Source organism: Delphinus delphis, chromosome 19 (genome assembly GCF_949987515.2).
Source record: "Delphinus delphis chromosome 19, mDelDel1.2, whole genome shotgun sequence".
Taxonomy (NCBI): Eukaryota; Metazoa; Chordata; class Mammalia; order Artiodactyla; family Delphinidae; genus Delphinus; species Delphinus delphis.
The window spans coordinates 24,741,829-24,866,995 of NC_082701.1; the positions used below are offsets into that span (position 1 = coordinate 24,741,829).

General features: G+C 50.4%; 7 protein-coding genes and 1 pseudogene across 16 annotated transcripts; 4 read left to right on the plus strand and 4 right to left on the minus strand.

Moving 5' to 3' along the window:
- The first annotated feature begins 32,002 nt into the window (after positions 1–32,002).
- XYLT2 (xylosyltransferase 2) lies at positions 32,003–47,960 on the plus strand. Of its 2 annotated transcripts, none has more exons than XM_059998559.1 (11): positions 32,003–32,155; positions 40,718–41,207; positions 41,488–41,663; positions 41,962–42,164; positions 42,593–42,673; positions 42,856–43,072; positions 43,157–43,333; positions 43,605–43,867; positions 44,167–44,362; positions 44,924–45,257; positions 46,787–47,960. In XM_059998559.1, exons 1-11 carry the CDS (start codon positions 32,021–32,023, stop codon positions 47,107–47,109), a joined length of 2,595 nt encoding a protein of 864 aa, XP_059854542.1. In that variant the 5' UTR covers positions 32,003–32,020; the 3' UTR covers positions 47,110–47,960. The 2 variants fall into 2 exon arrangements, with proteins under 2 accessions (XP_059854542.1, XP_059854543.1); XM_059998560.1 differs by having other exon boundaries at positions 40,718–40,754.
- LOC132414875 (protein SET-like) lies at positions 35,610–36,764 on the minus strand (annotated as a pseudogene).
- Positions 47,961–53,767: 5,807 nt separating the features above from the next.
- Positions 53,768–58,749, minus strand: MRPL27 (mitochondrial ribosomal protein L27). Its single transcript, XM_059997361.1, has 4 exons — positions 58,656–58,749; positions 56,450–56,581; positions 55,969–56,036; positions 53,768–54,218 (listed from the first exon to the last, which is right to left on the minus strand). The coding sequence occupies exons 1-4, from the start codon at positions 58,693–58,695 to the stop codon at positions 54,012–54,014; spliced, it is 447 nt and encodes a 148-aa protein (XP_059853344.1). The 5' UTR covers positions 58,696–58,749; the 3' UTR covers positions 53,768–54,011.
- A 13-nt stretch (positions 58,750–58,762) lies between these two features.
- On the plus strand, positions 58,763–64,961 carry EME1 (essential meiotic structure-specific endonuclease 1). 4 transcript variants are annotated; one of them, XM_059997358.1, is made up of 9 exons: positions 58,763–58,799; positions 59,861–60,672; positions 60,756–60,883; positions 62,282–62,371; positions 62,463–62,584; positions 62,788–62,914; positions 63,152–63,267; positions 64,052–64,241; positions 64,488–64,961. In XM_059997358.1, the coding sequence occupies exons 2-9, from the start codon at positions 59,886–59,888 to the stop codon at positions 64,662–64,664; spliced, it is 1,737 nt and encodes a 578-aa protein (XP_059853341.1). In that variant the 5' UTR covers positions 58,763–58,799; positions 59,861–59,885; the 3' UTR covers positions 64,665–64,961. The 4 variants fall into 4 exon arrangements, with proteins under 4 accessions (XP_059853341.1, XP_059853340.1, XP_069396187.1 ...); XM_059997357.1 differs by having other exon boundaries at positions 58,782–58,826; XM_069540086.1 differs by having other exon boundaries at positions 58,782–58,826; positions 64,537–64,961.
- On the minus strand, positions 64,957–76,898 carry LRRC59 (leucine rich repeat containing 59). Its single transcript, XM_059997360.1, has 7 exons — positions 76,662–76,898; positions 74,567–74,626; positions 74,087–74,245; positions 73,751–73,855; positions 70,610–70,682; positions 68,362–68,535; positions 64,957–66,924 (listed from the first exon to the last, which is right to left on the minus strand). The coding sequence occupies exons 1-7, from the start codon at positions 76,764–76,766 to the stop codon at positions 66,677–66,679; spliced, it is 924 nt and encodes a 307-aa protein (XP_059853343.1). The 5' UTR covers positions 76,767–76,898; the 3' UTR covers positions 64,957–66,676.
- A 10,814-nt stretch (positions 76,899–87,712) lies between these two features.
- ACSF2 (acyl-CoA synthetase family member 2) lies at positions 87,713–112,618 on the plus strand. Of its 2 annotated transcripts, XM_059996337.1 has the most exons (17): positions 87,713–87,861; positions 99,594–99,698; positions 99,889–100,084; positions 100,461–100,589; positions 100,792–100,845; positions 101,179–101,297; positions 101,417–101,582; positions 102,130–102,225; positions 102,363–102,520; positions 102,807–102,898; positions 103,182–103,258; positions 109,360–109,467; positions 110,680–110,831; positions 111,646–111,787; positions 111,885–111,995; positions 112,140–112,208; positions 112,477–112,618. In XM_059996337.1, the coding sequence occupies exons 1-17, from the start codon at positions 87,752–87,754 to the stop codon at positions 112,525–112,527; spliced, it is 1,935 nt and encodes a 644-aa protein (XP_059852320.1). In that variant the 5' UTR covers positions 87,713–87,751; the 3' UTR covers positions 112,528–112,618. The 2 variants fall into 2 exon arrangements, with proteins under 2 accessions (XP_059852320.1, XP_069396146.1); XM_069540045.1 differs by lacking the exon at positions 99,594–99,698.
- On the minus strand, positions 98,970–107,427 carry CHAD (chondroadherin). 5 transcript variants are annotated; one of them, XM_059996340.1, is made up of 4 exons: positions 106,594–107,427; positions 104,602–104,765; positions 104,197–104,342; positions 98,970–99,199 (listed from the first exon to the last, which is right to left on the minus strand). In XM_059996340.1, the coding sequence occupies exons 1-3, from the start codon at positions 107,365–107,367 to the stop codon at positions 104,201–104,203; spliced, it is 1,080 nt and encodes a 359-aa protein (XP_059852323.1). In that variant the 5' UTR covers positions 107,368–107,427; the 3' UTR covers positions 98,970–99,199; positions 104,197–104,200. The 5 variants fall into 5 exon arrangements, with proteins under 5 accessions (XP_059852323.1, XP_059852325.1, XP_059852324.1 ...); XM_059996342.1 differs by lacking the exon at positions 98,970–99,199 and adding an exon at positions 99,239–99,249; XM_059996341.1 differs by lacking the exon at positions 98,970–99,199 and adding an exon at positions 103,446–103,862.
- Positions 112,619–114,169: 1,551 nt separating the features above from the next.
- Positions 114,170–121,268, plus strand: RSAD1 (radical S-adenosyl methionine domain containing 1). Its single transcript, XM_059996625.2, has 9 exons — positions 114,170–114,381; positions 114,772–114,905; positions 115,022–115,226; positions 117,945–118,310; positions 118,479–118,542; positions 118,963–119,110; positions 119,304–119,358; positions 120,173–120,276; positions 120,412–121,268. The coding sequence occupies exons 1-9, from the start codon at positions 114,295–114,297 to the stop codon at positions 120,527–120,529; spliced, it is 1,281 nt and encodes a 426-aa protein (XP_059852608.2). The 5' UTR covers positions 114,170–114,294; the 3' UTR covers positions 120,530–121,268.
- Positions 121,269–125,167: the final 3,899 nt, after the last annotated feature.

Sequence of the window (125,167 nt, forward strand, 5' to 3'; positions counted from 1 at the left end):
GCATTTGACCCAAGGGCCTCGTACTTGCCACAGAGATATATTTAACTGTCCCTGTTAAGCTGAATAAGCAGGTCTCCTAAGGAACAGTCCTTCTAAAGCAGCTTTACTGCGGTTTCCCACCGCCTCTCAATCCTCCCAGGCTAGCTCGGCCCGCCTTGGCTGAAAACCAACTCCGACAACGCTGTCATCCTTTCTCCAGTCCCTTCAAGTCACAAAACTGGCACTTTAGTCACTAAAAGTCACAAAATAGTGGACACATCAGTGTTTCTTTTAATGAGACTTCTCTCCAAGCTGGGGTGAAATCTGTGTCAGGAGGGAAGCAGGGCCACTGGCTTCTGCTGCTTCAAGCAAGGACTCGCTGCCCCAGCTGCTCGGCGCCCTGTCATCTCCCTCAGTGTTTACCTCGCTGCCCAGCGCTGCCTCACCAGGAGCAGCCCCCACGCCTGATGTCTGTAGACTTGGGGCTGGAAGGACTGGCCATGGGCCAGCTGAGATGCACCACGCCCACCCAGCCCCTCTGCCCACTCTGGCTCCCTCCCCTTCCCTTATTCAGGTGTAGGCCAAACTCCACCTCAGTAATAAATGCTGGAGAGGGTGTGGAGAAAAGGGAGCCCTCCTGCACTGTTGGTGGAAATGTAAATTGGTGCAGCCACGATGGAGAACAGTATGGAGGTTCCTTAAAAAACTAAAATTAGGGGACTTCCCTGGTGGTCCAGTGGTGAAGACTCCGTGCTCCCAACGCAGGGGGCCCGGGTTTGATCCCTGGTTGGGGAACTAAAATCCCACATACCACAACTGAGCCCACGCACTGCAACTAGAGAGCCTGCGCACTGGAACTAGAGAAGCCCGCGCACCACAACAAAGACCCAGCACAGCCAAAATAAATAGATTAATTAATTAATTAAAACAAAAACAAAAACTAGAAATAGAGTTACCATATGATCCAGTAATCCCACTCCTGGATATATACCTGGAAAAGACAAAAACTCGAATTCGAAGATACATGCACCCCAGTGTTCATAGTGGCATTATTTGCAATAACCAGGACATGGAAACGACGCAAGTGCCCATCAACAGATGATTCGTTTAAGATATATATATGTGATAGAATATTACTCAGCCATAAAAAAGAATGAAATATTACCATTTACAGCAACAGGGATGGACCTAGAGAATATCATACTAAGTGATGAGAGAGAAAGACAAATATTATATGATATCACTCATACGTGGATTCTAAAAGACAATACAAATGAACCTGTATACAAAATAGGAACAGACTCACAGATACAGAAAACAAACTTATGGTTACCAAAGGGAAAGAGAGTGGGGAGGGATAAATTAGGAGTATGGGATTAACAGATACAAACTACTATAAACTAGATAAGCAACAAGGATTTGCTGTATAGCACAAAGAACTATATTCAATATCTTTTTTTAAATTAATTTTATTTTAGGCTGTGTTAGGTCTTAGTTGCGGCACGCGGGATCCTCTGCTGTGGCATGCAGGTTCCTCATTGCAGTGTGTGTGCTTCTCTCTAGTTGTGGCTCGCATGCTCAGTAGTTGTGGCGTGTGGGCTTAGTTGCCCCGTGGCATGTGGGATCTCAGTTCCCCGACCAGGGATTGAATCTGCGTCCCTTGAATTGGAAGGCAGATTCTTTTTTTTTTTTAATTTAATTTATTTATTTTTGGCTGTGTCGGGTCTTCGTTGCTGCGTGCAGGCTTTCCCTAGTTGCGGTGAGCAGGGGGTATTCTTTCGTTGAGGTGTGCAGGCTTCTCATCGCGGTGGCTTCTCTTGTTGCGGAGCACGGGCTCTAGGCGCGCGGGCTTCAGTAGTTGTGGCATGTGGGTTTAGTAGTTGTGGCTCGCGGACTCTAGGGCGCAGGCTCAGTAGTTGTTGCACACGGGCTTAGTCGCTCTGCGGCATGTGGGATCTTTCCGGACCAGGGCTCAAACCCGTGTCCCCTGCGTTGGCAGGTGGATTCTTAACCACTGCGCCACCAGGGAAGTCCCTCGATATCTTGTAATAACCTATAATGGAAAATAATTTTAAATATATATATATATCTGAATCACTTTGCTGTATACTTGAAATTAACACAATATTGTCAATCAGCTATACCTCAAAAAAAAAAAATTCACTTACGAGACTATTTGCCTATGGCGGGAATGGGGTAGGGCAGGGTGGGCGGTAGCAAATTGCAAAGGGGGATGTGGATAAAAGGGAATAAACAGATGCTTAAAAACAGAAAAGGGGCCTGGCATTGACTAATGATGATAGAGTGCCATGAACGATAGCATATGATTAACTCAAATTTCTGCGCCTGAAGTTTAAAAACGGGGGAAAACAAAAGCAAAGGAGGGAGGAAGGAGGCAAGGAAGGAAGGAAGTTGGTCCAGGAAGGGAACAAGGCGGTGTGTGAGCAGGAGCTGCCCAAGAGTGCCCAGTCTCTGGTCCAGAGGGGCCCAGCCCAGATCGGGAAGGAGTCATCTCAGGGGGCTCCTCAGAACCCTCTTCACATTTTTATGAAAATGAGAGATATGTCAAAAGAATATACAAGGTCCTCATTTCCCGAAAGGATTCCAGAATTTTAAGGCCACTAAACTTGACACCTTTGATTTTGGAATGAATTCAAGTCCAAGGACCCAAACCAAGCCCAGACTCTGCATCCAGCTGGGCGTGAATCATCCAACAGATGGCGAGTGCACATTTAGAAATGAGTCCGGTGAGCCCTCGGAGCTACAGAGGCTCTAAGATGCGCCCTGCCCAGCGAAACTTCCATATCCTCTTTGGGGAGTGGCTGAGGGACGGGGCAATGTGTGGGTTCCGCTCCTTCTGGCTGCAGGGAGATGTGACTCTGCAAATTCAAGTAGTATTGGGGAAAGGTCGGTTAATGGCAACTGTCAGAATATTAAAGCAGACGCTGGGGTCTAACTCGGCTTTTCTTCCCCTTCCCGGGTCCCTCATCGTCTTCCCAAGCACCCTCTTTTTGTCTCTCTGCTTCTCACCTTCGACCTTCTCGAAGAGAGAGGCTGTCACAGGATGGCTCAGTTAACATCCACAGTATGGCAGCTCCTGATGGAATTCGCTTTTGGCTCAGCCATTGTTGGCCCATCCAGGCAAATCGTTGAAGCACATGGCTATTTTCTTTTCTTTTTTTAAAATTAATTAATTAATTTATTTATTTTTGGCTGCATTGGGTCTTCGTTGCTGCGCGTGGGCTTTCTCTAGTTGTGGCGAGCGGGGGCCACTCTTCGTTGCAGTGCGCGGGCTTCTCATTGTGGTGGCTTCTCTTGTTGCGGAGCACGGGCTCTAGGCGCGCGGGCTTCAGTAGTTATGGCACACGGGCTCAATAGCTGTGGCTCATGGGCTCTAGAGTGCAGGCTCAGTAATTGTGGCGCACGGGCTTAGCTGCTCCGTGGCATGTGGGATCTTCCTGGACCTGGGCTCGAACCTGTGTCCCCTGCATTGGCAGGGGGATTCTTAACCACTGCGCCACCAGGGAAGCCCACACATGGCTATTTTCTTATGCATGGATGCCTGGCACTGGGGCTTTGTGGTCTGCTCAGGAGATACATGATAGATACGATGGGTCTTAATTTACTAAGCATCTCTCTGTACTACTCTTGTGCCAGATGCTGGGACACCACATAACCGATGTCGCCCAAGCCAAATGCCTCTGGAGCTCCAGTTAGTACGAGATGAACATAAACACTTGCCCCATGGCTCTGCCCCAAGCTGGCCATGTGTCATCGCCTCCTGCCTCTGGCCCGTCTCAGAGGGGAAGGCTCTCGAGTGCATCTCCCTCCTGGTCCCCACTTGCAGGCAGAACCTTAGTGGCCAGGCCCTTCTGCTTTAACCCCCTCTGGACTGAACCAGACTGTTCCATCTGATGTCTCATATTAGTAAGTGTTCAGGCTTTATTGATCTCCAATACCCTCCTCTGAGCCCCTAAGGGAAGGAGAAAAGGAGAATAAGACACAGATGATGGAACCAGTGCTGGTGATAATTTTGCCCAACAAAGTCCAGAATAACTTGGCAACCAGTGACCTTCTGACCAGTCTCCCTCGTGGGTACAAGCATGGGGGGAAAAGGCAGACCTTCCCTAGAGGGGCATGGGGCTCGATGAGGTTTTCTAACCCTGCCAACTGTGTCCCCCTCCTAAGGACAAAGGATAGGACTTCCAGGACATGTTAAATCACAACAGGGAAAATGTCCCCTTTGAATAGGTTTTCAAAGGGATGAGATTTAGAACGTTGAGGAGGGGGCCTTCTGCTCTTTTTTTTTTTTTTTTTTGGCCACACCACTTATGGGATTTTAGTTCCCCAGCCAGGGATTGAACCCGGGCCCTCGGCAGGGAGAGATGGAGTCCTAACCACTGGATAGGCCAGGGAATTCCCTTTATTTTGTGACTGTTAGAGGTTACTGCATCCACATCAGCTGTCCTATGCAATCTCTGTTGCCCCCATGCCAATCTTGCATTCTCTTGCATTAGTGAGCAACGTGGATTTCCCTGAATACTTCACAGAGAAAACCAAGCAGGAGGTTTTCACATCACTCTCTCCATAGCAAAGTCTTCAGATTCTTCCTCTGCCATGTCTTCTTCCCAGGCTCTTGTCAGTGGGTCCCCAGGATTCTCTTCTGAGCCTCCTCAGGCAGCCCGCAGCAGTGCTCAGCCCCCCGACCCTGACGCCTTGGTCCTGACTCTTGCTGCGTCTCTCTCCGTTGCTCGTCTTCCTTCTGTGGGATGGTCTGGCTTCTCTCTGGGCTTCTGACCACAATCCTCTGCTTTCCATGGCAATGCTCAGGAAACCCCACCTACCAAGACTGGCCCTTGGACCCACCCCTTAGGCCTTCAGAAAGAAGGCCTCTGATTGGCCAGTCTTTTTCACTTATCCACCTCTTGGAACAATCACTGGGTCCAGGAGGATATAATGCTAAGTTGGGCCCAGCCTGAGTCACATGCCCACCCCGTTGCAGGAGCGGGATGGGCTCTGTGACTGACAGTACTCCTACCAGGACTACAGGGAACAGGGTACGTTTGCTCCAAAAGAAAAGGGTACCGATTGGCACACAAAATCAATAGCTACCCCAGCCCTCAAGGGTCCCCTTGGAAGTGGGAATAGGATATGGGGGAGGGGGGAAGAATTCCCCTTCTTACTTTGTACAAAAACAAACATTTTTGGTTATTTTAATCCTGCAGTGCCCTCTATGCTGGATTTCTATCACATGCAATCAAAAGAATCCCGACTGTTAAAGAAGCATTTATTTTTAATATCCATGTGCTTTGCTAAAACTGTTTTTAAACTATTTTAAGGTTGTTCAAGTTGACCCTTGAACAACACGGGTTTGAACTGCGTGGGTCCACTTATACACAGATTGTTTTTTCAGTAAGTATGCGCTACAATACCACATGGTGTGGAACCACGGCTACAGGGCCCACTATGGGACCCGAGCATCCCTGGATTTTGGCATTTGGGGACCGGTCCTGGAACCAACCCGCCACAGATGCTGAGGGTTGATGGTACTTGTTCTGAAATTTTGCAGGTTAACTCTTAATTTGACATGCATTTAAAGAGATGCTTTCGGACTTCCCTGGTGGTCCAGTGGTTAAGACTCCACGCTCCCAATGCAGGGGGCACAGGTTCGATCCCTGGTCGGGGAAATAAGATCCTGCACGCCACCAAGTGCGGCCAAAAAAATAAATAGATGCTTTCAGGGGTTTATATTTTAGCTCTTCCACATAAATCTTTTGAATTACTTATTGGTAAATGTGACTTGTTTAATGAGCTAAGTTAGTGGTTTTTCAGGATGTAGATGGGGCATGACAGCCTGCCAACAGAGAGCCGGAGAATTTAGGTCCTTGTCACTCTGACAAACACGTCCTGGCCTGGTTCCCACAAGGAAACTTCTCATTTCATCTGATGACCTTGCTGCTATAGTTACTTTTTAGCTTCAAGTACTTGTCTGAGCAAGCCTGTTTTTTCACAGATGACTAAAAACACTCTATGAAGAGGTACCGTTCACAAGAGTTAATAACAGAAAGCACTGTGTCAAAATCCAAGACATGAAGATAATTAAAATCACATTGTATTTCCTGTTGGTCGCTGAAGCAGACATTTAGAAAGTCTTATCTTCAGTAGGACATTTAGAATGCCTGTCATAGAAAATTATCTGTAAATGATAGCTCAGAAAAGAAATACAAAAAGCTCTCGTGCCATTTATTATTAATGTGATTTATGTTCAGCGTCTCAGTGGAAAGCGGAAAATGTGCCAATAAATTAGTTCAAGAAATGATGCAAAATTAAATATTAATGAAGTGCTCAGACAAGCGCCAATTAAACTGCAGTATAAGCTTGTAAATATTTCCATAAGTAATTCCCAGTCCATATTCAGGTAGCATTGAAGTTCAAAAAAAAGAATCATCATTAATTTATACAGAAACCTTTTTTTATTAATAAATTTTCCAATTCACAAATTTAAACCTAGCTTCTGGTTTTTTTTTTTTTTTAGCTTCTGGTTTTTAAAAAGGCAATAAACCGTTAATATTTGTGCTTGGATTCACAGATCAGGGATAGCCTTTATGTTGCAAGGGATAGAAAGCCCAACCCACCTGGCTTAAACAAAGAGGAGAATCTGCCTACATGCTTAACTGAAAAGTACAAAGGAATGTCGCTGCAGGCAAGGTTCCATCCAGCAGCTCAAAACATAGCACGAAAAACCTGGTATCTTTCTGCCTCTCCTCTCTGCCTTCTACTGCATCGACCTCTTCCTCGGGGTGATGGATACTGGAGGGCACTACCCTTCTCTGCCCTTCAGGACCAAAGCACTTCGTTCCCCCAGCTGTCGGGAGGATTGGTTGTTGATGGCTCGCAGCTGAGTCCTCCAGATATCAGCTCATATTCGTAAATGCTCAGCCTCTATTTATTTTCCTCCAAATACTATCCTCTGTCTCTCCCAAGGGTACATGGCCTCCCAGTGACTGCTTAGTACAGGGGTACAAAGGCCAAGTCCTCTTGCCTAAGTTAGAGACGACTCTGAAGGGTCACCTCAGCTTGGGCTCCCTGTGGGACAAGCTGCGGCCTCTGGTACAACTGCATCACAGTTCACCTGCCTCTGATCCATCCTGCTTCATTTACCCGCTTACCGTTTTTCTGAGGCCACCATCTTTCTGAGACCATGCCCCAATAAATTGCTCATGTGTAAGTCCCCACCACAGAATCTATTTCCAGGGACCCAGACCTAAGACGGTTGGGCTAGGAGTGATTTTAGGGAGCGGATTCTAAAAACAGGAGTTTGAAGCTTGAAGTGGAGCACGAGGAGACCCTGGCATGCTGAAGTGGTGCAACTGGTCAAACTTGCACTGGGGATGTGCTGGGATGGGAGACTGATGGAAGGGAAGGCACTGGTGGAAGCAAATTCACTCGTATTTGAGAGGTTCAGGGAAGTAGTAATAAAAGGACTGTGGGGCTTCCCTGGTGGCGCAGTGGTTGAGAGTCTGCCTGCCGATGCAGGGTACATGGGTTCGTGCCCCGGTCCGGGAAGATCCCACATGCCGCGGAGCGGCTGGGTCTGGAGCCTGTGCTCCGCAGCGGGAGAGGCCACAACAGGGAGAGGTCCGCGTACCGCAAAAAAAAAAAAAAAAAAAGAACTGTGGAATCACATGGCTGGGGCTATCAACGCTTGAAGAAAGACAATGAAGGTTTGAGGCTGCTTAATCACCAATTTAAGGCAAAGCGTGAAAGTCTCCTTGGCAGCATGTAAAGAGAGACTCTCATCTTCTGCAGCTGGAGGGCAGAAAAAGCTGGGATGAGGACCATTCCTCTTAACTATAAGAGGAATGGAGGGAAGGAGGTCAAATTCTCAATCAAGACAAGTCTGTTCTGCCAAGGCCATGCCCTGATACAGAAGGAGCAAGACTCAGACTTGGAATGGGAACATCTGGGTCAATGCACTCAAAATTCTTGAATCTCCGATTCCACTGACTCCTCTAGACCTGCAGAAGTGCCCCCTCCTCCATGTTAAGGGCTAAAGCTCCCTCTTGCTTGAAAGTGATGCAGGATCCTCTGCTTTGTAAGAAAGGAGACATCCGCCTCCTGCCCACAACACAAAGAACTAGAGTTAAGTCACAACAACATCCAGCCCGGGAAGTGTTACAGGAACTTGCCGACAGGTATTAGCAAGAGTCAGAGAGCAAATATGGGACTGGATCCTGAGGATGAAGATCAAGGGGGCAGAATATAAAGTTTGATTAGAGAGAATTTATTAATATGGAGCAGTCTCCTATGATACAGCACTTCAATCCCTGGCAAGAACCCCAGGAGAAGGTGTTAGGATGGCCAGCTCTTGGAAGCCTGTGAACGGCAATGGCCCACACTAAGTGAAGTAAAAAAGCCCAAACTGCCGTGGCCGGTGGTAGAACAAGGGGTCAAACGGCTCAAAGGAGAGGGCCTGTAGACAGGGTTGTCCTGCGGGGGTCTGCAGACTCCCCAGCTGACTGTGTTCGTGCTGGATGTATCCTCCATAGGCCAGGGCTGAGGGTGGGAGATGCTGTTATAGATCGGGGCTCCCTGATAGTAATGGGGATAAGAGGAATCTAGAATAATAGAGGCCAGGCGGTAGTACTTACCTGTCAGAAGTGGCCATGATTCTCATAATGAACAACAAGGTCAGAGAGGCAGCCAGAGGCCCTGACTCTCAGAAAGCCATAGAAATGGTTAATAGGACGTGGTATTCCTGGAGGCAAGATAGACGTATAGCCAGAAAGAACATTTTTTACCTTATTTTTTTTTAAATCAGCCACCCCAATAAAAAGCCATGATCCCTTGTCCAGCTCCCAACTTAAGCTAAGAACTAGAAGCTGCTGAACAAGAAGGACCCTCATCTCCTGGCAAATGGGCAGAGTAAGGTTCCCCTAGCCCCTCCCCAGGAAGACCTTGGGTGATTACTTTAGCGATCGTGCACTGGGGAAAGAGGACGACCTGGACCTTTTTTGAGAACTGTTGGACACAAAGTCCAAGTTGACATTGACACCCAGGGATCTGAAGCATCATCATGGCCCCTTGTTGGAGTGGAGACATATGGGGTCAGGTAATAAGTGTGGTCCTCACCCATGGCCAGCTTTACAGTGGGTCCTCCAGGTCCATAGACCCACCTGTAGTCATTTTCCTGGTCTCTTAATCTATAATTGGGACAGGCACAGCTGAGAGTTGGCAGAATCCTCGAATCTTTTCCTTGCCCTGTGGGTTAAGGGCCATGATAATGAGGCAGAAGAAAGAGAAACCTCTCAAACTGCCTCCACCCAGCCAACCAAAGACCGTATCTTACCCTGGGGAGAATGGCAGAGATTAATGCCACCAGGAAAGACCTAAAGGGCGGTCTTCATCATTTCTCCCATTTAGTACCCCAGTCTGACCCCTCTGTCACCTGCCACTGCTGAGTTGTACCTCCCCCTTAGATGGCATCTATAGCCACCTTGGGGTGGAGGCTGCAGGGCTTATAACCAGCTGATGGAGGAAGAAAAAGACCAAGTTTGGTTCGTGGATGAGTTGGCTTGTTATGTGGGTGAATGGACCACTGCTGCCCTATAGCTGCAGGCAGGAGTGGCCCTGGAAGAGCAAGGGGGAGAAATCTCAGCTTCAGGGGTAACTCTAGTCGTCCACTTTGTGTACAAACAGAGTGACCTGAAGTAAGAATGTACATGGACTCAAGGGTAGTGGCAAGTGGTCAAGGATCTAGAAGGAGAAACATTGTAAAATTAGGAAAAAAGGAAGTCTGGGGGAAAGACCTGTGGATGGACCCATGGAGGGGGCACAAAGTGTGAAAATTTTGTATCACGTGTTAATGTGATCAGTGAGACCCCCCCAACCCCCGCCCCAGGGGTGGGGTGCAGCCAATCCTGCCCAGGCCAGAGGGAGCTCAACAGCAGAAACAGCAGAGGTCCACTAGAGTGACAAGTTATTTTTGGAAACCAGTAGCCCAGAAAAATTTCCCTAGCTTTGTACTTCTAAGACAGAGTTGAGAGATCGTTTTGTCCAGGTTCTCACCAAAAAGGTAATTAACCAGCCTTCACTGAACACTTTCAAACAGGTTGCTCATTAACTCTCCGGGTGACCTGCCTCCCTTTAGGACAGTGCAGTGCTCAGCAGTTTCTCCTTCTGTGACAGGTTGGGCTTTTCTCCTCCTACCCTCCAAGGAAGGGCATCGTGCCTCCCCATCTTTGGCTCCATGCCAAGCTAGGATCTAAAAGAAAGTATTTTGGTAAAAGAGAAGTGACATACACTTTGTTAGCAGAATAACCCAGGGAACTTATGCTGCAAGAAATGATCCATTTTAGGACTTCCCTGGTGGCGCAGTGGTTAAGAATCCTCCTGCCAATGAGGGGACACGGGTTCGAGCCCTGGTCAGGGAAGATCTCACATGCCACGGAGCAACTAAGCCCATGCACCACAGCTAATGAGCCTGCACTCTAGAGCCCGCAAGCCACAACTACTGAGCCCCTCTGCCACAACGACTGAAGCCCGCGCACCTAGAGCCTGTGCTCTGCAACAAGAGAAGCCACCACAATGAGAAGCCTGCGCACCGCAATGAAGAGTAGCCCCCACTGTTCGCAACTAGAGAAAGCCTGCGCGCAGCAACGAAGACCCAACACAGCCAAAAATAAGTAGATAAATAAATAAATTTTTTTAAAAAAGAAATGATCCATTTTAACAAGAGAAAGAATTGTTTGACTGGTCAATGTTTCCCTTGAAGGGAAGTAAAACCCTCTCCCTTACACAAAAAATACCTCCACTACCATTGAGAGAATAATCAGAAGCAAATGGATGAAATGACCCAGAGGCTGGCTGGAGACAGATGGTGGAGGGAGAGGAAGAAAACAAGGAGAAACCAGAGAGGGCGAGATTTCGGATGCCCACTGGGTTGGCTTCAATGGAAAAAGGAGTAAATTTTTCTATAACATTCTGGAGGTTCTGACTGTAGAGTTGATTGTCTGAAGACGGTTTTACCTTCCCACCGTTTCAAATTTGAAGGGTTATACTTACCTTTAGCTTAAACCAGAATTAATTATTTCCGAGAATAACCCAAACATCTCTTGGTAGAGCCAGATTAAGAGGAAGGCCAGCACGGCAGTTACCTGGGGTAAACCCTTGGCATTAATAAGAAAAGTGATACCAGTTAACTCAGTTTTCTGTAAGTGATGCCTTACATAAGAGGCAAGATGTAAATTATCCCCACTCCTGCCAGAGTGGGCAATGCCCTGGGGTGCAAATTTTAAAATACTGTTTATCAGCCCCAAAAGTTTCTTTTTTTTTTGAATTTTATTTAATTTATTTTTTCATACAGCAGGTTCTCATTAGTCATCCATTTTATACATATTAGTGTATATATGTCAGTCTCAGTCTCCCAATTCATACCACCACCATCCCCACCCCTCTGCTGCTTTCCCCCCTTGGTGTCCATACATTTGTCCTCTACATCTGTGTCTCTATTTCTTCCCTGCAAACCGGTTCATCTGTACCATTTTTCCAGGTTCCACATCTATGCGTTAATATACGATATTTGTTTTTCTCTTTCTGACTTACTTCACTCTGTATGACAGTCTCTAGATCCATCCACGTCTCTACAAATGACCCAATTTCGTTCCTCTCAATGGCTAATATTCCACTGTATATATGTACCACATCTTCTTTATCCATTCATCTGTTGATGGGCATTTAGGTTGCTTCCATGACCCGGCTATTGTAAATACTCCTGCAGTGAACATTGGGATGCATGTGTCTTTTTGAATTATGGTTTTCTCTGGGTATATGCCCAGTAGTGGGATTGCTGGGTCATGTGTTAATTCTACTTTTAGTTTTTTAAGGAACCTCCATACTGTTCTCCATAGTGGCTGTACCAATTTACATTCCCACCAACAGTGCAAGAGGGTTCCCTTTTCTCCACACCCTCCCCAACATTTGTTGTTTGTAGATCTTCTGATGATGCCCATTCTAACTGGTGTGAGGTGATACCTCATTGTAGTTTTGATTTGCATTTCTCTAATAATTAGTGATGTTGAGCAGATTTTCATGTGCTTCTTGGCCATCCGTATGTCTTCTTTGGAGAAATGTCTATTTAGGTCTTCTGCCTAGTTTTGGATTGGGTTGTTTGTTTTTTTAATATTGAGCTTCATGAGCTGTTTATATATTTTGGAGATTAATCCTTTGTCCGTTGATTTGTTTGCAAATATTTGCTCCCATTCTGAGGGTTGTTTTTTCGTCTTGTTTGTAGTTTCCTTTGCTTTGCAAAAGCTTTTTAACTTTCATTAGGTCCCATTTGTTTATTTTTGTTTTTATTTCCATTACTCTAGGAGGTGGATCAAAAAAGATCTTGTGGGCTTCCCTGGTGGCGCAGTGGTTGAGAGTCTGCCTGCCAATGCAGGGGACACAGGTTCATGCCCCGGTCCGGGAGGATCCCACATGCCGTGGAGGAGCTAGGTCCGTGGACCATGGCCGCTGGAACTGCACGTCCGGAGCCTGTGCTCCGCAACGGGAGAGGCCATGGCAGTGAGAGGCCCGCGTACCGCAAAAAAAAAAAAAAAAAAAAAAAAAGATCTTGCTGTGATTTATGTCAAAGAGTGTTCTTCCTATGTTTTCCTCTAAGAGTTTTATAGTGTCCAGTCTTAAATTTAGGTCTCTAATCCATTTTTAGTTTATTTTTGTGTATGGTGTTAGGGAGTGTTCTAATTTCATTCTTTTACATGTAGTTGTCCAGTTTTCCCAGCACCACTTGTTGAAGAGACTGTCTTTTCTCCATTGTATATCCTTGCCTCCTTTGTCATAGATTAGTTGACCATAGGTGCGCGGGTTTATCTCTGGGCTTTCTGTCCTGTTCCATTGATCTATATTTCTGTTTTTGTGCCAGTACCATATTGTCTTGATTACTGTAGCTTTGTAGTATAGTCTGAAGTCAGGGAGTCTGACTCCTCCAGCTCCGTTTTTTCCCTCAAGGCTGCTTTGGCTATTCGGGGTCTTTTGTGTCTCCATACAAATTTTAAGATTTTTTGTTCTAGTTCTGTAAAAAATGCCATTGGTAATTTGATAGGGATTGCATTGAATCTGTAGATTGCTTTGGGTAGTATAGTCATTTTCACAAGATTGATTCTTCCAATCCAAGAACATGGATTGGAAGAATCCAATCTCTCCATCTATTTGTATCATCTTTAATTTCTTTCATCAGTGTCTTATAGTTTTCTGCATACAGGTCTTTTGTCTCCCTAGGTAGGTTTATTCCTAGGTATTTTGTTCTTTCTGTTGCAATGGTAAATGGGAGTGTTTCCTTAATTTCTCTTTCAGATTTTTCATCATTAGTGTATAGGAATGCAAGAGATTTCTGTGCATTAATTTTGTATCCTGCAACTTTACCAAATTCATTGATTAGCTCCAGTAGTTTTCTGGTGGCATCTTTAGGATTCTCTATGTATAGTATCATGTCATCTGCTAACAGTGACAGTTTTACTTCTTCTTTTCCAATTTGTATTCCTTTTATTTCTTTTTCTTCTCTGATTGCCATGGCTAGGACTTCCAAAACTATGTTGACTGGTAGTGGTGAGAGTGGGCATCCTTGTTTTGTTCCTGATCTTAGAGGAGATGCTTTCAGTTTTTCACCATTGAGAATGATGTTTGCTGTGGGTTTGTCATATACGACCTTTATTATGTTGAGGTAGGTTCCCTCTATGCCCACTTTCTGGAGACTTTTTATCATAAATGGGTGTTGCATTTTGTCAAAAGCTTTTTCTGCATCTATTGAGATGATCATGTGGTTTTTCTTCTTCAATTTGTTAATATGGTATATCACATTGATTGATTTGCAGATATTGAAGAATCCTTGAATCCCTGGGATAAATCCCACTTGATCATGGTGTATGATCCTTTTAATGTGTTGTTGGATTCTGTTTGCTAGTATTTTGTTGAGGATTTTTGCATCTATATTTGTCAGTGATATTGGTCTGTAATTTTCGGTTTTTGTAGTATCTTTGTCTGGTTTTGGTATCAGGGTGATGGTGGCCTCATAGAATGAGTTTGGGAGTGTTCCCTCCTCTGCAATTTTTTGGAAGAGTTTGAGAAGGATGGGTGTTAGCTCTTCTCTAAATGTGTGATAGAATTCACCTGTGAAGCCATCTGGTCCTGGACTTTTGTTTGTTGGAAGCTTTTTAATCACAGTTTCAATTGTATTACTTGTGATTGGTCTGTTCATATTTTCTATTTCTTCCTGGTTCAGTCTTGGAAGGTTATACCTTTCTAAGAATTTGTCCATTTCTTCTAAGTTGTACATTTTATGGGCACAGAGCTGCTTGTAGCAGCCTCTTAGGATGCTTTGTAGTTCTGTGGTGTCTGTTGTAACTTCTCCTTTTTCATATCTAATTTTATTGATCTGAATCCTCTCCCTCTTTTTCTTGATGAGTCTGGTTAATGGTTTATCAATTTGGTTTATCTTCTCAAAGAACCAGCTTTTAGTTTTATTGATTTTTGATTTGATTTGATTGATTATTGATTTTAGATTTATTGATTTTTGCTATTGCTTTCTTTGTTTCTATTTCATTTATTTCTGCTCTGATCTTTATGATTTCTTTCCTTCTACTAACTTTGGGTTCTGTTTGTTCTTCTTCCTCTAGTTCCTTTAAGTGTAAGGTTAGATTGTTTGAGATTTTCCTTGTTTCTTGAGGTAGGCTTGTATTGCTATAAACTTCCCTCTTAGAACTGCTTTTGCTGCATCCAATAAGTTTTGGATCATTGTGTTTTCATTGTCATTTGTCTCTAGGTATTTTTTTTTTAACATCCTTATTGGGGTATAATTGCTTTACAATGGTGTGTTAGTTTCTGCTTTATAACAAAGTGAATCAGTCATACATAAACATATGTTCCCATATGTCTTCCCTCTTGCGTCTCCCTCCCTCCCACCCTCCCTATCCCACCCCTCCAGGCTGTCACAAAGCACCGAGCCAATATCCCTGTGCCATGCAGCTGCTTCCCACTAGCTATCTACCTTACTACGTTTGTTAGTGTGTATATGCCCATGACTCTCTCTCGCCCTGTCACAGCTCACCCTTCCCCCTCCCCATCTAGGTATTTTTTGATTTCCCCTTTGATTTCTTCAGTGATCTCTTGATTTAGTAACATACTGTTTAGCCTCCATGTGTTTGTGTTTTTTACATTTCTTTCCCTGTAATTGATTTCTAATCTCATAATGTTGTGGTGAGAAAAGATGCTTGATATGATTTCAATTTTCTTAAATTTACTGAGGCTTGATTTGTGACCCAATATGTGATCTATCCTGGAGAATGTTCCATGTGTGCTTATGAAGAAAGTGTAATCTGCTGCTTTTGGATGGAATGTCCTATAAATATCAATTAAATCTATATGGTCTATTGTGTCATTGAAAGCTTGTTTTTCCTTATTAATTTTCTGTTTGGATGATCTGTCCATTGGTGTAAGTGAGGTGTTAAAGTCCCCCACTATTATTGTGCTCCTGTCGATTTCCTCTTTTATAGTTGTTAGCAGTTGCCTTATGTATTGAGGTGCTCCTATGTTGGGTGCATATGTATTTATAATCGTTATATCTTCTTCTTGGATTGATCCCTTGATCATTACGTAGTGTCCTTCCTTGTCTCTTGTAGCATTCTTTATTTTCAGGTCTATTTTATCTGATATAAGTATTGCTACTCCAGCTTTCTTTTGATTTCCATTTACATAAAATATCTTTTTCCATCCCCTCACTTTCAGTCTGTATGTGTCCCTAGGTCTGAAGTGGGTCTCTTGTAGACAGCATATATATGGGTCTTGTTTTTGTATCCATTCAGTGAGCCTGTGTCTTTTGGCTGGAGCATTTAATCCGTTCATGTTTAAGGTAATTATCATATGTATGTTCCTATTACCATTTTCTTAATTGTTATGGGTTTGTTTTTGTAGGTCCTTTTCTTCTCTTGTGTTTCCCACTTAGAGAAGTTCCTTTAGCATTTGTTGTAGAGCTGGTTTGGTGGTGCTGAATTCTCTTAGCTTTTGCTTGTCTGTAAAGCTTTTGATTTCTCCATTGAATCTGTATGAGATCCTTGCTGGGTAGAGTAACCTTGGTTGTAGGTTCTTCCCTTTCATCACTTTAACTATATCATGCCACTCCCTTCTGGCTTGTAGAGTTTCTGCTGAGAAACCAGCTGTTAACCTTATGGGTTCCCTTGTATGTTTTTTGTTGTTTTTCCCTTGTTGCATTCAATAATTTTTCCTTGTCTTTAATTTTTGTCAATTTGATTACTATGTGTCTCGGTGTGTTTCTCCTTGGGTTTATCCTGCCTGGGACTCTCTGAGCTTCCTGGACTTGGGTGGCTATTTCCTTTCCCATGTTAGGGAAGTTTTCGACTATAATCTCTTCAAATATTTTCTTGGGTCCTTTCTCTCTCTCTTCTCCTTCTGGGGCCCCTATAATGCGAATGTTGTTGCATTTAATGTTGTCCCAGAGGTCTCTTAGGCTGTCTTCATTTCTTTTCATTCTTTTTTCTTTTCTGTTCTGCGACAGTGAATTCCACCATTCTGTCTTCCAGATCACTTATCCATTCTTCTGCCTCAGTTATTCTGCTATTGATTCCTTCTAGTGTATTTTTCATTTCACTTATTGTATTGTTCATCTCTGTTTATTTGTTCTTTAATTCTTCTAGGTCTTTGTTAAACATTTCTTGCATCTTCTGGATCTTTGCCTCCTTTCTTTTTCTGAGGTCCTGGATCATCTTCACTATCATTATTCTGAATTCTTTTTCTGAAAGGTTGCCTATCTCCACCTCATTTAGTTGTTTTTCTGGGGTTTTATCTTGTTCCTTCATCTGGTATAAAGTCCTCTGCCTTTTCATTTTGTCTATCTTTCTGTGAATCCAAACAGTTTCTATGGAGTATTTCTGCAAACATGTAAATCACAAGATGCAGCCACAGGCATGACATCAACTCAAAACCAGCTGGCAACTCTGATATGCTTCCCTGAAGTCAGCAGCTGCAGTCAGCTGCAATTGTGAAGCCAAATCACAGCAGGGGAAGACTGCTTACCCAGAAGGAGAGATTTATTTTATTGTCTAATATTTAAACAGTTTAATATGCTTCCCAATAAATTGCTTGAATGCTTCAGAAAAGAGCATGTAACAAATACATGCAATAAATCCCTCATTTTAACATAAAGGAATATGTATAACAGAGCATCTGTTTCTCTCCATCTATAATTAGCAGATGTTTAGAGGATCCTGGTTTGAAGGGGCATCCACATCTCTCAGTCCCCAGGCTCCTGGCCTCAATAGCCTGTGGGTACAAATGAGGCCACATTATCATTAATGCCCAAACCACAAAAGCTCTTTGCTCTGGCCAGTAGCACCTCAGAGGCTTGGCCACACCTTCCCCAGAGTCTCTGAATGAGGGGCCTCTCTGTGCCCAAGGACAAGCTGCCTCTCGGCCTCCTCCGCAGCCAGCCACTGCCCACATGCCTCCTCATTGGGGGCCCAGAACTGTGCTGCTTCTGGGCTCTGTGGTAACTGGGGCCTTTCCTGATGCCCTCAGCCAGGTGGTCTTTGCTGGGGACCCCAGAGCCCTCAGACAATGACAGCTGGAAACCAGGGGATGGAGGAGTGGAGGGAGAATGCCCCCCTCCAGCTCCACACCATGTCCTGTCACCTGGACTTCAGAGGGACAGAGAGGTATCCAGAGTCTCCCCACATCCTTGAGCTTCTGGCCCTGCACCTGTCTCCACCAAGGTCCCAGACCAGTTCCTCCTGCTGGGCTGGGACACATGGCCACTCCATTCCTTCTCCTCTCCTCCTCTCTCACTTCCTCCCTCTCCTGAATTTTCGTGTGTGTGTGTGTGTGTGTGTGTGTGTGTGTGTGTGTGTGTGTGTGTTCCACGAGGGCAGGGATTTTTTTGCCTGTTTCATCCACCATTGTATCTTTATTGCCCAGAAGAGTACCCAGCAAATAATAGACGCTTAAGAAACTCTGTAGACTGAATGGGAAAAAAGTGAATCCAAGAAACCCTCCTGCCTCCTCCTTCAGCACCAAAGCCCATGCCCCCATGTGTATGCTTTCAGACAGAGCCCACAGGGGTACCAGTCCACCAGTTTTACAGCTCAGCTAGGCTCAGCCAGGACATGCACTGCATGAGGATGTGGGATCATAGCTGTGTTATGAGCACGCACTGGCCTCAGCAGCCTGGGCCTACAAAATGGGCACAAGTCACAGGGGCTCCAGTTCCCGTCCCACTCAACAATAGGAGGTCCATCCTTCCCAAATACCTTGGGGATCCACAGGGGATGTTGAGTGTTTCCTTATGCCATCCTGTGCCCCTTGCCACCTCAGCTGGCCTTCTGCCCCTATTTCTGCTCTGCTCTCTCTATCCACCTACTGCCTGCTCTGTGACAGCCTGTCCCTAGCCTCCCTCAAGCGAACCCTCCTCATGCCTAGCACTGGCAGGGCAGCTGCGCTCAGGTGCATGGCCTGACCTTGGCCACCACTCCTGCCTCATTTCCTCTCTTTGCTCATCAACCTGTAGCCCCTTGAGCCTTCATTCTGTTCCAACCATGAAGCAGGCTCATTCTGCCGCAGAATTTTGCTCATCCTGGGACACTCACCTTCAGGATCTTTGCTGCCTGGCTGGCTTCTTCTGATCTTTACTGCCTTTCCTAATGTTGCTCCAGGAGACCTTCTCTAAGCACACCATCTACAGGAGGCCCCAGCTCCTCACTGGCACCTCAGCCTGTTTTATGGTGCTTATAAGACCTATCACTATCTGAATTGCTCTTGCTCATTTATTTTTGCTTGTGTATCATGTATCTCCTTCAGTAGACTGTAAGCCCCATGAGAACAAGGGCTTTGTTCCATTCACCACTGTATCCCAACTTTTAGAAATCTGGTGCTCAATTAAAATCCACTGGATGTTAAATGTTGAATATCCTCCCTACTTGGAGTCCACGTACGACAACCACCAACCCCAGACAGGAGAGGTTTCCCTCCTCCCAGCTTTAGGCCTAACTCTGAGGCTCTGGTATTCTGTGATGGGGTCTGGCTCTTCCCAGCCTGCCTGATGGTAGAACTGTTGACCTCCTCAGGGGAGACCCCCACGGGGGTATGGTCTGGCCCTTAGCCCCAGCCAACCCAGACAGAATTCACCAACTTTAGGACATTTCCTAGTGATGGTCATTAGGGTTGAAGACTGCTCTGTGAGGGCATTAGCAGTCTGGTTAAAGTCAAGCCCTTCCAAATCCAGGCCAGTTTCTTTTCAGTCAGTCAGAGTGAAGACAGGGCCAGGCCTGTGAGCTTCCTCAGAGTGCCGGTGCCCTGATCTGTGGGCGTATGAACCACACGCACGCGCGCACACACACACACACACACACACACACACACAAGACACAGACCATCAAAATCCATTCTGAGAAACTGAGGTTCAGCTCTACGCAAACGTGCACCTCATTAACATTTGGAAGCAGACCACCTACTTCACTCTGGGCATGGATTGGTCAGTGACTCACGGGGCCTCCCCTGGAAGGACAAGTGGAAATTTGCTGGTCATCCATGTAACTCAGATCTCCTCTTGGTGTTTTGCCCAGCATATCAATCAGCCTTGGCACAAAGGTGAATTCAAGTGTCCAACTCAACTGCTTCTACTTTTCAAAAGGCGATGTTTTCAGGTCTGGCCATCAAGGTTTCACAAGGCCTCCAGGCCTCCACGACACCCCGTTACAGCCCTGCCCTGGGCCTTCCTGTTGTGAAGTGCTGCACCATCTCCTCTGGTGCACACACCCCGGGGACACTTGATGACCTGGGAATAATGCCTTTAGCTCTTTTAGCCTCTCTATGATAATTATTAAAATGTTATCAATAAAAGCACAGAAGATGACTCTTTAAGTGTTTTCACAGTCAGAAATCAAAGGGGAGAAGGAAACCTTTTAAAATCAGAGCAGACCAAGAGTGGATCGTGTGTCGACAAATGAGTGAGGAATGCAGGCTGGGTGCGGGGGGCCGGCAGGTGGAGGGAGGACATACAATCACTTCTGCCTGCAGAGGGGAGGGCCCGGATAGTGTTCACCAGTTACCCAGGCCTGTGTCTCTTCCATCTGACGCTATTTTCAGTGTCTTTAATCAACAGGAAATTGTATCACAGTCATTGGGGAAAAAGGGATCCAAAAAGCCTGGAATGTAGAATGAGTAGGAAAGAAATGAGTTTCCTTGTTTTCAAGTATTAAGATAGACACAAGAACTTTGAATAAATGAGCAGAACTTAGCTGGAAATTCCTGCAGGAGGGTAGCATACACAGTGCTATCTGGATAACATTCTTGGCCTCCCCTCCCTCCTGTGAACAGAACACCCCTGAAATGGCCATCAGCAAAGGCAAAAACTCGCATCAGCCCCAGACGTTAGCCATCCACACCAAGGGAACCTGAGGACTTTCTGCCAGACTGCGCTCTGAGGGGCCAAACAGAGGGCGTCATTGAGAAAAGGCAGCCTGCTACCCCATCCATTAGGGACCATGGGTTTGGGACAAAGTAAGAGATGCTGGCTGCCCCGGGATTCCCCCCGCCCACCCCCGTTCAGCAGGCAAGGGCTGGAGGCCAGGGTGACCCAAGGGGATGATGGAGTGAGAGTGCTTCCCTGCAGCTTTCACACCACGCCAAGTGCACGCTGGGTACCTGGCTGGTCACACCTGGGCTCAGCCACCCAGAAGCCCTGAGAAGCAGCTGGTGGTTCCATGAAGCAGAAAAGTATGCCAGCACCCTGCCAGGAATTCCCTAAAGCCTTTTATTAACTTATTTGCAGTGGTTATGTCTTCTTGAGAATTTAAAAGCAGTAAGACTCCATTTTTCCCCTTTTCTAAAAATCCATCAATGGAGGAGGCACTGAGTCTCCAGGAGTGGTAGCTCAGCTCCCGCTTTCTCCCACTCCTCCAGAGCTTCTGACATCTGAAATGATCATTCCCACTGTGTGCCCTGTCAATTTTCCTTCATTCCTTTGATCTGAGCCTGAATGACCCTCTGGGAAAGATTCAGGCAGGAACTCTTCCACATAACATGATTCATTGTTGGATAGGCAAAAAACATGGTATCCATTTCTTCCCGTCCTAAGTACAAGGTCATTTGAAGAAAAGGTCACAGGAATTAAACAAGTGGATATGAAACGGTCATGTTTCTCAGTGACAAAGAGGACCAGAGAATGTGGCATTAGCTCCTTAGGCAAACGGGCTCCCCAGTCATTCACATCCAAGCTAGACTTTGCCATCAGGCCCTGACACACTGCTCCCTGCAGGGCCAAACCAATTATTGCCAGGCAAAGAGCAGCCCAGAAAACACACTGAGAAGGAGCCGAGCCACATTCACCCATCAGATTCCTCTGAGAATGAGTGGTAGACACTGCCCCCGCCACCTCCTAATATCATCCCACATGGAAAAATGAAACAAAGGAAATCAAGATTCCACCTTCACAGCCACACTGGGCAGACAGACTTTCCTCTGTAAGGATGAGGCAAAGAAACCTCGTAGGATCTGGGAAGATTCTGCAGCTCAAAAGCTAAATATTCCCCGAAGGTTCTGAGGAAGCTGCCTCCCCTGGGGGAAAAAAAATAAGATTTACTGCAGAGCAAGTTTTTTTTTTTTTTTTTTTTTACAGTACGTGGGTCTCACTGCTGTGGCCTCTCCCGTTGCGGAGCACAGGCTCCGGACCGGACCGGGGCATGAACCCATGTCCCCTGCATCCGCAGGCGGACTCTCAACCACTGCGCCACCAGGGAAGTCCCAGAGCAAGTTTTTTTAAAAACATCTGAATATCTGTTTCAACTTCTCAATAAGATTCCAGAGAACTCTGGAAAAGATCTAGAAAGTAAAAAATATCAGAATAAAGAGGCAGAAATCTGAGAACAGGAAGTACAGCAGGGAGACAGAAACCACAATAGCTGGGTTAAAACCCACGATGAAGGCTGTAAGTAGCAGACAAGACACTGGAGAAAATAAAATTAACATGGTCAAGGGTAAAATGGTAAAGAGATGAAAAGGAAAGAGGCAGGCATTCGGACACAGGAGATATAACCTGGGGGTAATAGGAATTCTGAAGAGAAAAGAATAGATATAGCAAAAGCAGTAATCAAAGACATGGGAAGAGGAAACTTTTCTGGTACACAGAAAGAACTCAGTTGAAAATGAGAGTATGTTCTGAGTCCTGAGGAAAGTTTATGAAAAGAGGACCACATTTAGACACACCATGGTGGAATTCTCAAAGTAAAAAAAGTTAAGAAAATTTCTGGAACACACACACACACACACACGCATACAAACACACCCTTGGAACAGGAAATTTCTGAAGGGGGAGAGAGAGATTTTACTTTTCTTTTCATATCCTTAGCTCTGTTGTTTGTTTGTTTTTTAAAACACTATGTCTATTTAAAAATATTTTTTAAGAAAAGTTTAAATTGGGGCGAGGGGTGGTAAATAAGGATCTTATAGACAAATGGGAAATAAAAACAAAGAGCCTAAATTAAAATGATCTCCGATTTCTCACAACATCCAGAGAAGTATTGATAAATGCCAATTTTTTAACCTCAACTTGTTAGAAAAACATTTTATTTTGTTAATATATATAAATATTATATATAATATTTTAACAGGATAAAGGATATAAAATATTTAAATTTTCTTAGATCTTCGGACATTCACGATGCATGATAATTACCTTTACTACATTCAATGCACTTTAATGTTTTCTATCCTTGTCTGTATCATTTTATATATTTTTTAAAATGCACTCACAATCTATTAAATGGGGTGGGTTGTGACCTATAGTTTGAAATACACTGATCTAGAAAAACCTAAAGGAAAAGCCATGTTGTCATTCATGACGAAGGCAACAAAAAGACCTTCTCAGGTGTGGAAGTTGTTAAAAAAATAATCCCTCCGAGTACTCTTCTTGAATAAATCACATACTCTTCTTGAAAATGTATGCTAGGACACAGGAAAAAAAATCAGATGCAAAAACTTATAGATGAGAAAAAAAAAATCCAACTTGAAGCACCTGCTTAGAGGTTCGGGGAAAAAACTTTCGTATATTCTCCAAAACAATGTGAAAATGTGATTCTACCATCTTTTTTGGCAATATCTTTAAAAAATTAAAATGTGCATACTCACCTCAATCTTGGAAATCCAAAAACAAAGACACCAGTATATAAAGATACATGAACCATGATGCTTCTTGCAGCAATATGTATAGTGGCAAAATAACTAACAATGACTGACATGTCCAACAACAAGTTAATGGTTTAATAAGTTATGGTAACAACTAACAAAAGTAGTTGTTAGTAACATGCTAAAGCAACAACCATCATGTTGCTATTTCTAATAAATTAGCTATCATCCCATTTCTGCAAAGCATAGAGGGGGAACTTATTAAAGGGTTTACATCTGCATGTATTTATGTGAGCAGAGAGAAAGATGTGGAAGGAAAAAAGCAAATTGTGAAGGCTGGTTAATTCTGAAGGGTGGGAGCAGTAAGGAAAGAAAGGGAGATCACTGGCTGCTCTGAAACACTTTTCAACTGACTTGTTGCAGTAAATATGCCTTACTTTGAAATTTTTAATCCCATTAAAAAAATTATCCTCTTGTTCAAGGGCATTAAACTTAACTTAAGACTTAACGTTATAAGTTTAGTTATATAACTTAAAGTTGATACATACGCATTACTCTAAATAATGATATTTTTAATAGTTTCAAATTGAAGATTCAAAAAAGGTATTTTTCCTTCAAAGATATTAGCTATTATAAATTAAAATGATGAAGTTTACAATCTCAGAAAAAATTAAGAAAAAGTGGGACTGGGTGGGGGCAAATTTATTTTCCACAACAGGGAGCAAAAAATATAGTTCTATAAGGACTGTGATCAATGGCTATCATATCAAAAACCTCTGAAAACCTTTACGGTAAATAAGAGTAGAATTAATAAAGAATTCTAATTCTTCCTTTCTAAATTATTAAGGATTACAGGCTAAAAAGAAAATTAAGAGCAAAATGTGTTAGGCCTAAAACTAAGGCCCAATATATTTTTTTAGTTAATTAATTTATTTATTTTTTGGCTGTGTTGGGTCTTCGTTGCTGTGCACGGGCTTTCTCTAGTTGCAGCAAGCAGGGGCTACTCTTTGCTGCAGTGTGCGAGCTTCTCATTGCGGTGGCTTCTCTTTATTGCAGAGCACAGGCTCTAGGCTCGTGGACTCTAGAGTTCAGGCTCAGTAGTTGTGGTGCATGGGCTTTGTTGGTCCGCGGCATGTGGGATCTTCCCAGACCAGGGCTTGAACCTGTGTCCCCTGCATTGGCAGGCAGATTCTTAATGACTGCACCACCAGAGAAGTTGTAAGACCCAATATTAAGTGTTGCTTTGATATGTGGTGAAACTGGGAGGGGCTTGAATGGCCTAACTGTAAGTTCTCTTCCCTACTCTCCTCCCTCCAGTAAGGTCCCCTAGCCGAATAACCCTCCTTATCAAGGGAACCAGGAGAAGATCCTTGGGTTTCAGTTCCCTCTAACCTGCACAATTATTCAAATAAGCCAATAACACCCTCCCATGAAAACCAGGGTTTATCTCACCCTTTTTGATACAATAACGCTTGCCTCCCACAGCCCCTGTCTGTTCACTCTGTTTCTAAGTGTAACCCCCATATGGCCCTGCATAGTGTGCTGTGCCCTCCTCCCCTGGACAGTAAGCATATGTGACTAATAAAACTGCCCAGAATTGGGTGTCATGTGTTCAGCCGTGAATGGTAATCCTTCCCTCACCAATGGGGTGAACAGGAGGTGATTAAAACACAAGAAGATATAAAAAAGCAGAAGGCATCAAGTAAGTTGACAAAAGCTGTGCCAACCCTGGTACTGCAGAGAGAAACAGAAAATGGAAGATTTTATCAATTCAACAGAAGGTAGAAAAGGAGAAAAAAAGTGGAGAAAAAGGATGATGAGCAGAAAATACAGCATAATAGTAAAAGAAAGTCCAAATAAATAATTAATAGCAATAAATGTTAACTCCTTAAACACACTTAGGAAGACACACATTATCATATTGGGTAAAAAATAAAAATTCTATTGTATGTTACTAATTTTTTCTATAATTCTGGAATAATCTCAGCTGTCATACCTTCCATGTTACTTCACTGACATTTTCTTTATTCTTTTCTTCTGCAAGTCCTATTGGACATATTTCGGGGTCTCTCAAGCTATTCTCCTGCCCTTTGAACTGCTTTCTCTTATTTTTAATCTCTTTATTTCTCCTTGCTGCATTCTGTGTAGATTCTTTAGAACTATATTCCAATTCACTACTTTTATCTTCAACTATATCCAGTATAAAATTCATCCCATCTTTTGAGATATTTTTTATTTCATGACTATACTTTTATTTCTGAGATTTATAATTGCTTATATTTTGTATCTATATGTTCATTCCATCTGCATGGACTCATATTTTCTTGTCAAATGTTGTCTTCATTTATCTCTTTGAGCATCCTTATTTTCAAATCTTTGCTAGGTTAGTCCAAAAAGTCAATTTCATCTGTGAGCTCGTATTTCACTTGTTGAGTTGGTTGTCTTTTATGGTATTTGATTTCTTCATTTGCTCATATGCTTTGGGATTTTGGTTTACAGGTTCATTATGGCTGGGAGCTTTTGATTTTGCTTTGTGCTCTGTTTTTCTTTCTTCTTTCTTGTCTGGTGGATTTAATTTTATGGTCATATCCACAAGATGAGTCCAGATCTGGTCTTTTGATGGCCACTGTGAACTTGTGCTCTTCATTGATTTGGGGGTCTTGTAGACTCAGTCACAGGGTTGACTCACTTCTTGGTTGTGAGGCTGTCATTCCTCTGCTGCCTCCTTAGACTTACAGTTTTGTCCATAGGTCAGTTGTCCTTTTTTTCAGCCTCCTTTCACAAGTAAGGTGGCCTCACTCCAGTCCCTGGTTTCAGCTGAGAGTCTGGCTCTATCCTCTCTTCCATGTGCAACATTTTAGCTCCCACTACCCCACAGGCTTTTGGCTTTGGCCTTACTCAACACCAGTTAGTTTTCCTTCTTGTCTGCTGAGATGTTTATCCTGTTTTTTGGCCTGTTTATGTCTTATTAATGTCTTTTGAAACTTTTTCTCTCATTGTTATATGTTTGGAGCATACAGAGCGTATGTCAAAACATGAACTTTCCAGCCTTCTTCTTGGAGGTGGAGTTCTACTTACAATGGAAACATACCCGCAGATACATTTCGGGGGTGAAAGAGCAGAACACTGAGACTGCAACCCTGGGAGTCCAAGTAATGGGCATTTTGTCTGGGCTTAGGGGGCTGGGCAGGGATGTGGACCAGACCAGTAGAACCCCATCTGGACAACTTCTATTTACAGACCAGCTTCCTACAGAGACCCCATGTGGCAGTAAGATGATTTGCAGGAGCAGAATGTTCTACCCAAAGTGCTTTCCTACTCCCTTGCTTGGAGCTGGGAGCCTAACTGACACCTCCTTTGTGAACTGCATGTGTCCACCACAGGCTTTTTAGACAACTCAGAGGACCAAAGAGAAAGATAGTACTGCATATGGGCTCTCAGCTGGCTAAATAGAAAAATGAAAGAGCTATGGCTTTTTCATTTTGGAATAATCCATACTGTTGACACGCAATATATACAAAATAATGGAGAAAAAAAAATAACAAAGATATAGTGGAGCATTTAAATTCTTCTCCAGAAAAAGATTCATAAATTTCAATATTGACCCAAAAAAGAAGCACAAAATTCTGAATAGATCAATAACCAAAAAGAAAAGAAAAAAAGAAAAAAAAAAAAAGAAGTTACTGAAGAAAGCTCCCTAAAAGACTCTTGGGTTCTGTGTTTTTGTTGACAAGACTTTTCTAATGGTTAAGGAACAGGAGTGTCTATTGTTGTTATGTACAACAATTCCTATTGTTGTATAAGTTATTTCAAAACACAGAATAAAGAAATAATGCTCCGGGCTTCCCTGGTGGCGCAGTGGTTGAGAGTCTGCCTACCGATGCAGGGGACACGGGTTCGTGCCCTCGGTCCCGGAAAATCCCACATGCCGCCGAGTGACTGGGCCCGTGAGCCATGGCCGCTGAGCCTGCGCGTCCGGAGCCTGTGCTCCGCAACGGGAGAGGCCACGACAGTGAGAGGCCTGCGTACCCCTCCCCCACAAAAAAAAGAAATAATGCTCCTCAATTTGTGATGTAAACTCTGATTCTTAAGTCTACAAAAAAAAAAAAAGTAAAGAAAGCCATAGACCAGGGATTGCAAACTCAAGTGTCTGTAAGCTCCAGAAACTATGAATGGGTGAAGTTGACTGGTGTGTGAAATGACTGGGGAAAGTGGGAGCTACAGGAACTGAAGAGTGTGCACCTCTTGTTCAAGAATTCAAAACCAAATGCTTCAAAATCCTGTGCTGGTCACATAAACAAGTCCCATGAGTCACCAGTTTGCAGCCTCTGGTACAGGTTGATCTCTGTTATAAAATAGATGTAAAAATCCTAAATAAAATACTAGCAAGTTAAATTCAACCTACACTACAACTTTTTAAAAACCTACTAAGACCAAGTTACATTTACTCTAAGGGATGCAAAAACGTTTTAATATGTGGAAATTATTTAAAAAATAATCCAGGGCTTCCCTGGTGGTGCAGTGGTTGAGAGTCCACCTGCCGATGCAGGGGACGCGGGTTCGTGCCCCGGTCCGGGAGGATCCTGCATGCCGCGCAGCGGCTGGGTCCGTGAGCCATGGCTGCTGAGCCTGCGCGTCCGGAGCCTGTGCTCCGCAACGGAAGAGGCCACAACAGTGAGAGGCCCGCGTACAGAAAAAAAAATATATATATATATATATATATATATATAAAATAATAATCCATCATCTCACATTGGAAAAGCCTATATGATCATTTCAATAGATGTTGGAACTTAATACCTGACAAGGGGAGGCCCAGGAATCCAGAGCTTGGTTGGGTGTGAGCTGGCAAAGGATGTCCCAAATGTTGCATGTAGGGGTAAAGCCAGGACCAGGCCCAGCAGACAGACAGCCCAGTGAAGTGTCGACCCAAAGAACTGGACACAGAAGCAGAAATTAGATAAAGGCAAGAAGACAGGGCCTGCGGAGATGCTTGGGAAGCACAGCCTGGAGACCTTACTGCAGGAGCCTCCCTGTCATCTGGTCCTGAGCCAAGTTTGGACTCTAGCTGCTGAAAACACTGGAAACATTTGAAAACATTCAGCATTCACATATCATAATATTTCTCCTAAAACTAAGGTTAGGATAATGTCGTCACATGAGAAAGGACACATCACAGAAGCAGCCCACTTAAAACTAAAAAATGCTTTCCCTCTCTGATTTTCTGAGGAGCCATTTTGTATTTTCAAGACTTCCTACAATAAAAGAAAAAGAAGCACAGTGGAAGTTATAGGGGAACCTGAGGGAAGAGGAGACAGTGGGGAGCAATGAGCCTTGCATTTTATATGGTCAAATCTAAATCAGTCAAGGCATGTTATACCTCAATAACCAATTTATTCCATTTTTTAAATTTTTTTAAAATTTTTTAAATTTTGGCTGCGTTGGGTCTTCATTGCTGCGCGTGGGCGTTCTCTAGTTGCGGCGAGCGGGATCTACTCTTCACTGCAGTGCGTGGGCTTCTCATTGCAGTGGCCTCTCTTGTTGTGGAGCACAGGCTCTAGGCACGCGGGTTTTAGTAGTTGTGGCACGTGGGCTTCAGTAGTTGTGGCTTGCGGGCTCTAGAGCGCAGGCTCGGTAGTTGTGGCGCACGGGCTTATTTGCTCCGCGGCACGTGGGATCTTCCCAGACCAGGGCTCGAACCCGTGTCTCCTGCATTGACAGGCGGATTCTTAACCACTGCGCCACCAGGTAAGTCCTAATTTTTAATTTTTTTGGCTGCACCGCATGGCTTGTGGAATCTTAGTTCCCTGGGCCGCCCACAGTGAAAGCATGGAGTCCTAACCAGTGGACCACCAGGGAATTCCCAAAAACCAATTCCTTTTAAAAAATAGTAAAATCTAAGTGGGTACTGATAGAGTGACAGGGAATAAGTACTAAGTCAGGACTCCGCACCTCTACCTCGTACCATACACACAGAAAATTTCAGATGGATTACAGACTTAAATGTAAGATGTAAAATAAATATTGTAGGAGAAAATATATGAGACCATATACCTCATCAAGGATCAGGGAGATGTACCTAACCAGAAGAGAAAATGAGAAGACATAAAACAAGAGGAACATAATTGATTCCAAAAAAAGTTAAAAAATTTTAAAAGACCTTAAAAAGTCAAAATGCAGTGATAAATTGAAGAAAACTTTCAATTTCAAAAGGATGAAAAAAAGTCTTAAAATTGACAAGAAAAAGACAAATAATGCAATAGCAATAGATAAGCTTATGAAGATTTTGAAGAGGCAATTCTGGGAAAAGAAAACCCAGTCAGGAAACCAACGGAGACACTCCCCAGCAGAAAATCACAAATTAAAAACCAAGGCATTCACTTCTCACCTATCAGATCAGCAGAAATTCAATGGTGATAACAACTGCTGTTGGAAGGGATGCAGGAAAACCATACTCTCATACATTGCTGTCAGAAAATTTGAATTGTCTTTGAAAACACAATCTGTCAAGAGCTATTACCATTTAAAATTCCCCTTTCCCCAGTAATCCCATTGCTGGGAAACCCTACCACATTAGTGCATAGGGATAAGTGTAGAACCACGTTATGATAGCCTTGTGGTAGTCACAAAAACTGGAAGCCAAGTGAATGCCCATTCAAGAAAGGAGTGGCATACTATGCAGCCATTAAAAAAGAATGGGTTAGACCTGTCCCATCCGTTCTGGGGGAATGTCTACTATGTTTATGGTCAAGGGAGAAAAGCAAGATACAAAGTGTATGTAAATAAAAAGCCCATGTGTGTGTGTATGTGTGTGTGTATGTGTGTGTGTGTGTGTGTGTGTGTGAATTGTTACAAAGGTGGAAGGAAGAAAGGAAAGAAGGAAGGTAGGAACGAAGCCAGACTGTTAACATGGAAGGGAAGGGGAGAGAAATACTTAAAAGTAAGGTAAGTTTCTATATTTAAAAACCATGTGTGTAACGTGATGCCGTCCATGCAAAATCTATACACATAAAGAGATGGGGACAGGATCATCACCAAAATATTAATGATGATTATCTCAGGGAGTGGGATTGCAGGTGACTTTTACTTTTTTCCTTATTTTTTCCCTATGTTTTAAATGTTATATAATGAGTATATATTATTTATACAATCAGTGGAAAATCAAGTTATTTTCGTTGTTGGGTGCAGGGGAGTACGGGCAGGTAGACAGCCCCTGGGGGACCTGATTTAATGAGCACACAAGATTAATATTTAATTAACATATCAATCGCTGGCATGCCAACTGATGTTTCCCCAAATCTTGAAGTGTAGTTTCTCTTAAGTAGCCAAACTGTCATCTGAAACATTGTTTACAATTCTCCCACTTAACTAACGCTGAAGAATAGAATGATTACAAATACCAAAGGGGCAGGAGATGATTAAAGGAGGTTTTATTTAAGTACCGTCAAATAACTGCCTCTCCTGTACTCATCACAGCTTAGAATTTCCTCATCAAGCTTATCTCCAGGCACCTTCCAAACCCTTTTATCATCACTTTCAAGCTTTTTCTTTTCTTTTTTTTTTTTAACCATTTTTTTCCAGACGTCTGTGTAGTGATGCTTAAAATCTTTGCTCTTTTTATTGCTTCCTTCTCACGGAGCTCGGCTTCACTGCTGGGGATGCACCTGGCTATGCTGGGCACTGCTCTCCCTCTTCTCCCCTTCCCTCTCTCAGTAGACCTGCCAGGTTCAGGGGAGGGCTGCAGAGGTTCAGGCCTTGTCTATGGCGGTGCCTGAACACAGCAGCCTCTCCAAAAATGCTAGGATCAGCTCATGGAACAGGAAGTTGGGCTTCATTGGATCTTTCTTTCGCAACATTTACTGAGCGTTGCTGGGTGTCCATTACCGGGCCAAGGATTCGAAGGTGAAGAAGGCATGATTCCAGAGAAATCACAACCAGATATGCAGACAGTGCTGGGTAAGCACTTAGGAGGATGCCACCGATGGGAAGGGGGAGAGGAGCAGGGGAGCAACTGCTAGGGCTGGGCACAGCCAACGGCACGCGCAAAAGTCTGGTGGTTCTCCAAGTGTGTTCCCAGACTAGTAGCATCAGCATTACCTGGGCACTTGTTGAAAATTCTAATTCTCGGGCCCCACTCTTGACCTACCAAGCAGAAACTCTGGGAGTAGGGACCAGCAATCTGTTAATTATTAAGTCCTGCGGGTGATTCTGACATACCCTAGAGTTCGGTAACCACGGCTCTAGTTGAGGTCTGAGGATGCCTAGGATACGAGGGAGAAGAGAGAGGAACCAAGGCTTTGTGAAGGGCCTCAGATGCCAGTCAAAGGAGTTAGACTTTGCCCCGTAGGTGCGGCCTCCATGGTTTTTAAGCAGTGCTTGTGGCACTTAGACAATCTCTCCCAACTCGGCGTTTCTGGGAGCTCTAGCATTCTCTGCTTGCACGAGGGCGGAGAGCCAGCTGATTTCTGCGGGGCTGAGTCCCCCACCCCCAACCCCAGGCGGCGAGCCAGAGAGAGGTCGGCTGCAGACCTCTCTGCCCCCTGGTTCCATGGGCTTGCCGTCCAGGAGGAGGTGAGCACACACAGAAGCTGGGGCACTGACCAAGACGGGGAAGGGACAACCCGGGAAGCGGACCCGACGCGCTGCGCACCGGGGACCAACAGCTCTGTAGGCCCAGGCTCCGCCCCTGGCCCACCGGGCGCGGCGTTTCGGGCCTGCGGGCCCCGCCCCCCGCCCCGCCCCGGCGCGCGCCAGGCGCTCCTCCCTTGAGGGAAGCCGTCTCTGCCCGCGCCCGTGCGCGCGCCCGCGGCCGGGTTGCAGGGCTGGGCGCGCGCCCCTCGTCCCGGGCAGGAAGATGGTGGCGAGCGTGCGGGTGCAGAAGCTTGTGCGGCGCTACAAGCTGGCGATTGCCACGGCGCTGGCCATTCTGCTGCTGCAGGGCCTGGTGGTGTGGAGCTTCAGCGTCCTGGAGGACGACGAGCCGGGCGAGGTGCTCCGACGGCCGGGCGGGCAGGCGGGCAGGCCGGGCGCGGGGGCGCGCGGGGTCCTGGCGGGGATGCGGGCGGCCCCGGCCGGGGAAGTGGGGCACTGGCCGTTTGCGTGTGGCGCGCGGGCGGCCGCCTGGCTCGGGGCCTCGGACCCCTGTGGCTCGGTTCACAGGCGGGCCCGGGGGCCTACGCGCGGAGGCTGTGCGTGACCCGGAGGACCGGGCCGCGGGCCGGCAGGGGCGCGGGGCGGGAGGAGGGGGTCGTGGTGGGGTGGTCTGCGCTCCGGGGAGCAGTGAAGGTCAGGCGCGGGTGCGGGGGAAGCGGGGCCGGGAGGCGGGGCTGGGCCCGAGCCTGCTCGGAGGTGGGGAACCCCAGGCCAAACTTTCTGAAGTTGGGAGGGGGCGGGAGTGTGCGCGCCGTGGGCGGAGGACTGGGGCCGGGGGACCCCGAGCAACCGCGCCCAGCCGCCCCTCAGGGGCAGTAGCCAGTGAAGAAGTGGAGCCTGGGGGTGGAACTCAGTGAGGAGAGGGAGAGTGACCCCGAGGGAGAGAACTGGAGTGTCCCTGAGACGTGGCTTCCTCAGCCGAGGGTCTGAAGAACCTGCATGGGTCTTCAGGAGAGGATGGCAGGGGAATTGAGCTGCTGAGGGGGCCCCAGGACATTAGGGAATCGGGGACTCGCCCCCTCTGACTCTAAGGGAATGGGGACAGCAGCAGCTGGTTTAGCAGAACCCCAGGCCCTGGAGCAGGGGCAAACCCTGCTTAATCCCCAGGTCCTTGCTCTGAGGGTCTCACTCACTCATGGCTGATGTGGTTTCAGCTGGAGGCCCAGACATTCCTTCCCCAGTGTGGTCAGGAGGGTCCAGTGGTGTCTGAGACCATCGTGGAAGGTTGGCGAGGATAGGCCAAACCCTGGCCCTAAGCTGTGGGCCAGATGACAGGGCTTCCCTGCCCCCACCCCTTGGTTCTCGAGCCTCTAGGGCTCTGAGTCAGACACTCTGCTTGCCCCGTCCTCTTGGGCCTCTCCACCTGGCAGGGTGAAGGCCAAGGGAGCCCTGATGTCCTCTTCCCCTTCCTGCATGTGGGCAGTCTGGAAGGCCTGGGGTGGAGACTGGGAGAATTGCTGCTTTCGCCTGTTTTGGGGAGAACCAAGAGACTAGGATGGTGAAGGGAGCTGGGACAGAGTCACATAAAACCATGACTCCAAAAGGAGCTGAGGTTGGGGTTGGGGGAGGCTGGCTCTGTGACATCTGAAGGGCGTGAGCTTGTTCTTTGTGGTCCAGTAAGTAGCAGGAAGGGGAAGAGAGTGTATGAAGATTTTTTGGGCAGATGAGACATTCTAAGATGGAAAGGGCTGCCAGGGAGTTAGGGACCCTCTGACCCTGGAATATGTGAGCGGAGGCCAGTGAGCACTCTGGCGAGGGGCATGGCAGAGCATCAGAGGCTTCCCAGAGACAGATCTCTGGATGGGATGAGAGATTGTCCAGGCCTCAAGGCCCTTGCTGCCCTACCTCCAGCCTGGGGTGGAGAACTGGTGCGGTAGAGTGTTTGGGATCCTGCCTCCCCACCCCTCCTCCAGCTTCCTAGCAGAACCTGATAGGGGAATCCCTGGACTAGAATGGGGAAAAGATCCTTGATGACCTATAGGCTGTGTAGTCCAAGCAGCCCTTGGGGCTTGGGCCCTTCAGCAGCCACCTCAGTTGGACCATGCCACTTCACCATCCTGTGTCCTATTCCAGCACTGCTACTGGTAAGTGGTGTGACCCCTGGCAAATCGCCTAACCTCTTTTGCATCCTCATCAGTATCCGCGCCCCAAGGATGGGGGCAATAATAGCATCTCTCTCGTTGGGTGATACCTGTGAAGTATTTGCAGGAGTTGCTGGCCCATGCTAAATCATCAGTAAATAACTCTTATTATGATTTCAATACTGCACAGTGGTAACAGGGATTCATTCATTCAGTCAGTCATTCAACAAATATTTATTAAGTCCTCCTTCATACCAGGCACTGTGCTGATACTGGGGATACAGAAATAAATATAACAGACGAGGTCTCAGCCCTCGTGGGCAGACAGGGAGAGACTGACAGTGAAAAGGAAACAATAACAAGAGGGCTGGTTTAGATACGTGGTTGGGGAAGGCTTCTGCAGGAATTGGCCTGTGAGTTGAAAGACCCAGTCAGCCTGGGGAAGAGGTAGGCAGAGTTCAGGAAGAAGGCCCTGAGGAGAATGGGCTTAGCTGGATGCCTTCAAGGAATGGAAAGGAGGGTGGGGTGCGATCCCGGGAAGAAGGTTCAAGAGTTAGTCCAGGGCACATCCTAGAGACCGCAGTGAGGGGCTGGGGTTTTATTCTAAGTGGCTCTAAACTAAAGGGGTCTAAGCAGCGATGGGAGAGAGGTGCGTTTAAGAGGCACACTCTGCCCATCTGTGAGGGCTAGACTGGAGACCAGAGATGGCCATTAACATCCAAAGAGCCATTTTATGGTTTTCAAAGCTTTTACAAACATTGTCTCACCGCTTACTTTATGTACACATTTAGTTTTATTGTAACAAAGCAACTTGTACACTTTTTTTTTTTTAATTTATTTTTGGCTGTGTTGGGTCTTCGTTTCTGTGCGAGGGCTTTCTCTAGTTGCGGCAAGCGGGGGCCACTCTTCATGGTGGTGCGCGGGCCTCTCACTATCGCGGCCTCTCTTGTTGCGGAGCACAGGCTCCAGACGCGCAGGCTCAGTAGCTGTGGCTCACGGGCCCGGTTGCTCCACGGCATGTGGGATCTTCCCAGACCAGGACTCAAACCCGTGTCCCCTGCATTGGCAGGTGGATTCTCAACCACTGCGCCACCAGGGAAGCCCGCAACCTGTACACTTTTAACGTTTAAAACCGAGCATCATCTTTCCTTTCCAGTGAAACAAAAAGAAAAATTTAAAAATAAACAGGAACAGGGCTTCCCTGGTGGCGCAGTGGTTGGGGGTCCGCCTGCCGATGCGGGGGACGCGGGTTCGTGCCCCGGTCCGGGAGGATCCTGCATGCCGCGGAGCGGCTGGGCCCGTGAGCCATGGCCACTGAGCCTGCGCGTCTGGAGCCTGTGCTCCGCGACGGGAGAGGCCGCGGCGGTGGAGAGGCCCGCGTACCAAAAATAAATAAATAAATAAACAGGAACAAAATTACAATAGAGAATGTCAATTGCAAACAAGATCCTACAGGTTCTGCTGATTCTCCCATCCAGTGGCAGGGCTCAAGTCATCATTAGGAGAGAATTTTATTTTAAAAGTGTCATCTTAAACTGCAAGGATGTCCGTTAAACATCACAATTAAACATGCCAAAGGAGAAGCCGTGTTGTCAAAATGCCCACTTAACCCACCCAAACATCTTAAACCCACCCTTTGCTGACCTTCTATAACCCCATTTTTTAAAGTTTTTTTTTTCCTTTTTTTAAACAAGAGAAAGTAGACAGATACATGTTGGTAAATGCTATCTGTCCATATTCACATAGAGACACAGTGTAATCTCTGAGCCCAATATACAGAGAAAGGAGGAAAAAAGCTAGAATTCTATGCACTATGACACAGGGGCCTAGCCCCCTCCAGCTTCCAGCAGAGCTAAGGGAGCAGAAGGTTTTTCTTTTTTCCCACAGAGCATGGTGGTGTTGATTCCATAAAGTGTTTGTTGAGACAGGAAGAGATAAAAATGAATTTGGAACAGAAAGGGGTAGAGATTCTTTTCCCACTGAATTCTGCTCAAGGTATTTCCCCCCCAAATAAGTTGTGAACCATGGTATAAAGGAGAAAAGAGACCTCAAAAACAGGGCGACTGAACACAAGAGGAGGAGGAGGAAAAAAAAAAAAAAGACTGCAACTTGCTCCCGGGGACTGGAGAAAATTAAAAAAGGAAGGTTGGAATCCACCAGTGTTCCATTAGTCATCTTCTCCTTCATCTTCCTCTCCTTCCTCCCCCTCATCATCATCTGCATCTTCTTCACCTTCATCCTCATCCCCTTCTTCATCAATATCTTCCAATCCTTCTTCCTCTTCATCATCATCATCTTCTCCTTCCCCTTCCTCGTCATCCATGTCCGGAACCAAGTAGTACTGTAATGGATTTGGCCAAGTATCATCTTTGACGACCTCTCCTAACTCATCTGCACCTTTCCGGATTTCCATTTGATTTCAGTGGAATTTGAAGATGGATCACGACTCTCATTCAGATGAAATTCTTTGGAGAGAACTTTATTTTCAAAGTAAGGGTTTTCATCAAAATAAAAATCTATTCTGTAACCTGATTTAATATCTTCAAATTCTGTCACTTCGACTCTTGTCAAATAATGCAGCGCCTCTTCATCCTCCTCCCCGAGCAGTGCAGACACTTGTGGGTGGTTGACAAATGTTGTTACCCCCAAATTTGGAATTTTGGCGATGAATTCCGACCTCTTCTGAAAAAATGGTTGGCGGAGTTTGTTATATTTCTGTTCTACGTTCAAAATCTCCTCACTGGCTTGTTCGTTAAGTCTGTCTATTTCATTTTGTACTTCATCAATATGTTCAGTTGCTTCTTGCTGTTCTTTTTGGAGGGGAGGCGGCGGCGGGCGGGCAGGCCGCTCTGCTCCCTCACTCATGCTCCGCGCTCCAGCTCGCTGCTCCGTCCCTCACCGCTTACTTTAAGCACTCTGAGAAGTCCAAGGTGGTGGGGTGTGGGATAAGCATTGCTGTATTCTCTGTCTCCATGGCCCAGAGAAGGATTCCAAGGAGAAGCTGCAGAGTCAGGAAATGTCAGAGGACTTTGAATTCCTCCTCAGTGGGGAGAGGGGGCCTCGGAGGCCAGACTGCCTCCAGGCAGGTGTCTCAGGGCCAGTCCCCATCCTCAGTAATTAGAGGGGACTCTGACCTCAGGGGCGACCGGGGGCAGCTCCTCTAGGGGCACAAATATGGGCCCTGCTGCTGCACATATAGACATTCTTGGGGTGTTTATATGTGGTGGGGGCTGGCTGCCCACCAGGAGCCCCCCTCCCAGTTCTCACTGCGGCCTTCTGGTCTCCCAGCCCCCTCTGGGATTGTTCTTCTCAGGGTCAGCCAGCTCCCTGCTGCAGTGCAGGGCGCCAACATGCCCGTCTCCTCCCACATCCTATCCCCCACCACAGCGAGCCTGGCCCTGTGCCCTGCCGCCCTGACCAGCGTCCTCACTCGCTGATACTGACTTCCGTCTTGAGAGCCCACAGCTCCTCTGCCATCTCCACCCACCTAAGCTTGAGAATGTCTTCCCCTGACCACTGTGTGGCCAGGTCCGACATCACCAGGTTGATGTACGCTCAGTTCAGTGGGGCTGCAGCCACCTCTCCTGAGGGCTTTCCAGCCCAGGGTGCCCTCCCCAATGTGGGTAACAGATTGGGATCTGCTGCCTCCCCCCCACCTGCCCTCCCCTTTGCAGATATCTCTTCTCAGATGGAGATAGACACCCCTGGCTCTCACTGGGCACCTCCCAAGAGGGCTGGTTGGGGTGCCAGGGTAGGGGTGGGGCCCTCGCCCTAAGGCAGTTGCCGTGCTTTGACAGAGGAGGAGAGGGAGGTCCTAGGGAGGGGAGGGACAGGGAAAACTCAAACCGATGGTCCAAAGTATCTGAAGGCCTTTGCTTCTCTCCTAACTACACTTTTGTCTCTTTCCTATTCTCCTTCCATTAATAATAATAGTAAGGATGACAGCATTCACTGAATGCTGAGCCTATGCCAAGAGCTTTTCATTCATTCACTCATTCATAAATTCATTCATTCAACAAATATTTATTGAGGGAATTCCCTGGTGGTCCAGTGGTTAGGACTCTGCACTTCCACTGCTGAGGGCACGGGTTTGATCCCTGGTAGGGGAGCTAGGATCCCACAAGCTGCATGGCACGGCCAAAAACTTTTTAAAAAGAAAATATACATATATATATATATCGTGTCTCCCACTGCCAGACATTCTTCTGGGCTCTAGGAATACATCACTGAACAAAACAACAAACAGCTTTGTCCTCATGGACATTACATTCTTGTAAGGGGAGAGACACAGAATAACACAATATACATTTATACATGTAAATACATTATAGGATGAGAGAAGGTAATAAGTGCTATGGGAGAAACAAAGTGGAGGCTGAGGGAGAGCTGGAGTTTTAAATACAGTGGACAGGGTGGCCTTCCTGAGAAGATGCCACCTGAGCAAGGAATTGGAGGCAGGGGCCGTGGGGACATCTAGAGGAGAGCATTCCAGGCACAGGGGACAGTGAATCCAGGTGGGCTGGAGGGACGCTAAGAAGGCCATCAAGGCTGGAGAGTGAGCATGAGAGGGTGGTGGGTGAGGTCAGGAAGGGTGGAGCAGGGGTGAGGGAGCCAGACACAGCTCGCGTAGCCTTTGTAGGTTCACGGGCTTTGTCCTCAGAGGGGGAACCATGGGTGGTTTCAAGCAGAGGAGTGGGGACCTGGGACCTGTTTTAAAGGAAACACTGGCTGCTGTGATGAGAGTGGACTATAGGAGGCCAGAGTAAGAGCAGGGGGCTTCCGGGCAGGGGTGGTAACGATGGAGGCAGTGAGAAGCGGTCCAATTCTGGATGTACTTTGAAGGGAGCCCCAACAGGAGGTACTGATGATGGAGTGTGAGGGGAACAAGAGGCGAAGTGACGCCCCTAAGTTTTGGGCCTGAGAGACTTGAAGGATGGAGAGGTCATTAACTGATATGGGGAAGACTGAAGAAGGAGCCTACTGGGGGAAGATCAGAAGTTCGCTTTTGGGTTTGTGGGTTGACAGGTCTATCGAGCTCCCAAGGGAGGCATCAAGGAGGCCGACAGTTAGACATTTGAAGGTTCAAGGGAGCGCTCCAGCCCAGAGAGAGAAATGTGGGAGTGGATGGAGTTAGGAGACTGAATGAGGTCACCTGGGGACCTAGGACAAGGCAAGGCCCCAGGGTGGCCTTGGGAGATAAGGAAGGGTCGGCCGAGAAGACTGATAAGGAGTGCCCACGGAGGCCACACCAGGGAAACACCAGGAGGGCATCCTGGAAGCGGAGGTAGGGGGGTGCTTCAGAGGCTGTGGTCCAGTGAGTCGTGCTGCTGGAAGGCCAGGCCAGAAGAGGACTTGCACAGAGAGTGTTGAGGGAGGAAGGGGACAGCTGGTGGCGCCACCTCTCTAGCTGCGCTGTTTCATGCTCTGGCTCATTGGACACTCACACTTCCCTCCTGTATTTTAAAGCTGAGGGAACCTGCTCAGAGAAGGTAGGTAACGGTGGGGGAGTGGCAGAGCCGGCCAGGGAGCTCTGGTGACTTCAGAGTAGTCACACAGTGCCCTTCACATCCTTTCCGTGTTTCATCCACCTGACACCAGCCAGACATCCTATGTGCCAGCTACTCCGCCGGGCACTGGGGTAATGGGGCTGAAATGACAGCCTCTCCCCAAGGGGTTGGTTGGGTAGAAGAACGTCCCACCCTGGGGCAAACGGGATGGCTTCACACAAGGAGACTCAGGGCTGGATCTTGAAGGATGGATGGGATTTGGTCAGGCAGGGAAGGGGGGGGGGTGCGTCACAAAAGGGGGACAGGGAGAGCTGGGAAGAGGGTGGGTATACACAATTTCGAGTGTGCCTGGGTTTGAGAAGAGGCTGTAGGAGCCAGGAAGCAGGGCTGGAGATATTGAGGCGCAGCATCCCGCTTTCCCTTCGAGAGCCCCTGCCACAAGGAGCAGTGAGCTGCCAGCCTGCAGCTGCAGGTGCCTCAGGCTCTGTCTCAGCCATCCAGCCATGGCCACCCCCAGCAGTGGCACCGCGGCTCCCATCTCTAGGCTGTCTTTGCCCTGGAGCTTCCCACTAGGTGGTCGAGGCCCTCTCCAAGCCGAGCTGTCGTCTGAAGCTCTTCCTTCCCCCTCTTTGCACAGGTGTCAGGCCGGCTTGGCTATCGGAAGGCTTTCCCTGCTGCCTCCTGCTCCTGCTTCCTCATCTTCCAGAGTGTGACCCCCCCACCCCCCAGTGAACCCCTTGCACTCTGACTCTCTCTTGGTCTCTGCTTTCCAGAGAACCTGACCAGTAACGGGGTCTCAGATTTCACCTCTGTCCTCCCCACCAGGCAAGACCCCTTTGCTCTGTTGTGGCCTCGGCACTCCCACGCGGAAATACTGTAGTCAGTAGAATGCTTTCCTTGTGAAGAGCACCGTCTCTTCCCAGCCTGGCCGGGTGGGAGTGCTAGGCGGACACTCTTGTCTGCAGGGTCTTTGCATGTTTCTCTTTTGATATATGTGGATATTCGTTTTCATAGTTGCTGAAAAAGAAAGTGGTATCTGAATCCAAAGCACAAAAGAGATTCAGTGCCCTGTGATCTGTGTGATCGTGGGGATGTGGGTGCGACGGTGCCTTCGGGGAGGACGACATTTCCTCCGCTGGCTGGTCAGGGAGGCCTCCCAGCAGAAGTGCTCTTTGTGCAGAGCCCTCAGGCAAGCAGTACTTTCCTAGATCAAGGGTGGCAGGGGCTTCCAGGCCTGAGGCCCAGCAGGAAGCTGAAGGAGCTGGAGGAGAGTGACTGTCCCAGTGACTTGTGTCCGCCTATCTTTTACAGAAAGGAAGGCAGAAGAAGCCACGGCCGCTAGACCCCGGTGAGGGCTCCAAGGACACAGACAGTTCAGCTGGGCGGCGGGGCGGCGTGGGCAGAAAGCATGGGCGCTGGCGGGGCCGTGCTGAGAGCCCCGGCGTGCCCGTGGCCAAGGTGGTACGGGCAGTAACCAGCCGGCACAGAACCAGCCGGCGGATCCCCCCCACCCCGCCCCCAGAGGCCCCAGGCCGCCAGAACCTGAGTGGGGCAGCAGCCGGGGAGGCACTGGCTGGGGCGGCTGGCTTCCCACATGGAGACACAGGGAGTGTGGAGGGCGCCCCCCAGCCCACAGACAACAGCTTCACACCCAAGTGCGAGATCGTGGGCAAGGATGCTCTGTCTGCACTGGCCCGGGCCAGCTCCAAGCAGTGCCAGCAGGAGATCGCCAACGTGGTGTGCCTGCACCAGGCCGGGAGCCTCATGCCCAAGGCTGTGCCCCGGCACTGCCAGCGGGCTGGTAAGAGACAGGCATGGGCAGAGAGGTGGCAGCCCGGGAGGGGGCATGGCAGGGATCCTCACCTCCATTTCTCAGGGAGGAAAGCTCAGAGGGGCTCACCTTGCTGCCCAGGTTGGGTGACGAGTGTACTAAGTGGCAGAGGTGGAGCTGGGGCCTAGGAGCAGTGGGCTCTAAGTGCAGGGCTCCTCCTTTGGAAGGCAGGCAGCCCCCTCTTCCCGTCTTGTCTCCACCCTGTGGCCTGGGGCCAGACCTCACCGATGCCCCTGTTCTCTACTCTCAGGGAAGATGAGCCCCGGCATCCAGTGGGACGACGTTCGGGCCCAGCAGCCTGTGGATGGCCCCCCAGTACGAATCGCCTACATGCTGGTGGTCCACGGCCGCGCCATCCGCCAGCTGAAGCGTCTCCTCAAGGCTGTCTACCACGAGCAGCACTTCTTCTACATCCACGTGGACAAGGTACGTACTGTGGCCGAGGAGACCAAGGGCATCTGCGTACGTAGAGCAGAGACTCAGCAGGTCAGAGACAGACAGTGTCTCTGACCTGCTCGGGTGGCCCAGAGATGGGGGAACAGGGAATGGGGGAGCAGCCAGCACCAGGCGACATGGCGGCTTCAGAGCTGGAGCCTGGCCTGTGCTCTCTCCATTCTGTGACACGTGTACTCTGCTCTGGGGTGGGGCGGAGTGGGAAGGTTGTAATGCTGGGGATCCAGCTTCCACTGCTGAGTTTCCACCGCCACCTCCCCACTTCCCACAGCGCTCCAACTACCTGCACCGAGAGGTGGTAGAGCTGGCCCGGCAGTATGATAATGTGCGGGTGACGCCCTGGCGCATGGTCACCATCTGGGGCGGAGCCAGCCTGCTGAGGATGTATCTGCGGAGCATGCAGGACCTGCTGGAGGTGCCCGACTGGGCCTGGGACTTCTTCATCAACCTCAGTGCCACTGACTACCCGACCAGGTGTGGGGTGGTGCTGTGAGCCCTGCAGATGGGAGGGGGGCACGTCGAGGCATTCGGGGTTCAAGGGTCCTGATGGACTCCTTCCCTCCCCCAAGCCTCATTCTGGGATCTGCATAGCTCAGACGTGGCCCCTTGGCCCTAGCAATGTTTTAGAAGAGGAGCTGGTGAAAGATGATGTGAGGATTGAGAGTGACAAGAGGTGGGGAGGAGGAGGACCCAGAGGTCTGTACTGGGGGTCATGGGTCAGACAGCAAGGGGTGGAAGAAGGATGGGGTGGTCTTCCTCAGGGGCCTCAGATGCCCACCACCCCAGAGCATCAACCTGGAGTAGGTCACTTGGTCAGGACGACTCTCAGTGAGAAAGGAAGGGGCCAAGGAGTAAAGTCAGTCACTCTCACACACGCTCCCCACATCCCATTTCCTCTCCAGGACCAACGAGGAGCTGGTAGCTTTCCTGTCCAAGAACCGGGACAAGAATTTCCTCAAGTCGCATGGCCGGGACAACTCCAGGTAAGGGGCCGGGGGAGGAGGCCCTGGTCCTGGGGTCTTGCCACAAGCCCTCCCACACAGGGGGGCTCTGTGGCCCCAGCCTTGGGTTGCAAAACCTCCCAACCAATCACAGATTAAGGAGGATGAGAGCCTGGATCCCACCCTGCAAAACCCTCAGCCACGGGCCCATCTGCCTCCCACAGGTTCATCAAGAAACAGGGCCTGGACCGGCTCTTCCACGAGTGCGACTCGCACATGTGGCGTCTGGGCGAGCGGCAGATCCCAGCGGGCATCGTGGTGGATGGCGGCTCTGACTGGTTCGTGCTAACGCGCAGCTTCGTGGAGTATGTGGTGTACACAGACGACCCACTTGTGGCCCAGCTACGTCAGTTCTACACGTACACGCTGCTCCCAGCCGAGGTGGGTGACTGGGCCCGCACCCAGGCCAAGAGGGCGCGCGGTGGGTGCCCCGGCTCACCCTCCACCCTGCCTTGTCGCCCGCAGTCCTTCTTCCACACGGTGCTGGAGAACAGCCCAGCCTGCGAGAGCCTCGTGGACAACAACCTGCGGGTCACCAACTGGAACCGCAAGCTGGGCTGCAAGTGTCAGTACAAGCACATCGTGGACTGGTGCGGCTGCTCCCCCAACGACTTCCAGCCGCAGGACTTCCTACGGCTGCAGGTGCTTCCCCGTGACCCCCAAGCCCTGCCCCTTGATAGGGCCTCACCCCAGCTTTCGCCAGGTGCTTTCCAGGCAGAAATGATCCACGGTGGTCCAACCAGAGAATCTGGGGGCCCCTCGCTGGGAGCAGCCCTCAGGGGTCGGGGGCTACACTGGCAGCAGGAAAGGCCCTGGGAGGCTGATCTCCAGGCAGTGCCGGGAAGGGCGGCTCCCCTGCTGTGCTCTCTGGGACCTCCAGACCCCTTCACCCTCCTTGCCTCTCTCGCTCCAGCAAGTCTCCAGACCGACCTTCTTCGCCCGGAAGTTTGAGTCGACTGTGAACCAGGAGGTATTGGAAATCCTGGACTTCCACCTATATGGCAGCTACCCCCCCGGCACTCCAGCCCTCAAGGCCTACTGGGAGAGCACCTATGACGTGGCCGATGGCCCCAGTGGGCTCAGTGATGTCATGCTCACTGCTTACACCGCTTTCGCCCGCCTCAGCCTGCGCCACGCCGCCACCGCTGCGTCCCCACTGGCCAACCCACTCTGCAGGTGAGACCTCCTTCTGACATCTCCATCTGACATTTGCAGACCCCCAGTGTGTAGTGCCCTACGAGGAGGCCAATCAGAAAGAGACAGCCCCTGCCGCCAGGGAGCCCCCAGTCTGAAGCAGGGAAAAACGCAAACAAAACAAAGGGGGCAAAAGCCAGGCACATAGGATCTGTGGGTATGAGATCTGGGGCAAAGAAAGCACCTGGGGATGGGACACCCCAGAGCCCCCTCCCTGGGACTCCAGGCCAAGCCAGGTGTGCTGATGGCATCTCCCTTTCTCCCTGCTGGAACCTTCTTAGGTTTGAGCCCAGGGGCTTGCCGTCCAGCGTGCACCTGTATTTCTATGACGACCATTTCCAGGGCTACTTGGTGACGCAGACGGTGCAGCCCTCAGCCCAGGGGCCGGCAGAGACGCTTGAGATGTGGCTGATGCCCCAGGGGTCGCTGAAGCTGTTGGGGCGCAGTGACCAGGCCAGCCGGCTCCAGAGTTTGGAGGTGGGACAGGTCCTCCCCTTGCCTTCTCCTGTCCCCCAGCAAGACTCGGGGTAGTGGGGAGAGAGGGACAGACACTAAGGGAGGGCTAAGGACTGGGTTAGGCCTTTCAGAAATGGATCCACGTGTCTTCTTTCCCAGTGATGGCAGCCTTGGGATGCACAGAGGACATGTAGTCAGCAGGGAGGGGCTCTGGTTCCACTACAATGCAAGCCCAGTCTTCTAAACTCCAGGGATTTTCTGCTAAAGGGACTTGGACATTCCAGTCGGGCCAGAAGATTAGGCTTTTGAGGGGCTCCTTAGCGTGGGGGTGGCCTCTGGGCAGGGCTTCGAACCTCATCTCTGTCTTACTGCCCCCAAAACTTCAGAGCAGGTCAGAACAGGAACCTAGAATGAATCTCAGAGCTTAGTAAAGAAATCCTAGTCTGAGCCCATCGTTTTGCAGATAGGGAAACAGGACCAGAAAGAGACAGTGACTGGCCTGAGGTCACACAGGAATTAGAGGTAGCAGCAGGTAGAGAGGACTTTACCCCGGCTCCTGCCCAGCTGCCTCCTTTCCTACAGGTTGGCACCGAGTGGGACCCCAAAGAGCGTCTTTTCCGGAATTTTGGGGGGTTGCTGGGGCCGCTGGACGAGCCTGTGGCCATGCAGCGCTGGGCCCGAGGCCCCAACCTCACAGCCACTGTGGTGTGGATCGATCCCACCTACGTGGTGGCTACATCTTACGACATCGTGGTAGACGCGGAAACCGAGGTCACGCAGTACAAGCCCCCACTGAGCCGGCCCCTGCGGCCAGGGGCCTGGACTGTTCGACTGCTTCAGTTCTGGGAACCCCTGGGTGAGACCCGCTTCCTCGTGCTGCCCTTGACCTTCAACCGCAAACTACCTCTCAGGAAAGGTAAGGATCTAGTTCCCAAATGATGCCCAGGAGCCAGGCCGAATGGGATTTGCCAGACAGGTGACCCCAAGAAGCTGACCATCAGAGTAGGGGAAGGGGACATGTCGTGGCCCTGATCATTCATCCGTCAGCATCCCAGGGCCTTGCACTATGGTATGGTGCTTCGGAGGCCGACTTGGCTCTAGAACACAGCTCTGACACTTTAATTGGGCTTTTATCCTTGGCAAATTACTTGGCCTTCCTGAGCCTCAGTCTTATTACATGTAAAGTAAGAGTAATACAACTGTTAGAGACCTCCTGGGTGCATGGAACACAGATCCACTCAAACTAGCTCCAGTGAAAAAGGGGAAATTATTGGAAAAATGCAGAGCTCTCCCCCACGGAACCTAGGAAATGACTCAGGTCCCACTGGGACCTAGAGGTGCTTTCTGTCTCTCTGGGGCCACCTTGTCCCTCATCCTGTGCTCTGTGTATCAGCCTCAGGCTCTGGTTTCTCAGTATATTGATACATGGCCTCTCAGTGCAACAGAGACTGACCAGGGCCTCTTGGTCTACAAGTTCCACATTCTTAGGACAGCAAATCTGATTGGCCATCCTCCCAGTCCATTGGTAGCCAGGTGGGCAGGGTCACATGGCCCTCCACCCACTTGGCTAAGGATAAGAGAGCAGACTCTGAACACAGGCATAGGCTGCAGCTTCCTGCAAGGGGGCCCTAATACAAGTAACTACCCCCTGGGAGATATTAGGAATGAGTATGTGGGTAAAAGTGGCTGGTATATAGTAGGCGCTCAATAAGTAGGTAGATGTTTCCTTCTTCCAGCCACATCCTATCACAGAGAAGGTGGGTCAGAGCAGAGGTAACCCAGCGGAGGACGGGGTGCTGGGGTGGGGCAGCGGCTGAGGCGGGTCAGAACAGGCAAGCTGCGGCCTGCCCTCCTAGGACTCATAGCCTGATGGAGGAAACGGGGCGGGGGAGGCAAGCTTGACAGCAGGAGGGCACTGGAGCTGAGCCTTGAAGGAGCTGGATTTTTATAGACAGAGAAGGGTATTCTAAACTGAGGGGACAAAGTTAGCAGGTGTCTGATGCGTGAGGGGAACAGAGGGTGGAGGGGAGTAGGATGCCAGGGGGTGGTGGGAAGGAAGGCTGGCAAAGTAAGCAGGGCGCCACAGCTGGAGGGCCTGAGTACTAGGCTTCTGAGGGCTCTGGGAACCACTAGAGGTGGTTGAGAAGGAGCATGGGTGACACAAACCAGACCATTACCAGAAAGTAACCTTACTTTCTAAGGTGCCTTGAACCCACTGTTTTATTTAACCCTCAAGTCAGGAATTCAGGGATTACTGTCTTGATTTTATAAAACTAAGTTTTACAGGCACAGAAAATTCTGTGGATTAGCCCAAAGTCACTCAGCAAGATGCAACTCAGTGGTAGAGCTGGGACAGGAACTGGGGTGCCCAGACCTGACTCCCAGGGTCTGGCCTTCATGGAATCATTTGGGCGGGGCATGCTTACTCCTGCTCTATACCCCCAGATGATGCCAGCTGGCTGCACGCTGGGCCACCCCACAACGAGTATATGGAGCAGAGTTTCCAGGGACTCAGCGGCATCCTGAACCTGCCTCAGCCAGAGCCCGCAGAGGAGGCTGCCCGGCTGCATGCGGAGCTCACGGGCCCTGCGCTGGAGGCCTGGACAGATGGGGAACTAGGTGGCTTCTGGTCTGTGGCCGGACTGTGTGCCATGGGCCCCTCTACTTGTTCCTCCCTGGAGCTCTGCAGACTGACCAGCTGGAGCTCTCTGTTCCCCGACCCCAAATCAGAGCTGGGGCCTGTCAAACCAGATGGACGACTCAGGTAGCAGGGTCCCAGCCAGCGCCTCCGGAGGACCCGGGGAATTGCACCTTACAGACGATGGAGGGATGTCCCCTTCATATGCAAGAACCAGAGGCCCAGGCAGTAGACCCGTGTCAGCCATCAAGAACTGTAGACGGCAGGGAAGGTGGGCTTAGTATTTACCACCGCAAATGGCTCTGCTGGGGACCAGGATGTTGGCAGGAACATGGGGTGAAGGGCTTCAGCTTCCACAGCCCACTCTTCCTCACTTTCCCCTCTAATTTTTTTTTTTTTAAGAAAAATGGGTAGTGGGGGGATGAACTGGAAACAAAAGATGTGCAATAGGGCTCAGAGCAGCCCCAGGAAGTGGGCCATGGCTCTGGGGAGCAGGGGCCTGACGAGCCCATCTGCTGCTGCTCTGGAGGGGGCTGGGCCTGCCTCGCTCTCCAGGGCTTCATCCCCCAGCCTTGGCCTGTGCTGCTAACTGCTGAGGCTCTGCAGGGGTCCAAGTGCTATGCCAGGCTCTGAGGGCTGGAGAACAGGTGATTTAGGGGAGCACTGCAGAGCTGGAATCTAATGGGTCAGCCTCTCCTCTTATAGCCAGGGGACCATAGAAGAGGGGGTGAGGTTGGCTCTAGGGCTTTCCAGCATCCCCTGCCCCTTGATGGGAAAGCAGGGCACCAGGGCCTACTGAGACCATTGTGGAGTCTCCCAGGTACCCAGAACTGCAAGCAGGGCCTGGGGCGAGCCCTCATGAGCAGCATGGGAAGAAGACTCTGCCAGGGCTCTCAGAAGAACCTGGAGTAGCATTGTGCGTGAAGCTCAGTGTGAAGTCTGAAATATGCAACAGAAGAAATACATCTCTCTCTCTCTCAACTGAGCCTCTGTGTTTTTCCTGCTGGGTGTCAGACAGCCATCACTGTTGGGCCCTCTTCTCCTAAAAGTCTTGGCTGGTACTTTGGCAGAAGGTGGAGGTCTCATTCCCCCAGAGTGGGAACAGTTTAGAATCCATCAAAGAGCTAGAAGGGACACAAGAACCCATCTAATCCAGATCCCTCTTTTTCTGAGGGGTAAACAGGCCCAGAGAGGCTCAGAGACTTCCTCACTGTCACCCAGTGGGCCAGCAGGAGACAGTTCTTCAGAGTCCTGACACGGCACTTCCTCCCTCGCTGCCAGGCCGAGGCAGAGGCTTGCGTCTCCGTCTTTGGAGTCACCAGGGCCCATCCCAGAAGCCCTCGCTGTTTCCTGCCCAGTTCTGAGTTACGGGGCAGCCCCAAGAACGGAGGCAGTCCCAGCCAGGGCCTGGTAGTTACCACTGCCCCATTTACGAACAGGAGCAGTGGCGGCATGGGTTCCTAGCCGCTGCCTTAGGACCTGGGAGGGCCATGTTGGAAAGGTTTGTCCAGCCTCCCTCCATTTCTCAAGCCCTTTCTCCCCTCCCACTTTTCCGCCATTGTCAGCCATGGCTCAGTATCAGTCCTTCACACCTTACTTAGTGTGGGAGCAAAGGTGAAGTCTTCTTAGACCTTTAAAATCACCCTATCAGCCAGTCACGCTGACCCGGTCAGCTCAGCTTGGGAAACAAAGGGCTCAGATCCAGCCCAGGCTGCCACGTGTCAAGTTTTTCAAGTTGCCAGGAGAGGGCACCCCTGACCACCAGTGGCAGCGCTGGCGTTTCGGTCTGTCCAGCCCCTGTGCTGACCTTGCGTGGAGTATCTCATTTCATCCTCACAGCCCTTTGAGGCAGGCAATTTTATTATTTTCCTTTAGCACACCAGGAAACTGAAATGATGAACCCAAAGTCAAAGCTGTTGGTTGGTGGCTGCCGGCTTCAGGTGGAGGCAGGAGGACCCCACGCCACTCTGTCACTGCATTCTCCTGCTGTCCTAAGGCAGGTAACGAGGAAGGCGCTAACGGCAAGCACTCCAAGGAAATAGTGTTTGGGTTCAAGGGCTGAGATGATTGCTTTTTTCTGGCTCCTATTTTATAGAACACCTGAAGTTCTAATCTGGTTCTCTAAAAGTTTTTTGTTTTGTTTTACATCAGCCTTTAGATCGATTAAAAAAAATTAATAACTGTGTTTAGTGTATCAGGCACAGGCAGTAAATATCAGAGCATTTAGACTCTGCTGACTAAGGATTCACAGACCAGCCAGCAGGTTTAACCCAGGCTGTGGCTATGCAGTTGCTGGGTTAGCACAACTGTTTCCAAAGTCTTATTTTTGGAACTTAGGTGGGACATGCCCTCTGTTTCAGCCCCTGCCACTCCCATCCTACTACACCAGGTCCCAGTCACCTGCTGTGACCATTTTGAGGCTAGCCCAGTGGATGGGGATCCAGACTGAGGGCTATGAGTTAATTGCTCTGAGGTGGCAACCCAACACTGGTGCGGGTTCAGAGGTCCCTCAGGCAATTCTCATTTGCAGGCTGGCAGGAAAACTAAAGTCCAGCCCCAGCCCCACTGCTCTGGCCGGTTTGTCTTGGCCCCATGAGTCAGAAGCAATGTGGGACAAGGAGTAGGCTTCATGACTCCATCCTCTCCCCCGTCCAGGTCACTGAGGCAACTGTGAGTGCAGCTCCTTGGACTGAATTCCTGGCCGGCAGTGTCCCCCACCCTCATCTTTCTGTAGGGTTAGCTCAACCCAGAGGCTTGAGCGTTTTGAGGCTTTGAAATCGTCCCCTGGCTGGGCCCCTGGGGTCAAAATCAGAATAACAGCCAGGTGGAAGTGGGGTGGGGGCGTGCGGCCTGGGCCCCCAGAGCTGCCCAAGAATTCCTTTGAAGGGAGGGGAAGAGCCTGGGGAGAGAGGCTTTTGTATTTTGTGCCTGGTTTCCAGGACAACCAGGGACCCCTCAGTTCCCTTAGAGATGGGAGCAAAGACCAGAGGACAGCTGGCATTTGGAGCCCTGTCACCTGAGCTGATGGGAAGTGGCAGGGGAGGTGGGGTGCAGAGTAGGCCTGGGAGGGGATCGGGACTGAGAGGTGCAGAGATCTGGGCGAGGCGGAGCTCTCCTGGCTGTCTTCTGGGTTTAGCAGAAGCCTAGCCTGTTCCCGCCAACCCCTTCTCCTGCAGGTTGTTGAGGGACCCTCGTGGCTGCCAGGCCTGCAGAGTGGAGCGCCATCTGTGGGACACTAGGTCCTGGCATGGTACTGACCAGGACAAGCAGGGGCAGAAGCTGAGAATCTGGAGAGCTGCTCACAGATACCATGGCTCTGAATGAAACTGCTCCTCTGGGCCAGGGATCCTGGGTTGAGGGTTGGCCCTGTGGGGATGGTGGGTGGGGCCGGCAGGGGGGGGAGCCCATCCTGTGGCTGTCTTCAAGGTCATTTAAGGCCAGTGCCCTTTCTTGGCACCACTCTGCCACTGCTGTTCCCTGTGCAGAGCTCACCGCGGAGAACAGCCTCCTAGGCATAGTTGTGGCCACTGGTGCATACCCATTGCTGTCCCAAGTTCAGAGTTGGGGCAGATGCACACTTGGCCTCTCACCAGAGGCCAGAAGTCCAGCTTCTTCATCTATAGGGTCACCTAAAGCAAGCCCCTTGGGGAGAATGCTGTGTTTGGCTAGTATATGAACCCTGAGGTCCCTTCCCTGCTGTGTTCTATGATGCTACAGTCTACGACAGCGGAAGAGTCGGCACCAGGAGTTTGACTTCCGACTCGAGCCCTCCCTCTCCTGCCTCCTCAGATCCAGTTTCGAAGGGTGTCTGCCCCGCCACAAGCTCCTTCTCCTCCCCGAGTGTGTCCCTCTGTAAACTCCCTTACACACATCACTCATTCCCTGGGCTGAAGGAAGATAGGATATAGCTGCTCTGTCCTCCCTCACAAATCTCTGCCACAGGGAATTGATGCAGCAGCAAAAAGGGAGCTGCCTGCCCCTGTTCCCCCTGCATGTCAGGCTGATACTAGTCCCAGCCAGGTCACTCCTGCTCAACTTCCGGAGTGGAATTTCAATCTGGGGAGGTGAGACGGGTCTGTGCCTGCCAGGCCCAGGCTGAACCTCTGATGCCTGGTGCCTCTGGTGGGGAGGAGAGTTTCATGCCGGTTTTTATCACGGCCATCCCGTTGTGCTGCTGTACCAGCGAAGCCCCAGGGCTGCCATGTCCTCTGCTCTCTGCTCAGTATGGAAGGGGCCTTTGGATCTACTCTATGGACCCGCATCTTCCAGTGTGGGTTCCCTCTGGACCAAGGAAGTAGTGTGGAAAGGGTTAGCAACATCCTGGCCAGCCTCCTCTCTGGCCATTGTGAAACAGGACCCAGTACTGGGAGCTGCTGGTGATGACAGTGGTCTTTCCAGCTCTCCAAGCAAGGCCCACAGGCTCCTAGCTCCCAGGGGAAAGCCCAGAGCCAACTTCTGTGGGTGGTGACTACCGTACTGTCAGTCCTCTTCCCAGGGACGGGGCACCACATGGGATGCTGGGTACAAAAATCAAAAGAAATCTTCAGACCTGCAGCCTCCCTAGGCTCCAACCCCAACTCTGAGCACTAGACAGAGGATGGAGAGGTGGGGACAGAAGGTGTTCTTTGACTCTCCCACAAGGGTCATCAGAGCTGGCTGCCAGATTGTGAAAGAATGAGCTAGTGGCCAGAAAGGGGTGGAATTTCTTTATACCCGAGTGCATTTCAGAACTGCTAAGGGTCTGGGCTTTGTGCCTTGGACTGGCGGCGGGAGAGAACAAGATGGGGAGAGGACATGGGGACAAGAAAGGGTTTGGGCTCCGCTCTCTTGCTCGCTGACCCTAAACCCTGAGCTTCACTCTGAGTCATCCTTCATGATCCCCAGGACTGCCCCTCTCCCTGCTTCAGCACCATGGGATGCCCCACCGAGGTCCAGGCAGTGGAAAGGTGCTGAGAGTCGCAGGGGATGCAGGTGAGGGAGGACAGTGGGGGGAGAGGTGTGTGCCAGGGCCTAGTGTGGCTAGGGGAAGAAGGCGAGGAAGCCTAGAGAGACTCCTTGGAGAGAAGCGTGTGTTACCCTGATCTTAGGCTCATCCTGGTGGAAAGGGTCCAGATGGCAGCTGGAGAACGGCTGCGCAAGCCTGCCAGGCTCCCTTAGTCACAGGGCCATCCCCAGGGGGGTGAGGTATTGTGTGGGGCTATGCAGCAGCTACCAGCTATCCCTATGGGAGCCAGCTTGCCTGCCCAGCTATGAAAGTGTTCAAAAGGACGGGCAGCCGCAGACGCACCAGCTGATTGCAAAGTGCTTCTGGCTCTGGGCCTGCAGAGAGGTAGGTGAATGTTCAGCCCTCCGAGCCTTGAGTGGGAGAACTGAGTTTTTCTCCTTATTACTTTTTTTACTGTATGTAAATGCCTAATCAGAGCCTCTGGGACAAGGAAAGGACCACAGATGGCGAGCCCCAGGATTCAGCTAGAGGCCTCACTTGACCTCTTTGGGTAGAAGAAAGGATGGCAGACCCCAGTCCAGGGAAGCGATTTAGGCTGGGCAGAAGAGCTTCCATGGGGGTGAATGGGTAATGTCTTTGCTCTACCTCCCCCAGCTGCCATCCAGCTATGAGGAGGCCCTAAGGTCACTGCCTGCACTACCACCCAACCATGGCTCTGCTCACCCACCCCAGGAAGCAGCCACCTGCCTTCAGGGAAACACTATAGGAGGGAACACGCTCTTCCATCTTGCCCCTTCCCACTTCTCCAGGGGACTGGCGGGGACTGGCAGGGACAGCGCTGAGCCTATGGAGACGCTTCCAACAATCTCCCCGAGCTGGGCCTTGGTACAAGACCCTACGGGAAGGAAGCTAAAGTGAACCTCAACAAACCCTGGGCCACTTTGCAGGAGGTGGGAAATCAGGGGTCACGCCCTGAGAATCAAGGTGACAAATTCAAGGCAGAAATCTGGGGTCACGCCCTGAGAATCAAGGTGACAAATTCAAGGCAGACCTCCAGAATTAGACTTCTCTGCCCTCAACCCCTGGAGCTCCTGCCTTCAGGACAAAGAAGAGTGCTTGGGAGGAAGGCACTAACTCTGCAAGCCCTCTCTGGGGCTGCAGCCAGCATCGCCTGCCTCCAACAGCCAGGATGTCTGTCCACCCCTGCTGAGACTTCCTTCCTCGCCCTTGCACTCGAAGCCAAGCTTCTAAAGGTCTTGGGTTGACAACGAAGGCCTGCCCCCAGCCCACTCTAGGCCCAGACTGAGTACTCCTAAAGCCAGATTCTTTGCTGCAGTTTACAGTTTGAGATAAACTAAGAATCAGGAAAGAATGAGAGCTAGGTGTCTCTCTGGGTAACAGGAAGAAGCCCATCTGTCACCCATTCTGCCTCATCACTGGAAGGACCCTGGTATTCCAGGCCAGACGGGGCCTCTCCGCTCTGGACCCACAGAGGCAGGAAGGGGTCTGCCATGTGGCCATTTCTGGGGCTGCCGCCCCAGCTCCCTCTGAATGTGGCTCCAGGAGAGGAACATGACCACACTGGCTTCCTCTGTTGGCCCCTTGGTCGCCCCCCGCCCACTCTTCCCCAGCGACCTCTGTGGGATCCAGGAGGGGGAGGCGCAGGAACACCCTCAAGCATAAGCCCTCCTCTTCCTTACCCTTCGGGGGACGGTGCTAAAGGGATCCCCTCCTCAAAATGAAGCCCCCTCTTCTCATTTCCACACCGACAGGCCTCTTTCCTGCTCTGAGGCCCCCCCTTGTGTGCACTTGAGAACACAGATAACAGATCAGGAAGCCACTCCATCCAGGTTTGTCCCCAAACAGCAGAGACTCACGACTCCGGCTAAGTTTATTTTTGGCCCCAGGTCAGGTCTCCCAAAGGGCTTCCCAGCCAGTCACTTCACAGTCTACTGTCTCCTGCAGTCACCACCAAGCAGACTTCTTCCTTGAGAGACCTGTCGTCACTCCAACCCTTGATGACGTCTGGTACCACCCTCTCCTGTCACCTGGGCTCCAGTCTCTGTCCAAAGGCCTCAACCAGGAGGTCAAAGCATAGCTACCAGTTTGAAGGTGCCCTCAGGCTTGGCAGGAACCACGTGGACAAAAGTCTTGTAGAGCACAGCCCCCTCGGGCAGCCTGGTGACCAGATCCACAGCCTCGGAGTTGCTGGGACTGGGCACGTAGACCTCCTTAGTGTAGTGGACTATCCCCTCCTCCAGAGCATACAGGTACTTCTTCTTCCCCAGCCCCACCTGCAACACACAGACCTGGTCAGCTGGACAGTCAGGGGGTCCATCCCAGGATTCTAGGATAGACTCTTCACAAAGATTCAGGCCCTGGGGCCAAAGGGGAGGATTCAGAAAGCTCCACCTCAGGTTCCCTTTCCCACTGCTTGGTAATTACTCCATCACAAAGGCGGGAAAAGAAAACTCCAACAGCCAATCGTGGTGGTTACTCAGGGCTGATACCTGGACCCATATCTGTGCAGCTGGCCAGAAGCCACGCTGGATAGATGCCCAAACCAGGCCCGGGAAAATGTCTCTAACCACTGCTCCTGGGAGTTTGCTTCACTGAGGCTTAACACAACACTAGTCTGATATACGTTTTCATCTATATGGTGATCTATAAAGTTTAGGCTCAACGCTATATGGATAATGCATACACTAATTAAACAAAATGATATCAGCTGATACTTACGTCACACTTACTGTGTGTAAGCACTGTTCCAAGCCCTACTATATACATTAACTCACTTGATTCTCACCTTGTGAAGTAGGTACTATCGCTAACCCTGATGTTCAGGAGAGAAATATGAGCAAAGAGATGAAATAAACTGTGTATTACATATTTCTTTTCTTTTTTTTTTAACTATACATGTCATAGCTTTTTTCTTTTAGAACTTGAGATTGCATGTGTGGCAATTTTTACCCAGTATTATTCAATATCTCTCTGACTAAACGAACAGACTGGTCCAAATCCCAGCACTACTACTTACTATTGTGTGATCTGGGCAAGTTAATTTACTTCACTGTATCTCACTTTTTTCATCTGCAAAATGGAGATAAATATTAACTATTTCATAGGCTCATCTTGAGGATTGCATGAGTTAATAATCAGAAAGAGCTTAGAATACTGCCCAGGTCACAACATATTAGTTTTTATTATCGTTGTCATTATTTTATTAAGTCTGAAGAATTACCACAGCCACATACTGCATGTCTCAAGTTCTAAAAAAAATAAAGCTACTACACATACAATCAATTCACATACAAATTAGCATTTTTGAAATAATTATAGGTTACTATCAGTCTTTCTGTGCCTACTAAAATTGCCAAAAAAGAGGTAAGAAGGCAGAAGGAAATTGATTACAGAGGAAACTAAACTAATATTTTAAATAATGTAAAGAATATAGTACAGATCTGTGTTAAAGAACTTTCCTACCTCAGCAAGTAATACCAACTTGCTGAAACTGAAATCCCTGCCTGGTATGGACCTAATTTCTGGCCCACAAACTGAATTCTATTTTATTAAATTCAAGTTATCTTTCAGCCATCTAATAATAACTTTAATCAAAGGAGGAATTCTTAAAAATAAAAAATGAATAAATTGAAATTAGTTTCCCAAGATTAAAAAAATATCTTAAATCACTAGAAATATCCTCTTCCAAGAACTGGGGGTTAGAAAGGAGACCCCAGAGAACCAAGCTAATGCTATTACCAAAGCGAAAAAGTGATTTGGGAGTCAAGCAGACCTGGTTCAAATCCTAGCTCTGTCACTACACACCCCCCTCTTCTAAGTTCCTGGCATCCTACCTGTAAAACAGAGATGACACCTACCTACCCTAGCGATGGGGTAAGGATGAAACGATAATGCAGGCCCAGGAATCAGCATGACACTTGGCATTTGGTAAGCACCCAATAACTGCAACTGTTACAATTACTATGCTCAGGAGCATGGAGAGGTGAAGAAGAAACGGGGGTGGGGGGGGACAGAGCAACTCACATGGGCACCTGGGTGCCAGCGGAAGTGGCGCTGAGTCGCAAGGATGTTGCCAGCATGAACATAGTGACCTAGAAGAGAAGTCCACATGTGTGCTACCTTTGGGCCCCCACGATGAGATAACACAGCGAACTGCTAAGAAACCATGGCAGCCCTCGCCTTCCTGGCCCAAATGCTACATACCAACTTCTAAGTCTGCCCCTGGATAAGACCAACTCCCAGTCTGACACAAGGAGCCCCTGTCTCCCACCCGGCAGCCTCCTCTCCAGTCGCATGGCCAAGGTTCCCACCTATCTGCTCTTCCTCAGCCCCTCCACCCTGCCTCAGGTCTTATCTGTTTCTTCAATTTGGAACTAAATGTTCTGGTGAACAAAATGGAGAGTACAGGACAGGGCACTTGTGTGCTTTGCCCGCTCTTCAAAGGAACGCCAGGACAGCAGGGTAGGGTGCTAAGTGGAAAGTGGAAGCCAGGTCACACCCTTACCCTCCATTTTCTTGATGCCAAAGCGTTTGCCTGGTGACTTTCCACCGAGGTTCTTAGAGCTGCCGCCTGTCTTTTTGGATGCATATCTGACGGCAAGAGCTGTAGCCTGAGGGGGGCTCAGCAGGGCGGTAACTGCAGAGAGAACAGAAATGTTGTTCAAACAGAGCGGCTCCCTATCAGACTCTTTCTCTGCCTCAATGGGTCATTTGCTAAGCTGAGAGGTGGCAGGGGGCAGTGTCAGGGGAGGTGAGGAAGATGTGTGAGCAGAACTTGACTTTGTGGGTTTCGGGGAGTGTCTGAGGTCCTTGGTCTTCCCCCACGACAGGGGATAAGTCATTCTTGTATTGTCCATGGTGTAAGCAAGCACTACATGAGCTGTCTGTGTGTGGCCTAGGGTTGAGGAGAGGGAGTAAAATATTATTGGAAAAAAAATAAACACCATGTGCCCTTGGTCCTGACACATCCAGTCCTATTGAAGAGAAACAAAACCACAGAAACAGAAGCCAGCAAGAGGACACCACAGAGCTGCCTGTTTCAGCCTCACTCACCATTATGCCCTCAAGGCTCAACGCACTGTGGAGGGGCCAGACCACAGAGCCCAGCAACAGGACACCCAGAGACAGGCTCCTGCTTTGACCTCACCCACCACTTTCTTAGCCATCACCCATCCACTGCACATCAGATACTTGTAAACAAAAAGGGCAGCCTCTGTGAGGGTGACTCCCGCAGGCTCCTGTCCATTTCAGAAGGCTGGGCCCTTTCTCTGTTCGGCAAGTCCATCAAGCACAGGTCCAACCAAGAAGACTGACACCCTGCCCTTGTTAATCTGACCTCTCCAGACTCATTCCAAAGTGCTCAGTGGTATTTATTTTAAAAGGGAAAGTGAACTAAAATTCATAATGACCAGGATGGAAGCCCTGTGCTATATGACAAGCCCAGGAATGGCAGTCCCAGCATTCAGGTCTCCAGATACAGCTATGGTTAATCAGGGTCATGCCAGAGTCTTTACAGAAGGCTTGTGGGTCCTGGAGTCTATAGGTTCAGAGTTCCTAAAACCTAGGTTTCTGAAGTTTTAATGAGAACAGAGACTAGCTGGGGCAAAGGACCAGAGATGAGGACTTACAGAGACAACACGTGAAATGACCAGCACCAGGATCTACCTACCTTTAAACACCTATTCATTTATTCACTCAATTTCAGGAACTGGACTTTGCTTTACCTAACTTACCTCACTCACGAATCTTTGCCCTTCACCCTATTCCCCATCTTCCTCAAAGTAAATGATGCTACCACTTACACAGCTGCTCAGGCAGAAACCAAAGAGTCACTGCAGATTCCTTCCCTTTGCTGATCTCACATATCCAGTTCACCAGCAAGCTCTGTGGATCCTATTTCCAAAACGGATTTCAAATCCACCCATTTCCCTCCAAGTTCACTGACACTAACACCCTGACTAAATCATCTCTCCTCAGGGCTACCATTACTGCTTCCCGCCTGGTTTCCTCATTTACCACTCCTACTCCCTTTAAATTCACATAAGAGCAATAGTTTGCTTCTCAAAATGGAAAATTGGGTCGAGTCATTCTCTTGCCCCTCACTCTCTTACAAAGCCAGGCCTCCGGTCATCCTTTAGGTCTTAACTTACATGTTACCTCCTCAGAGGGCTTCCCTGACCACCCAACCTAAAAAAAAGACACAGGCACATTTTTCCCTTTCTGTCACAGTAGTTGCAACAATTCACAACTATTTACGTGCTTATCTATTAGAAGTAACCGTCCTGCGGGTAGAGACTATGTCTTCATCTTCTCTGCTGAGATCCTCAACACCTACCACAGTGTCTGGCACAAAGACCTCAATCTGCTGAATGAACAGATTAACTTTTTGCGCGCCTATGTGTCAAAAGCAGTAGCCCATTTTTGTAGATAATGGGACCCAAACAAACCGAGACAGGGGAAGCGGAGAACCGTCACCCACCCCTAGGGAAGCTGTATTTGCACGCCTGGCAGGGAAAGGTCACGTGCTCCGCGCCCTAGCTGTCACACGACCAGTGACTACCCCTCAAACCTCGTGGGCCCCGCACACTCCCCCCAGTCCCCTCCCGCCCCCAGGGTCATCCGTGGGGAACGACCTCCAAGCCCCCAGATCCCTGCAAGGTCTCCACTCCGCCTCCACCCCTCTCCCGGCGACCGCCACGGCGGCCGTTTACCAGCTGTCCGCGTCCTCTGCGACAGCACAGCTAACGCCATGTTGGCTTTACACTCGCTTCCGGCCTGAGAAATCTGCTTCCGCTACCGGAGATCTATTTCCGGGTCATGCGTGGCGGATGAAAGAGTGACGCGAGAAGTTGCTGGTGAGCGCTGCCGGGCGGGCGAACCGGGTAGGGCTTACTTCCTGAGCTCAGCGCTGCAGAGGCTCGGTGGCCGGGGCGTCCGGCGCTTCTGCCGCGGTGCGTGGGCGAGTCGCCCGCCCTGTTGGCGGGAGAGGCTTGGAGCCCGCGCAGCAGGGGCCCGCTTGTCCGACCCCCGCATTTTGCCAGAATCTACCGAGGCCCGTGCGGGGACAGGGCTGAGGTCTCCCTAGTCGTTCAGCTTACTTTACTGAGCGCTTCCTGCGTACCAGATACTGTACTAAGTAAGCTCTGTAGATGCATGCTTTTTCTTTTTTTAAACTACTTACAATCTTGTAAAGTAGGTAATGTTATTATCCCTATTTTACTCAAAAAGAGAGGCCCAGAGAGGTTACCTGGCTCATCTCGGGTCACACCTACAGTGTTAGTGAATATCTGTTAAGAGAATGACTCTTGTGCACGACCCAGCAATTGGCAATCCTAGATCTGTCTGCAAGAGAATTGAAAACATCCCCACAAAAACTAGGACATGAATGTTCATGGCAGCATTATTCATTCAAAATGGCCCAAAATGGAGTCAAACAGAACGTCCACCCGATGATGAATGGACAAACAAAATGTGGCATATCTATACGGTGAGGTGTTATTCAATCATAAAAAGCAATTAAGTACTGACACATGCTACAACATAAATGAACCTTGAAAATATTTTGCTAAGAAGGCAGTCACAAAATTCACATACTCAGCTAAAAAAGCGTGACTCTTGGTATCTCCATTTTACATGCAGAGGTCAGCAAAGAGGTTGTGTTGAGTCTTGTTCGTACCTCATTAACATTTTTTAATAGTAACCTCCCCTTTGTTTAAACCTCACCTTGACCTAGAAAGGATTTGAGAAGGTTTCCTGTTAGACTACAGACATAGCTGTTGAGTTCCAGATTGACCGTGTTGGGACCATATCCTCTTTCTCTGTGTATCATTTATTTCCTTAAAGCTTGGCCATAGAACACATCAAGTGGACTGAATTCAGTGCTACAGTCTATGTCTCATCTCTCTTTTCTTTTTAGGGAATTAATCTGATAGCACATATTGATGGCTGTAGAGAAGTCATCACTCTCACTGGATTCCAGTGAGAGTGAGTCTGAGGAGTTGCCAACATTTGCCTTTCTGAAGAAGGAACCATCTTCAACAAAGAGGAGGCAGCCTCAGAAGGAGGAGAAGATTGTAGTGGTTGACATCTCAGATTCTGAGGCCTCCTGTCCTCCATCACCAAAATTGAGAGATCCACCACCTGTTCCAGAGACAGCTGAAACTGTCACACGAACAGAGCCAGTCAGGGTGCTCAGCAGTGGAAGTGAGGATGAGGAAGAGTTTGCTCCCCTGGCTGAGAGACTTACTTGTAAGTTTTTGACCCACAAGCAGCTGAGCCCTGAGGACTCCAGCTCCCCAGTTAAAAGGGTTTTAGATCATCAAAATAATGAAGGAGCATCACGTGACTGGCAAAACCAGCCCTTCACAAAGATCCGTGATATTCCTCTCTGTGACACCTCAGAGAGGTGTGTGTCGAGTAACAAGGACCCTGTGGTAGACAGTCCAAGCCATGAGCCGCCAGCCTACCCAACTACCTGCTCTGTCCAGAGCAATGGCGTGACAGTAACTAAAACAAGTGCTGAGGTACCCCCGCCTCAGAAGAGAACCAAGCATCATCAGAAGGTCCAGAGGAGAGGCTCACAGGGACGCCAGCAGCGGGGACAAGCAGGCCGAAAGGAAAGCACCCAGAGGCAACAGGAAAGGAAGAAGAAGGCAGCCCTGGTTAACAGGCTGAAAGCTCAGAGGCCAGAGGAATGCTTGAAGCATATCGTTGTGCTGCTGGATCCAGGTCCTGCAGGCATCTTTCTTTACCTCATGCTGGGTGAACTGCTTTCTGGGCCCCACTGACAGCCCCTTTCCCATCTGTTGCAGTGCTCTTACAGACGGAAGGTGGGGGCCAGCTCCTCGGAGCACTCCAGTCCATGGAGTGCTGCTGTGTGATTGAGGCGCCGGCCGTGCCTTGCAGCATCACGTGGAGGAGAAGGGCTGGGTCCACTGAGGTAGGGGTTTTCTGGCTGCTGTCTCTCCTCCGTAGAGTTACAGGATAAATACGCTTTTACTCTAAAGGATATATCATCAGTCAGGGCTCCAGCAGGAAAGCAGGTAGCACGCTCAGCTGAGTATAACTTGAGGAGGATTTAGTAAAGGGGCTGTTTCCCACGGTGTGGGCAGGGTGCAAGGAAACTATAAGGGACAGCGCCGTACCTCAGGACGATAACGGCTTTAACTTGGTTTCTCCACCTCGGGTACAGCTGCCATTTTGGATTGGTTAATTCCCTGTTGTGCTGGGCTGTCCTGTGCCTTGTAGGGTGTTTAGCATCTACCTGGTAGCTGCCAACAGTACCTGTCCCACTTGTGACAATTGAAAATGTCTCCAGATATTGCCAAACGCCCCTTGGGGGGTGGGGGGGAATCGCCCGTTTCTGTCGCAGTCATCCTATAAGGAAGAAATTCTTATCCCCACATCACAGGTGGGGAAACTGAGGCCCTGAGAAGTTGAAAGCCTTGTTAAGGATCACAGCTGAGTAGTGGCTGGGGGGGTGGGAGGGACTAGAACCCAGAGCTCCTCCCACCCGTGCTTTGCAATATTATGGGTCTTGGCTTTTGCTTATAGGGACCTAATCAGAAAACTCCGCACAAGCCCTGCTCACGGCTACTCTGTAATACTGTACTGCTGTAGGATTGTGGACCGTGACGCGGCCCTGGCTGTGTTTGATTATGCCCTAGTATGGCGACGAAGAGGTGCTCTCACAGACTGAAGTTTCCTTGGTGATTCTTATCTTTGTCACACAAAACCTATGTGTAAGGGCCACTCAGCTTAGCATCTACCCTCAAAGCCCAAGTTACTTATTTGTTCCAAATCCTTTGGAAGAGTTTCCTTCACTCCATTCCCCTATTCAGAATGCAGAGAAATATTGGCAGTTACTTCTCAGTCCGTTTCAACTCACTAATGCTCCTTTCTTACTCACTGCCTCAGAGGTGCCGTGCACTGAGGCTGAACAGTTGAGGACTGGGAAGGACGGGATTATGGGTTACTATTTCTTGCCACCATGACTTCATTCCAGAAGAAAAATGATAATGCAAAGTGGACTAGGCTGGGCTTCCCTGGTGGCGCAGTGGTTGAGAGTCCGCCTGCCGATGCAGGGGACACGGGTTCGTGCCCCGGTCCGGGAAGATCCCACATGCCGCAGAGCGGCTGGGCCCGTGAGGCATGGCTGCTGAGCCTGCGCATCCGGAGCCTGTGCTCCGCACTGGGAGAGGCCCGCGTACCGCAAAAAAAAAAAGTGGACTAGGCTGATGGGGATGAAGTCATTCACCCAGAAGGCCTGGGTCTCTCTCGCAGGTGCTAAGCACCTGCTGACCTGCCTCCCTCTGCCGGGTTCCACGCCCTTTGACAGGATGGAGAGGAGGACTGGGTGGAGGAGCCGATGGTTCTGGTGCTGCTCCTGGCAGAGGCGTTTGTGTCCATGATCTACAACTTCAAGCAGGTGGGCACAGCCAGAGGGGTAGGCGCTGAGGCTGGGGCGGAGGGCTGACTGCAGGGAGCAGGCACGCATGCATTTCTGCCCCTTCACGCAGGGGAGTCTGGGCAGCACCAAGGAAGGGAAGGAAACGCTTCGGAGCTTTGTAACTGACATCACAGCAAGGACAGCTGGGAAAGCTCTGTCACTGGTGATTGTGGATCCGGAGAAATGCTTCAGGTTTGGATTTGTCCTCGAGACTTAGCATTAAAAGGGGCGGCTCTTAGGCCAACGGGGGTGAATTTATTCATCCCAGATCTGGGTCCCTCTGCAAAATAGCATCCCTCCTAGCCCTGTGGGACTCTCTGGTCCGATCTTCTCACACCTCTTCTGCCCGAGCTCGGCCTGGAGCTGCCGCTCTTTGATTTCCTTCCCTGCTCCAGGGCTCCGAATCCTCCAAGGAGAAGGAAACAGGGGGTGGCAAATGGAGAACAGGCCAAGGAGAAGGAGAAGCAGAGACAACCGGAGGCCAGCACAGCGGCTGTGGTGACCAGGGTAGACATGGAAGAGGTAAGAACTTCTGTTGCCTGAGTCATCGTGGCTGCCCACTGTCATCTAACCCGATTCACCATGATAAAGAGTAAAATGCCTGCTGGACACGACTTTCTACCTCGGCACTAAGTAGGAGAGAAGGGGCCAAACGGGGAGCCAAGGGGCTGGGGTGCAGCTTCAGTGAACGGTGAGAGGAGAACCGTTTCAAACTACCCTCTGCATACCGTTCCAGTCCATGTGCTTTGGGGTTTCTAGGCATTGGTAGATCTGCAGCTACACACAGAAGCCCAGGCTCGAATCGTGCAGAGCTGGAAGGAGCTGGCCGACTTGGCGTGCGCGTTCACAAAGGCTGTGGCTGAGGCGCCCTTCAAGTGAGTGCCCCCAGGTCCTGGCTCGGTTGCTTGGCCTTGTCTTTTACAGTCGTTCTGGTACCCAAAGATGATGTCCCTTTCCCCTGAAATCTGCTGCTAGCCCGTTGTCACTCAAGTTTGAGGCAGAAGGAGTTGACCTAACCCTGGGAATTCTTGGAAAGAGCCCCCAAGCTCAGTCCCTTTGAAATGTTCTCCTGTAGCTTATGTGTAAGTTTGTGTTCTGCAGGTTGGTACTGGGTTATCAGTGGGCCAACTTACCAGAAGTCATTGCAGGTCAGGTCACAATGAAACAAGCCCTTGTAAAACAATTTTTTAGCCTACTTAGCTCAAGGGCTGTTCATAGTCAGAATTTAAAATCAGTGATTCCTCAGAGACAATCCAATCCAAGTCCCTCATTTTATACCTGAGGGAACTGAGGCCTAAAGAGACCGACTTGTCAAAGTTCCTAGCAAATCAGAAGAACCAAAACTAGACTCCAAATTGCCTGATACCCAGTGCTCTGCGCTAACCTCCATGCACACTGCCTCCCCGATCAAGATACCCCAATCTCAATGCAAGCAAGAGCCTCGTACTTTCCCGGTAACTTCTTTTTTGATGAATAGATGTCATTTTTATGGGAATCGGCAACTAGCACTGCTAGGGGACAGAATGAGCATTCAAATTGGCCAGGTAGAACATCATTCCCACCTCTTCCCATGTCAGTGGAGGGTTTTTAAGTTCCTAGGTAAGGGGACAGGTGCAGCACAGTAACATGCGACTTGCAGCTCAACTGTGCTGTTTGCAGGAAGCTCCGAGATCAAGCTAGTTTCTCCTTCTGCCCGGAGAGTGACTGGGCTGGAGGGGCAAAGGTGGACCGCTCTGGCAGGGGGCTTGCAGTGGTCTGGAGGAGACAGATTCAGCAGCTGAACCGAGTCAGCCTGGAAATGGCCAGTGCCGTTGTGGACGCCTATCCCTCCCCACAGCTCCTGATCCAGGTATGCCGTTCCAGGGGTCACTGCCCAGTGCACTGTGGCCTTAGTGGACTCCCAGTTTCCATGGACAGCACTGGTGAGGGCCCAGGAATGCCTTGTAAGTCAACAGTGCGGGTCTGAGATCAGAGTCAACACTGACCAGGGAGGGAGGACGGTTCTCATCCCCCAACCCAAGCTTCCCGTCACTTATTCACAGATGAGGAATGACCGTGGGTGGTATGGTATTAACAGGTCATTTACCACTTTCAGGCTTATAAGCGGTGTTTTTCTGAGCAAGAACGCCAGAATTTGCTTGCAGACATACAGGTGCGCCGTGGGGAAGGTGTGACAGCCACCTCCCGCCGTCTTGGACCAGAGCTCTCCAGGCGTATCTACCTTCAGATGACCACTTTGCAGCCAGATCTCTCTTTAGACAGTGCAGACTGATGCCAGCCCTCAGGGACAGGGATGAAAAGCTGATTTCCACCCCAGCCCCCCGACCTCAGAGCATGACTACAGTGCAGGGATCAGAAGCATCTCCTGCAGCACAGCCTGGGTCCTGCCCACAACAGGCTTTCCTGGGCGTCGCTGTTTGCGATAGTGTCCCTACCTGTCAGCTTGGGGCAGAGGCTGAGATGCTCACATTTGCCTTCCTCTCCCAGCAAGTCAACTGCCACGTACAAACCACCCCGACCCCTGCCCCAGCCAGCCCTCAAAATACAAAGGAACAAAGACAGACCACTCAGACACGTATTTAATAACTGTAAAAATCCAAAAGAACCTCAGCGTCAAATCTTGAGGTCACAAGTGAACTGCCCTCGGCGGGCTGCTTGACAAGGCTGGACGTGCTCCCGCCTTCCTCCCGTCCACGGAAGCTGCCTCAGGCAGCCAAGGAACAGGGGAGGTCTGATCACTATGCTGACTTCTGTATTCTCTTAATCTCATTTTATGTACTATGTGTTTAGTTTCAATAAAGCATTTGTACCAATGGCTCTGGAGCTTGGAGGAAGACCAAAGGAATGTGTAGTGATTCTGGGTAAGGTGTGGGCCTACGCAGCAGAGCTCTCCCTGAGGGAGAAAAGAACAAGTCTTTTCTTCCACTGTCAGGACGGTCACAAGTGTCAGTCTTATCCATGGGCCACTAGTGCCGAAAAGACGGACCCCACTCTGTCTCTGGACATGACAGGTTCTTGCTCTCCCTGGGGAATCGGGAGTCTTCTGTGAATGAGCACCGTGACGGCCATTTCTGATCCCTTCATCCAACTGTTGTGAAAGGAGGCAAAGGAGGCCACAGAGCAAGAAATGCTGAGTCTGGCAGACAAGAGAATGGACAGTTCTGCCCTTATTCATGCAAGTCGTTAGTGTACCACTTTTAAACTCCATGATGCTACTTATTTCCCTTCATTGTGTAGTTATATCTAGAATCAATTCTAAACCTCAGTCTCTTATGAAGCTTTAGTTTTCAGGTTGCCTATGAGGTATTTAGTCACACCGATTATGTAAGAGAGCTGTCACAGACAATGTGGCTTTGCAAGGGTCCACCTTCTTGTTTATTGGCAATCAGGGAATTAATGCTCTCAAATTGACGCCAGGAGCCTGGACCACCCCCATTTTATAGAAGCCACATAAAGTGCCGCAGGACTCTACAAGAGCTGCCCAGGACCCTCATGGCTATGAGATTTCTATCTGGGTCGTGAATCTGTTTCCCGTGAAAGATTCTATACTCCAGCCAAGAGACAATTCTGGTGTAAGTTTTGTTCTCTCAGTACACGATAAAGGAGGCAAAATGATGGGAAGAAAGGATACCAGGGTGGGAATCCAGTTCTGCCTCAAACCAGCTAGGAGACCATAGGCAAGTCATGGAAGGCCTCAGTTTCCCTGTCTACAAGTGTTACATTGGACTGGATGGTCTGGAAGTCCTGTCACAGCCTGAGATTTTGTATGACTGTTAAAATATCTGAATGTCTGAGGTCCTTAAAAAATAGGTATGCCCCTCCCCCCCAATTTAGACTAGATTTGCTGAGTATGGTGTTCCCCTAGTCCCCAATAACACACTGCCTCCTGATCTGCCCTGGCTCCCCAGGGAGGAATGAAAGAAAGGGTTTGTGACACACAAAAGTATAAATGTAGTGACAGCTGACCTTTAGTAGAAATGAGTCTTGCCTTTATACAGCTTTGTATAACAACTAGAAAAGGCTATGTTTTGTCCTCTCCCCACCCCAAGCCTATTCTTTTAAGCATGCAGGTAACTGGCCCCACCTCCTATTTCTCCTTATTCCACCAGGGAACCCTGACTAAGGAACAAAGAAGTCTTACAAAGAGGAGGTCTCAAGTACCAAACGGCAGCCATGTGATGATGGCAGGTAGGTCTGACACTAAAAAGAGGTGTGTCCAACAGAACCCAATTCCATAGGAATCCAAGCTCCAAGGCTGGGAGGCAGCAGGTGTGGAGGACAAGCTCACTGCTGAGAATCGGTCTGCAGGACCCACCGGAGGATGTCGTGGCTACGCAGGCCCCGGAGCGCGCTGTCGTAGATGGTGTTCACGCTGGTGCAGAGGGGCTGCTGCTGCAGCTCCGTCACCCGACAGGCGACCAGCCCGCCAGCCACACACAGCAGCAGCAGCAGCAGCAGCAGCCTCAGCACAGCCCAGGAGCGAGTGTGTTTCCGGGGTGCTGGCTTCCGGGGCCGAGAGCCGGACTTAGATTCTGGAGGGACAAAGTCACAGAAGGCAAAAAGTCCAGTCAGTTTAAGGACGCACACTCTGCAGTCGATGCTAATCTCCGTGCACGTCCACTTACACCCCTCTGCTCTGATGAAAACTCCCCCAGCTCTGAGGAGAACACGTTTTCTAGACCATCTGAGCTCTTAAAAACTTTGCTATGCAGAGATTGAAACATGAACTCTTTCTCCCTTGGATCTCAGGGAGTAGATTCAAAACCGGATCTCATTCTGGATGTTTCACTTAGCACACAGTCCCCAGGGTCCTAAGTTCTCCATAACATGCTGATGACCCGGGCCCCTTAGGACCAAGGGGAGGGGCCCATCAGGAGGCATCAAGCGTGGGTAGAGTGCTGCCCATTCGGGGAAACGGGTTCAAAAGTTATGAATATTGTTAATGTTTTTATTATAAAAAGAAAGCCTGCAAGAAAGTATACCATATTGGTAACAGTGATTAATGCTGGGAACAGGGGATTACAGGTGATTGCCATTTTCTGATATATATAAAGAAATTGTCTGCAGTGAATATAATTATTGAAGAAAAAATGGTTTTGAGATTTTTAGGCAAAGTTTTTAAAAACCTGACTGAACACCCACATTCCAAGAACTACATGATCCTGTCATAGGTTTTTCTCACTTAATCCCATCACTAATCTGTAAGGAGGTATGATCCTCATTTACACAAGGCAACAGAAAGGTGGTGAGGTTGGGCGACTTGCTCAAGGCTAGCGGGGGCAAGCAGGGACAGGCCCTGCAGGCCTCCCTCCCCACAGAGCTTCCCTGCTCGGGTTCCTCTCCCTCAGGTGTCCCTTCTGGCCCAGAGGATATACGGTCCTCCCTTATACATCGAGTCACATTGCTACACAAATCCAACGGGACATATTCAGGCAAAACACTAACGTGTTTTATATACGACATGGCTCCACGAATGCAGGCCAAGTGATTCCCCTGGTGTTCACCACACAGAGTGATCGGGTCCAACTGGGAAAGAAAATCACAGGCAGTGCTGGCACCACTGAGACGGCGGCACACACTCAAAAGCTCAGTCCACTTCCCGGATGACGTCAGGGACTTTTAAGAGTAATGTGATCATATGCAATCTTCACCTTTCTGGGTGATTTTAGAATCTAACCCTTACAAAAAGTGCAACTCCCTGTTCTGGAAACGTTCTAAGCTACATCTGACCCAAATACCTGCACATAAGCATGTGACACTGGGGAAACAAACCATTCGGGGCAGTAGGAGGGTCCCCATTCCCCGTAAGTGGACCCTCTGAGTTACTCCCAGGCCTTAGAGTATGCTGTACCTGACGAGGTCTGCAAGCTTGTTCGCTCGCTCGCTCGCTCACTCAGCCATGCCTGGAAACCTAAGCCATGTCCCCACCACACCCCTCCTGGAACCCTGCAACTGAGAGAAAAACCTACTCGGGGCCTGATTTGCTTCCTTCTTAGGCTTCTTCTCCTGCTCCCGCTTGGCTGCTTTGAGGGCGTCATACTCTTTCCTCCGGCGCTCCTTCTCTTCCGCCTTCTCCCGCTTCCGCAGTTCCCGCTCCTGAGCCTCCTTAGCTCGCTGCTTGGCCTCCCACTTCTTCTCGGCCTCTATGAGAAAGTATACCCAAAAGTGGCTTCTCTCCCACAAACCTCCAGTGTGCTTTCTCAAGTGATTATGGATTCAGGCTCCCTTCCCTTATGCTGTGGATCACATAAGATACATTAAAAGGCAACAGCTGTCTTTCTGCTCTCTGGGAAGTAAGCCCTCCCTAAAATACAATAAGCTGCTCTCAGGGTTTGCTCAGTGGATTCTTATTCAGGGATTCCTAGCCACAAGCAGCAGAGATTAGGGTGATGTAACAAGGGTGGGGGGCATAAGAAAGGCATGGGTGATGAGTCTGATGCTGCTTTAGAATTAGGTACTAATTCAGAAGACACAGCCACTGACAGCCTTGCACAACTCAACTATGAGGAGAGGAAACAAGGGAGGTGTTGATTCTATGGGAGTCCCATCTTCCCAAGCTTCGGAAAGGAATGTGGCATGGGGAGGGCAGGAAGAAAAAGGGAGCGCTCAGGTTCAAGGTTAGAGAAGATGGAAATGTTTTCCTGAAAAAACAAGACTACTAGTTTGTCAGAGGGTACCCTAGACTTCAACTCAGGAGTCTATGTAACATTCCGATTTATTCCACAGCTCAATGTTTACATACAGCACCCACCTTACAAATTACTGGTTTCTAAAAATGCATTCCCAAATTATTTGGAAGACTGAAGCACATTTTTCCAAAGCCAGAATGCCACAAATGGTGGTTAAATGTCCTTTTAGGGCTCAAAAGCCTATTTGAACTATCATGGAGCTCAATAGTACTATTCTTATCACTGTAGCTTTCCACTGCTTTTCCACATACAAACAAGCTCCAAGTTCCAGCTGAGCACCAAGAATGCCAAGAACACACTCTGCCCAGCCTCGAGAGAACATGTGCCATCCAGAGGCGAAAGCAGCAGTGGTCACAGTAAACATGGGCAGCACAGCGGCCATGCGTGTACAGGGAATGGTCACAACTCAGGGGTTCCAATCTCAGGGGCCGCCTGTAATCAGTACTACACGTGTCCCTCTAACCACGGGAGTCCTCCAGCAAGCGGGCTCAGAAGTCAGCCGGCTCGTCAACAGAGCACCTACTGTGTGCCGGGCCTTGTTCCAAGTGCTCGGATACAGCAGTGAAGAAAAGTCAAGCTCTAGTGCCTAAGTCATCTGCTTTCTACAGAAGGAGACAAACAATAAACAAGTGAACAAAGAGGGAAAAAGACAGTGATATGTGCCATAAAGGAAATAACTGAGGATGTGACAGAGAGTGGCAGGTGGGTTGGCTCTTCTCGTTTGAGTGGTTCTGAAAAGGTTAAGGTTAACCTAGGGCAACAGATGAGGACCACATGAAGCCAGCAGGCAGCCAGTAGGCAGCCACGTAAAGACCTGAGGGAAAAGGAAACCAACAAAGCCCTTAAGATGAGACAGTTCTTGGTGTGTTCAAGCAACAACAGAGGATCGTGTGGCTGACGGTAACTGCACTCTCTCCCTGGTGTGTGGAACGAGGCCAGAGAAGCAAGCAGGCCTGGGTCATGGCGGGCCTTGTTGGCCATGTTACTGAGTTTGAATTTCATTCTAAGTTCAGTTGGAAGCCATGAGAGGGTTTTAAGCAAATAGCGGCAGAAGTGATTTGTGTTTTGAAAAGATCTCCCTGGCTGCTGTGTGGAGAAGGCACAAGTATGGAGCCAGGACATGGTGCTAGGAGGTACTGTGGCAGTCCACCGGCTGGAGGCTTGACTGCGGTGGTGGCACTGGAGTTGCCACTGCTGATAGACTAGACATAGTAACAGAGTAACAGAAGAAAGCAATCACGGACATCTTCCCAATTTCAGGCTTGAATAACTAAAGGGATGGTGATTTCCCATTATGGGGGGACACCAGAAGGTGCTGAAGGGGATCTGGTTAGGCATGTTTAATTTGAGATACTTATTAACCCTCCAAGCATACAGAAAGATAAGCAGTTGACTATGACTGTGGGGCTCAGTGGAGAAGCCAGGACTGGAGAGATGCTGCCATCTACCACCACGCTGTTCCCCACTGCTCTGCACGGCTCCTATCCTGGATCCTAGCTCCTCAAGCATGAGGCGGGTGGCCACCTACCTCGGTCTATTTCCAGCCGCCGCTGCCTCTCTCGCTCCTGATCCACCTGCACAGCCTTCATGTGCTGTAACACCTGCAAAGGGAGAGGAGGGTGCTGAGCTACTCAACGCAGTTGTCATCACTGCGGGGAGTCTCAAAAAAGAGACTGTTCTTTTCAGGAGCCCTGATCACCAGAGGCCCTGGAAGCTGTGCAGAGCTAATGAAGTTAACCTTATCCTGTGTCCTCACTGCACCAACCTTAGCCAGAGAAGAGCCATATAAGCCCAGTTCACTAAAGCGGTCAGGAAAGAAGTCTGTGAAACACAGTGCCAACTGGAATCTAGAGAGTCCTGCCATCTACAATCGCTTCATGTAATTCTCCCAGCAACTTTTGTGTTAAACAGGGACAGCACTTCCTCTAAGACACTTTCCTGACCTCTTTTGGCTGCCTCAGGCTCCCCTCCTCCCACTGGTGGGAGTTTTCTTATCCATCTCAATCCTAGACTGTAAGCTCCCTAAGGGTTAGGGACTACTGTCCTTAGCTCTGCAGGTGAGCACAGCATTTAGCTAGTTATAGCACTCAATACAGGTGTGATGAGCAACTGACCGGATGCCCATTGTAAAAATAAGGAAGAAAACCCAGGCTCTGATGTCACATGGCTAGAAAGTAGCACAGCTGAGCGTGTACGTCTGCTGAGTTCCTAGGCCAGAGCTTGTCCCTCTTACGTATAGTGCACAGAGGCAGGAGAGCTGTAAGAGAAAGGCATTTTATGAGCTCAATGAACACTGTTGCTTGACTGCATTAATAAGAGAAGAAAAGCTCAAGTATTCTAAATGAACACAGCAAATTGTCTTAATTTTCTGTTTCGCTACTGCACTAGACAACCTGCAGGACAGACATGTATTCAAATGTAATTATTTTACTTCATGGAAACTTCAGACATGCCCACATCTATCATAAGAGGGACACAGGAGCAGGTCTGCAAAAGCCACTCCCTCCAAGAGCCTGGCTTAAAGCCACAAGGAACCCTGTCCCAAGTAAGCCAGGACCTGCGCCAGCTGGCACCTCTCCAGGGTCAAGCTTACTAAAAAATGGCCGCTCAACAAGGGGCTGCAGGATCTGGAGGAAGGTCAAGCATGATGTGGAGAGGGGGCCCAAGTTCAGAGTCCCTGTCTCACCCTGAACTCTGAATTCTATATAAGCACCAACCATTCAGTTGGCTTTAGGGGGTAAAAACTGGCTAAATAAAGAACCTGGACGTTTAAGAGCCGCCCCTTTTAGCTTGGCTACAATACGTCAGGAGTTAGTTACCTGACAACACAGCCCAGTCCGAAATGGGAGAGGCTCTTCTAGAGCCCCTGGAGGGTCGCTTTTGTCTACCTATCCCCGTCCACAGCAGGTAGTAGGCACCTGGTGATTACTGCTGAACTAACCAATTATTTTTAAAAGGTGCTTTTCTATGTGCCAAGCTGATTAGTTACTATGCACCCACAAGGTCAGAACTGACGAGACCTAAACTAACTCCTGGAGACAAGTGACCTCCTTCTGACTGGCCCACGCCACTCCTGTACGTGCCTAAAGGTGTGCGCAGGAGAGGGCAGCGGTGCCGGAGCGTGGCTTCTCACCACGTCCCCAACGCACCGTGCTCCCCGGAGCTTTGTCTGGAAAATATCTGTGAATACTAAAGACCTTTACACTCAACAAAAGTTATTTTTGTAGGTCAAAAACTGGAATATCAGCAACTTTGGTTTAATATCGTATTAGTTGAATGAATAAATGGGTCAATGAAAGGTGTTGCATACTGAGGGTTTCTCGGGTCAGAGATAGAGAAGTAACACCTGCTTCCCAGGTTCATGAGGGTTATGAGATGAAACATGCAAAGCATGCACAACAGAGGAAGAGCAGGCAATGGTAGCTATTGTTAGTCTTCAGAAGAGACAACATTCTTAAAGCAGCAAGTTTTCAGAACAGGATTCACTGATCACTTGTACTGTTCCCAGCTGAGGGCAAACTGTGGCCTTGGCTTCTTGGATGCACTGATGCTGTGCTTGGTTTCTTGTAACAGTGGGTGACACAGATGATGAGACTATCTAAGAAGCCCTGAGCTAACGATAAGAAAAGAAAGGCCATTACTCCCAAGATTCACACATTTCGCTTACATTAATCTAGCATTTAAAGTTAACTCTTTTGTGTTCACAACGCCCCCTAAACATAGCCAAGTCAGTCATCTGGTGCTCAGCTGAAGCAGCAGCAATCTGTTCTAAAGCTGGAGGGAAGAAATGACTGTAGCTAGAGTTTTTGAGAGATGCGTACAGTGCTGTTCTTAAGAAACAATGCAAAGCACCTTCAAGGTTATTGGCAGTATTTGCCTTCCAGGCTGCCAGTTAGTTCCGTCCTCCTGTCAGATGACTCAACTGAAGTCAAATGCCAGATGTGCCCAGGATGTGTCTGTTTACAGGTATAAACTTACAAATACTAACAACACCTTTATTATCAAAATTCAATAACTGTGACTCAGAAAGGCTACAGTGCCTAACCCTCTTGCTCCATATAAACAACTGTCAACAGTGCAGTGTTGGATCATGCAAGGTCCTGATTTCTAGGAACAGAAGTACTGCAGTAGAGCAGAAGACAGTATTGTTCTACTGCTTGTAAAGAGAGAAACAAAGGTGCCTTTGCCTGACAGGTTCAGAGTAGACATTTTCAGAGACCTTCGTGCTTTAAAAGACACAGCTATTTGGGGCTTCCCTGGTGGCGCAGTGGTTGAGAATCTGCCTGCTAATGCAGGGGACACGGGTTCAAGCCGTGGTCTGGGAGGATCCCACATGCCACGGAGCAACTAGGCCCGTGAGCCACAACTACTGAGCCTGCGCGTCTGGAGCCTGTGCTCCGCAACAAGAGAGGCCACGATAGTGAGAGGCCTGTGCACCGCGGTGAAGAGTGGCCCTCGCTTGCCACAACTAGAGAAAGCCCATGCACAGAAACGAAGACCCAACACAGCAAAACTAAATTAATTAATTAATAAACTCGTACCCCCAACATCTTCTTTAAAAAAAAAAAAAAGACACAGCTATGGGTGCCCTGGGAGGGGAAAACAAGAGGCGACAGAGGCAAGTCCCAGGGGAACGTATGAAGGAGCCGCTGGGGAGCCTCGTGCTTACCTTGTTGGCACACTGCTTACACTGCTTCTCATCCAAGCAATCCCCCGCCACCTTGGCCAGGACAGGATCCAGGGGGTTATCCTTCAGGTCCAGCCACTTCAGACTCTAAACAGATGGGGCAGAGAGCCTGGTAAGCCCGAGTTCACATAAAGAGCCCCTCAAAGTGGAACAAAACGAGCAGAAAGAAAGCCCTTCTCTGTTCCGGCCGCAGGGAAAGCCGTCTGAGGCTGTGACAACAAGGTGGTATTCCTCTCGGCCTCTCTCACAGCCACACTCCCTCAGTCCCCGAGGCCTCTGCCACACCTGGCCATGAAACATTGGGTCATGAATTGTTACCTTGAGCTGAGCAAAGCTGACAGGCAGGGTGACCAGCCTGTTGTTGAGGAGGTCCAGGTGCTGGAGGTTGACCAGGCGGCCAAAGTCTGCTGGCAGCTGCCGCAGTTTGTTCTTACTCAGGTCCAGCTTCACCAGGTGTGTGAGGCCACAGAAATCCGACTAGGACCCAAAGAGAGAACACCTTGGCCTTGGGCTCACACACTGTGATGTAACAGTCCAGGAGGCCCCAAGTCAGAGGCACCTATGCGCAAATACTGACTCTACCTTTTACTAGCTGCTCCAGCTCGAATGAAAATGGAGATAGCAGGCATAGCTCCTGGTGGTGAGCCGTGAGCCGTGTGTGCAGAAGGGCTTAGCCCTTTTTAGTGGTAGCCTGCCTGCAGGCCTATCCTGAAATTATGCCTTATGACACAACTCCCCCAGACAGGAAGGAGAAGCAGCAGGGCTCTAGAAGGAATCATGCTTGCTTGCCAGTCTTACCGGTAGAGCAGTCAGTTTATTGCAGGACAGATCCAGTATGGTGGCCTTTGGGAGGGCAGCCTAGGAAAGGGAATGAGAACAAAATGTCAGATCAACACATGGAACAATTCAGTGACATCTGCTAATGAAGCATTTTCCACAGAAAGTTCCCATGATTAGAAAAGGCCTTTAACATGGACATATATGCACTACCAAATGTAAAATAGCTAGCTAGTGGGAAGCAGCTGCATAGCACAGGGAGATCAGCTCGGTGCTGTGTGACCACCTAGAGGGGTGGGATAGGGAGGATGGCAGGGAGATGCAAGAGGGAGGAGATTTGGGGATATATGTATACGTATAGCTGATTCACTTTGTTATAAAGCAGAAACTAACACACCATTGTAAAGCAATTATACTCCAATAAAGATGTTAAAAAAATTTTTTTCAACAAAGGAAAAAAAAAAGGCCTTTAAAAACAAAAAATAGCACTGAAGTATAATGTTCCTGGAGACACGAAAGGAAAAATGAGCCAGTCACCCACGACCTAGAGAAGAATGCACAGTAGGGATGTGGCTGGGGAACATCCAAGGAAAAAAGACCAGATTCTCAGAAATTCTCCACAGCACTTTTAAGATTCTCTCTAGCACTGCTCCTTATTAGGTTTCAGGGCAGGGACTGTGTCTAATATAGCTCTGTGATTTCCATATTCTCCAGTTCAGGGTCTGCCAGGCACTCAATATACCCGTTGGCTGATTCGTACCTGAATGAATGAGTAAGTGAGTGAATGCAGAGTGAAATCAAGGCCCTCACAACCCAGCTCCGTTTTCCCATGGGGTTTGGGATGGAGAGGCTCAGCAAAACTGACCCTTCCGTTCTCCCAGGGGCAATGCTGCCCCAACCGGAGGCCTGGAGTGAAAGGTTTCGGACAGCAGTTCTAGGGCTGTGCTGAAACATGGGGCGGGGAAGAAGGCAAATATCAGTTAAGGACACTGGGCCAACGTGGACTTTCCAAATGTCAAAGTCCCAAGCATGAAGTTTGACCACCTAAAGAAGTCTGAGATATCACAGTGGGAAGTACACCGTGGTAATAGTTACATGCATCAACATTTGCTACCTGCCAAGTATTTTACATTACAGTCTTATTTAATCCTCCCAACAACCCTATGCGACGGGAATAATTATCACCATTTTATACATGAGGAAATCTAGGCTTAAAGGATAACTAAGCTTGCCAAGGGCACTCAGCTATTAAGCAATGAAGCTGATATATGAACTGGGAATCCCATTCTAACCTCCATACTACGCAGCCAAGGCAGAGAGAAGACTGGGCCAAGTGCCAAACGCAAATATAATTCGTTAAAGGCAGTGAGGAAAGTGCAGGTCATCCAAAGGGAGGCTACTGTGGGGGATGCGGGTGGGGAACCAGGTGGGCAAAGCAGGGATGTACCATCTAACTCCACTTTGGCAACAAACTAGTCTTGTAACGTCCCTGGGGCCTCAGGCTTGTTTCCCCGGTTGGGGGTACGGGAGTAGGCGGGTGGAGGGGTGGGCCACGATGGTGCGGATTCCCACCAGTTTCAGAGTTGGGAAGAGACTTTGCCAACCAAGCAGTGAGATGTCACATTCTTCAAGGAAGCATGCCTCAGGGCTGGGGCAGCCAGCTGGGATTTCTGGCTTCCAAGAAAAGCCAGGTCTGGGCCACACCCAGGTCTAACCGGAGGCCTACTTGCACCAAGTCATTCATTCATCTGTTCATTCATTCTCCGAATACATCCAGCAATCGCGCTCTGAGGGCTCCTACTTTGGGTCGGGCAAGGAGCTGAGCGCTGCGAAAGCCCCTGAAATGGGGGGGGGGGGGGGGAGATTCACTCCTGACCCGTAAAAAGCCCATAGCCAGACAAGCAGCTCCTTCCCATCTTCTGGAACTGTGCCAAAGTGACACGTGTACATCCCAGGAAGAAAACTGGGGCCGGACGCGGCCTCCCCCGGGGAGTTAGTCCCACTCCCCCCACCTCATTTTAAGCCATGGAGACTGAGGCATGCGAAAGAAGGCGACCAACGCAGGGGCCAGCGCCAGTCGCGGGTGGGCGCCTGGGCCTCGCGGGACTGTACTGACCAACTCCTTGACCGGGACCTCATTCAGGTCGCTGAGGCTCAGATCCAGCTCGTGGCCGTCCAGCTTGTCGCGGAGGTTCCCGCCCTTGCTACCGGCCTTGGTCATGGTGACGCCGGCTGAACGAGTCCCGGCTCCGACGGGCAAGAGAAGGGCTGAGAAGCCGCTCGTCGCACCCAACCTACAAAGCCTGCGTCCCCGGCCGCCGCAGGTGCGAGACCGCCGCCGCCCGTCCGCCCGCCAGCCGCCCTCTGAGCCCTGCGCCCCGTTCCCACCGGTGCAGCCACGACGACGACCACTTCCGTGTCCACGTCACCTTCCGCGGCCACTGAGACGGGCTGGGCCAGAGCGGCCTGAGCGTGTGCGGGAGCGCCCTCTGTCGCCCGCCACCGCCGGGAGCGTGAGGTTCCGGCTCCGAGTTCAGTCGCCAGCCGAGCTGCTGTGTTCCCTGGTGCTGGGAGAGCACGCCCGCGGGCAGTCGTCGCTTGCAGCGCCAGGAGGCGAAAAGACTGGGGGCCAGAAGACCTGGGCTCCATCCAAAACTGACCTCATCAGATCTCCCCCATCCCCCTGGATTAGCAGCCGAAACGGGGTGTCCTTCAAAATTGCTCTCTGTCCTCTAACAATCCCCAAACCATCATGATCCGGAAAACTTTGCCTCTCTCTCTCTCATCTCCTCCTCACTGCCCCAAGCCCTGGTCCGGGCGACCATCAGCTTGAGCTTGGATTACTATTCTGAGTCTCTCTCCCTTCCCTGCACCTCCACCCAGCTGCCCAGATGATCTTTCTAAAAATCTAGCCAAGTCTCTCCTCTGCTTAAAACCCTTCAAATAACTACCTGTAGGGTATGGACCACTCTCTTTTGTACACTGAGCCCTGCGTACTCCTGCAGCCTCCTGACCAGCCCCTGCCTGGGATGCTATGGAGGCTTCCAGTAGGTGGCCTCCAAACCTTTCCCTCTCCTGAAATGGCCCTGCCTTCTCCACTCACCTTCTCTGCCTAGCTAATTACTAGTCCTTCAGGAAAACTTCCCTGAGGTTTATGAATCCTTAAGCAATCACCATGCTTCATCTATGGGTACAGGAGAAACACGCATAACAATGGTACCTGGCTGATAGAGTCTGGGGAGGATGGAAGGAGTAAAACACATGAAGAGCTTACAGCAGTGTCTGGCACTTAGTAAGTACCCAATAAATACTAGCTATCACTTATAATCCACCTTGTGTTATACTTACCTTTATGTCTCTTTCCTCCATTCTACGTTGTGATGGAAGAGATTTCGTTTTTGTATCCCCAGAATCTGATGCAGGGTAGTTGCTCATTCAGGGGTCTGTTGAATGAATGAATGAGGCAGTTTACCCACTCCAAGCTTCAGTTTGCTTATCTTTGAAATGGGGATATTAAAACTTCTCTCAGAGGGGAATTATGAAGACCAAAAGAAGTCAGTGCCATGGCCTACTCATTTAACAAATCATTGTGTGCACCCCTCCCCATCCCCAGCAAGGCACTGTGCTCTAGGCTTCTGGGAAATAGACAAGAGCAATTGGGTAACAATACATTAGCACTTGGCAATCTCTAAAGCCCTTGAGCATCCTTTTTTTTTTAACATCTTTATTGGAGTATAATTGCTTTACAGTGGTGTGTTAGTTTCTGCTTTATAACAAAGTGAATCAGCTATACATATACACCAGTCTTATTCTGATGATGTATTGATACATGAAGAAACTATGAAGCACATTTTTTTGTTATCTCTCTTTTATGAAGGAAGAAACTCAGGGAGAAGTAAACATGACCTTAGTCACACAGCTGGTTGAGGGGAAGACCCAAATTTTTTATTCCAAATCCTGTTTCTTTTCACTACACCCTATTTCCCTACCCCCACCCCAGCAACCTACACACATAATTATTATAGAAGGTAGAAAGAATAAGGGTCCTAACACATACAGAGAAAATCTGCGTGTGAATGTGCAGGGCTGTGCGGGTGTACATTTGAGTGTGATAACACCAGACTAACATATGTAAGAGCGTCCTGTGTGCCTAGGACTGTGACTTACGTATATTATTTCTTTTAACTCATAACAGCCAGATATAAAAGGCAGATATTATTTCAGTTTTAGAAGGGAAGTAATTAAGGCTCAGAGAAGTCAACTATTTATCTCTTTAAGGACAGTCACAGCAAGTGAGTGTATTTGGAAGAAGGTGGGTCATACCCAGCATGGCAGGGAGGAGGAGCCTGGGAAGAAGGAAGAAATCAGAAAAGGCTCCATGGAGGAAGTGGCATTTAAGTTGGGCTTTGAAGAATGGGTCAGACGGAGCTTCCCTGGTGGCGCAGTGGTTGGGAGTCTGCCTGCCGGTGCAGGGGACACGGGTTCGTGCCCTGGTCTGGGAGGATCCCACATGCCACGGAGCGACTGGGCCTGTGAGCCACAGCTGCTGAGCCTGCACGTCTGGAGCCTGTGCTCCGCAGTGAGAGGCCCGTGCACCGCGGTGAAGAGTGGCCCCCGCTGGCTGCAACTGGAGAAAGCCCTCGCACAGAAACGAAGACCCGACACGTCAAAAATTAATAAATAAATAAATTAAAAAAAAAAAAAGAATGGGTCAGATTCAGACAGGCAGAGATGCAGCCCAGGGAAGCAGGGCAGCAGAGTGAGGAATTGACAGCAGCTCTTCACTTTGAGAAAGATTTTTTCACTCCCTGAGGCTGGAAAACTACAGCTTCATGAGAAAGTGAAGCCTGTTATCTGTTGACAGCTTTTTGCTCAGGAACGATAGACTAGCCCTGCGCTGCGGCTCCTCAAACAAAGTGCCACCTCGTGTCAGGATAGTGAGGTTGTCTGAGCAGCTGCCGAAGAGGACACAGGTAGCACAGCCCTTGAGAAGACAAAGCTCAGGACCAGGACAGGAGGCAGCAGCTTCCTGGGAAAACCTTGGGCATCAGGCCAGCGCTGCCACTGCTAGGTCCAGTGCGATCCTGGCAGGTTGATCCAGCACTCCAAGCTTCTGTTTCGCCTTCTGTCGAACGGGGATAATAAAATGGGAAAGTGTGTCAAGGACCCACGGAGAGATGCATGCAGGAAAGAGCTGAATGGTACCATGCAGTGACGTCAACCTTTCTGAGGGCAGCTGGCCCCTTTCATGCTTCAACCCACAGCCAGAGGTGGACTGAAAAAAAGTCAGATTCAGAGAGCCCTTGAAAAAGGCCCCAAAGAGCTTTTTAAGGCACATGATCTCTGTATATATAGCTTACTTATTTACATAGATTTGCTTTAAATACTTCCACATGTAGAGAGATAAACCATGTTCCTATAAATGAGTCCGTCCCAAAGTGAACTTCAAATTTAAAGTAATTGCAATTAGAAATCCCAAAAAGATTTTTTATTTATTTATTTTTTGCGGTACACGGGCCTCTCACTGTTGTGGCCTCTCCCGTTGCGGAGCACAGGCTCCGGACGCGCAGGCTCAGCGGCCATGGCTCACGGGCCCAGCCGCTCCGCAGTATGTGGGATCTTCCCGGACCGGGGCACAAATCCGTGTCCCCTGCATCGGCAGGCGGACTCTCAACCACTGCGCCACCAGGGAAGCCCCCAAAAAGATTTTTGTTTTGTTTTTAGAACTAGGTAAAAGTGATCTTAAAATGCATATAAGATGGAAAAAATCTAATTCATATGGGAGGGTAAGTGTATGAGAATTGCCAAGAACACTTAATGAAATTAAAAAAATAGCCATGAGGGGGGCTATTGTCACCATGAGTATAGCATTGTCATGGGCACTCATCAATGGAAAAACATAGAGAGTGTGGAAACAGATACAAACTTACAGGAGTCCTTAATATATAATTAACATTGTATTTAAAGTCAAATCCATCAAAAGGGGAGTAGTTGAACAAATTAGAATGTATTTACACAATGGAACCTCACTGTGGAACATTATGCAGCCATTAAAGAGAATTCATAGAGCTACATGTATTGACCTGGAAAAAAAATGTTTGTTGTATATGCTCAGGCAAAAAATGCAAGTCACTGAGTAAGATGCATGGCATGATCTCAGTTTTAAAAAATTTAAAACTTTGACCTTATTTCAGACTTAAAAGTTGCAAGGATAGAAGGAAGAATTCCTGGATACCCTTCACCCAAATTTCCCAACTGTTAACACTTTACTACAGAAATATACACATATTTCTGAACTATTTAAGAGTATGTTGCAGACATGATATCCCTTCATCCATAAATACAACAGTGTGTCTCTCCCAAGTACAAATAAAACTCTTATATAACCGCAGGATAGTTATAAAAATCAACAGGTTAATACTGATCAATACTATTATCAATCTATGGACCTTATTCAGATTTCATAAATTTTCCAGGATGATTTCATTTTTTGGAAAAAATACATAAAGGGAGAGGTGAAGAAACATTTACATATGTCTACACGTGTAAAAGAGCTTGGGAAAGGTATGGAATACACACACTTTTAATCCTGCTTACCTTGAACATCGGTTACAAGGCACATGTATTATAATTTTGTAATAAATTATAATGTAGAAAAGTTTAATATAAATAAATAAACAATGAATGAATGAATGAATAAAATCACCGTAGGTTGGAGATAACTTGAGATCAAGTCCTGGTTCTGCCAACTTTGGACACATCACAGAATCTCTCCAATCCTGGATTTCCTCAATCATAAATTTCCACCTATAGAGGAAGCTATATTTTGAATAAGGATTAAATGGGAAAAAATACACAAAGTTCTCAGTCCCTAGAAGGCACTTTAAAAAATAATTCCTGTAAAACCAACCAACCCTTGTATGTTTCCACCTCCTCCTCTTTGTTCATGCCATTCAGCTTAGAATGCCCTTTCCTCCCTCTCCACTGTCACCATCCTTTTCATCCTTCAAGGTGCAGTCTAGATGCCACCTCCTCCAGAAATACTTGCCTGATCACCCTGACCAAAAGTGAGCTCTTTCCACCGATGCCCTATGGCTATCCCACGTCCTGGTTGCATTCGAATTGTTGGCAGGGATAACAATGATCGAACCCCAGGGAGTTTGCTGGGGAGCTCAAGAGAAAGGCTTTCCTTGCTAATCAAAGGCTGCTATGCTTCTCTGCTGATTCTGTCTGTGTGTGATGCCTGGAACTGCCATGGTGAGACCATCAGGAAAGAAGACATTGTCTGTACGTTGAAAGTGGCAGAGTGGCAAGACGGATTAGCTTAGGTCATGGTACGAGCATCTGGAAGCATCCTGACATACTGCCTAGGCCTTGAAAGGCCTCACTTATTAGTCATAGGGTTTGAATACCACCAAATGGAGATTCTTTTTCTATTTATACCTCCAACAAATATGTAGTAGGCATCCTAAGAATATAACTTGTTTGAGTCATTCATTTGACTCAAATCTCCCAAAATATATTGAGTACCTACCACATACCACCTGCCAGCTAAGGACATGCTGGAAATAAAATCCGTAATCATTATACACTTTGCCTGCCTCTCTCATAAGGCCCCGCCTTGCCTCCCACTACTCCCAAAAAAGCACTCCCATAACAATACTAGTAACTTCCAGAATGTATGTGCTCCCCGCCTTCATGTATGCTTTCTCCACACTCCCATTTATATACTCTCCCCCTATAAACATCCCATTGGCCGTCCACAGTTTCGCCTCCCAATCCTATCTGGGGTGGGCTGCATAATGGCTCCCAAAGTTAGCCACGTCCTAATCCCTGGAACCAGTGAATATGTTACCTTATATGGCAAAAGGGACTTTTCAGATGTAACCAAATTAAAGATCTTGCTATGGAGAGATTTTTTAGGATTAACCATGTGGGCCCGAAATGTAATCACAAGTGTCCTTATAAGAAAGGCAGAGGGAGACTGGACATAGAAGAGGAGGAGGCAATGTGACCAAGGAGGCAGAGATGCGTGTGATGCCTGGAGCCACCAGAAGCTGGAAGCAACAAGAAACAGTTCTCTCCAGAGCCTCTGGAAAGCACTAGCCCTGCAAACACCTTGATTTTAGTCCCACAAGACTCAGTTCAGACTTTTGGCCTCCAGAGCTGTAAGAGAATAAATTTCTGTTGTTTTAAACCATTAAACTTGTGTAATTTATTCCAGCAGTGTTAGGAAACTAATACACTACTCACTCAGCTCAGACCTCTAAGAGACCTTCGGTGATACACCTGGGGTAGGTGCCTGTCCCCTGTCTCCCTTCTCCCATGGCACTGGCCACACCACATGCCACCATCAGTCTCAGGGTTGGTGTTCTCTACTAGACAGTGAGCTCCCTGAGAGCAGACACCTGTCTTCTTTTTTTAAAATTTATTTATTCATTTATTTAATTTTTGGCTGCATTGGGTCTTCGCTGCTGCACGCGGGCTTTCTAGGTACAGTGAACGGTGTCTACTCTTTTTTTTTTTTTTTTTGCGGTACGCGGGCCTCTCACTGCTGCGGCCTCTCCCGTTGCGGAGCACAGGGTCCGGACGCACAGGCTCGGCGGCCATGGCTCACGGGCCCAGCCGCTCCGCGGCATGTGGGATCCTCCCGGACCGGGGCACGAACCCGTGTGCCCTGCATCGGCAGGTGGACTCCCAACCACTGAGCCGCCAGGGAAGCCCCGGGGGCTACTCTTTGTTGCAGGGCGCAGGCTTCTCATTGTGGTGGCTTCTCTTGTTGCAGAGCACAGGCTCTAGGCACGCGGGCTTCAGTAGTTGTGACTCGCGGCTCTAGAGCACAGGCTCAGTAGTTGTGGCGCACGGGCTTAGCTGCTCCGCGGCATGTGGAATCTTCCCGGACCAGGGCTCGAACCCGTGTCCCCTGCATTGGCAGGCAGATTCTTAACCACTGCGCCACCAGGGAAGCCCCACCTGTCTTATTCATATCTGCAGCCTGAGAGCCCAGCCTTGTGCCTGGTACCTAGTGGGCACTCAGGGAATGTCTGTTGAACCAATGATTGAGTAAAGGAAGATAAATTAGATTTGGTCTGATAACACTGGGTCTAATTCAAGTCTTGACAGATGACTTTAGCTCTTGACTTTGACCCAAGAAAAGTTTAAAATTACATCGTCTAAAGAAAGATTTTCGTACCACACTCTTTATGAAAGCAAGGCTTTCGCAACTTTTGGCAGCCGCTGGGATTGCAGTTTCTTTAGTTTTTTCAATTTTGAGTTGTCAGCAAGAAAATACTGATTGTTTAAGATCATGACTGTCTGTGTCTGCCATCATCAGTTGTGGTCAAATAATTTTACTTTACACAGCAGTTCAGAACGAGTTCCTTATTTTCACTTTCAGCTAGAAAATCAGAAACATCGTTTTTAGAACAAGTTTTATCAGCCCTGTTTTTTTGTTTGCTTTGTTTTGTTTTTGATACTGGCTACTGGATCTGATTGGTAGAGTATAGGCATCATGTATCAAGTCACTGTCATCTCTTCTTTCAAAATTAAAAGTCCCTCCCTCATCCTCCTTTTTCTTCTTTATGTAAAAGTCCCTCCCTCATCTTCCTTTTTCTTCTTTATGTGGCTGCCAGCAGTGTCTTTTTTCCCACCTTTCCTTCATGACTACTGCATCTCTTATTAGACAGCTCCCTTCTCAGACTTACAGAGAAGAAATTTCTTTGAGAGAGACATTTTTCATATACTACTTGGAAACAGTCATTTACAACAGAGAGCTTTGAAAAATTACACCAGAGAAAAGAACTTTGCTCAGGGTCATTGAGAGGAAAGGCAGCAGAGCTGGATTCTTCCCAGACCTGACTCCGAGGCCGATTGCAGGCCTATGTAACCCCTTGGCACCCACTGAAAACCTCATGAAACATGCTAGTCTCTGTAAATGATCAATGCCACTAGTCAGGAGGCCTCCCTTGGGCTGTTAATAAAAAAATTTATTGAGAGAAAACATGTACACCGTCTTAGGAAAATAAAACAAGAAAAAGGCTTTTTAACAAAAAGTAGTAGTACGTTCACATTGTTTGTAACCATCACCACCACCCATCTCCAGAACTTTTCCATTTTCCCAAACTAAAATCCTGGACCCTACAACAAGTCCCTATTCCCCTTCCCTGCAGCCCCTGGCAACCATCATTCTACTTCCTGTATCTATGAATTTGACTACTGTAGACTCCTCATATAAGTGAAATCATATAGTATTTGTCCTTCTCACACTTAGCATACCTTAAATATTGCTACAAGGTTGACCCTTGTAGCGTAAGTCAGAATTTCCTTCCTTTATAAGGCTGAATAATATTCTGTTGTATACACCACATCTTGTTCATCCGTCCATCCATCCACGGACATTTGGGTTGTTTCTGCCTTTGGCTATTGTGAATAATGCTTCAATGAACATTGATGTACAAATGTCTACTCAAGTCCCTACTTTCAATTCTTTTGGGTGCATACCCAGAAGTGGAATTGTTGGATCATGTGGTAATTGTTCTTAATTTTTTTGAGAACTGCCATACTGTTTTCCACAGCCGCTGCACCATTTTACATTCCCCCCAGCAATGCACAAGTGTTCCAATTTCCCCACATCTTCGCCAACACTTACTGTTCTCTGTTTTTTTGATAGTAGCCATCCTAAAGCATGTGAGGTAGTAACTTATTGTGGTTTTGATTTGTATTTCCCTAATGACCAGTGATGTTGAGCACCTTTTCATGTGTCTGTGGGCCATTCATACATCTTCTTTGGAGAAATGTCTCTTCAAGTCCAAAGGGAATCCTTTCCAACCCCAGCCCGGCAAGTCATGCAAGTCATGTGCAGCACAAGCAGATATGCTCGGATCAGGCAGGAAGCCCCTTGGGGAGCTATGAGGAACTGAGTTGGTTGACGGATGAGGGAGGAAAGTTGGAGGGCATGGACGGCCAATGTGCCCAGCTACCTACTCCCTCAAAGTGACCCAAGAATTCTGGTCACCATGATCTGCTACCTGGACTCAGGAACTCTCACATCAGGCATTTCCATTTTTCTTTCCCCCCAGCCCTCCCCACCTTCCTTGAAACCAGTGCCTACCACAGCTCTCAAGGCTTTGCAGAGATGAAAAGTAATTCTTCCTCCTAAAAAAAAAAAAAAAAAGGTTTGCAGTACCTAACGCAGAGGAAGGTCTCAGAGTGTAGACACAGGAGGAAGAAGAGGATGGAAAAAGAAACTACCCATCACTGAAAACTGGTCGAGTACCAGTTCTGTGCTACTGTACTCAGTGATTACCCCAGCCCTCTGTGTGAGGCTAGTATTAGTCCCATTTTAAAGATGACTGAGGCTGGAAAGGCCCCGTGACTTGCCCAAAGCCACAAACTGAGTATAGACAGAGCCTTGGCTTGTGTTTACTGAGCCCACCTTGACCTTGGACAAGTAGCTGAACCGCTTTGGGTCTCAATTTCTTTATCCATAAAAACAAAGACACATTCCAAGGCATGCCTGTTCCTTGAAGGTTGATTGTGAGGGCAGAGATAACATCCTTGAAGAGCCTGGCATGAAGAGCCTGGCATGGGGGAGATATCTTGAAACTGGTGGCTGTGGTTCCACGACATCTATGTCTGGGAAGTCAGGAAAGCCCAGTGTGTGGAAAGCTGAGTCTGGAGCAAAGTTCAGGGAGGGACTCATCCCACCCTTCCCCCTCCAGGATCCTCAAACTAGCAAAGAAAGTGCAAGGGCCTGCAAGCTCAGTATCCACTCCTCACTTCACAGGCCCAGAGAGGAGAAATGACTTACCCAGGGTCACCCAGCAAGCTAGTAGCAGAGTCTGCCAAGCAGGGCTTGGTACCCAGACCTGGGATACTCCCTAGTGCCCCACATTCCCTGGGCTGGGTTATCAGAGTCTGTGAGCTAGTCTATAAGGAAGGCAGGCCCTTGCAAGCCCATCCCCACACAACTGAAGTGTGGGGACCCTCCCCAGGAGCCAGGGTTTCAGAGGGATCGAGGTCACTCTCAGGCTCATGAAGAGGAGCGGCGTTGTCTCCTTCTCACAACCTCGGTTGGTTGAGCCAAAATTCCCAGATAAAGGCGGAGATCTTCTCAGGCCAAGCCCCGCCCTCAGCCACCCCTTCTTCCTGGCCCAGTGTGTATCACTGCCTCTGGGTCAGGAGAGGGGAGGCCACCCTGCCAGGGTCCTTCCCGTATTTCTCTCCCCCTTCTCCTCTGGAAGAAGGGCCACGGCTACAGCGAGACACTACGGACCTGGCACACGTGCCACACTGCTGTCCAGTGCGTCTTTTCCTAGCTAGGTCCAGAGATGGGCAGTCACCTTCTCTCCATCCTGCAACCACACTTGGGCCTCAGAGGACCACAGGGAGGGTCTGGAGAGAGAGAGGTTTACTTTTCATTCACTCCTCAGCCTCAGGAATTGTGCCTGGGGCGCGGAGGTGGGGGTGGTGGACAGGTTCCAACGCCTGAGGCCACCTTAGGGTGCACTGCAGGTCAAGGCAGAAGTCTGGGGAGGGATGGGAGGCTGACGCTTGGGACGTGGGGGTCCCCTCCATTTGTTAATGGAGTCCCTTCTGAAGCCGACGTCTGTCCTCAGCCAGCACTCGGGCCGCAGCGGTCTCAGCCGCGCCACGCTTTGTCCCAGCTGCCTCCCCTCCCCCGCGGGCTCTCTGCTCCAGCCGGCATGGCTGGGGGCGCTTCGCGCGGGCTTCCCTGGCCTCTGGCCGGCAACCCGCGGGGGGACGGGGGCAGCACGTGACCCGCGCGCCAACACGGCTCGGGGGACGGCCGCGTCTGGCGTCGCCGCGCCGCGCCGCGCCGCTGGCTCCCCCTCTAGGAAATCAATACGCTCTTGCGCCCCCAAACCCAAGCCCCTGGTGGTTGGGAAGGGAGACCTGCCTTGGGCTGCGGGCCGGGGACGTCGGATCCAGAAGGAAACCAGGGCCGTTTTAACAGGGTGGGAGGCGGAGGGCGGCGGGTCAAGGGGAAGGTGCCCCGCACGTTCCAAGCCTCGCAGGCCTCGCCTCGCCCCGCCCCGCCCGGCCGGCACCTAGTCCTCCGCAACCCATAGGCAGAGGCGACCCTCCCGCCTCCCCGCGCGCTCCGCGCTCGCCCCGCCTCAGCGCACTTAAAAGTTTACTCGGGCCGGGACGCGGGAGTGGCGAGCCGTGGCTGTCTACGTCGGGATGCTGCGCGTCGGGAGGCTGTGCGCCCGGAGCCCGGGGGTGCTGGGGGCCCGGGTCGGCCTCTCCCGGGTTTGGCAGGAAGTGGGGTTGTGGGGCGTCCGTCCCCTCAGGTACGCGGCCTGGGAGGAGAGGGACGGGCTCCGTGTCCCGGAGGGGATCTTGGGGGTCCTGCGGAACCTCGCTGGGGGCCGATCGCGCTCGGGCTGGGAGGCCCGCGGCTGCCCCACCTCCGGGCGGCACACGCGGGAGAGTAGGTACCCCGCACCTGGCACCTAGGCAACAGGAAATGCTGGCCTGGCCCACGCAGACTGGGGCTGCGGCTGGTGGCTGGCAGGGACCGTGCACTGACTCTGGGCTCTGGTCTGGGACTTTAGGTTCGTCCATTCGCGGGCACACTGATGGCCAGAAGTGGGAGCCGTTAGCGGTCTGTCCCGAGGGGGAGGGGCAGGGGCAAGGCCTGTACTCTGTTCCCAGGACACTGCCTCTGAGCTGGACCCCTTGCAGGGATAAACTTGGGGATCTTCCACCCGGTGTTGTCCACCCTAGGCCACTAAGCTCAGCAGTCTCCCCTCTCCTCAAACACCGCTTGGCTCCTTGCTACCTACCGGGCCTGTTTTCTTCTGTCCTCAATGCAGAGGGTGGGATGGGGGCTGGCAGGTGGAGGATGTGTTTCCAAGTAGTTTTGCTGCCTCTACAGCAACACAGTAAGTAATGTTACCTCCCTGTAAGATAACAGATGTGAAAGTGTGTTGATTAAGCAGAGCTGGGCTCCCACTGATGTTATCAGTGGTGGCTTTTATCTTCAGCGCCCAGCAAGGGGAGGCCTGGGCACCACTGAGCCTGCCCTGCCAGCCAGCTAGGTCAGGACACAGTTTTGGATGCCAGGTGGAGTGTAGGTCTGGGCATGGAAAAGTGACGAGAAGCCGAAAGTTCTCTGAGAGAACTGCTTGGTTAAAAAACAAAAAAAAAAGAAATGAAGTTGGAGGGAGATGCAAACTCCTCTTCTTTGGCTAGAACTCCAAGATCACAACATTTTGAACTTGCTGGTTTCTGAAGATAGAAAGCATGCAGTGCTTTCAGATCACTAGGCTTAATTTTCTGGGAAAACCCAGTGGCTCAGGGCAGGTCAGCAGATGGGATTCTGATGAAGAAAACGGTTCTCACCATTTCCCCACCAGGGAAGTCCCCTGACCTTTGACTTTTTATGTGTTAACAAAGCAGGTCTCTTACATGCTACAGGCCTACAATTGCAGAGTAGGGGCACCAGGCCTCATTGAAATTCTGACTCTGTCAGGAGGAGATCCATGTGTCCAGAGAAAGATTTCCTGAGCATTTGGCCTAATTCCCTCCCATTCCTGCCACTCCCTTGTGCTTGAGGCCTTACCTACTGACTGTGATGGTTTGACCTGATTTTGCACCTACTTTGTCCTTAAGAAGCCCTCAAGAGTCTCGAGCATTCACAGATGTTCCTGAGAACGTATGTCACGTCAGGCACAGGGCGGGTATTGTGGTTATGAAAGCCAGAGAACGCAGTCCTCGGGGAACCTGTAGTCTAGTGAGGGAGAAGATAAGTCAAGATGATCACTAGTCAGTGTTCTAGGTGCCATGGTGCGGAAAGCTCCAGGGCTTCTGTCCTCTGCTCTTTCTGACCTGGTCACATACAGCCTGCTTTCTTGCTGACAAACACCCCATGCCTGTTACCTATCAGATCCCCAGTTCTGTCTGTTAAGAAAAAGCAAGAACCTTGAAGCCAGACTGCTTTGGGTTATAGCTGCGTGACCTTGAGTATGTTACCTAACCGTGGAGTTTGTCACTGATGCTACCTACATGCTGGATGGACAAAGGCTTGCTCTTCTCAGCCTTTGCTTTGGGGCAGAGTTGGTACCTGAGAACCTCCAAATGGGGTCTGGGTAGGAATTTCAAGTGATTTGAAGGTAGGAGAGGATTCCCTCCTCAGTGGCGTCTTCATTGCACCTGGTTCTCTTCTGGCCAGTTACCAAGATGTCAGCCTCTGCCCAGCCCTAAATGGAGCCCCTGGATCTTCTGGACATTCCCCTATCCATCAAAGTCAGGGTTGTCCACAGCCTTTTTCCCCAGAAGGAAAGCAGAAGCTGCCCATTGCTCTACAGACCCCCTTCCCCTTGTCCACACAACCCCATCCCCAGGGAAGGCAGATGGTCTAGTCTGGAGCTTCAGGGAGCCTAGGAGGGCAGAATCCAATGCGATTCCTGATGAAGCTCCAATAAGCGCGCTTCCTTCAGACCTCTAACGCTGGCCTGGGGCTGTCAGTGAGGCAGCTGCGCCCAGGGTGTCGGGAACACTCAGAGCTGGGAAAGACAGAGAGAGCCGTGGCTCAAGCTTCTCAGAATCAGGTGTAACCCTCAGAGCGGGGGCTCCAGTGACTCAGTGCTGATGGTTGGTGCAAGGGCGTGGGTGGGCTTCATGGACCACCCTCCAGGGGGATGGCTATAATCAGGTGGGACCAGTACTGGAAACTATAAAATGTTGTCCCTATATGAGGGGATTATATTAAGCTAGGAAGTGTTTTGGGTAGAAATCACAATAGAAAAATAGACCCTTCCCGTAATCTACCAAAGATGATTAACAAGGGATTTGGTAATGATATCCTTACTCACTACTCCGGTCTAAATGTAATAATAGAAAATAAACTATAAATTTGGACGTTGTAATCAGTGACTGGTACACATCGGTTTTAGTTACCTCTCCTGCCTTGCACACAGTAGGTATGCAATCTACTGTAGAGGGTGCAGTGGAGGATACAAGGATGAATGAACTTGTTTCCAGTGGCTTCTTTGCCAGAAAGGGATCTGCAGGGAAGGATCATAGACCCACTGATTCAAGGCAGTAAGGATGCTCTACCAGGAGAGTGTCAATCAAAGCAGGGAAGAATCTGATAGGTGGGAATGGGATTAGGTAAGACTTCCTAAAGAAGCTGGAATTTGAGCCTGATCCCTCCAATGATAGGTCTGTGGTTTGAAGGATGAAGGCTGTATACTTGTATTGATATAAACTCTTGCTTGTGCTTGAACTCTTTTGAACCCTGCGTAGGAAGCCCTCCTAACATCTCCCACATTATTTATTTATTCCATCTACAGACAAAGACTTTGGAGCCAGACAGATCTAAGTTCAAAAGAACCACTTTCTAGCTGGTAGCTTTGGGACTAAGTTAAACTTGAGACTTTTGTTATGTGTAAATAGTGTTGTCGTGAGAGTGAGAGTTAAATGAGGTCGCGTAAGAAAATTCTTACCCGCAGCCTGGTGCTAATGAGTTATGAGACAGAAAGTACTTATGTAACAATGGCTTTGCGCATTCCTGCAATGACCCCCAAGACCCACCGTTTAGAGCCTTGTCTGGAGAGCAGGAGGAAGACGTTCTGGCAGAGGTAACTGCTTAAACCAAGCTGGGGCTGCTCTGGTTGTGTTGACAGACCCATCCGTGATTACGCTGAGTGTTGGGATAAAGGACTGCTTTTTTTCCCCCCTGATCAAACCAAAGTACAGGATGTAATTGCATCTCTTAAAGGGGCCTTGCTAGAGGAGTGTCCTGATAAATGACAGGAACCAATAATTCTGCCAGGGGCCTCTCCCTTCAGAAATAAACAAGCTGTTTTTCTACCTTAGGAATCATGTTCTGTGAATCTCATTGGCATGCATGTATTTCTCGGTTTGGGAGCTGAATGACAGGAAAGCAAGCCCAGCCCGACCAGTATGGCTTTAGGCAAGTCTCTCAACCTCTCCGGACCTTGGTTTCTTTGTAAAATAGGCCACTTGGATAAGAAGCACTCTGCAGTATTTCTGTGGACATTCTGTGATTCCTAAGGAGGCTGGGCTTTGAGACTTGGATCCCTGAATCCAAGAGGGCTGTGGTCGAAGTAGGAAGCCTTCATACTTGTATGAAATCTTACTTATGCTTAAACCCTTATGAACTCTTCCTAACCTCTGGACTCTCTGGTTTTCTCTAGTCCTCTATGAGTGAACAGAAAACATTGAGGGTTTTGACCCTAGAAAGCTAAGAGCTAAACCTTGTATGCACCTTAGTGATGCCATCAAGGGCAGGTGTTCTGAATCAGCCTCCACCCCTGGCTCCTGTGTACTTTCCCCATGAGCCCCGAACAGTGGCCCAAGGGAAAATCTGCAGCATGGATGCCTCCTAACCCCAAGTATTTCAGGCCCTCTGTCTTCTTGAGTTTACTGGACTCAAATAATAATTTCCTGTTTACTTTCTCTGCAAAAACACATATACACCATCAGTTTTATTCGAGCTAAAAATGGAAGCTTCAGGCTTCCCTGGTGGCGCAGTGGTTGAGAGTCCGCCTGCCGATGCAGGGGACACGGGTTCGTGCCCCGGTCCGGGAGGATCCCACATGCTGCGGAGCAGCTGGGCCCGTGAGCCATGGCCGCTGAGCCTGCGCATCCGGAGCCTGTGCTCCGCAACGGGAAAGGCCACAACGGTGAGAGGCCCGCGTACCGCAAAAAAAAAAAAAAAAAAAAAAAAAAAAAAAAAAGGAAGCTTCCACCAATACAGAGTACCTTGCTCAAAATCTTCATTGTAGCTCTTACCTTGGGGGTTCTTTGTAGTCTGCGTTCTTTGTAAGCTGTGGACTCCTTCAGGAAGGTTATGTTGGGTGGTGGAAAGATCATGGGACTTTATGGTATAATTACAGACAGTAAAATGCACAAATCTTGGTTGTGCAGTTTGATGAATATTAACAAATGTATTCACCCATTACTCAACACCCCAAGATACAAAACTTGTCTATCGCTCTAAAACAGTGCTGTTCAGTAGAAATATACTGTGAGCCACATGTGGAATTTTATGTTTTCTAGTGGCCATATTAAAGTAATAAGAAATAGGCAATAAGTTTAATGATATATTTTCTTTAACTTAGTATAGCCAAAATATCATTTCAGCAGGTAATCAATCCTTTAAAAATTGCTAAGGAGGTATTTTATATTCTTTATTTCATAAAGTCTTCCAAATCTGGTGTGTATTTAACACTTACAGAACACTTCAGTTCAGACTAGCCATGCTTCAAGTGTTCCAGAGCCACATGTGACTAGGCTACCATATAGACAGCACAGTTCTAGAAATTTCTCTAGTGCCCCTTTCCAGTCAGTTCCCTTCCCCAACCAGAGACTATCACTGTTCTGATTTCTAATCTCCATAGATTAATTTTGTCTATTCTTGACTCTCAGAGTATATACTCTTGTGTCTATCTTCTTTTGCTCAAAAATCAAGGGTTGCTTTTGGGAGGAGTGACCTATTAATCTTGACAAAAAATTCATGAAAGTGTGTGTTATACATTAAACAGTTTAGCTTTCCTTGATAACCACGGGGAAAAGGACATGATCTCCTATGCTCAATATTTCAGCTCTTGGGTGTGGCAGCATAAAGGCAAGCTGAGAAGTGGGGGCCTCAGAACAGGTCTAACAAATGTGTCAAGGGGCTATCCCAGCAGAGAGTGATGGAGATGGTGTGGCTTCTAGGCCCACTGAACTGGGCAGCCCAGTTACACCTTGTGGTCCCCAATATTATATCATCAAAGAACTGTTGTTGTTTTTTTTTTAATAGATTTATTTTATTTATTTTTGGCTGCGTTGGGTCTTCGTTGCTGCATGCGGGCTTTCTCTAGTTGTGGTGAGCGGGGACTACTCTTCGTTGCGGTGTGCGGGCTTCTCATTGCGGTGGCTTCTCTTGCTGCAGAACATGGGCTGTAGGCGCGTGGGCTTCAGTAGTTGTGGCTCGCGGGCTTCAGTAGTTGTGGCTCACAGGCTCTAGAGCACAGGCTAAGCAGTTGTGGCGCACGGGCTTAGTTGCTCCGTGGCATGTGGGATCTTCCCGGACCAGGGCTCGAACCCGTGTCCCCTGCATTGGCAGGCAGATTCCTAATCACTGCGCCACCAGGGAAGTCCCTTGAATAACTTTTCATGTGCTTATCTGCCACCTGTATATCCTTTTTGGTGACGTATCTCTTTATGTCTTTTGCTCATTTTCCAGTTGAATTTTTTTTTTTTAACTGTTGAGTTTTCAGAGTTCTTTATGCAATCTGGATACTAGTCCTTTGTCAGATATGTGGTTTGCAAATATTTTCTCCCACTCTGTATCTCATCTTTTTGTCCTCTTAATCGGGTCTTTCGCAGAGCGAAAAGTTTTAATTTTGATGAGGTCAGTTTATTAATTTTATAGATCGTGCTTGTAGTGTCAAGTTTAAAAACTTTGCCTAGCCTTAGATCCTAAAGGTTTTCTCCCATGTTGTTTTCTAAATGTTTCTAATGTTTTACATGCAGTCTGTGATCTATTTTGAGGTGGTGTTTTTTTTTCCCCTAAGAGACTTAGGTCGAAATTCTTTTTTCATAAATTTATTTATTTTTGCCTGTGTTGGGTGTTCGTTGCTGTGCGCGGGCTCTCTCTAGCTGTGGAGAGTGGGGGCTACTCTTCATTGCAGTGCGCGGGCTTCTCATTGCAGTGACTTCTCTCATTGTGGAGCACGGGCTGTAGGCGTGTGGGCTTCCGTAGTTGCGGCACATGGGCTCAGTAGTTGTGGCTCACGGGCTCTAGAGCACAGGCTCAGTAGTTGTGGCACACGGGCTTAGTTGCTCCGTGGCATGTGGGATCTTCCCGGACCGGGGCACGAACCCATGTCCCCTGCATTGGCAGGTGGATTCTTAACCACTAAGCCACCAGGGAAGCCCCCGAAATTCTTATTTTTTGCTGAGGACCTTTCAACATCATAGTCATTCTCGTGCTCTTGGTGGCCACTGCACATTAAAATGGCCATCAGTTAAGAAAATGACCATTCACTAGTGCTCTTTGGGTTTTATTTGTCACAACAGCTCCTTCATTTTCTTGAACACTAGTTGTATGTTGTAGCTGGTATAAATGTGTCACTCATCTTTGTGGGTACATAAAAATAACTTTATTTCAGGATAAAACAGTTATTACAGGTTAAAAGTTGTCCCCTCCAGCCCAACCATCTGCCATCTCTACTCCCAGATTGACCACTAGCCTAGTGTCTTTCTGAAAATTAGGGAAAGGAGCCCCCACCCCACCCCTGCAAGAATGCAGCCCCATGGTGCATGGATCAGTGAGCAGTACTTGGGCTGCTGGGTTGAATGATGAATCTTGGGGTGATGTGCAAGGGAGATGGAAGAGGAGAGCCTGCCTCTCATCTGCCATGAGCTAGAAGATGCATTGGCACATTTAGCTGGAGCTGTGTCTCACACAAGGGTGAGTATGTTGACTGAGGACTGAGGCTTGCCCAAGAGGACAGCACATGAACTTCATGGGCAGCCTGCAGCCCTGCCTTATTGCATAAAAGTTAGTCTTGGGCTTCCCTGGTGGCGCAGTGGTTGAGAGTCCGCCTGCCGATGCAGGGGACACGGGTTGGTGCCCCGGGTCCGGGAAGATCCCACATGCCGCGGAGCGGCTGGGCCCGTGAGCCATGGCCGCTGAGCCTGCGCGTCCGGAGCCTGTGCTCCGCAACGGAAAAAAAGTTTCGGTTCCTCCACATGCTTACCAACACTTGATATTTTGGTTTTTTGTTTACAGCCTTCCTAGTGGGCGTGAAGTGGTATTTCATTGTGGTTTTAATTTGCATTTCATGTGCTTGTTGGCCATTCATATATCTTCTTTGGAAGAAAATCTATTCAAGTTGTTTGCTTATTTTTAATTGGGTTATGTGCATTATTTATAATTCATTCTTTTGGTCATTCATTTGAACACTTCTTACATTCCAGGCCCTGTGAAGCACTGAGGATAAAACAGTGAACACATTAGTTGCCAAAGATGAAAGGTCAAAAGAATTATATTTTTTTTAAATCTTTGTTTCCTGACTTCTCTTATGAAATCGGATCTGGCAGCCGACCCGGGCCTGAATTTTCACAGGCCCATTCTCTGTGGACAGCTTTAGGTGGGGCTGTACCTTGTCTCCAGTTCCCTCCCAGCTCCTGCCTGGCTGACTCACTCCCACCTGGCGTTTTATAGTACCCAGTGCGGTCGCTAAAGGCTTACTCTAGTTGTTTGAGTTGGTAGCAGCTGGGACTCCTGGCGGTCCTGCTCCAACTCCTTAAACTTTCCACAAACAAGCAAACAACTTTTCCTGAAACCAAATCTCTTTATTGTCTTTTTCAGGTTTAAATGGGGGTATCTGCCACTTTGTTTAAGAGTAGAAAAAGAAGAGGCCACCCTTCTTGACCAAGGCGCTTGGGTGTGTCTGAGGAAGGAGGGAAGTAGAATCAGTGGTGTTTGCACTCGGTCTTTCCAAACGATGCGTGGTTCTTAAGTTTATGAGCAAATTGCATTGGTATGTGTTTCTAGAACCCTTCAATCCTCTGAAGGAGCAATCTGTTTCCACCACAACCCTGCCCTACGCAGTCCCAGTTTCTTGGGTTCAATTAGTAAACAATTGTGGAAAAATAAAATTGAGATTAGACAATCTCTGTTGATCAGATAGGGACTAAATCCAGAGCCTAAAGAAGAGAATTACCCATCCCATCCTTTCTCCCTGGCTTGGGCAGGCAAGGCTGTAATGCTGGGGCAGTGGTACTGAACTCTCCACTTCAGGCTCAGCTATTTACCAGCTGGGCAGCCCACTTTGCCTCTCTGCACTTCAGTTTCCTTACCTGTACAATGAGAGTTCATCATTCCCACCTGTATTTTTCAGAATTGGCTTAGTGTGTATCACAAAAATCCCCTCTCACCGTGGTTTTAGGAGATGGGAGTTTCTTCTTCTGGGAGATGGCCAGTCTGTGGCCGGCATGGTAGAGCCTGCTGTCAGACTCCAGGCCCTTCTGTCTGTTGCTCTGTGGTGCCCAAGCTCACCATGTGGTCCAAGAGAACTGTCATGGGCAGCATTACAGCCAGTGGGAAAGAAAAAAAGATGTGCTTCTCTTTAAGGGTTCTTCTCAGAACCTGCACTCACGACCTCTCCTTACGTCCCCTTGGCCAGAACTTTATTCTTGGACCAGACCACCTGCTGGGGAAGCTTGGAAATGTGGTCTCTATTCCACCTGGCCATAGCCAGGTGAACATCTGAGGGTGTATTATTAAGGGAGAAGGGGCTACTGGGGGTCTCTCTCATACCATCTATCAGAGCCACCATGAAGATAAAGGAGATAATACACAGGGCAATTGAACTGCATTTGGCGGGGGGGGCACATTAATCAACCTGTTGATTTGCCAACTAGACACTCCAAGAAGCCACTGAAAACCATGGTGAATGTGTAGAAAACCAGATTCCAAACAAAATAGGACTCCGGGTCATTTTGAGAAGAAGAGGGTCCGTGTTGTCAGGCAGATCCCCCCGCTCCCCACCTTTAATGATCTGTTGACAATGTGACCATTAAACTGGCTGAGATCTGTATTTCTCTGCCTTCTAATCCAGATGCTGGGCTGTTGGGAAGTGGCCTGCCAGGCTTTCAAGGGCAGTGGTAAGCCACTGAACGCAAAAAATGTATATAGTTAGGATTCACCAGTTGTAAGCAATGGAAACCGAACTCGGACTGGCTTAAATTTGTTTGTTTGTTCATATTTTAGGTTACATATATAAGTGAGATCATGCAGTATTAATCTTTCTGTGTCTGGCTTATTCCCCTTAAGCATAATGTCCTTTAGGTTCATCCATGTTGTCGCAAATGGAGTTCAGCTTTCCCCTCCCCGACCCCCAGACTGGCTTAAATTGAAAGAGGGAATTTATTGACTGTTGACAGTGAAAAGTCCAGAGGTAGGTAGGCTTAACACGTGACCGGGTCTAGGTATTCGACAATCGCAAGATTAAGTCTGTCACTGGGTCTTCCTGTCTCTGTTTCTGTCTCTCTTTGTCTCTCTGTCTCTTTCCATCTCTCCTACTTTCCTCTGTGTTGACTTTCTTCTTAAGCAGGTTTTCTCCACATGCTTGCTCTTGCCCCTATCACCTTGGCAAACCCGAAGAAAAGAGCGTATGTGTTTCCCAGGGGGCAAAAATGGACGCCCTCCACAGTATGCCTGTGAGTGAAGGATTTGGGTACACAGTCTCTCTTGAGGGGTGTCATGGTGACCACAGGGAACTACCTCAGTAGTTCTTTAGGTTTGTCAACCTGAGTGTGGGCTGCTGGCAGGGCTTCAGAGGCCCGTGACACCTGGCTGTTTTCAGCTCCAGCATACCTGAGGGAAACACCTGGCTTAGGTGGCTCCCTACAGCCCTTTGAGAAGATTGCCCAGGTAGGTAAATAGCATCCCTTTGAGGATAACCACTGATCCAAGTCCTCAGACTTTATAGGTGGGGAAGCTGAGGCCCAGAGAGATGAAGACACAGGTATCTTAACTTGGATTCTCTTGAGAGCAAGGACTTGGGTGCTGGTGATTTATTTGTGATCCTAGGAAGTAGGAGTGAGGGAGTGCGGAGGAGACAAGAAGAGAAGTCAGTATGGGGTGTGTGCAGGCAACCAGGGTCTTCCCCCCGGGACTCGATGCCTCCCAGAACTGTCCAGCTAAGAAGGGGAGACTTGAGGGAGTCCCTGAGCAGACAGAACCGCAAGGAACTGTCCCAGCAGCTGAAACCAGAGATGCACTGAGGAGACATGTCAAGGGACACCAAAGGTGTCTGTGACAGCCACCCACCCAGCGGGTGGTACACCTGGGATGAGACCTCAAGCCCCCAACTCCAGCCCAGTGCTCGCTCGCTTCCCAATGTGTGGCTCAGCTCGCTGAAGTCAGGACAGCCTCCCCATCAGCCCACACTGGGACCCGCCCTCCTGCGACATGAGGTCTCCTCACCCATTTACAGGGAAAACCAGTTTTGCTCCGCTCTGCCCTGCCTACCTTGTTCTTCCCAGAAATTCTCCCCCATAAGCCGTAAGTGGTCAGTCAGTGAAAGCCAGGCTCGGTCTTTTCAGCTCAGCAGCTGCAGGACTGAATCGTCAGGAAGGGTCCCTGGGGCCCACACCACCCAGTGGTGGCCCAGAGGAGGCCTGGAAGGATCCTGGAAGGGTCCTGGAGCATGCCCTCTCTGATGAGAACAGGGTCTGAGAGCTACCACACTCCCAGCTGGGCCTGGGTGGGAGCCCAGCAGCCGTCACCCAGGGCAGCGAAGCAGGCACGAGCAGCCCTAGGCCTGTGACACTTGGACTGCTGGGGACCTTTTTTTGTTTTTGCTTTTAATTAATGAATAGACTTTAGATAGTTTTAGTAATTAATAGTTTTATTTTTAATTTTTTTTAAATGTACATTTATTTAACTTATTTATTTGGTTGCACCAGGTCTCAGTTGCAGCAGGCGTGCTCCTTAGTTGCGGCTCACGGGCTCCTTAGCTGCAGGTCGCCAGCTCCTTAGTTGTGGCGTGTGTGCTCCTTAGTTGCGGCTGGCATGCTCCTTAGTTGCGACATGTGAACTCTTAGTTGCGACATGCATGTGGGATCTAGTTCCCTGACCAGGGATCAGACCTGGGCCCCCTGCATTGGGAGCGTGGAGTCTTAAACACTGCGCCACCAGAGAAGTCCCCCTAAACAGTTTTAGAGTTACAGAATAACTGAGCAGATTGAACATAGAGTTCCTTATACCCACCCCCCCACCCCACCCCGGCACAGTTTCCCTGCTATTAACGTCTGCATTAGTGTGGTACATTTGTTACAATTAGGGAACTAGTATGGTACGTTATTATTGACTATAGTCCGTAGTCCATTAAGGTTTAGTCCTTGTGTTAGACTATTCTGTGGGTTTTGACACATACCCAGGGGCCTTTTCACTAGGAGGAAGCAGTGTGTAGGATGAGGCCATTCCTAGCCCACACAGGCCACCTCCCTGCTTCGTCAAATCAGCGTGATTGACTTTAGTTTCCCTTTCCAGGGTTTTGGCACCAAGGCTCCAGGCCCCTGGCACTGAGTGGAAACTGGGGAGTAGGTTGGGGAAAAGAACCTTCTCTCTGATTAACGACAGGACGTCAGCCTCCAGGTTTGATCTCCCAAGGGCAAAGCAGGTCCTAAGTTAAATGATGATGGTCCCTGGGGATGGGGCGGATCAGACAGCTTCTGGAGTATCCCGCACACATTGTAAGCAGCCTACCTCCCAGCGGGGCGTGCCAGCCTCTGTTGCCAGGACGCCTGGGTTGGTGCAGTTGAGCCCACAGCCCCTCTCCCCACAGCTCTGGAGAGATGGATCGCACCGCCACCCTGCCCATTGGAGGCCTCAGCCATGTCCAGGGCCACAGCACGTTGCACCTCATTAACAAGACTGTGGGGCAATGCCTGAATGCCACAGCGCAGAGGGTCCCGGACCGAGAGGCCTTGGTTGTCCACCACGAAAACATCAGGTTGACCTTTGCCCAGCTCAAGGAGGAGGTGGGTCCTGACTTTGAACCCTCAAAGTGGGCAGGTGCTGGCCCCCAGGCTGCCCTGGCCGGGTGGAGCAGCAAGGGTGGTGCCTAGCTGTGGGGCAGGGTGCTGGGGCTGCCTGAGAGCCCCAAGGGATGTCAGGAGAGGAGGGCAGGACTGAGGCAGAGGTGGCCCAGGTGCCTCCTGCATCAGTCGTTCTTGGGACACTGGTTAACTACGCATGTTCCCAAGCCGCCTCCAGATCTGCTGAGGCCTAGGTATCTGCCTGTCCCTTGTTCCCAGGTGGTTCTGATGTGAACCCCTGGGCCAAAGGTTAAGGGGCGAGTCATGGGCCCCTTTCTGCTCACCTGCATCTCACCCTTTTGCGCCATGTTTATACCAGGTGGACAAAGCTGCTTCTGGGCTCCTGAGTACTGGCCTCCGCAAGGGTGACCGTCTGGGCATGTGGGGACCCAACTCTTACGCATGGGTACTCATGCAGCTGGCCACGGCCCAGGCAGGCATCATTCTGGTGAGGAGGGGCTTACCTGGCACAGCTGGCTGTGGGGGGGGGGGGCATCATTCAGGGGAACCCCCTTGACCCTTGGCCCCAGAATCATACTGGTGCCTGGCTGGTTTCAGAAGGTACAGGGTGCTGCCTCTGAGGGTGGAGGGGCAGTGAGAGGGACAGAGTCTGCCCAGGACACATGATGTACCCTCTCTGTCTCCACCAGGTGTCTGTGAACCCAGCCTACCAGGCTATGGAGGTGGAGTATGCCCTCAAGAAGGTAGGCCCATTCCTAGCCTTGGTGGGGGCGGGGGAGCCAGCTGGTGGCACAGGGGGCTTCCAGTTGTCATAGAGGGCTGACTGGGCTGGGGGGCCATGCTCAAGTGAGTGACCCCCAGAGTCTGTCCTTCCTTAGACGGTGGGTGGGAAGAGTGGGCTGTTGGTCAGACAGGCTAGTGTGTGTGTTGGGGGTGGTGTGTGTGTGTTGGGGGTGGTGCATGTGTGTGTCGTGGTGGTGGTGGTGGGTGTGGGCAAGAGAGCAACTGTTAGGACGCCACCACATCCCCAGGCTGAGGCTTCCTGCTGACCGCGGTGGGGCGCTCCCCTCCTGCAGGTGGGCTGCAAAGCCCTCGTGTTCCCCAGGCAATTCAAGACCCAGCATTACTACAGCATCCTGAAGCAGATCTGTCCAGAGGTGGAGAAGGCCCAGCCGGGGCACTTGAAGAGTCAGAGGTGGGGGTGTCCCAGATTGGGAGGCGTGCCTCGTGCAGCCTCCTGGCCCCCTCATCCCGTCCCCATCTCTGTGGGCCCTTCCTCAGCCCCCGACTCTCACCATGCTCCCTTACCCCCAGGCTCCCAGAGCTGACCACAGTCATCTCGGCGGACGCCCCTCTGCCAGGGACGCTGCTTCTGGATGAGGTGGTGGCAGCTGGCAGTCAAGAGCAGAATCTGGCCCGGCTCCGGCACACCCAGCAGCTCCTGTCCTGCCATGACCCTATCAACATCCAGTTCACCTCGGTAGGGCAGAGGTCTCCTGTCCCGAGCCCAGGCTGGCACACTAACGCTTGCCCGTCATGTGGCCCTCCCCCGAGAGGGAGGAGGCAGCAGTAGAGATCAGGGGAGAGCAAACACTCTTCTAGTGGGGCCGGCCCTAGCTGTCTGCTCTGCCCGGGAAAACTTCAGCACCTGGTGTCCATGTCACATGCCCACCTCCCCTGGCCCTCTTGTCCCCAGCACAGGGGCAGATGCACTGAGCCACCACAGGTCAGAGCCCCTCATTTAGCAGATCGGGAGACTGAGGTCCAGAGAGGGCATGTGCTGGTGAGCCCCAGAGTTCTCTGAGCGGCATAAGGACAGACCTTATTTGCCACCTCTGTGGATCCTAACACCTGGCACCGTGTAGGCATGTGGCAAATCTTTGTGAATATGTACTGAGTGAATGAATGGATCTGGGGCAGCCGTCTCGGTCTCCTGACTCCCAGTCCAGTGCTCTTTCATGCACTGGCCCAGGGTGGGAAGGAGATGGGATGAAAGAGGCCAAGCCATCACCTGCTTGTCTTGTCAGGGGACAACCGGCAGCCCCAAGGGGGCCACGCTCTCCCACTACAACATTGTCAACAACTCCAACATGATAGGAGAGCGCCTGAGACTGCACCAGAAGGTGAGGGGGTGCTGGCCCAGCAAGGGCTTCCCTGGCACCGTGCCGGCGGTGGGGGGCTTGCTGGGCTCCCCCGCTGGCTAGAGGAACTGGCTTCCGGGGGCCCTGCAATAGACCCAGCCTCCTGCTTCCATCTCCAGCCACCAGACAAGTCACGGGTGGTCCTGCCCAGCCCCCTGTACCACTGCCTGGGTTCCGTGGGAGGCACAATGGTGAGCTTGATGCACGGGGTCACCCTCATCCTGTCCTCTCCGGTCTTTGATGGCAAGAAGGCGCTGGAGGCCATCAGCAGAGAGAGGTGGGCATCAGTGGACAGCTATCTGTGGGCTGATAAGACCCTCCTATTCCTCACTTCTGGGCCCTGATCCCTTTCCAAGATGTCTCTTCCCTCCAACCAGGAGAAATGGAGACGGGGTAGTGGGAGACCCCCAGGCGAGGACCAGTTCCTCCCTCCAAGGAGCTTCTCCTGCCTGTTCCCCATAGTTGCAGCCTTGGCCCTTACTGTAGGGTCAGGTGGGGTGGTGAGAAGAGGAAGTTCCCTTCTACTTCCAAGCCTGATTCTGAGATGTACCTCCCTCATACAGAGGCTCCTTGCTGTACGGAACTCCCACAATGTTCGTGGACATTCTGAACCAGCCAGACTTCTCAAGTTATGACATCTCAGCCATGTGTGGAGGTGGGATGGGGCCAAGGGTGGCAGGCCAGGATTGGCCCAGTGAGCTACATACGTGCCCAATCTTTCATTTAGGGGCAAGAAGGCCACTGTAGAAACATGGGTGGGAGGGAGGAAAATCCCCAGTGTCCCTAGACTCCAGCCCAAGGCCAGCTGCCTGGTCTAGGAATAGGTCCGGGGTTGGGGAGAGAAGGGAATGTTATTTCCTAAAAAGGGCCGTAGGTGAAGGGAGGGTCCACTGGGCCTGGAGAAGGTGGGAGCTGTGTCAGCCCTCTCTCTGATTCAGGTGTGATCGGTGGGTCCCCTGCATCCTCAGAGCTGATCCGAGCCATCATCAACAAGCTGAACATGAAGGAACTGGTGGTGAGTGGAGGACGGGGCTGGGCAAGAAGAGATTGCTGGGAGTGGGGAGGAGCCCAGCCTGGGTCTCCAAGGAAGACCCTCCGGCTGGCCGTCATTCCAGAAAGCAGATGTGAGACAAAACAGTCTTACCTAATCGGCAGCTCTCAAGTCACAGAGATAGGTGACAGGGGAGTAAATATTACACATACATAAATTTATATTTATAGAAATCTGGGGAAGAAATGCAGCACGGGAGGATGTGTGGCAAAGCACCAGTGTCCGGCTAGAGTGTCCTGGCAGGCGGGGGCTGGCAAAGTTGGGGGTAGGGGCTTGAGACCCTTCCTAGAAGCAAGGGGTGGGGCAAGGATCTGATGTTTGTTTCCAAATGGCAGGGAAAGGGGAGCAGAGACGAGGATTCTGGAAGAGTGGCCATCCTGATGGCCACCGTATTCCGGTTCTAAAGGACTTGGGGGGTCTCAGCAACGGCTTCTCTGAGAGGAGCCGTAGCCGTGGGGCCAGGCGTGATGAAGCTCTCACCGTCCGGTGGAGCTGGGTTTGTGCTGCAGTGCCCGCGTCCCCTGCCAGGACATGTCTAGGTGTGGACAGCTCTGTGCATCAGCAAAGGCTGTGGGGAGAAGGTGGGGGTCAGAGGTGGGAGGATCAGTAGTTTCTCCGGCAGAAGGCAGAGACCAGTCACCAGGACCGGCTGGGTCAGGACCTGCGGTGAGGCGAGGATTGGTGTCAGGACTCCAACAACCTAGACGGTGTTTGGAGAGAATGGTGGTGGTCCTGGGCAGCATCATTTTCCCCCTTAGAGGGGGAGCCCCAGTCCTCCCCTCCTCTCCCTGCAAACGTGGAGGGTCTGCACGCCCTTTCATGGTGGGGAAGTATCCTGAGACACCCTCCTCACTTCCAGAATCTCTAGAGAGGGAATGGGGGACCTGCCCACCGGGCCATACCTGTTTAATGGCGGCCGGCTTTCTTGGACCTCTTAGTGGGGAACTTGCAGCCGCGGAAGGCGTCCGTGTCACGAATGTGCTGGCCCCTGAACTTGGCGGGCGACACGCAAGTGGCATCAGGGCGGGAGGTCTTGGCTTCCAGCCACCTGGAGAGACAGAGAGTTGCTGGGGTAGGGGAAGAGAGTAAGAGTACTGGAGGAAGGGCCAGTGAGCTATGGGGCCAGGTTGACTTGGCTTTAAGGTAGTCTGGAACTGTCATCTTCATGCAAATCGGGAAATGCCCAGGGTTCCACACCTATTAGGTAGAGATCTAGGACATATGCCCAGGATGTCTTAGTGCAGGGCCAGTGTGTCTCTACTCCATCACACGAGCGTGTTCTGGGGGTACCACGGGGGTCTTCTCACCTCCGCAGTCCCTGGAGCTGGCAGGTACATTTCCAGGGGTTGTTGGTGAGGGTGAGGGTCTCCAGGCTGTGAAAGGGGAAGCTGGAAGGCAGCTGGTTCAGGCGATTGTTCTCCAGATGGACATGTTTCAGCGTGGTCACACCCAGGAAGGCACCATCAGAGAACTAGGGAGGGAGGTGGGCACGAGTGAGCACCCCAGCCCGTGTCCGGCCTCTCCCATCTCTATGGCCCCAGAGGAGCAGGGTCGTTCCCTGGACGTAAGCAGTGGCACCTTGAGGAGTTTCACAGTATGACTAAGTTGTCTCCATACAACCACCTTTTGAGATAGGTAGTGTTATTTCCAATATGTAAATTGGCGGGGGGCGGGGGAGGGGTTAAGTCCCTTGCCCAGGGAGTCAACAGTAGCTGCAGGACCACATCCAGCTCCTCCTCCCCTGGCACCATGCTTCCTGCACAAACACTGGGGCTGGGGAGGCAGCCAGAGTTTGGCCCCAGTGGCCCAAGCTGGCACACAGTGAAGCTGGTCAGTGTTCGGTGCGATGGGCAGTGGGCCCAGGTTCCCCACAGCCCCCAGGGTCCTGGGATGTCCCCCAGCTCTGTCCTCACTGCTCCCTCACTGCCTGCCAGACTATTTGTGGAGCCACCTCGGTGGAGTCTTGGGCCAGGTTGTCTGGCTCCAGAGGAAACATTCTATTGGTGCCCATATCTTGGCCCAGACGTCACAGTTTCTGCCTGGCCTCCCCTGCCCCAAATGAGCCCCTGCTGCCCTGCTCTACTTCCCACTGAAAGGCCACGCTGGCAATGGTGGGCGACTCTGACTTCTGCTGGGGAGTGGCTGGGGCTGAAGAAGGGCAAGCTCGGGCAGACTCTGTCCACCCAGATGAAGGCTGGTTGCCGTCCAGGTATGATTCTGCCCTCATCTCTGTGCCTGTGGCCCAGAGAAAGGTGTGAAGTTCCCTGGTGATCAGACTGCTCTGATGACCATCTCCGCCACCTTGCCCTGGTCCCTGCCCAAACCTCCTGGCCGGAGCCCCTACACCAGAGCGATTTTCTAGTCCCAGGGAAGGATTCCACTCCGACCCAAGGCAGCCCCACCTGGCCAGGTGCTGGGCATCACAGAGGAGGAAGGACTGAGCAGCGAGGAGATGGATCTGGTGACCGGAGTGGGCAAAGGGCAGTGAGTTGTCTGGGACATGGTGAGCCATGGCCAGTCTTTCCTATGGGGAGATACCTAGGGTCCTTGAGCCAAAGGTTAACAGGGGTGAGTGGTTCTGCCTTTGCCCCCTCACGGAACCCATGGGTGCATGTCTGCAACCTGGGGCAGGCCCCCTGTCCCCACTCAGCTGAAATGGACCTGAGAATGCAGTGGAATGTATGTGTGTGGACTGGGGGTGGGTATGGGGGGATCCATCAGGGCCTCTGGGAGGCATGGAGGAGGTCTTCCTCAGGTATGTGTTCCTCCTCACTCCCCAGCCCCCCCACCCCATCTGAGCACACTCCCCACCAGGAACAGGGTGTCTTTGTGGGCCTGATTTGCCCAGCTCCTCTGGAAGGCTCCTCAGTAAACAAACCTCCCTTTATGGGGTGGTAGTTTTACTGGAGACGGGGGGGTGGGGGGGTGGGGGGGAACAGCGGAGGAGGGGTGGAAGGCCCAACAGGAAGAGCAGGCTGCTGCCCACAGCAGGGGGTTTGGGAGCCCTGGACATGCCTCCTGGGGGCCATTGGTGGGGCCAGGGCAGCCCCAGCTCTGTTCCTAAGTAGGAATCCTAGGAGGGCAGTGGCCGAGACCAGGGACAGGGGCAGCAGGGCGGGATTTGGGGTGAGAATATGACAAGATGAGGACAGAGGTAGCAGAGCTCCTCACCTTGGAGATAGCCACAGGAAGAGGCAAATTTAGGGGAGAGGGGATGGTGCCCAGCTGTGGCCCTGGATCCCTGGGCCTCCTGGCAGTGAAGAAGGAGCCGGGGCAGAGCCCTGCAGCCAGGAGCTCACCTTCTCCAGGTTGGTGTTGTCCAGCCAGAGGGTCTCCAGATATCTGCCGAAAGACTGGAAGGCATGGTCGGGAATGCTTTTCAGGGGATTGTGGGACAGCTTCAGATCCTCCACCACCCGCAGCTTGCTCAGAGCAGCCAAGGGGTAGCTGGACAGCTGGTTCCTGTCCAGGTAGAACTTGGCGAGGTTCTCCACGTCCTCCAGAGTGCCGGGCTGCAGGGAACTGAGGGAGTTTTCCGACAGGTAGAGCCAGCGCAGGTCCTTGGCGCCGTGGAAGGCGCCTGGGCGCAGCTCGCGAATCTTGTTGTTGTTGAGCTGCAGGATGAAGAGGTTGACCAGCGGAGAGAGCAGCCCCCGGGGCAGCTCGGTCACCTTGTTGTGGTCCAGGTAGAGGTAGGTGAGCTCGGTCAGGTCGTCGAAGGCGCCGGTGCGCAGCACGCGGATGTCATTGTGGGACAGGTACAGGTAGATGAGCTGCTTGAGGCCGCGGAAGGCACCCGCGGCCACCTCGCGGATGCGGCAGTGCTGCAGGTGCAGCGACACGAGGTTCGGCATGGCCCGAAACGAGTTGGCAGCCAGCACGGGGAAGTTGTTGCGCTGGAGGTTGAGCAGCTTGGTCTTCTCGGACACCTTGGGGATCTTCTGCAGCCCCACCTTGTCGCAGATGACGTGCTGCAGGTCACCGTGGCAGTGGCAGTTCTGGGGGCAGGCGGCCAGCGCCGGCAGCAGGCCGGCCAGGAGGCCGAGGCTGAGCAAGACGATCGGGCGGGCCATGGCCGGGACGCCTGGGGCCGGGGCTGGGGGCAGCGGCAAGTCCTCAGTGCTCCGTCTCCCGCCCTATTTATGCGATGGCCCTGACCACAGCCGGCAGCCGGAGCCAGCTCCTACGTGGAGCCGCGAGGCCGCCGGGAGCTGCGCCCCCGCCCTCGAAGGGGAGGGGCCCCCCCACCATGGGGACCGTGTGGTCCCCTATCTCCCTGCCCTCGGATTCTGCTCCCTCCCCACCCCCACCCCTCCCCACCCCCACCCCCCGCCGGGGTGGGTATGGGTGTGTCCCGGGCCCGGAGTTTACACCAAAGAGAGGGAGGCTTCCCTGAACTTATTTGTTTGCTCAAGTCTGAGCCTCCACGCCTCCCCCCTTCTGCGCTCGGCCGTGTGCCCTGGACCCAGCGAGGGAGGAAGCGGGGCCGGACAGCGAGTCTCGCCGCAGTCGCCGGCCGGCGGCGCTTTAATGGGGCTCTCTGGCGTCGGGCTCCCCTTCCAGCTGCACCCGCAGCCAGTCCTCAGGAGGTGGGAGCTCTTCCCTGCCCTGGACTGGCCTCTGGCCCCGCCTCTGGCCCCTCTCTCCCAGCCCCGGGCTTGAGTTTCTGTCCCCTGCACCGCCTATGCCCCTTTGCCACGACTGAAGGTGACCAGAAAAGTGGGAACTGGGGGCAAGGGGAATGCACAGGGCTTGGCAAACACCTGAAGACCACAGGCACAGTCGCACCATCTCCCCCGTCCTTAATCTCCCTGAAATGTCCCCACCTCCTCATCCCCACCCCCAGCGGTCAGGACCCCTTGGTGGGGGGGTTCTCCCAGAGTGGCAGCCAGAGAGGCATCAAGGTGTACTTGACAGAAGCCACACCTGGGCAGTGGCCCCAGGACTGTGAGGGTGGGTGAGGGGGCTGGGTCCTGGCTACAAGGGACCAGCCCCGGACAGCTTGGGCTTCTCGACCCTAGATCCTGTGGACAGCCCTGCCCCAGCCGACCAGGTCTCTGTGTGTCCACGTGACTGCCACGGTGTCCACATTTTTGTGGAAAGGGGAGAGTGGGCAGGCAGAGTCTCAGCTCTGGCCCCAAAGCGAGCTCTGGGCTGATGGTAGGGGTTCTTGTCTGTGTTGGGGGTGAGGGGAGGAGCCAGACCCCAGGTCTCTCCAAACCCCAGCTATGCCTGAGTCATTTCCACTAACACAGAGGAAATGGCGGGTAGGGTGGGGTTGAAGGATGAAAAAATGTCTGGTGTCTTTGCTGGCTGGAAGGAACCTGGAACAGAGGGCAGCCAGCCCCTCTCCCTTCACCCAGCACTCAGGTGTGGAGGCCTGCCCTCTCCTAAGCCCCTGTCACCTGTCGCCTCTAGATGGGGGTCATAGTTGGCCGAGAGCACCGCCTGGTGATGTTCCTCCAGGGCTGCTGGTTTTCTGTTGCTTAGGATGTTCTGACCACTGGAAGGGGGGGTGGGGGGGTGTGCCACTGGCTTTTTAAATCCTTGCTTTGGCTGTATTTTTATTTTGAGGAAAATAAATTTACAGGAAACTCTCCAGAACTTGGGGGGCACCTACCCCAAGGCTAGGCACTTGTCCCGGGTTTCGGGTGGGCTGTGTCTGCGTAGCTCCCAGCTGGTCAAGGCAGGCTGGCTTTCTCATCAAGTTTACAGGTCCTTCAGCTTGGAAGGGTGGGGCAGGGGATGTTGTGGCCCAAAATCAGGAAGGGGGTGCTCAGACAGCCGGGGGAGGAGGTGGAGAAGGCTGGGACATTGGTAACGCTGCTCCAGGAAAGAACAAAGACTGAGAGCCCGGCCCCCTGCTAGCTGAGCTAGTCTGCAATAAGTCCAGTGCCTCTGCCTCCCGACTTCTGCGGAAGATGCCTCTTTTCCCACCATTCAACTGCCTTTCCACTCTCCCCATTCCCCGCCCCACCCCCCACCCGGTTCCTTCCCTCAGGGTAACTTCCCCACCCTGCTGCAGTCCTGGGCTCTGTTCCAAACACCCTTTCTGGACCCTCTAGGTGGTTTATGGAGCCACAGAGAACAGTCCCGTGACCTTCATGAACTTCACCGAGGACACTGTGGAGCAGAAGACGGAAAGTGTGGGCAGAATCATGCCTCACACAGAGGTGGGCCCCAGACCCCACCTCCCACCACTCGCCTGGCGTTCACCCCCTGGGATGTCTATTGCGTTCAATTAGAGATCCAAACAGCTCACTCAAGACGCTGAGAGCCCGCAGCAGCAAGGTCTTGCAGCAGCAAGGTCTTGCCGGGCCTGGGGCTTTCTCTGTGGGCTGAGGCCTGAGTGGGGAAGAGCTGGAACAGTGGTCAGCCGCAGCTGACCTTCTCCGCAGCCTCCCTTCCTGTCTGAGGTGTGCTTTTGCCAAGCCCACTGTCTGTTTTGGGGCAGCCAGAACAGCCTCAAAGAGGATCCAGGGCACAGAGATTTTTCCTACACAGCTCTTTCCCTCCCATAGCCCTGCCTCCCCACCTGCCCCCACTCACTTTGGCAGAGGTCCTCTTTTCGCTTGGCATAAACAGTTTCCCAAGCAGCTTCTTCCTCTGGGGGTCCCTTGCACCTTGAAGGCTGACCCAGAGCACCTTTCGCTCTCAAATTCCCAGCCTGTAACAGTGGTGCTTTATGCCAGCCCGTACCTGGTTTCCCCTCCCCCCCTTGTGCCCTTGCCCCTCTGGGGTCACTGCCAGAGTGCTTCCCCAGGGACCAACTGCCCTTCTCCCTGAAGTGAGTGTGCAGTGACATCAGCCCCCTCCCATGTGTCTGACAGCCTCACTGCCACTCCCTGGGATGCCCACCTGTGAGGTAGACAGGGCAAGTGTAGTTCTCCCCATTTCACAGATGCAGACACGAGGCACACAGGCTAAGCTTTCCTTGCACATTGGCTGTGGCTCGTTTCTCAACTAGGCTTTCAGATTCTGCCTGTTTGCCATCTCTTCTGTTCACATGGCCCTGCTGTGCCACCCTCTTTGGCTTCTTTATTTACTGCTTAATGGGAAGTAAGAGGAGACTCCCCTTTCTTGTGCATTGTTTATAATTCTTCAGCTGGCCTGGCTCCCCCGCAGGCTTCCTCCTCTGAGCAGCTCCTTTCCACTCTGTTTCCTCAGCACCTCCTGGCCTGGGCCTCAACTATTCTTTCATGCCCAGCTCCAGGGTCGGACTGGTGATGGACCTACTCCAGCCTTTGTCTCCCTTCCCTGGGGATGGGCAGAGCCAGGGGGATTCATTACTAGGGGGAAGGAAGGCAAAGCTCCCCCCATCCTGAGGGCCCCCCATCCTGAAGTGAGAGGGTGGGAGGCCCCAGCCTGAAGCTGCCTGGTCCCAGGCCCAGATCGTGAACGTGGAGACGGGGACACTGGCAGAGCTGAACACACCTGGAGAGCTGTGCATCCGAGGGTACTGCGTCATGCTGGGCTACTGGGGTGAGCCCTGGAAGACCGAGGAAGCAACTGGACAGGACAAGTGGTACCGGACAGGGTGAGAAGGCAGGGCAGTGCGGAGAGTTGGGCTGCCGAGGGGAGGCTGGGGGTCCTGAGGCTGAGCTGGCAACATTGAACTAGAACAGGGAGAACATGTGTGTCAAGATGGTCCCTTCACATCTCCGAGACTTCGTTTCCAAAATGTATAAAATGGGGATGACCATAGTCTCCAAATAGGGCTCCCAGAAGGACCAAATGCAGCACAGATGAGAGCACCTGGGACAGTGCCTGCCAAATCTGAGCCAAGATTCAGTCACTCATTTAATTCAACAAATTCTAATTATGCACCTGCCATGTGCCAGCATGATTCTAAACACCGGTGGCCCAACGGAAGGCACACTGGGAAGGGTCCTGCTCTCACTTCCCACACGTCTGGTGGAGGGAGACAGATACAAACAAGATCATTTCAGACATTTATAAACATCACGAAGAAAATAAAATAGGGTCCTAAGAGAGAGAGTGGCTGTGGTGGGGAGGGGAGCTTCCCTTTACTGGGTGATCAGAGAAGGCTTCTCTAAGGTGGAAACGTTTGAGCTGAAACCTGAATGATAAGAAGAAGCCAGCCATGAAAATCATATGTATAGATATGTTTAGAGAGAGAAAAAATATGCCATAGGTATGGGTTTCCTTGGTTTTATCTGCCTCCTACATGAGACTATACGATCCAAGTAATGTCTTGTTCATGCCATATGCCCCAGAGGCTAGAGTAGTGCAAGACATATAGTGGGTGCTTGATAAATTTTTGCTGAATGAGTGAGCGAGCCAGCCAGATGAGGCAGAGGTGAGAGGCGGCTCCTGGGCTTTCCTTGCAGAGACATTGCCATGATGGACGAGCAGGGCTTCTGCAAGATTCTGGGCCGCTCCAAGGATATGATCATCCGCGGCGGTGAGAACATCTATCCCGCTGAGCTCGAGAACTTCCTTCACACACACCCACAGGTGCAGGAAGTGCAGGTGAGGCGCCCAGCCCGGGTGAGCCCAGGTGAGACCCCAAGAGCAGGGGACGCGGATGGGGATGGGGATGTCTGATCTCTATCTCTGACTCTGGAAGGTGGTAGGAGTGAAGGATGAGCGGATGGGGGAGGAAATCTGTGCCTGCATTCAGCTCAAAAAAGGGGAGAAGACCACAGCGGAGGAGATCAAGGCTTTCTGCAAAGGGAAGGTGGGACCCTCAACCCACCCCAAGCATCACGACGTTGCTCACTTCTCCAACACCCTCTGCCTGCCAACCTGTCAGCCCACTGTCCCCTACACCCAACTGTGGGACCCCGCCCAGCCTCATGCTTTATCTCCCTCTGGTCTGCAGATCTCCCACTTCAAGATTCCGCGATACATCGTGTTTGTCACAAACTACCCCCTCACCGTCTCAGGAAAGGTGTGTAAGGAGACCAGGGAGGGGTAGGGGAGCCCGGGGCCCAGGTGCAGAAGGTCAGGCGGCCTGCCTATACCTCCCCGAGTGGTGGGCCAGATTCTGTTGAGAGGCTGGCAGTAGGGTAACCAACTAGTCAGCTCATCCTGGTTTGCCCCAAACCCTCCTGGCTTTAACCTGAGAAACTCCTCAGTCTTAGGCAAACCAGCTGGGCTTGGTCACCCTAGCTGGCAGAGGCCCACGCCTGGTTCTCACTCCTTTCCCTTTCCTCTAGGTCCAGAAATTCAAACTAAGAGAGCAGATGGAACACCATCTAAACCTGTGAATAAAGGAGTGGGGAGGATCCTTCCTCCCTGCCCTTCCCCCACATTCCCCTCGTGGGCTCTGCGATTTGGCATAAAGAGCTTCTCTGTTTACTTTGGCTGTTCTCTTGCTGGCGTGCTCTCTTGGCAGTTGCTACAGGATGGAGAAGGGAAGAGACCAAAGCACTTTCAGACCTCCTATTCCTTGTCAACGATGGTACTAAGCACTTCGGCGTGTATTATCTACTTCATTTAATCCTCACTCGATTCCTTTGAGATACCAACACAATATTTTTTCACATTGTTGCCAGATTAGTACAGCAAGAAGTATTCTTTTTTTTTAAAAAAAAAAAACAGCTTTATTGAGTTATAATTCACATACCACCCGATTCACCCATTTAAAGTGTTACATCAATGGTTTTTAGTATATTCACAGGTATGTGCACCCGTCACCAGAGTCAATTTAAAAAATGTTCATCACCTTTTAAAAAGAAACTCCATACCCTTTAGCTATCATCCTACATCCCCCTACTCCCCCGTCCCTCCCAACCAACCCAATTTTCAGTGAAGCTGGGGCTTCCTCCTTGATGGGCAGATAAAGCAGGCTGTAGCTTGACCCAAGAAATAAAAACAGCTGAGCACAGCGATTTCCAGGTCACAGAGACAGAAAGAAAAGTTCCGTCTGCTTGCAAGCCTTACCTCCCAGTGTGTCTGGCCCCAGCAGCAGCAGCGTCCTCTTTACTCTTTAGAAAATGAACATAAGTTTAGGGTATTCTGAGTGCCAGGCATTATACACATACAGGTGCATCCGTATACATTTCCTGTTGAAATTCTCCCAATGACACCGTCAAGTAGGCATTAGCCCCATTTCACAAACTATGAAACTGAAACTCAAGAAGTTCAGTGACTTGCCCAAGGTCACACAACTGGAATTAGGGAACCCAGGTGACTGACTCCAAGGCCCATGATCCTTCCACTTTCCGGGACAGTTCTTCAGGTGCCTGCTTGTCCAGCCCTTCACCTGAACCCTGTCTGTCCCACATACAGCATCTCTGACACTCCTCACAGCAGGTGCCTGGGGTTGGCGTGACCCAGGAGTTGACAACCTACTCTCCTGGCCAAGCCCATTCCCCCCGGGATTTTCTGCTCTTGCAGCATTCAGTCCAAGTGCCCTGTCCTACCCCACTGATTCCACATCCCTTGTAACAGACCCGCCTCGCGGCACGGAGCACACCGGCCTGGTATCCAGCAAGTGCTGAATTAAAATCGGTTGCCTGTTGTCTCTTGTTGGTTTACGTCCTGTCTCATGCACCTGTACTGTGCCCTGGCCTTATGCATCTGGATAGCCCAGCGCCCAGCTCTGAACCAGACACATAAAATGTGAAGGAACCCATCGAACGAACTAAGAGTTCCTGGATTGATCCAGGAACTCGCCTTCGACGGGGTGCCAAAAGCTGCGGAGCTCCCCGCACCCCTGCCGCCGCCAAAGGACGGCCGGGCGGCTGCGGTGAGCGCACCGGTGCCCAGCAGGTGGCGCTGCGGCCCCGGAGCCCTCCCGGTAGCGCTGCGGCCCGGAGCCCTCTCGGCGGCGCTCCGACACAGGGCGCGGCCACGCAGCCCCTTTCCTTCCGCCCGGGCGGCCCACCCGGCCCGGGTCAGCGCACACCGGACGCTTTGCACTGGGTTTGTCTCGATCTCGGGTCCTGGCCCACGCACCGGGCCTCCCCGCCACAGCGGGCGGCACGGCGCTCCCCGGTGTTCGGGCCCGCGGCTGGGTGAAGGCCGCCAAGATGGCCCAGAGGCGCCGCCTCGCGGAGGACGCGGGAGGACCCCGGGGTCCTACGCCCGGGAGCCAGCGCGCAGCGCTTTACGTCCACGTGAGTGGGGAGGGGAGGCGGAGGCTCGGGCGCGGAGGGCCAGAGGCGAGGAGGCGCTTGTCGCGCTGCGAGCCCACCTGCCGTCTTTCCCCGCTACCAGACGAGGTCTGGGGCCCTTTCCCTGGCAGGGAAATGTCTTGGTCCGGAGACCTGAAGTCTCTGGTGCTCACCATCTCGTTGACCTTGACCAAGTGATTTCCCTTCTGAACCTCAATTTCCTCCTATTGAAGTGGGCTTACTAACCCCCTTGGGGAGTTGCGTGGCTTAGATGCGGTAGCCACTGTTGACTGACCTAGGAATGGGGATGGGGATGTGTGCGACTGAACCCTGGAAGTGGCCAGGGCAGCACAGGGTCATCTCTCGTCCTTTTCACACGCCCCCTGCCCCCAGTGGCCCTACTGCGAGAAGCGCTGCAGTTACTGCAACTTCAACAAGTACATCCCCCGCGGTGTGGACGAGGCTGCCATGAGACGCTGTCTGGTGACCGAGGCTCAGACGCTGCTGCAACTCAGTGGGGTGCAGCGGTGGGTACTGGGGGCTGTAGGCGGGGTCTCGGGAATTATGTGGCCGGTGCATAGGACAGGTGCAGGCATCCCGTAGGACTCCCCCACGTCTCATCTTCTCCATCCTCTTTCCCTAGAGTGGAGTCTGTGTTCTTTGGTGGGGGTACCCCCAGTCTGGCCAGCCCCCACACTGTGGCAGCTGTCCTGGAGGCAGTGGCCCAGGCAACTCACCTGCCTGCAGACTCTGAAGTCACATTGGAGGCCAACCCCTCTTCGGCCCCAGGCTCCAGGCTGGCAGCATTCCGGGCAGCAGGAGTCAACAGGTTGTCCATTGGCCTCCAGGTAACCCATCTCACCCACCTCATCCTAGGGCACCCAGGATGTCTCTCCTGGGTGATCACGTTCATTCATCGGGCAAACATTTATTGAGCTCTTTCTGGGTGCCAGGAACCTGTAGGCACTAAAAAGTGTATGGTGACGCTTTTGTAAGTACTTAATTGTCTATTTCTGTGGTAGAGCACAAGCCCTGTGAGGCAGGGATCGTGTATGCCTTTGTGTTCATCACAGTGTTCCAAGCACTGTGTGCTTGGCACATAGTAGATGCTTGAAAAAGATTTGTTACATGATTGGAGACCCAGGAGGAGGCCAACAGGTGGTCAGATCACTGCAGCATGATAAAGTCTGCTTATAAAGGGGGTCTCTACAAAATGCTCTCAGAGTACAGCCTGAAGGCTGTCTCAGTCTGACAAGATCATAGAAACCTTCCTGAAGGACATGATGTTTGAATGAGGAAGAGGAGTCCACCAGAGATGAGGGTGTGGGAGGAAAAGACACAGGATTTGGAAGAACTTGCATGTTTGGGGGGACCTGTGAGCCATTCCTTGTGACTGGAGAGGCTGGGGACAAGGCTGCAAGCTAGGGCCCAGAGTCTTCAGCACCATACTAGGAAGTTTGGGGTTTCGCTTAGTGGTGACAAGGGAGTCACTGAAGGTTTTTAAGTCGGGGAGAAACATGTTCCTCGCAGGTTGGCCCGTGATATTTCCATAGCCAGTATTGTCTCCCTCCTTCAAATACATGTACCATTTACCATAGAGTTTGGGGTCAGGGCTTTGTCCTGATGAGACATATTGAGAGGGACACGCCATTTCTGAGATACTCTGGCCCCAAATGCTTACATATCTTGAATCTAATTGTGAGGAAACACCTAAATTAAGAGACTGTGTGTGTGTATCGTAAGAACAGGTAACATGAGATCGAAGTACCATCTGAACAGTTTTTTAGTGTACAGTACAGTATTGCTAACTATAAACACAGTGATGTACAGGAGAGCTCTAGGACTTATTAAGAGACATTTTAAATAATTTATTTATTTAGGCTGCACCATGCAGCTTCCTTCCCTACGAGACATTTTTGAAAACAATTAGCCCGGGGACTTCCCTGGTAGTCCAGTGGGTAAGACTCCACACTCCCAGTGCAGGGGTCCCGGGTTCAATCCCTGGTTGGGGAACTAGATCGCGCATGCATGCTGCAACTAAGAGTTCGTATGCCACAACTAAAGATCCCATGTGCCGCTACTAAGAACCGGCACAGCCAAAATAAATAAATAATTTAAAAAATAATAATAAAATAGAAAATTAAAACAACTAGCCTGTACTCTTCAAAAATGTCAGTGTCATAAAAGACAAAGGCAGGATGAGGATCTCAACTAAAGGAAACTAAAGAGACAATGATAGCTGAATGCAATGTGTGACCCGCGATTGGATCCTGGATTGGGGTGGGAAGAGGAAATTACTACAGCAGATATTTAGGGACAATTGGCCAACTTTGAATAAGACTGTGTCTTAGACAACAGGATTGTATCAGTGTTACATTTCCTGAACTCTATAATTAGATTGTGGTTGTGTAAGAGAATGTCCTTGTTTTTAGGAAATACACATGTAATTATTTAGGGGTACAGGAGTACAGTATTTAAGTTTTTTACATTTAAATAACCACATTGCGGGGGCTTTCCTGGTGGCGCAGTGGTTAAGAATCCACCTGCCAATGCAGGGGACACGGGTTCGAGCCCTGGTCCGGGAAGATCCCACATGCCGCAGAGCAACTAAGCCCGTGAGCCACAACTACTGAGCCTGTGCTCTAGAGCAACAAGAGAAGCCACCACAGTGAGAAGCCTACACAAGGCAACGAAGAGTAGCCCCCTCTCTCCGCAACTAGAGAAAGCCCGTGCACAGCAACAAAGACCCAATGCAGCCAAAAATAAATAAATAAAATAAAATTTAAAAATAAATAAATAAATAACCACATTGCAAGTGCTCACTAGCCTGTGGCCAGTGGCTACCATATTATACTAAAATGTTCTATATCTGCACTGACCAATATAGTAGCCACTGACCACATGCTAGGAAGCACTTAGAATGTGGTTATTTAAATTTAATTAACTTAAAATTTAAATAGCCACATGAGATTAGTGTCTACTGTATTGGACAATGCAGATACAGAACGTTTCCATCCTCGCAGATGGTTCTTTTAGACAGCCCTGGTCTATAACTTACCCTCAAATGATTCAACATAATAATAATATATGTGTATATTTAGAGAGAGAGACAAAGCAAATGTGGCAAAATGTTAATTGGTGAATCTGGATGAAGGTGTTTGTTGAGCTTTTCTCGCAACTTTTCTATAGGTTCAAAATATTTCAAAATAAAAAGTAAAATCAAAAAAAGATGGTTGGCTTTGGAGTCAGTCCTAAATTCCAGGTCTGACTTCGCCATTGTGTGACTTTGGGCAAGCTGCTTAACATCTCTGAACTTGTTTTGTCGTCTGTAAAATGGAGCTAATGTTGGAGGGTTGTAAGGATAAATTAGACGCTGCGTAGAAATGCTTTGCATATAGTGACTCTTCAGTGAATGGTACCCCTGCTACTGGCTTGACCTTCCACCTTCCAGCCCCTTGCCATGTCCTGTGTCTTCCCCTGTATCTGTGTCTGCAGTAAGGTCAGTCAGGTGTTTCCGTCTCCCTCTGAGCTAGCCTGCGTGCTTACACCTGACCCTCTCTCTCCAGTCCCTAGATGACACTGAGCTCCAGCTGCTGGGGAGGACACACTCAGCCAGTGATGCCCTGCAGATGCTGGCGGAGGCCCGGCGCCACTTCCCGGGGCGTGTTTCTGTGGACCTGATGCTGGGGCTGCCGGCACAGCACGTGGGGCCGTGGCTTGGGCAGCTGCGGAAACTGCTGCAGCACTGTGATGACCATGTGTCGCTCTACCAGCTGTCCCTGGAGCGGGGCACCGCCCTCTTCACCCAGGTGCAGCAGGGCTCCCTTCCTGCCCCTGACCCCGAACTTGCCGCTGAGATGTACCAGGAGGGACGGGCAGTCCTTCGGGAGGCTGGCTTCCGCCAGTATGAGGTCTCCAACTTCGCCCGGAATGTAAGTCCTGTGGCTGAAGGTGGGGCCTGGGCAGGCTGAGGCCCTCTTCGGGGAGAAGGGTGCTTCCGAAGCCTGAGATGGTGGGACATTCTAACCAGGTGCCCTTCCCTGAGCAGAGACAGGCCCACCTGCTTCTCTCTGCACTGACTATTCTCTCCCTTCCCACAGGGGGCGCTTAGTACCCACAACTGGACTTACTGGCAGTGCGGTCAGTACCTTGGCGTTGGACCTGGTGAGTCCCCTGTGAACCTTAGGTGGGATGACTCAGGAGAGCAGTGTCACGGCTGTGTGCTCTTGGGCCACTTATTAAGCTCTCCAGGCCTCTGTTTCCTCGTATGTAAAGTGTGGCAAAAAACACTGTTGACTTCGTAGAGCTGTTGAGTATGTATGTTGGGCACTTGGCGTAGTGCCTGGCACTGTGGTTCTCGATCTTTAGTGTGCATTAGAATTATCTAGACTGCTTGTTAAAACCCAGCTGGGTCCCAACCAAATTCTAGAATTTCTGGAATTGGACAGGGCCTGAGAATGGACATTTCTGGCATCTGAGATGCTGTTGGTCCAGGGGCCACACTGTGAGAACCACTGATTTAACATCTGGCAAGCACACAGTGTTCGCTGCTATTAAAGTGGGGGCGGTTGTTGATGTTGTCAGGAGCCCATGGGCGATTTGTACCCCAGGGGGCTGGGGGCCACACCCGAGAGGCTCGGATCCAGACCCTGGAGCCTGACAACTGGATGAAGGAGGTGATGCTGTTTGGTCATGGCACCCGGAGGCGCATCCCCCTGGGCGAGCTGGCGCTGTGAGCACCTGAGGGCTCTACCCCAAGAAACACCTACCTGCACATCTTTGTTTCCCACCTTGCCCTGCCCCCTCCCCACCCCATATTGCGTGATTCCCCATAAACCCCCCCTACGCACATCCCAGCATAGGGTGTAAAGAATGGGAGAAGCGCAAGTCTCCTCTCCAAGACCCCTTATTGGTTTTTCTTTCAGTCTGGAGGAAGTTTTGGCCATGGGACTACGCACAGATGTGGGGATCACTCACCAGGTAAGAGGTCCAGGGGTCTGGCACGCTGCTTTCTCCTCCTAGGCCTCGCAGAATCACTCTGTCTCACTCTCTCTTCTACACACACACACAGACACACACACACACACACACACACACCCTCCCATTCCTCTGGGACTGGCAGCTAGAGGTACACACACACACACACACAGACACACACACACACACACACACCTCCCATTCCTCTGGGACTGGCAGCTAGAGGTAGGGCCTTGCTCCAGCAGAGGCCTGATGGGCAGGAGTGATGAGCAGCGTAAGGCAATGGTGAGAACCCTAGACTAGGGCTGCAGAGAGAGCCGGGCTCTAGTCCCCGTCTACCGCTACCTTAGGCACACATCCCTTCACCTCTGAATTTCAACTTTCTCAGTCGTCTAAGGGAATAGACTAGATTAAGAGTTTTCAAATATTCTTAAAGCAGCGCTGAAAGCTCAGATAGAAAGTGCAGTAGATACAGATCAGGCAGGCTCGGAACCGCTGTGGATGAAGTCAGAGCCATCGAACTCTGGCTGGGGCTGACCGTACTCTGGCCAGCACAGGGGGAGGGGAGGAGCAAAGGGAGACCTGGCTTGGCTGGGACCTGGGTTTGGCCTGAACGTGGAATGGACTGAAGGTGCCCACCTCCCTGCTGGTCCAGTGGCCTGGTCCTGGTGTGCATGACAGTCAGTTTCTGAGATCGCTGTGTTGGATTGGACCCACCCCTCATCCCTCACTGCACCCCCAGACAGGTGGCCTGGAATAGCCCCGCCAGCTCCCCACCTTGTGGTCCCTGCATCTCTGCCCCTTCTGGTCTCCCCAGCACTGGCAGCAGTTTGAGCCCCAGCTGACCTTGTGGGACCTGTTTGTAGCCAACGAGGAGGTGCAGGAGCTGCTGGAGCAGGGCCGCTTGCTGCTGGATCGCAGGTGTGTTGGGTGGGGGGAGGTGAGAAAGACGGACAAGGAGGGGCCTGTGGGTGCCAGGGCCTTGGCACTGGTGGAGGGTGATGATTGAAACTGGTAAGAGGGCACAGTCCCAGCCAGGCCTCTTTGTTTTTCCAGGGGTCTTCGGTGTTCCTGGGAGGGGCTGGCTGTGCTGGACTCCATGTTGCCGACCCTTCTGTCTCGGCTCCAAGAGGCCTGGCAGCAGAGAACTCCCTCCCCTGTGCCAGGAGGATAGTCACATGTTGCTGTGTCCCAGCGACACTGCCGTCTCCACTGGCAGGTGCTGTCCCGGCTCTGGTCGCTGCCCAGCCCTGGCCTCCCCAGGGGAATGGCTGCAGTGAGGCAGATGGGAGGACATTTCTGGTCTGGGAACTGGCATCAAGTGTACCCACCACTGCCAGAGAGGGAGGAATGGTTTCTGTGGGTGCCTCTCATCAGTTGACTCTAAACAAATCCTGGCTGGCAAGAGATGCTGAGAAATAGAGCTCTCAGGCTTCCTGCTCCTACAGTCCAGGACAGGTCGTGGATGTCCAGCACAGCAGCCTGCCGGACTCTGAGAACAGTGGGAAAGATCAGAGCGAGCCTTGCCTCTTCCCTTTCGGTAGCCAGGATATGTTTGGGCGTCAGGAGCCTCACAGTACTTCAGAGTGCCCCCCAGTCCCCTCCCCACTGCAGCCTTTCCCCTTGAGAGAGTGAAGGTGGGGGGAGCTAAGAGGGAGAGGAGAGGGGAGAATTCAGGAAAGATCAGAGCCTGGTAATTCTCCCCGGCCTTAATAAACCCATGTGGAGCCTGCCTTGACTGTGGTCTTATCCTTTGCCTGGGCTTTTTCTTGGAGTGTGGGATCCTGACCTGGGGGCTTGAGCCTTAGTCTAGGGCTGAGATTCCTTCCTGACAGTCATGTGCCCAGCGATCTCAGCATTCATCAATGATCCTTGCCTAAATCAGTGATTAGATTGGGGTTGCAAAATGTTAATTTCTGACTCTGTCATTGGATCTATGTTCATTAACTGGCGTGCATCCATTAAAAAAAGAGCTTTCGGGGCTTCCCTGGTGGCGCAGTGGTTGAGAGTCCGCCTGCCGATGCAGGGGACGCGGGTTCGTGCCCCGGCCCGGGAGGATCCCACATGCCGCGGAGCGGCTGGGCCTGTGAACCATGGCCGCTGAGCCTGTGCGTCCGGAGCCTGTGCTCCGCAACAGGAGAGGCCACAGCAGTGAGAGGCCTGCCTACTGCAAAAAAAAAAAAAAAAAAAAAAAGAAGAAAAGAACTTTCCCCTTTTTTTTAAGGGCTGATACCTATAAATTCTATGCAGGGTTTGGGGGGCGGTGGGGAGGGAGGCATTTTCCTGTGAAGAGGCTCCATAACTCATCATATCAAAGGGTGCCCTGATGTCAAAGGTAATTTAGTACCCTTGCAAATCAGGGCTTGCTAAGCTCAGTCTCTAGCTGGGTGACTAAGGATAGGGTTCCCCCCACCCCTCAGAGGTGAGCACGTGCATTTCCCACGTGCCTGGTGGGTGTGAATATCAGTCCTTCTTTGACCTGTGGTAACATGGTAAGTGTTAACTCCCTCTCCTTTATTTATGAAATATTCAGCAAGCACTAATAGTGTGCCAGGCTCTGAGCGGCATGCAGAGAGGAATAAGACCTGTCCCAGCCCTCGAGGAACTCGCCACCATGTTGATAGATGTGTGAAGAGATAAACTCCAGGGTTATCAGTAAAGGTGTGTAGATGGGCTGTGGAAGCCTGCAGTGCATTTGGTTCTGAGGGGCTGGGAGGAGGAAAGGGGAAATGGTTTTTTCTTACTACCTCCTTTGGCCCCTGCGCAGCTTGCGGGGTGACCTGTGCTGCCTGGGGAGCCTCTTCTCGAGCCTTCCCCTGATCTTGATATTCAAGATGTGAGCACGGGGCCAGAGCAGGTGCGCCATCAGATAACCTGGGCCCACTCAGGTTTCTCCCAGCTGTCAGGGCTCGTGCCACCTGAGATGCCTGGGCCCTCCCTGCTGGGGCACCACACGAGGCCTGTGCAGAGGGGCTGGACGGGAGCCAGGTGGGGATGGCACAGGTCACCTTCTGTGACTCAGCCTCCCACCCTCACCAGGTGAATCAGAGTCTCTGGAAGGTGGAGCCCAGGAATCTAGTTTTTAAATGTTTCCTGAGTGGCTCTAGTGATCAGGCCGGTTTGAGAAGCCCTGTCATCTTCCATCCTGAGAGGCTGGGATCAGGAGAAAAAAGGGGAACAAGGCTAATTCCAGACCTGACCAAGTGGAGTGAGGTCCTTCCCTCTGCGTCCAGACCTTCCTGGGCTCATCCGTCAAAGGGGTTCTCTTCCTCCATCTGAAGACTTCTGTTGTCATCTTTTCACCTGTCCTGTTGAAAAGCATACGGACACAAATAAGAGCGGTGAACAAGCTACTCTGATGATGAGGTGATGAGAGGATTTGGGGAAATGTAATGTATGTGAGTGTGTGGTTACAGCTTGAAGGCCCAAACCTTCCCCACCTAGAGTGCTGACAATTTTAGGGCTGACGACTGAGCGCCCCCCGCCCATGCCCAATCAAATAGAGTAAAGTAAGCAGGACAGCTATTTTAATTTGCCTTTTATGTATGCGGACATTCAAAGAGGCCCTCTAACTTGACTCAAGTCATATAAGTAAGTAAGAGAACTGGCGTAATACTTCTGGACATCTAGAACTTTCTGTCACATTGTTGTTTTATTCTTACTGTGGGTCAGGTTGATTGACCTGTCTCTTAAATTAAGCAAAATCCTGGGCTTCCCTGGTGACGCAGTGGTTGAGAGTCCGCCTGCCGATGCAGGGGATACGGGTTTGTGCCCTGGTTCGGGAAGATCCCACGTGCCGTGGAGCGGCTGGGCCCGTGAGCCACGGCCGCTGAGCCTGCGCGTCCGGAGCCTGTGCTCCGCAACGGGAGAGGCCACAACAGTGAGAGGCTCTCATACCGCAAAAAAAAAAAAAAAAAATTAAGCAAAATCCTGACCTCTCTCTGGCCCCTCTGCCTCAGGCTTGAAGCTGCCATCTCTGCCTGGTGCTTGGTCTCAGTGTCCGTATTTTCTCTCCTGGAGCACCCACATGTCCCATCTCCATGAGACCATCCACTTCCTGGGAAAGAACTGCATTCTGCAAAGAAAGGACTTTAAGTAATAGGATTGCTATAAACTGAATGTTTGTGTTCCCCCCAGAATTCATATGTGGAAACTTCATCCCTAGGGGGATGGTATTCAGATGTGGGGCCTTTGGGAGGTGATTAGGTCATGAAGGTGGAGCCCTCATGAATGGGATTAGTGCACTTATGAAAGAGACCTCAGAGAGCTCCCTGGCCCCATCTCCTGTGTGAGGACACAGAGGGAAGACAGACAGCTACGAACCAGGAATCAGGCCCTCACCAGACACCAAATTTCCTGGCACCTTGATCTTGGACTTCCCAGCCTTCAGAACTGTGAGAAATAAATGTTTGTTGTTTAAGCTACGCAGGCTATCGTATTTTTGTTATAGCAGCCTGAATGGACTAAGACAAGGATGAAATAACTTTGTGGTAGCTTGTTTTATTGTTCAAAATGTTTACCATTATATATCCCTGCCCCGTTGAACCTGGGAAGGGCCATAAGACTTGCCCAGCACAGATTGTAAGAGCCAGTGGGTGGTCCGCCATCTCCTTCCTCCACCACAGAGACCTGCAGGGTTCAAATAGAGGCTGTTCCGTCCACCTGGGTCCTGGAGTGAAGAAGTCGTTGGGCAGAGGAGCGACCGACCACTAGAGACAGGAGCGGGAGTGGGACGGCAACACTCACTGCTGTAAACCAGTAGATTTGGGGTTGTTTGTTACTGCAACAATATAATTGAGACTAAACTGCTTGATCCAGTTTGTAATCCCACCATTCAAAGATTAGCTTCTTTTAGACCTTGGTCTGTATCTTAGCAGGAATTCTTACATGCAAGCGAACATCTTTAGATAGACACTCTTACAAAAAGGGGAAAATACACATCTTGCTTTGGAGCCTTCTTTTTCTACCTCAGATGTGGTGGGCATTTTTTCATGTCAAATTTGTATCTACATCCTATTTTCTTAGTGTAGCTTCCTAGTGTACCACTGCATGGTGATCCCGAAATTTAGTTTACCAATTCCTTTTTGGTGAAACAGAGGGCTTAATTTTTTATTTTTATAGAGGCTGTAACGAACATCTCATGTAAATATTTTTATGCACTGGCTTGATCATTTCCTTAGGCTTAGGCTAAATCCCAAGGCGTGAGGTTGCTGACTCTGAGGAGACGCGCCTCCCTCGTTTGGATACAGGAGGCCTGGCAGTTCATGCCCTTGCCAGCCCGCTGGTCGTCAATAGCAAGCGTGATCAGTTTTTCCAAATGTTTCCAATCTGGAGAACACTTTTTTTTTAATAGATTTATTTATTTTTGGCTGCGTTGGGTCTTCGTTGCTGCCCACGGGCTTTCTCTAGTTGCAGCGAGCAGGGTCTGCTCTTCATTGCGATGCACGGGCTTCTCATTGCGGTGGCCTCTCTTGTTACAGAGCATGGGCTCTAGGCGCGCGGGCTTCAATAGTTGTGGTGCGTGGGCTCAGTAGTTGTGGCTCGTGGGCTCTAGAGCGCAGGCTAAGTAGTTGTGGCACACGGGCTTAGTTGCTCCGCGGCATGTGGGATCTTCCTGGACCAGGGCTCGAACCCATGTCCCCTGCATTGGCAGGCAGATTCTTAACCACTGCGCCACCAGGGAAGCCCTGGAGAACACTTTCAACCCTCACTTTATTATCAGCTAACGTACTGTCTCCCTAACTTAGGCAACGATTTTGGTCCACCTGATTACTCTTGAGTCAGAGAACAGAGGGGATGCAGCCTCTGGGGC

Bases quoted from the DNA above. Each gene is read 5' to 3' on its own strand.
- RSAD1 (XM_059996625.2), top strand. From the start codon at position 114,295: ATGGCCCAGAGGCGCCGCCTCGCGGAGGACGCGGGAGGACCCCGGGGT. The intron at 114,906-115,021 runs GTGGGTACTGGG...CTCTTTCCCTAG, and splicing joins CAACTCAGTGGGGTGCAGCG to AGTGGAGTCTGTGTTCTTTG. The intron at 119,111-119,303 runs GTGAGCACCTGA...TTTTTCTTTCAG, and splicing joins CCCCTGGGCGAGCTGGCGCT to TCTGGAGGAAGTTTTGGCCA.
- ACSF2 (XM_059996337.1), top strand. From the start codon at position 87,752: ATGCTGCGCGTCGGGAGGCTGTGCGCCCGGAGCCCGGGGGTGCTGGGG. The intron at 102,521-102,806 runs GTGGGCATCAGT...TCCCTCATACAG, and splicing joins GAGGCCATCAGCAGAGAGAG to AGGCTCCTTGCTGTACGGAA. The intron at 112,209-112,476 runs GTGTGTAAGGAG...CCTTTCCTCTAG, and splicing joins CCCTCACCGTCTCAGGAAAG to GTCCAGAAATTCAAACTAAG.
- CHAD (XM_059996340.1), bottom strand. From the start codon at position 107,367: ATGGCCCGCCCGATCGTCTTGCTCAGCCTCGGCCTCCTGGCCGGCCTG. The intron at 104,766-106,593 runs GTGAGCTCCTGG...CTCCCTCCCTAG, and splicing joins ACAACACCAACCTGGAGAAG to TTCTCTGATGGTGCCTTCCT. The intron at 104,343-104,601 runs GTGAGAAGACCC...CTGTCTCTCCAG, and splicing joins CAGCTCCAGGGACTGCGGAG to GTGGCTGGAAGCCAAGACCT.
- MRPL27 (XM_059997361.1), bottom strand. From the start codon at position 58,695: ATGGCGTTAGCTGTGCTGTCGCAGAGGACGCGGACAGCTG. The intron at 56,582-58,655 runs GTAAACGGCCGC...TTCTCTCTGCAG, and splicing joins GCAGAGGACGCGGACAGCTG to TTACCGCCCTGCTGAGCCCC. The intron at 56,037-56,449 runs GTAAGGGTGTGA...CTTCTCTTCTAG, and splicing joins TGGCATCAAGAAAATGGAGG to GTCACTATGTTCATGCTGGC.
- LRRC59 (XM_059997360.1), bottom strand. From the start codon at position 76,766: ATGACCAAGGCCGGTAGCAAGGGCGGGAACCTCCGCGACAAGCTGGAC. The intron at 74,246-74,566 runs GTAAGACTGGCA...TTTGGGTCCTAG, and splicing joins ATAAACTGACTGCTCTACCG to TCGGATTTCTGTGGCCTCAC. The intron at 70,683-73,750 runs GTAAGCACGAGG...CTCCCTTTGCAG, and splicing joins GTAAGCAGTGTGCCAACAAG to GTGTTACAGCACATGAAGGC.
- XYLT2 (XM_059998559.1), top strand. From the start codon at position 32,021: ATGGTGGCGAGCGTGCGGGTGCAGAAGCTTGTGCGGCGCTACAAGCTG. The intron at 42,165-42,592 runs GTGTGGGGTGGT...TTTCCTCTCCAG, and splicing joins GCCACTGACTACCCGACCAG to GACCAACGAGGAGCTGGTAG. The intron at 42,674-42,855 runs GTAAGGGGCCGG...TGCCTCCCACAG, and splicing joins CATGGCCGGGACAACTCCAG to GTTCATCAAGAAACAGGGCC.
- EME1 (XM_059997358.1), top strand. From the start codon at position 59,886: ATGGCTGTAGAGAAGTCATCACTCTCACTGGATTCCAGTGAGAGTGAG. The intron at 62,585-62,787 runs GTTTGGATTTGT...TCCCTGCTCCAG, and splicing joins GATCCGGAGAAATGCTTCAG to GGCTCCGAATCCTCCAAGGA. The intron at 63,268-64,051 runs GTGAGTGCCCCC...TGCTGTTTGCAG, and splicing joins GTGGCTGAGGCGCCCTTCAA to GAAGCTCCGAGATCAAGCTA.